At 42.8% G+C, this 144179-nt stretch overlaps 2 protein-coding genes and 1 pseudogene across 5 annotated transcripts; 1 reads left to right on the forward strand and 2 right to left on the reverse strand.

Moving 5' to 3' along the window:
- Positions 1-6912: 6912 nt before the first annotated feature.
- LOC121575191 (RNA-binding motif, single-stranded-interacting protein 2) lies at positions 6913-62038 on the forward strand. Of its 4 annotated transcripts, none has more exons than XM_041888140.2 (14): positions 6914-7117; positions 25264-25415; positions 42839-42897; positions 43398-43489; positions 48992-49149; positions 53606-53685; positions 54112-54221; positions 54451-54494; positions 54810-54903; positions 55102-55149; positions 55449-55559; positions 55783-55863; positions 56316-56403; positions 57291-62038. In XM_041888140.2, the coding sequence occupies exons 1-13, from the start codon at positions 7046-7048 to the stop codon at positions 56394-56396; spliced, it is 1182 nt and encodes a 393-aa protein (XP_041744074.1). In that variant the 5' UTR covers positions 6914-7045; the 3' UTR covers positions 56397-56403; positions 57291-62038. The 4 variants fall into 4 exon arrangements, with proteins under 4 accessions (XP_041744075.1, XP_041744074.1, XP_041744073.1 ...); XM_041888139.2 differs by having other exon boundaries at positions 6915-7117; positions 25261-25415; XM_041888142.2 differs by lacking the exon at positions 6914-7117 and adding an exon at positions 7124-7312 and having other exon boundaries at positions 25261-25415.
- Positions 62039-63387: 1349 nt separating this feature from the next.
- On the reverse strand, positions 63388-76227 carry LOC121575192 (annotated as a pseudogene).
- Positions 76228-96083: 19856 nt separating this feature from the next.
- On the reverse strand, positions 96084-107083 carry LOC121575190 (nuclear receptor subfamily 1 group D member 1-like). The gene is made up of 6 exons (XM_041888138.2): positions 106292-107083; positions 100495-100800; positions 100172-100405; positions 98146-98693; positions 97649-98045; positions 96084-97542 (listed from the first exon to the last, which is right to left on the reverse strand). Exons 1-6 carry the CDS (start codon positions 106305-106307, stop codon positions 97346-97348), a joined length of 1698 nt encoding a protein of 565 aa, XP_041744072.1. The 5' UTR covers positions 106308-107083; the 3' UTR covers positions 96084-97345.
- Positions 107084-144179: the final 37096 nt, after the last annotated feature.

Consider the following 144179-nt stretch of genomic DNA (forward strand, 5'->3'; position numbering starts at 1 on the left):
CATTTGTGGGCAGAACTGAAAAAGCATGTGCGAGCAAGGAAGTCTACAAACCTGACTCAGTTACACCAGCTCTGTCAGGAGGAATGGGCCAAAATTCACCCAACTTATTGTGGGAAGCTTGTGGAAGGCTACCCGAAATGTTTGACTCAAGTTAAACAATTTAAAGGCAATTCTACCAAATACTAATTGAGTGTATGTAAACTTCTGACCCACTGGGAATGTGATGAAAGAAATAAAAGCTGAAATAAATCATTCTCTCTACTATTATTCTGACATTTCACATTCTTAAAATATAGTGGTGATCCTAACTGACCTAAGACAGGGAAGTTTTACTAGGATTAAATGTCAGGAATTGTGAAACTGAGTTTAAATGTATTTGGCTAAGGTGTATGTAAACTTCCGACTTCAACTGTACCGTCAAAAACCTGAGATGGATTAATTGACAGGAAGACTGAGTAGAGATGATCTTGGAGCGGCAGAGTCCCTAGGGAAATGTACGTTTCAGAATCAAGTTTCATTGAATCATGTATTCCCTCAATTCGAGGGTTTACCAAGAACAGCATAACATAATCTGTTTTTCTATAAACATAATCTGCATTTGTTTTCATCTAGATAATCGTGATAGTATCCAAGCAAAATATTTTTGCCACTATTAAGGAAGATGTGACGACAGTTACGTTATCGAACGTCATAGGTTTTCACTTTCAATCTGGTCAACATTCACATTTTTAATAAGGCAAAGTGACAGTCTTATCACATCTGTGCCTATTGTTTGTTGTAATCAACTTAATTCAGAGTTCCAATTTAAAAGTATTGTTGTGAGTTAGCATGCGATGGATGGAGCCAGCTGCTAGCTAGAGCATTACAATTATTTACTAAAGTGTGTCTCTGGTGTTTGACTCATAGCTGGGGTTTTCACCCTCCTAAACCTACCAAACAACAAAAAGTAACCATTTTATGTAAAATATCTGTGGCTTTTAACCAACAAACTCTCTCGCTCTGCCAAAGTAGAGTTAGCGATAGCATTAGCATGTAGCAGAGTTTCTGTTTGTTTTCCTCTCTTCGATCCCACTGATGTCAACAACTACAGACCAGTATCCCTTCTTTCTTTTCTTTCCAAAACTATTGAGCGTGCCGTCTTTAGCCAACTCTCTTGCTATCTCTCTCAGAATTACCTTCTTGATCCAAACCAGTCAGGTTTCAGGACTGGTCATTCAACTGAGACTGCTCTTCTCTGTGTCACGGAGGCTCTCCGCACTGCTAAAGCTAACTCTCTCTCCTCTGCTCTTGTCCTTCTAGACCTGTCTGCTGCCTTTGATACTGTGAACCATCAGATCCTCCTCTCCACCCTCTCCGAGCTGGGCATCTCCGGCGCGGCTCACTCCTGGATCGCGTCCTACCTGACCGGTCGCTCCTACCAAGTGGCGTGGCGAGAAGCTGTCTCCCGCACCACGTGCTCTCACCACTGGTGTCCCCCAGGGCTCAGTTCTAGGCCCTCTCCTATTCTCCCTATACACCAAGTCACTTGGCTCTGTCATATCCTCACATGGCCTCTCCTATCATTGCTACGCTGACGATACACAACTAATCTTCTCCTTTCCCCCTTCTGATAACCAGGTGGCGAATCGCATCTCTGCATGTCTGGCAGACATATCAGTATGGATGACGGATCACCACCTCAAGCTGAACCTTGGCAAGACGGAGCTGCTCTTCCTCCCGGGGAAGGACTGCCCGTTCCATGATCTCGCCATCACGGTTGACAACTCCGTTGTGTCCTCCTCCCAGAGTGCGAAGAGCCTTGGCGTGACCCTGGACAACACCCTGTCGTTCTCCGCTAACATCAAGGCGGTGACCCGATCCTGCAGGTTCATGCTCTACAACATTCGGAGAGTACGACCCTGCCTTACACAGGAAGCGGCACAGGTCCTAATCCAGGCACTTGTCATCTCCCGTCTGGATTACTGCAACTCGCTGTTGGCTGGGCTCCCTGCCTGTGCCATTAAACCCCTACAACTCATCCAGAATGCCGCAGCCCGTCTGGTGTTCAACCTTCCCAAGTTCTCTCACGTCACCCCGCTCCTCCGCACACTCCACTGGCTTCCAGTTGAAGCTCGCATCTGTTACAAGACCATGGTGCTTGCCTATGGAGCTGTGAGGGGATCGGCACCTCTGTACCTTCAGGCTCTGATCAGTCCCTACACCCAAACGAGGGCATTGCGTTCATCCACCTCTGGCCTGCTGGCTCCCCTTCCTCTGCGGAAGCATAGTTCCCGCTCAGCCCAGTCAAAACTGTTCGCTGCTCTGGCACCCCAATGGTGGAACAAGCTCCCTCACGACGCCAGGACAGCGGAGTCACTCACCACCTTCCGGAGACATTTGAAACCCCACCTCTTTAAGGAATACCTGGGATAGGATAAAATAATCCTTCTACCCCCCCTAAAAAAAAATTTAAAATAAAAAATTGATATTGTAAAGTGGTTATCCCACTGGCTATAGGGTGAATGCACCTATTTGTAAGTCGCTCTGGATAAGAGCGTCTGCTAAATGACGTAAATGTAAATGTTCAGGGACAGATCGAGAGCTGGCTATGCTGATAACACCTAAGGAATGCCAGGCATTCACAAACAGCCCTTCCCCCATCCGCTTTACTCCATATCCATCCCTCCTGCCCTCCCCTATCCTCCCTTCCCCCAGCCCTTGTCCCCATGCCCCCCTCTCCCTTTCCCTCGCTTTCTCCCTCTCTCTTTCTCCCTCTCTTCAGTCTCAGAAAACTGTTCCACAAATGACTTCCATCTGGAGAGTAGAGTAAATACTCATCTCTGGTGATTCTGGATTCTAGTAAAGAAAAATGTCTCTTCATTATTTATCTTCTTATGACAAGGATTAAAAAGGATTTGCCAGTAGATTGCTGACTTGATTCATGATGATGACTGCTAGCTAAGATTTTGAAAGTATGATGTTGACATGATCAGTCCAATCAAAGCTACTGTAGATATAATGTGATTTGACATCATTTTATCTGTGGCCAATGACCTTGAGCCTTCTTGGATGGGCACTTCTAATGTAACTCTATGGCAGCACACAAGGGGCTTGAATTTTCGAGCTCTACCCTTAGACTTGGTGGTGACGTAGTGTCCCCATGAGTGACAGAACACTGAGCCAATCACGGCGCAACTACATTTACATTTACATTTACTTCATTTAGCAGACGCTCTTATCCAGAGCGACTTACAAATTGGTGCATTCACCTGATAGCCAGTGGGATAACCACTTTACAAATATTTTTTTTATTTCTTTTTTGTATATTTTTATTTTTGTCTTTTTTTAGTGTCTATTTTTTGGTGTTTCTTTTTTATTTATTTTTTTGTATTTTTTGTATTTATTTTTTTAGAGAAGATTACCAACACCTACACTCCGTATTTTCCGCTGGCTGCCTCAACACCACAGAAAGCACTGAGCTAGGCTGAAACGCCTGCATTTTGGAGCTGCCTTACTAAATAAAGCAAAAAAGAGACCATGTTTGTATGCGGCTTTATTAAATAAATTATTTTTATTTTTTATTTTTTACATTGTTTGCAAACTGATATGTGACACGTATTAATGCCAAAATAACATACAAAACAAGCAAGCCCAAAACATATTTTTTATTGTTATTTTATTTTAGCAAAAATGACGGGTTGCCACTGAATGTAGGTGTAAGTAAATGTCCTCTTCAGTGTCAAGAAAAATGTGATATGGATGTTTACACTTTTCCATGTATATCTACAATCTAATAGTAACTATATAAACAAGTGATTAACAGTCTATTAACTACTTATGAACCCTTTTATAAAACCTTTCTAAATGATATGTTCATGTAAAATGGTACTGAAATATAGTATGTGAATGTTATTGTGTCTGGCCGTTTTCAAAAACAAATACACCTGCTCAGATGAAAACAACATTCCCACTGAGCATAAAGGAAGAGAGGTGGTTGGCTGTAGTTCACAGTGTCAGAACAGACTTTATACAACTGCTACCTCTAAAGATAGGGTGTATTTTTAATTCAGCCTGTGGAAGGGGGAATCCAGAGAAGAGAAGGTTACTATGGTGCAGACTGCAACTTTTTGATACAACACCCTCACTCTTTGCTTACACGTTCCCTTCTTTCATTTGCATTAGCATTTATAACACATGAATGGTACATTATTAATCCATGAATATGAACCCTATATAACTGAACAGCTACAGGAACAGTCACTGTGCACAAAGCATTTTAAAGCTGTAAAACACTACTTGTGGAAGACTATGGTGCAGATATGTCATCTCTGTTTTGATTCATCATATAAATCACGATCATGTATTCTGAGAACAACCAGTCCTTTATGTTGCTCTAAAACATCTCTTTGGTGCATTAGCCTAAACGAGCAAGGATATGCTGTTCTGTTATTGAGACACTACACACAAACTCAACTCCCACACACATTCTGTACATACACACGCACACACGCAAACATGCATATAATAACATATGTCCATATGCACGCACACACACACAACGGAAATGTTGTTTTTCTTCTGTTGACGACAGATGGGGGCTTGTGCACCAACTGCCCACCTCCCCTTTAAACCTCTACAAAGCCCCAAACCCCCCCCTTTCACACACTATGAAACACATTCCACCTCTCAGGAACAGCACTGACTGACTGATGCTGTCTGTGTGTGGTCTCTTCTGGAGACGATCACTTTGATCTGGTGGATGGAGTCACCAATACACATGTTGTCTCAGTCTATAGAATTCTCTCTGTGCATCTGGGTGTCTGTATGTGTGTGGTCTAACTTTACTATGCTTCTGGGTTCCAAAAGTCCTCACAAGGATAGTAAAACAAGGAACATTTTACAAGTGGGGACATTTCGCCGGTCCCCAAAGGGAAAAATGCTATTTTAGGCTTAGGGCTTAAATTTAGTGTTAGGGTTAGGACTTGGGGTTAGGTTTAAGGTTAGAGTTTAGGGAAAATATAATTTTAAATGAGAATACGTTTTTTGATCATCACTTGCATAGTAAAACCAACGTGTGTGTGTGTCTGTTTATCTAGATTCCATTGTTGTTCAATTAAAATGTGCACTCTCTCCAACCTGTGTTCTGACTGCTTCTCTGCTCTTTCTCCTCCTGCTCTGTGCACATTCTGACCTTGAACCCTACAATGACCGTCTCAATGACTCAACCCCCTAACTCATTTCCTCACACACAGACACGCATGAACCCCTGAACCCTATACTACTGCCATTCACATCAATGGGACTCACACCCTCCCTCCCCTTCCTCCCACTTCAACCCCACTTTGATGTTGGTGCACTGTTTATTCCCACAAAAGTGTTGTTTTGAGCTGGGTGTGTAGATGTATGGGGGATAGGGGGTTCTCCCCATCCAAGGAGGTGGAGAATTGATCAGCTGGTGGCCACACCAGATACTGACTGTTACTTTGTTCAGGGACACGTTATTCAATTTCTGTTAGTCACATGTCTGTGGAACTTGTTCAGTTTATGTCTCAGTTGTTGAATCTTGTTATGTTCATACAAATATTTACACATGTTAAGTTTTCTGAAAATAAACGCAGTTGACAGTGAGAGGACGTTTCTTTTTTTTGCTGAGTTTACTATAAAAACACACACATGCAATACTTGGGCACCATAGAGGTAATCAGTGGGGATTTAAGAGTCAGAACACTCAGGATGGAAGGGGCTTGGGTTGCTTAGCGACGGGCCTGTTGATATCCAAACAATGTTTGCATCTTCAGAGCGGGGTTCTGCTGAGTGCAACAATGTCACTTGTGTTGTGTGTCCCCCCGTCTGCAGCCAGTCAATGGAATGCTCCATCCCAACAGCCATCGGGCAGACAGACATGACTTAGCCTATATCTCTGAGACACATTAACAGTGACACACTCTCTCACACACACACACTATAAGCTATGTATGCACTCAAACAAACACATGCAAGCTGATGCACATACAGTTGTAGCACACAAGCAATCTCACAGATTGTAAATTATTCAACTAGTATACAATATTGTACACACAGACAGACATCCACCACACATCCACCACTTCATTCTGGAATAGTTTGAGGATGATCTCTCATAAGTGTCTCTCACCTAACACATTTGTGCAAAACTTCATGAAGAGAAACAACATTTCCATGAAGGAAAATGAGGAATCGGATGATGTCCACAAAGCATTGTGCTACTCCATTGCAGCATGATACATTCTCCAGTAGAGGGGGATAGGGATGCAACATGCTGGAGGATTGTTATGAAAACTCTTGAAGGAATAATTACTTTTCAGATTAATGAAAAACAAGGTGAAATGAATATTTGGTTTTCTAATGATAGCTTCTTTGAATATCAATTCCATAATAGACTACAGATCAAAGTGAGATTTAGTGAGACTTTTAAAACTAATTATTCTAATTGCAACTCATCGATATTTTAAGTGGATTTCTGCCAGAGTTTTAGGCCTTACTAAACAAGGACATAATTTGGACCCTATCTCACAAGTACGGGATGTAGCTCAGTTGGTAGAGCATGGCGTTTGCAACGCCAGGGTTGTGGGTTCGATTCCCACGGGGGGCCAGTATAAAAAAATTAAAATAATGTATGCACTCACTAACTGTAAGTCGCTCTGGATAAGAGCGTCTGCTAAATGACGTAAATGTAAGTATCCATATTTCTGTGGTGCACAATTTCAGAGAAGGATCAATTACTTTGCATCCTGGGCCATTGTTGATTCATTCCAGGTTTAGATGACATTTTACATAGCAGAACTTTGACAACCTATAGCCAATACAGTCTTTATGTTTGGTTATCAGAAACCGTTCCATCGGCGCGGTTGGATTTGGCGCGCTAGGACCCAGACGCGTGAAAGCGCAACGCTTGGCCGCGGGAAGCAGCACTGGCGGCAGCGGGACTCCGATCGCTTCCCCTGATTCCAAGCTTAACTTCCCGAGCTGCTGACGTCACTTGGCAGCCTGGGCTGTACTCGCCGCTCCATACATAGCGCCGAGAAAAATGCTGCTCTCCGTACCGCCAAGGGCAGGAATCAATCCATACAACGGCTATAACAGCAGAAACGGCAAAAAGGTAAACCCTTTCGGAATATTCTGTTTTTCGTGCGCTTTCGGTCGACCAGTGGGGCAACACGCCCGTGTCAGTGGCGACAGAAATATGTGTAGTGCGTGACAGCAAGCTGCAGTGTCCTTGAAAAGCGAATCGTACAAAACCAACTTCGTTCTTCGTGGAGAAAATTGCTGCTCACTATTCTGCACCCCCACTGTGGTATGTGTAAAAACTGCTATTCGATGGTCCGGGCATCTATGCAGCCTACATATTTAGTTTTTATTCCCCATTTGGGAATTCAACCTTAGAGAGCAATACACGAACCATATACTTCAGTCATTAGAAAAAGTCAGTAATGGAAACAAACTTTTATGGGTAACTGTAGCGTATTGGGTCAGTGTACGTCTGTGCGTAAATGTGAATCCGAATAGGTGGGGGTGGGGTGCAGAAGAGGGAGACAGGGAATGTGTTATTCAATGTAGCCTTAATTGATTTCATCTCCTTTTCGGGATGGTGAACAATGAACAGTGATATCAAGTGTCAAATCAAGGATCCATTGTCTACGCAGCCGCGTAAGTTTGGCAAAGTTTTCTTTTTTTTTTTAAGGCAAAGATGCCCCACCCCTTAAAAGAACCCACCATTGTGACGATGCCTACTTTCCCCAAATTATGAATAACAAAGTAACAGTTACATTTATAATACTGTAATGTTGTAGCCAACAACAATCAATCTGCAACTGAAACGTTACAATTAACGTCGGGGATAGGACATTGTGAAACGTTGTAATATAAAACATCAACAATGTAGCCTACCACTTATGTAACAGTGCTAATATTTTTTTGGGTTTAAATTGTTTTTATGGCCTTACTGTTAACTAGATGTTACAATGTTATTGCAACATATATTTTGTTATTATGTTGAAGAGAATTCGATTTTCTATAGCATAAATGTTGAGTTCAAAGGAAACACAATACAATATCAAAGCCAAAGCTATTTGTATCTATTAATGCAACACCTGACATATTTTATCAGTTATGCTGTAGCCATAATAGTTTTGCCACACAAGAGAAATGCAATCGTGTTTTAATAGTTGTTCTGATGAAGTGAGGTCACCATAATTAACAGTATTTCAGTCTCTGTAGCCTTACATTATAACAATTAATTAATCTAATACAAATGTCTTGACATAATTTCGAATGGAACTTGATATTTTAATTAAGGTGTTTTATTTAACTGTGATCAACTAAATGACTATGAAGATATATCTGATATCCCCTCCAAGCCTCTGTCCTGTTGTGCGGGCCTGCCTGTGGCTGCTTGTGTTTACCTTTCCTCTACAAGAGCCTGATGTCATTTGTATTGCTTGAAGGAGGAGGGTGTGGACCTTTTCTCTGTTGCATCAGAGAGGGAGAGTGAGACAGAGAGAGAGCGAGAGAGAGACAAAGAGAGCGAGAGAGATGCAGGACAAAATTAATACCACAGACCTACACCAATCTGTGATGATGCTAATTTTAGGAGTGCATTGTCTTGTTGTGACATATTACTGTATCTTTCATTTGTAGACAATCATGTCTGCTACATCACTGAATTGAAACTGAAACAATTTGTAAGTCGCTCTGGATAAGAGCGTCTGCTAAATGACAAAAATGTAAATGTAAATGTGAAACAACTGGCATCTTCAGTTATCATACAATTGGCCTAATTTGATTACTGGGGTAAGATTATTGTGATTTAGGGATTGGGGGAAACCAGGGGAATCGGGTTCCAGGAGTAAAATAATTTGGCAGTTAGAGTTCTAGGATTTTTTTTTATAGGTGGTTTCCCAAAGTGACTTTTTTTCTCTCAAATTCCACTCCTTCCAATGGGTGATATCAGTGTACTCTATTTCCTCTGTTTTCCTCTGACTTTATGAGATATATTATAACATGTATAATGTGACTGGTTGAATCAAAGTAAGAGGATGTGTTCCTGTTTCACAAGCTTTGGCCTGATTTCCCCTGTATTCTTGACATTACTGCAATCATTCTGGCATGGTGCCACTCCATGAAACTCAACTGAATCCTTAGGAATAAACATTAAGAATGCTCCATAGAAATATGCACTTATCCTTAAATGCCCCCTAAGGAGAGGACCACCAACCTACACTGAGTGTACATAACATTCAGAACACCTTCCTAATACTACCATACCCCGTTCAAAGGCATTTAAATATTTGTCTCGCCCATTCACCCTCTGAATGGCGCACACACAATCCATGTCCAAGGCTTAAAAATCCTTCTTTAAACTGTCTCCTCCCCTTCATTTGCACTGATTTGAAGTGGATTTAACAAGTGACATCAATAAGGGATCACAGCTTTCACCTTTATCCACTTGGTTAGTCTATGTCATGGAAGGACCAGGTGTTCTTAATGTTTTGTACACTCAGTGTATATACTATACTATTCTAAGTAGCCTGTGTTATACTTCAGGGCTTATGAGTAAGGAGATAACTGTCGAAGTCCATATGAAACAGTGTATATCAAATATATTATGATACATTTATTGAGAGCTGAAATGTAATGACGACAACAAGCATGAGCACTTCAAGTATCTATTCAGTGACAGTTTGAGTTCTGGTTCATAAGGTTAAGGTTTGATGATTGAGTAGCGTAAGCTACCGCTGTGAACTAATGTTTATTGATGTTGAGAGAGAGAGAGACTAAAACAGAATGAAAACATTTATTTCTTAAGGATAGACTTTTTGCGTTATAATTTTATATATTCTCAGCACAGACAGATTTAGAGAAGTTGCTGTTCCCTCTGTATTTCATTAATACAAAGATTTCTATATTAAAGGGAAGGGAGATAGCCAGCATGTTGGTGCATTGCAGGCAACGGTCAAATATCTAGGCTAATCCTGTTTTTGATAGAAATTGGTCTGTGTCGTGGACCTGGAGTACACTAAGATGTCATATTCTTGTGTGGAGAGATTCCTCAAAATATCTCTCTCTCTCTCTCTCTCTCTGTTGCGTTCCCGTATACCTGAGCGGCTGGCAGGAGTAAATAAACAGCATGCTGAGTTGAGGGCTGAAAAAAGAGCCCTTTGTGTGTGGGAGGTGATTAGCAACCAGATGGCACCAGGGGTTTGGTTACTGTGGTGCCTCCAGAGTCACCTGCTCCTCCTCCCCTGCCTGCCCCACTACCTCATTTCCTTTCCTTTCCTGAATATCCTGGTAGAAAACATAAAATGAGGAGGCAGGTTAATCCAAACCAAATATCGAATGTCTCTATACAGTATTGTGCTCTTTTGTATGTGCACATTTGTGTTTTTCGCAATCAAATTTAGTACTCAATTAATGTGAACGAATTATGATTGAATGGCAGATGTCATTTGCAATCTGTATCATAGCTTTATCAAGTGTTAATATATGCTGGTGTTTATTGCTAAAACCTATGATAAAATAAATTATACAAAAGTCATGGTGCCTTGTCTTTGTTTTTTCTTTTGTTTCACCCTTATTTAACCAGGTAAGCCAGTTGAGAACAAGTTCTCATTTACAACTGCGACCTGGCCAAGATACCCTTCAATTTATAAAGATGGAAAAATTATTACGGTTATTGAATGAAAGCCTTTCGTTACGGTCTCTCTCTTTAATACTTATGACTAAGTATTAAAACGCAATGTGAAAATAAACTTAAGCGACCACAACAAGTACCTGTTTGTGAGGGAAAGATCTGTGAGTGTTCAACAAAAAGGCTATTCATCCTAAGATCCCCTGAAGAGGCCTGGTGGAAGTGAGCCTTTCCTTTGAATTAAACCATTTCATACTTTCACTTTCAACCCCCAAAAACCTTTGAAATATTACCAACATTATAGGATACTAGCCCTAATGCAAACCAGGGCGCTTACTTTCAACACTCTTTTGGCTTTCAAGTTCCTTTCTTTGGTGCTGAGAGATCTGAGTTGTGTAGATGACAGCTATGGAATTTTTTGAATCTAAAAAAAGATGCTCCACACAACAATGGGTGTTTGTTTGTATGTCTGAAATGCTCAGAAGATGTCTGAAATGCTCAGAAGATGTCTAAAATGCTCAGAAGATGTCTAAAATGCTCACCGAGTTGTGTATCTTGTCATGACCAGGCGTGCCTTCATCCATACATGTATTTTATTTTACTGCATGCAAATGTAGCTGCATAACCAACTTAATTAAATATATTCAAGCTTAGTTATTATTCAAGTAAACATTCTCTTTGTACATCTTCTCATGAATAGACCATTGCATGTCCTTTTCAGAAAATGTATGAAATTCACATTGAGAAATGACTTCTCATGTCTTCTCCATGAAATCGGTCATCACTAGTTAACACAGTCACAAAGTCATAATTATGGTTAAACCCCGCCATTTCTAAAATGTATTTTAAAATCTGATTTGAAACCTAACCCTAACCTTTACCCTAACCTTAACCACAATTCTAACCTTATGTCTAACTCTAACCGTAAATTAAGACCAAAAAGCTATTTATTTTTTGCCAATTTTGACTTTCTGGATGTGGAATCAGACTTTGTGGCTGTGTTATCTAGTGGAAACCCCACCTAGAGTCGATTGACGCACCACAATCTAAGTAACATAATAAAATAATCCCCATCAAAATCTGTCAGTTTAAGCTAGAGATACCTGTGTTTTTGCTTTGGATGTGTCTCAATCCACCATATCTGCCTATGTCGCACTTCCGCATCTTCGGTGAAAGGTGACAGAGCTAGAGTGGTATTTGTCAGACCATGAGACATCCCGATCTTCTAACGAAATGTCTGTAGCGTCCGAACAATTTAACCTAAACTAGAATGACCACTCTATGGAAAGGGGAGATTCTCACAAACACGATGGTGTTCTCCGTTTTGCTCTACGACCCCCACAAGTGTCACGGGACTCGTCTGAAGGTAACCGGTACCGGTTTAAAAAAATGACTGGAAGTATGAAGATAGTTTTATGCCTACCCCAAATAAGGGGTTAAATATGTGTCCAAAATATTTCCTGAGCTTTCTTATATCTCCTAGATATAGGACAGACACTTCAAAACCTTGTTTCATATTATGTACTTTTTTAATGTATTTGCCATTTTATGAATGTGTTATTCAATGCGTTTCTCTGGGCTATAGTAGTAAAGGCCAAATGAAATAATGTACAACACTTTTAATATATTTTTTGGGGGGCTACCTAAAAGGGGTCCTAAAATTCAAAATCAAATAGCTAAATGATCCATAGTATGACCATCTTAAAACAATTCCATGTGTCAGCTTAGAACCCCCCCCTCCCCCCAACGGCTTAGACTTACAGGGGTTTGAGCAAATACTTTTTACTTAAACATGCAGAGATTTAACATAGGCGGTACTATACTTTTCTGACACATTATCCTTAAGAAATAAACGTTTTTATTCTGTTTTAGCATCTCTCTCTCTCTCTCTCTCTCTCTCTCTCTCTCTCTCGCTCATCTATATTTAGTATCTCTACCAGTAAGTCTTCTGTTGGGTGTTTGTGCTTTGTTACAGACTTGGTATATCTGGCCGTTGTTATATTGTCTCCTTTGTAGGCTATGTCATGGATAATACTCTGTATAAGAGCCAGTGAAAAGAAGTCTGGGCTTTTAAGTCACGTATAGAAACATGCACAAACCTCAGTCCCCTGGGGGAATATCAAAGAGTCCTTCTCAAACATGAACACATTGTTATTTTCAGCAACATCAACTACCAGAGGGATGTATTATCAGACACTACACATTTATGTGTTTTAAGCTGGGTTGGTGTAGTGGATAGGTGGAATAGTTGCAGTCAGTGGCTTCATTCCAGGCTGACTACATTGCAGACGCCTGCCAGATCTAACAACGCCTGGATAGGGGTTTACCATATAATATGCCATTTAGCAGACGCTTTTATCCAAAGCGACTTACAGTCATGCGTGCATACATTTTTTTTTTTGTGTATGGGTGGTCCCGGGGATCGAACCCACTACCTTGGCGTTATAAGCGCCGTGCTCTACCAGCTGAGCTACAGAGGACCACAAGGTAGTGGAACACACAGCACCTATCCCACCCATCCACTACACCATTGGTCAGCTAACCACATCATATGACATACCAATCTGATGCCCAACTGTGCAGTCGACGGCGAGGTACACGTGTTAGTTGATGCAAAGGAACAACTACAATGTAGTTGGCCTGGAACGCGACCAATGGTGTAGTGGATGGGTGGGATAGGTGCTGTGTGTTCTACTGGTGTAGTTGAGGGGTGGGATAGGTGCTGTGTGTTCTACTGGTGTAGTGGATGGGTGGGATAGGTGCTGTGTGTTCTACTGGTGTAGTGGAGGGGTGGGATTGGTGCTGTGTGTTCTACTGGTGTAGTGGATGGGTGGGATAGGTGCTGTGTGTTCTACTGGTGTAGTGGAGGGGTGGGATAGGTGCTGTGTGTTCTACTGGTGTAGTGGAGGGGTGGGATAGGTGCTGTGTGTTCTACTGGTGTAGTGGAGGGTGGGATAGGTGCTGTGTGTTCTACTGGTGTAGTGGATGGGTGGGATAGGTGCTGTGTGTTCTACTGGTGTAGTGGAGGGGTGGGATAGGTGCTGTGTGTTCTACTGGTGTAGTGGATGGGTGGGATAGGTGCTGTGTGTTCTACTGGTGTAGTGGAGGGGTGGGATAGGTGCTGTGTGTTCTACTGGTGTAGTGGAGGGGTGGGATTGGTGCTGTGTGTTCTACTGGTGTAGTGGAGGGGTGGGATTGGTGCTGTGTGTTCTACTGGTGTAGTGGAGGGGTGGGATTGGTGCTGTGTGTTCTACTGGTGTAGTGGAGGGGTGGGATTGGTGCTGTGTGTTCTACTGGTGTAGTGGAGGGGTGGGATTGGTGCAGTCAGTCAGTGAGTAAGCTTTACTAAAGTAGTGGCTTGACACTGGATCAACTTGGCCAGTGAAGTCACCTTTGTCCCGCTGTATGTTTATCTAACTCTCTGTCATTGTTTAATGCGTCAGACGTTTGAAAGTCATCCCTCCCTCCGTTGCCAACCACATGAGTAGTCCAAGGTGAGCAGGTATAGAGAGAGAGAAATGGAGAGAGAGAGAAACAGAGGGAGAGAGAGTCATTGGAGAAAGCAGCTGTCTGAAATATGATGCCAAGCACTGCAGTGATGCCAGACACTGACATGAACATTACGCATGTACAGTATGTGAGAAAGAAAGACAAAGAAAAGGACGAAAGAGTTAGAGAGTTAGAGCGTTATAAAATGTGTGAGTGAGAGAGAGAGAGAGAGAGAACTAGGGGGAGTAGCGGCGGGGGGGACAGAAGAGATAGGGGCTGGAGCCTGGTGTCCTCTGTCACCTAGTAGGAATGCAGAGCGGCTGTCTGGCTGGCTGATGAAAATGACTGCTTGATAAGATCAGGAGCAAAAAGAAAGGGATGTCCTGTCTGCCTCTGTACCAGCCTGCCGACTATAAACCACAGCACAGGAACGTTCAGCCTATGTTCAGAGTAACGCTTGCCAGTCACCCGAGGCTAAAATAGGGCCAGGCTGACAATAATGACTTCCTTTTACTGTAAGCAACCAAGCCTGTTGCTTTGTGGTTGTACCGTGTTGGCTGGAGAACAGGAGAGGGAAAAATAAGTATTTGGTGGATCAGAGCACAGTAGTGGAATAGATAGATTCGTTATCAGATACGTTATACATAGATTCAAATGTTGAATGATCTACTGTAGTTTTAATATCAAATTGACTGATTTGGGTTTAACATTGCAAAAACGTTAAGCATTTGACAACAAGCCTTTAGTCTAAATGTACTCAAATGTAGGCTATTTTATTGGATCTGAAAGAGTATTTCTAGTTTATCAAATATTTTCTCAACTAACAGAATTACGTATCATAAAGACTATGTAATTTGGACCAAATTGGATGCTCTCTCAGACAGTTCATAAATTTGTATGTCACCGTCCTCTCCTTTTGGAGGTGGGAACAAATGCTCCAGCAATAGGATACAGGAAACCAGCCATAAACAGACAAGCCCAACAGGAAGAAAGAGATAGAAACAGAGAGCGAGACAGAGTTATATCTAAGGGAGAATGGGTTTGTGCGCTCAGATTATCTGAAACTAATAAACAACAGAGTGGCCTATAAAATGGTCAGTGAACAGCAGTGGCTTCTGTCCCAGGCCATTCTTCTGCCCATCATGGAGAAAGTTGGGAATATATGAATATATTAAAGTTTGTCTGATATATGGACAGGGAAACTGGAAGCATTTCAGTGTAATGCAGATTGGGTAGCCTAGTCTGAGTGGAAATTGTCAGGTTGGTAGCAGAGTGACTGCTGAAGGAAAACGAGTTGAGGTTTTGGTGTTGTCCTGTGTGTGTGCGCGTACGTGCGTGTGTGCGTGTGCCCTGGAAACGAGAGTGGTCACAGGATAAGGTAACTATTATGAGTTAGTCTGAGGTGGCTGCATGGTCAGAGAGACCGGTTGAAAACTCAGACCCACTTCCCTACAGACAAAGATGGCCAAGCTACACTGTGTGAATGTAACACAAGTACCTGTTTGTGAATTAGTTAATTACAAGCAGAAAGCTACAGGCTCTTTAGCCACTAGGTTTGGTATGATGGAATTACAGGCTCTGTAGCCACTAGGTTTGGTATGATGGAATGACAGGCTCTGTAGCCACTAGGTTTGGTATGATGGAATTACAGGCTCTGTAGCCACTAGGTTTGGTATGATGGAATTACAGGCTTTGTAGCCACTAGGTTTGGTATGATGGAATTACAGGCTCTGTAGCCACTAGGTTTGGTATGATGGAATTACAGGCTCTGTAGCCACTAGGTTTGGTATGATGGAATTACAGGCTCTGTAGCCACTAGGTTTGGTGTGACGGAAGCAGCTCCAGTTTACCAAACATCCCACATACCTGCTGTGGTCATAATCCCTCACTTTGGGAAATGGAGAGCAATGAGATTGCTTTGAACTTCCACAGCAGCTGTGTGGTAGCCCTAGTCGGCTGAATTAAAGGGTTCTGTAGTAATCATGTTCCTATAAAGATGTGGGCACACCATTCCTGCAGTTTTGTCTATCCTACATAGGACACAAACGAACCAATATTCGCTTCTAGAGTTACGAACATGTAATGATCAGTATTCATGTGTTCATTACAAAAAAAGAGTGAGAAAAGTATTTGCTGGAACATGATTTCACACCGTTCACACCAAGTGGGTGCACTGGTGTGTGTGTGTGTAGTGTGCAATGTTCCCTCTAAACTGCATGCGGGCGCGCAGCTCCCGGGACTGCTGCACAGAAGAAATATCAGCCGTGCAAAGAAGCACGAGATTGAACTTCACTAAACTTTCTAGTTTTCCCCTTTAGTTACCACTATCAAGTTTCCCTCTACTGTGAGAATCAGCGCAGTATACCGAATGCAACATACCAAAACAAAATAAACTATGCAAGAGATTTTCTTGTAGGCAGAGTGCATTGGAGTAGGATTCTATTGCATTGACATGCAGGACCCATACTCTACCAGACTGGTGCGCCATAACCAATCAGATCTGCAGTGTGAACTGGACTGTGTTCACAGCATGAGTGGTCGCGAGTAGATGCGCTTGTTTTGAGATCAAAGCGAGAGCTGCATGTAGCCACGTGTGCACATTTGTTCTTATTCTTTGCTAGTAAGTGAGTTATTAGCCCAGTTTTTCTAGTCAGCAATGGGGGAGTGGTTGCTTCCTACAAGAGCACAAAACATATGCATTTCTAGCCATCTTTGAAAAATGAGTCAGGTAAAGAGCTTTTTTTTCTGTCTTAAAGGTAAGCTAAGTAGCCAATAGGCAGACGGTAGCATAATTTTGATTCTCTGTAATAATGGTATGGGAATAATAATGATTTTATTTTGTAAAGTGGATTCTTGCATCGAACAACAAAATTTTCGGTCACCTCCTTGTCTGAAGGACAAGTGGATAAACAGGTTACATTCAAACCCTGCATGTTTTTTTTCAAAAGTCTCATAGAATGTAGCCCTATATTGAACACCACACATTGGCTGCTACTGTAGGCTGAATGATAGAACAGCTATTTCCATGTTAAAACGTTATGGGATGCATTTTCCCATTGTTTTTGATGGTAAGCCACTCTTATAGGCCTACATTATGGTCAAATAGCCACAGTAGCCTACTTGGCCACTGTTATAACTGTAACTTAAAGTGGGTACAGCCTCAATGTTCACAGTAAACGTGTGCCAAAAGTTGCACAGAATTTTCACAATGTTCAAGTTTGCACTCAGCAGACCTGAAATTTGCTATGTGCTTGTATAGTGTGTGTGTTTGTGTGTGTGTGTGAGAAAGAGAGAGAGGAAGAAAGGGAGAGAGTGAAGGGGGAGATTAAAACTCCTCCCTGTCTTTTTGTGTTTTAATTTGACCAGGGCATGCCCTCATGTCATCTAACATGAGCAAATAAAGATAATATTTTCAGGCTGAATCAGCATTGGACGCCCTGGAGAAATGAGCATGAGCCTGGGCTTCAGGGGGGCCAGTGGCACAAAGGGGGACACTGTTCCCCTGTGGATGGGTTGTAATTAGCGAGATTCATTCCCTGCTCTTGACTCGCCCCTCTGCGTCTCGACCCCCCCCCACTGAGGTATTCCTAAACACAGGGAGTCTGATCTGTAAACAAATTGACCCATTGTCCCCCTGGTGCAGTTCGTCCACTGGGCCTGGCCTAATTAGAACCCTTTCATGAGACAAGCAGGGAACAGGAGAGGGCCTCTATAGGAGAGGTATACTATAGGCAGGATTCTACACAACACCCTGGAATAGGTTACTGGAGAGGGGCTGGTGGGGATGAAGAATGTTTGTTTGTCAGACGACACGTGGCAGTTCGATTGGGAAGGTGAATGGAAGGCTTCAGTTGTCTTGAGAAATGGCATTAAACACCGCAACGGATCTCATGGAACTACACTGGACTTTGTGCAAACTGGAAACCGCATATCCTGACGCCACATTTATTGTAGCTGGGGACGTTAATAAAGCAAATCTGAGGAAAACGCTATTGAAGTTTTATCAACACATCACCTGCACTACTCGCTCATCAAGTATTCTTGACCATTGCTATTCCCCCTTCCGGGATGGCTACAATGCCCTCCCCCGCCCTCCCTTAAGCAAAGCAGATCACTCCTCCATTCTGCTCCTCCCTTCCTATAGGCAGAAACTTAAACAGGAAGGACCAGTGGTAAGTACTGTTCAACGTTTGTCTGACCAATTGGAATCTATGCTTCAAGATTGTTTTGACCACGCGGACTGGGATGTCTTCCGGGTTGCCTCTGAGAATAACATTGGCGTACACTACCGGTCAAAAGTTTTAGAACACCTACTCATTCAAGGGTTTTTATTTATTTTTTACTATTTTCTACATTGTAGAATAATATATACAGAAGATTTTTTGTAAAATTTTGTAAAAGACCAAGTCCATATTAGTCCCGTTTAACACTTTTTGGTTACTACATGATTCCATATGTGTTCTTTCATAGTTTAGATGTCTTCACTATTATTCTACAATGTAGAAAATTGTAAAAATAAAGAAAAACCCTTGAATGAGTAGGTGTTCTAAAACTTTTGACCGGTAGTGTACACTGACTCTGTGACTGAATTCATCAGAAAGTGCATAAAGGATGTTGTTCCCACTGTGACGATTACAAATTATCCAAACCAAAAAACGTGGATAGATGGCAGCATTCGCACAATACTGAAAGCGGGAACTATTGCATTTAACCACAGCAAGGTGACTGGGAACATGGACGAGTACAAACAGTCCAGCTATGCCCACCATAAGGCAATCAAACAGGCAAAATGTCAGTACAGAAACAAAGTGGAGTCGCAATTTAACGGCTCAGATACAAGACGTATGTGTCAGGAACTCCAGACAATCATGGATTATATAGGGAAAACCAGCCACGTCGCAGAGACCGATGCCTTGCTCCCGGACAAGCTAAACACCTTCTTCGCCCTTTCGAGGAAAACACAGTGCCGCCAACGCGGGCCACCGCCGCTCACGAGGACTGTGAGCTCTCGTTCTCCGTGGCCGACGTGAGTAAGACATTTAAGCGTGTGTCACAAGAATTTCTATCTCTAATTAATCAAACGTAATGCTCTGAATAATTCCCAGAGGGTGTAAGGCTCTGGTTTAATCATGAATTAAACAAAGGTCCACAACCGGCAAGAATGATCTGTATGTTTAATCATGGAGAGCTCTGCCGCCAAAAAACACATATACAGCTTTTATACTTCACACAAAGGCACTTTGCTCCGCTCACCTTTAGGAGGCCTTTAACCAGTTTCTCAGTCCCCTTCATCCTGGAATGTTTGTCGCAGCAGTTTCTAACTCACCCCCTCTGTTAGTGGGTTCATAATGATAACCCTAACACAGTTCACACAGTCATCATCAGTATTGGGGTTAACAATTTTAGTCATAATCATAATTCCTCTATCAGCGTGTTAACCCTCGCAAGGCTGCCAGCCCAGACGGAATCCCTAGCCGTGTCCTCAGAGCATGTTGGAGTGTTTACACACATAATTAATCTTTCTATCCCAGTCTATTGTCCCCACTTGCTTCAAGATGTCTACTATTGTTCCTTTACCCAAGAAAGCGAAGGTAACTGAACTAAATGACTATCACCCCGTAGTACTCACTTGTCATCATGAAGTGCTTTGAGAGGCTAGTTAAGGATCATGTCACCTCCACCTTACCCGACACCCTAGACCCACTACAATTTGCATACCGCCCCAACATATCCACGGATGATGCATCGCCATTGCACTGCACACTGCCCTATCCCATCTGGACAAGAGGAATACCTATTTAAGAATGCTGTTCATCGACTACAGCTCAACCTTCAACACCATAGTGCCCTCCAAGCTCATCACTAAGCTTGGGGCCCTGGGTCTGAACCCTGCCCTGTGCAACTGGGTCCTGGACTTCCTGACAGGCCGACCCCAGGTGGTGAAGGTAGGCAACAACACCTCCACTGTTCACCCATGACTGCATGGCCACACACGTCTCCAACTCAATCATCAAGTTTGCAGACGACACAACAGTGGTAGGCCTGATTATCAACAACGACGAGACAGCCAACAGGGAGGAGGTGAGGACCCTGGCGGAGTGGTGCCAGGAACATAACCTCTCCCTCAACGTCAACAAAATGAAGGAGCTGATCGTGGACTTCAGGAAATAGCAGCCACATCAATGGGGCCGCTGTGGAGAGGGTGAAAAGCTTCAAGGTCCTCGGCGTGCACATCACTAACAACCTGAAATGGTCCATCCACACAGACAGTGTGGTGACGTAGGCACAACAGCGCCTCTTCAACCTCAGGAGGCTGAAGGAATTTGGCTTGGCCCCTTAGACCCTCATGAACTTCTACAGATGCACCATTGAGAGCATCCTGTCGGGCTGTATCACCGCCTGGTATGGCAACTGCACCGTCCGCAACTGCAGGACTCTCCAGAGGGTGGTGCGGTCAGCCCAACACTGCCTGCCCCCCAGGACATCTACAGCAACTGGTGTCACAGGAACGCCAAGAAGATCATCAAGGACCTCGGCCACCGGAGCCACGGCATGTTCACCTCGCTACCATGTAGAAGGCGGAGACAGTACAGGTGCATCAAAGCTGGGACCGAGAGACTGAAAAACTGCTTCTATCTCCAGGCCATCAGACTTAAATAGTCACCACTAGCCGGCCTCCGCCCAGTACACTGCCCTGAACTTTAGTCACTGGTAGTCTATCCTGCACGTTAGAGACGGCTTCCCTATGTACAGTCATTGAACACTGGTCACTTTAATAATGTTTACATACTGTTTTACCCACTTCATACAGTTCCTTCAGGAAGTATTCATACCCCTTGACTTATTCAACATTTTGTTGTGTTACAGCCTGAATTCAAAATGTTTTTTTTCTCATCCATCTACACACAATACCCCATAATTATAAAGTAAAAACATGTTTTTAGACATTTTTGCAAATGTATTGAACATGAAATACAGAAATATCAAATTTACATAAATATTCACACCCCTGAGTCAATACTTTGTAGAAGCACCTTTGGCAGTGATTACAGCTGTGAGTCTTTCTGGGTAAGTCTCTACGTGCTTTCCACACCTGGGTTTGTGCAACATTTGTCCATTAGTCATGAAAAAATTATTCAAGCTCTGTCAAATTGGTTGTTGATCATTGCTAAACAACCATTTTCAGGTCTTGCCATAGATTTTCTAGTAGATTTAAGTCAAAACTGTAACTCAGCCTCTCAGGAACATTCACTATCTTCTAGGTAAGCAACTCCAGTGTAGATTTGGCCTTGTATTTTAGGTTATTTACCTGCTGAAAGGTGAATTAATCTCCCAGTGTCTGGTAAAAAACATACTGAACCAGGTTTTCCTCTAGGATTTTGCCTGTGCTTAGCTCCATTCCATAAATGTTTTATCCTGAAACTCCCCAGTCCTTAATGATTACAAGCATACCCATAACAAGTGCAGCCACCACTACGCTTGAAAATATGGAGAGTGGTACTCAGTAATGTGTTATGTTTGGGACAAACCCAATAAAACACTTAGTATTCAGGACAAAAAGTGAATTGCTTTGCCACATTTTTTGCAGTATTACTTTAGTGCCTTTATTCTGTACAAGCTTCCTTCTTTTCCCTCTGTCAATTAGGTTAGTATTGTGGAGTAACTACAATGTTGTTGATCCATCCTTAGTTTTCTCCTATCACAGCCATTAAACTGTTTTAAAGTCACCATTGGCCTCATGGTGAAGTCCCTGAGTGGTTTCCTTCCTTTCCGGCAACTGAGTTAGGAAGGACGCCTGTATCTTTGTAGTGACTGTGTATTGATACACCACCCAAAGTGTAATTAATAACTTCACCATGCTCAAAGGGATATTCAATATCTGCTTTTAAAATGTTTTATCGATCAACCAATAGGTGCCCTTCTTTGCGAGGCATTGTAAAACCTTCCTGGTCTTTGAGGTTGAATCTGTGTTTGAAATTCACTGCTCGACTGAGGGACCTTTAAAGATAATTGTATGTGTGGGGATACAGAGATGAAGTAGTCATTCAAAAATCATGTTAAACACTATTATTATTATTGAGTCCATGCAACTTATTATGTGACTTGTTAAGCAACATTTTACTCCTGAACTTATTTAGGCTTGCCATAACAAAGGGGTTGAATACTTATTGACTCAAGACATTTCAGCTTTTAATTTTTAATTAGCAAACATTTCTAGAAGCATAATTCCACTTTGACATTATGGGGTATTGTGTGTAGGCCAGTTACAAAATAAATCTACTTTTTATCAATTTTAAATGCAGGCTGAAAACCTTCTGAAGACACTGTATGTACAGTATATACTGTATTCTAGTCAAGGCTCATCCTATATAACTACTGCTGTACACACCTTTTGTATTCATATACTTTCCATAATGTCTATATACACAGCATCATGTACATACATATTTACTGTATATTCCGGACTCTGACATTGCTCGTTCTAATATTTCTATCATTCTTAATTCCTTTCTTTTTTGGGATTTGCGTGTATTGTTTTGTATTTTTAGGTATTACTGCACTGTTGGAGCTAGGAACATAAGCATTTTGCTACACCCGCGATAACATCTGCAAAATATGTGTATGCGACCAATAAAATTTGATTTTTAAAACATGAGTTGATTCACACACATACACGAAGGTGCACACACACACACACTCATTAACTCTTTCAGAATGTCACGATCGTTTATAGACGAGAAGGACCCAGGCGCAGCGTGATCAGCATTCATGTTTATTAACGACTAAATAAACACCCGACAAAACAACAAACGAAACGTGAAGTCCAAGGTAGCATACAAACAACATACCTTACACGGAACAAGATCCCACACCCCACTAGTGCCAACAGGCTACCTAAGTATGGTCCCCAATCAGAGACAACGAGCTACAGCTGCCTCTGATTGGGAACCATCCTGGCCAACATAGATCTAAACGATCTAGAAACTAACATAGACAAACCCAACACAGAAAATACACACCCTGACTCAACAAATACAAGTCCCTAGAGTCAGGGCGTGACACAGAATGACAAACGGTCACAGCCTCTAGCCACTGGTGTTTATTTACTGTTGAAGGAATGTTTATTTGAGATTGTTAAAAGCATCGTGTAACGTTGTTGTGTTAAAATTGTGTTATTGCATCAATATACTTGTTTTGGAAACTGCTCTCTTTCCTGGGAAGCAACTTCAATAAATCTCCAACTTAATGAAAGAACACTCATTCCAACGGTACTCAAACCATTATTACTGCCATAAGAAAACGATTTCACTTAAATAAAAATTAGTGGACTCAAGTGAAGCTAAAACATTTACTCTTGAATCCAACTATTCCAGACTCATTCATGGGAAACTGTGATGTTTTGACTATTGGGCAAGAGCTCTTCATGTTTGTGTGTAGCGACTCAGTGTGTTGAATAACTGATCCTCCCCATAGGCTATTGTAGCACCACTCAAAATGCTGCTGAAGTGCTATAGGGAGAGTCGTTATAGGCTGGAATAGAGCTGTTATGAATGCATTAAGCAGCTTGTTATAAACAGATAGCAGGTCAGAGAATGCTGCTCTTCTGTGCCAGGCTCAGCAGACGGGGAACTCTTCCCAAAAGAGTGTTTTGTTAATCATCGTTGGGAGCTCTCCTGTCTCCTCGTTTCCCCTTTGCTGTGACATATGTAAGCACGGTGCTCATGAATGTACGGATCTTGGACCTATTGTGGACTGAGCTGACCTCACAGTTTTAATTGTTTACTATTTTGGCTCTTTTTAGGGAGTCGAGCAAAGGTTAGCTATGCTGTATTGTTGAGGACACAATTAACTGAGGGAGACTGTAGCTCAGTTGGTAGAGCATGGCGCTTGCAACGCCTGGGTTGTGGGTTCGTTTCCCACGGAGGGCCAGTATGAAAATGTATGCACTCACTAACTGTAAGTCGCTCTGGATAAGAGCGTCTGCTAAATGACTAAAATGTAAAAGTTTGAACTACTGAGTTGAACCTGTGGGTGTTGTGGAGTTGAGATAAAAGACTAAGCCCGACCAGATGTTTGTGTTGTGTTTTAAAGCACTCCAGTGTGGTATGGGAGAAAAGACAGCTTATGACTTCTCACAAAGAACAAAAGGAAACAGTGTTTACAAACGTCACAGAATTCAGCGCCATCAAACTAACCAAATATTGGTGTATGTTGTTCTTTGAATCATTGGGTTTCGCTGTGCAAAGAAAAGGAATTTTCTGCGGTTTGGAAGTTGGTAGAGAAAAAAGGAGCAGTTGCCCAATATGGAGTAAGCAGAAAGAGGCCCGTTTTCCCAATATGGCCTAGGCAGCAAAGAGGCCCCACATTCACTTCAGAATGCAGTATTGGTGAATTTTGACATGAAGGCTGTGTGCTATCGTTTTATGCTGCTCTCACACAATTGCATGTCTCTCAACCCACCATTTGTGTTCGCTAAAAACCAGGGTTTTAGTTTTAGTCCTTTTGAAAGGTAACAGCTGTAACAATTGAAAGCATGCTATGAATAATTTATGAAAATGTAAAGTACCTGAACTGAATACACTCCCACACTGGCTAGAAAGATAGGAATATACCAACTCCCACTCCCACCCTTTTATTAGATTCTCCAATTCCAAAATCATGACTCTAAATCATTTATCATCTTTGTGGTCCAGCAGAAGACCTGAGGAGCGTTAGTGCCTTCATGAAATAGATATATGATATATAACAAGCAAATTCAAATCTGGACCTCAAAGTCAGTTCCATTGCTGATTTTCATTATTCCCCTCTAATTAAGGAATGATTTAGACCTGGGACACCAGGTGGGTGCAATTATCAGGTAGAACAGAAAACCAGCAGTACGCCGGACATCCAGGCACGGATTTGAATACCCCTGACAAATAACCGTCTCCCTCTCGCTCTTTCTCTCTCGTGTTTTCACCATACGTTTGTGTCCTATATAACTCCTCTGTCTCTCTGTCTGTCTCTCTCTGTCTCGGTCTCTCTCTGTCTGTCTCTGTCTGTCTCTCTCTGTCTCTCTCTGTCTCTCCCTGTCTCTCTCTCTGCATGCGTATGTGTCCTATATAACCATCTCTCTCTGTTTCCAGCAGGCCTATGTGTCCTCCAGCCACCAGATGGCACCCCCCAGTCCCAACAGCAACAACAGTGTCGGGGGTGGGGAACAACTGAGTAAAACTAACCTGTACATCCGCGGTCTTCACCCTGGGACCACAGACCAGGACCTGGTCAAGCTATGCCAGCCGTAAGTCTTCTTCTCCTCCTCATTGTCCGCCTTCGTTTACACGGGTAGGGTGAAGTTTCCCCTAGACCACATTTGTCAGACTCATTCCACGGAGGGCCGAGTGTCTGCGGGTTTTCGCTCCTCCCTTGTACATGATCGATGAATTAAGGTCACTAATTAGTAAGGAACTCCTCTCACCTGGTTGTCTAGGTCTTAATTGAAAGGAAAAACCAAAAACCAGCAGGCATTAGGCACTCCATAGAATGAGTTTGACACAACTGCCCTAGACGCTGATGTAGAAACAGAATACTTTATTATACAAAATGGAAATGTGTCTTCTGCTGTACCTAACACCCACAATATATACACACACACAAACACATTTAGGTCAGGAGTAGGGTGAAGTTGCCCCTAGACACTGATCTAAGATCGTTTTAGTATTTTCATCCTGGTGGTTAGGGTTAGGATGGGAGCAGGAAGCTGATCCTAGATCTGTGTCCACAGGTGACTTCTACCTGGAGCTTTTCAACAGGTGCTGCTTTGCCACAAAGTGGCTACAGTTATTACTATCAGGCTGCCTCCATATAAGCCTACCCTCAGATCAGAACTTGTTGACTTTGCTGCATTATGGTTGGCGATACAACCTACACGTGTTGCGACAAGGATTGTGGCTGGATATTGCTCACTCTCAGGGCTGCCATGTCACATTTGGCGAAAGTTGCCCTTGACGCATGCAGTGACCAAGGCTGTCAATTGTTTCAGGTACAATGCACATTACAGACTCACAATATAAGTGCTGAAAGTAAAAGGCTCGTGTCAGCAGCAGTGCTACAGTTTGGGTGGTGTTGTTCAGCCTTGGGCAGAGTTAGAAGGGCATGGATGTTGGCTTCATAACAAGCTATTCTTTATAATCCCATAATTTACATAATAAGACTATGAACATGGAATGTGGGTGTTTCATAGAATTGATACCTACCCCAGGCAGAGCTGGGTAGGTTACTTTCTAAATGTAATCCGTTACAGTTACCTATCCAAAATTGTAATCAGTAATGTAACTTTTGGATTACCCAAACTCAGTAAAGTAATCTGATTACTTTTGGATGACTTTCCCCTTAAGAGGCATTAGAAGAAGACAAAAAGGATCCATCAAACACATTTGGTGTGTCGTCATAGTGGTCTCTGCCTTGTGGTCAGACTGGCTCAGGTGGAACAAACTTAAACTTGTGCCTTTTTTCAATGATGAATTGAATGTCATTGAGAAAACAGAAATGTGTCATAATGTATTTTTTTTGCGAACATCCTTTCTGAATTTAAAAGTAATCCAATAAATACATCTAATCTAATTACAATATATTTGCTGGTAATGTAACTGATTAGTTCGTTTAAAAAAAAAGTAATCAGTTACCCCACAACCCTGCCCCCGGGGAACAACCGTATTCACCCCAGTCCAAATGAAGAATGTGAATCAGTTTTTAGCAAGTATGTGTCTGTCCATTTGAAATAAATACTTTTTAAAGTCTAGAAGTGTGTGAAGAACAAACAGGGGATTAAACACAGATAGAAACGGAGAGAGGAAAAGAAAAGTGGAGAGAAATAGAGGTTAAAGGCAGCCTAGAGAGAGGGAGGGAGCGAGAGGAGAAGGAGCCACAAAGGGGTAAGCCTCCTCCTCCATTCATGTCCTGATGTAACCTCCCTCAAACAGACTGGAGAGGCTCAGCAGCAGAAAACCAAAACCCACACCCAACAAGTCACCCTCTACAAACAACACACACACTCTTACACTGGTCTCTCTCTCTCACACACAGACACACACACAGACACACAGGTAAAGCACCCTTTCTTCAAATCCTAGAAGTGTCACACTCTCCCGTAGAAGAAACCAGTGGAGTATTGAAGATAGATAACAAACTGTTTCGGCTCATGCAAGTCAGGGCTGATCGTTGTGTTCCAGGAATGATTTATTTCTGTAAACAAATACTTATGCTCCCGTGGAGTGGGAGAGAGGTTAGAGGAGGACTCTATGATCATCTATCTGGGCCATCAGAATATCTAGGCTGTGTCCCAAATGGCACCATATTCCCTAACTCAGGCCTTTAATTTCCCGGCGGCATCTACTGCCATGACCGTCGCTGCCCCCTTGTGTGGCCGTAATGCCCCCTAAAAAATCCATGCCTTGCTGCCAAAGTGGCCGTTGTGCCCTTGGGCTGAATATAATAATTACAATTCCCTTCTCTCGGCTGCCAATCGCCCTGCTCCGAAGCACTTCTCACTCACATGGCTCTCTCGGATATCTCAATTCTTATTAGCCAATGTCCGTTACATGATCGGGTCCTTCTCACAGCACCGAAGTAGGCTACTAGTGAAAACAGACGCATCGGGGATGCAACGGCGCGCGTCCTTCTTATCGAATTCCGAGGCGCATATTGAAGATGTTAGAAGAACTGTCCACATTTACTTTGTCAGCCAACAAGATGAGTAACTAACAGTAAAAGGAGCTAGCTTATGTCAATCTACTATCCCCCCATAGTACAAATGTTGACCTATTCTATTGGTCAACTTGTCATTCTGTGCAAGAAAAAATATATTCAAACAGACTGGGACAGTTGTAGGACAATAGATCCCAAATTAATACAACCACGTTGTATCAAAAAAACTTTTAAATGCAATGAGACTGATGCAACAGATCAGAACGTTTAGCTTAAAATGTTGATAAACTATTTGGCTATTTCTTCACATTATAAGTGCAGCAATGCGCACACGGCAGTAGACTATAAGCGTGAATGTGTCACGTTCGTTGAATGACGGGTCAGACCAAGGCGCAGCGTGATATACATACATGTTTATTAACTATTAAACACAACGACAAAACAACGAAACGTGAAGTCCAAGGTAGAACACACAACATACCATACAAGGAACAAGATCCCACAACTCAACAGTGCCAATAGGCTGCGTAAGTATGATCCCCAATCAGAGACAACGAGCGACAGCTGCCTCTGATTGGGAACCACACCGGCCAACATAGAACTATACATACTAGAATGACAACCATAGAATATACACAACACAGAATATACACAACCTGACTCAACATATACGAGTCCCCTGAGTCAGGGCGTGACAGTACCCCCCCCCAAAGATCCGGCTCCGGGCGAGACGACCTCTTTCTCTCCGCCTCCCTGTTGCGCCCCTGGTCTGGTCTGGACCACGTTCGTTGAATGACGGGTCAGACCAAGGCGCAGCGTGATATACGTACATGTTTATTAACTATTAAACACAACGACAAAACAACAACCGAAACGTGAAGTCCAAGGTAGAACACACAACATACCTTACAAGGAACAAGATTCCACAACTCAACAGTGCCAATAGGCTGCCTAAGTATGATCCCCAATCAGAGACAACAAGCGACAGCTGCCTCTGATTGGGAACCACACCGGCCAACATAGAACTATACATACTAGAATGACAACCATAGAATATACACATCTGTCACGAGAATTTCTATCTCTAATTAATCACTCTTAATGCTCTGAATAATTCCCAGAGGGTGTACATTCTCTGGTATAATCATGAATTAAACAAAGGTCCGTAACCAGCAAGAATGATCTGTATTTTTATTCATGGAGAGCTCTGGCGCCAAAAAACATACATACAGCTTTTATATCCCTTGACACACAAAGGCACTTTGCTCCGCCCACCTATAAACCGTTTCTTAGTCCCCTTCACCCTGGAATGCTTTCAACAGTTTCTAACTCCCCCCCTCTGTTAGTGGGTTGACACTACATTATAACTCTGACACCGTTCACACATTTATACTGTATTTGGGGTGAAATCCTTTAGTCATTATTCTTAAAATACAAATTAATCTATCAATCCACCCCTTTGACTAAATGTTTTCACATTCAGGATAAATGTATTTACAAGCATGATTAATCTCAGAGATTACGTCAGAACTAATAAACATTTCATCCAATGGCGGTCTTTCAGGGTCAAAATCCTCGTCATCCACCAAGCCTGGAGGATCGTTTTTCACATTCCCCTGGTCAGAGTCCGGAGTCGGTCCATCTCTCATCATTGTTGAGATACTGCATTTCACCAACGCCTTACTCACCAATCCTCGGACACAGGGAACAAGACAACAACCACATAATACAAGAATACCCATACAAACACTGACCGCCCCTAAGATGGTGGCTGCTATGGTTTTCCATTTACCAACCATTTCATCAAACCACCTTATCCACGATGTACTAACTTCTGAGTTCTCAGTTCATTCTTCACTTAGTGCAGTTAATTCTGCAAGAGCTCTGGTGACTGTCCCATCCAGTGTGGTATTGTTAGGGATAAATGTGCAACAATGGCTTATCATTCTATAGACATTGGCCCTTTCTGCCTGATCTAGAGCCAACCTCTTTTACTAAGTCATGAGTGGGATGGCGGATAATTTCAGAAATCCCTTTTACTGCATCCCTAGTCCCGCCAATAAATCGTTGTTGGTCGTAATAGATATAATTAATCCACTTCACAATTTTGTTTATTGTCACCCACCAACCACCAAAAGAACGTGGTAGTAAACCCTTCCCCTAATTCTTTCATAGCTTGTTATCCATCCGATACCCCCCTTGGTATCCCAATCGCATCCATCTAAATAGGGCTATTCTCCTTCTCGTTAAAACTCCTCCTACGTCTGTTTAACCCTTTCCTTGGTTCCTGGTGACTAGTTCTAACTAGCTGAATCAGTAGAACCAGGGCGCACGTATCCAGCCACCCTTTTGGTATTCTCTGCCTTATACTGCCTTTACTGGCACACGCCCACCACACATCGGTTACAGGGGCTGTAAGGTTCAGAATTCTCTCCTGTGCTTCTGAACTCAAGTCAATCACATGGCTACTATCTCCAATTGATAATTGGTGATGTCTTTGTTTCTCTTTACCCCCCATCTGGATGTTCAGTCCCGCCCGGTCTCATATTCCCGTCCCCAAGTGTGTTTAAACACTTGAGTCTAGGAACAATCCGCCGTGGGGGCCGAACACGAATATAATGGGATTTTATAATCCCAAGTTGCTTATTGACATGTACCCCACCCATTGGCTACGTCCCTAACCCTTATTTTGAATCCGACAGTCTGCCCTTCTCTGACTCCCATTTTGTAGGCCACTCGTCCTTGACGGTCAGTATGTCGTGTCGCTTCTCTTCTCTTTTACTTCTTAACAATGGTAAGGGCATAGCGTAATTGGTGGTGGATCTTGACATATCAAGACCATTGCCGAGACTATGATGCAGCTCAAGTTACCCCTATTCCCAAAAACCGCCAACCCTCTCCTGTCCTCAGTCTTTCTGCTTGGTATCACCCCATACTCACACCCTGAGAACACACTACAGTGATGATAGGTCGGGGTAGGAGATCTTCGTTAACAGAGGTGATCCCCAGACCCTATTGGTTTCAGTTCTTCTCTCTAACTCTGTGTGTGTTCAGTGGTGTGTTCTTACCTTTTTGCAGTGGGTAACGTGGACCCAGGTTGCTCTTTCTGCTATTCTAATGGCAAAGGCAGTGACCAATATAACCTGATAGGGCCCTTGCCAACAGGCCTGCTTCCAGTCTTTCTTCTTTAGGGACTGGATGCTCACCAGTCACCTGGTTAGATAGAGTGGGTCACCTTCTCCTTTAGTTCACCTGTGGGGCACAAAACCTCTGACATACCGCTCACATCAGTATTCTCTTTCTAGACTGTATCTAAAAAAAATGTTTTTTTAAAAGTATTTTGTCCTCTCCTTCGTATATTATTTAATCCTACCACTAGCCTCTTCCCCCCTCTTGACACATGGTTCTGCTCATGTGTCAATATTACCACCTACCTAAACAATCACTTAGGTAATATTGGTAATTTATCATCCAATTGCCATCCCTTATTTATTTTTGAGACTGTCCCTTGCTTCTTTATTGCTCCTCCCACTTCCTTTGTCTTTTATGGCGGCTAAATTCGACTTTCATTCAGTTCAGAATCAATAGTAATCCAATCAATCAATCTCTTATCTTGTAAAAACACTCATGTTTAGTTCAAACTGTGTTCTACCCCGGCTCTTCCGGGCTTGACCTGAAGACTGATGGTTGGACATGACAGGTCCATACTTAAATCTTTCAAACCTAACACAAACCCCCCTTCATGCTGTAATCAATCAAGAAGATACCAAAGGAGAGACAGGTTTTAGCCTGAACTCTGCTCAACCCTGGTGCCGCTCCCTTCACAATGTTTGAAGAGAGACAAAAGACAGCCATGGATTGAAGTAAGAGCAAGCACTTCGACCCTAGGTCACCTAAGTCTTCTGCCTAGCAACAAAGAATAAAAAAACTATGTTCGTGATTAACCCAGTTATATCTAATAGCCCACAAAAAAAACTCCCTCATCACCATCTTTAAATCACGACCAATGTCATATCCATCTTTACTCTCTACCATTTGGGTAAAATCTCTGTTATATGTAGGAAAAGCTAAGACTGTTTGGGAAGTGAGCAACTTTTTCCTATTCATAAATTGTTCTTCCTCCTCAGAGTTCCAAATGATTTTACCATGGGCTGCCATTGCCTTCCCATAGATAAGATCACTTAATTTACCAGTATGCAGTACATAATGGAGTACCCAAGCTTTACAGCAGTCTATCATTCCCAAAAAGCTCATCATTCTTCATCAATTTCTGGACAGCTAGTCCCTATCTTAAATGATCCTATCCAGCTTCCTATTACTACTATCTTCCTGATCTTATTACTAAATCAATGATCTAGGCAATAGCTGTTTCGCATTAGATTGTGCCTTCCTCTGATTACTGCAGCTCATTGTATTAATTTAGTTTCAAATACCAACTTGTTGTTTATTAAAGCATAATAAAAATGAAATGTAAATGACAACATTTGATAATATCTCAACTTACTTCTATCCCGTAAAAGTAATCCAAGATTAGTACAATTGACTAGCAACAGGTATCTTTCATTCAGGGAAAGCTCTCTCCCTCTTCTGTTATTTTAATGTTTCAAATCCTATTATTACCAAATTATAATCTTCTTCACACCTTTCACAGCACTATAAATTACCCTCAATTTGATAAAATAAACCATCCCAAAGTCCTCCTCTCATGCCCCCAGAACCACCAGTGTGGATTATCAATCAACACCAGAAAGTCAAAACAGATCCCATAGGCCATTGAAATCACCCAACAAACCGTTCCATCCCACAGCATAGTAAACACCACCTATGAACTGTTGAAAATCCCCTAAATTCAACATAACAACCCTTTATAAACATCATACTGGGTGTGTTGTTTTTTATTTGAAAAACCCAATTGAAAAACAACAATCAAAGATAGCCAGGCCTCACTTAATTTGGTAGCTCCCTTTCACAACCTAAATACTGCCTAACTTCACTACTGCTCCCCCTAGCCCTTGGCAACATTCCAATGAGATAAGCTAATCTCTTTCTCCTGGTTATACATTTTGTCAACCTTCAATTACCCTCAGTAATCTAAAGATGGTAAGCTCACACAAAACATGATACAGATATCCCCAGTCCTAACTCATCAATAATCGTTTGTATCAATCTAATTCCTCATAACTAATCTCACAATGATTATTGAACCCCTAAATCTGCTCCATGTGATCTCATCTCAAATGATCCATTATCAATTATTTTACCAACACCATAGGAAAATCTGTCTCCCCTTTTATTGTTCCTTTTGCCCCTGTAAATGTCATATTTCATTCATTAGCCAATACAATCACATACGCCGTGTAAGTAAGACATTATATTTTATCCCAGGCATCCCCTTAACATAATGCTATAGGAGACTTCCATCAATCCTGGAAGACACTATATAATACCACGTTTCATTAAGTTCACTACACCTTCTAATATAACCCTATAACCCCTTTCTATTAATTTAATCATTGCAACCTGTTGCATTTATGTTTTTAAAATATAAACCTATTGTTTAATAACGTCATACTTATAACCAATGTTTATTCAATCCATCATCCTAATAGTAAAAACGATATCCCATTGTTCACGTAACGAAACCAAATTATCGTTTTAGAATTCACCACTTATTTTCATACACCACTGGTGTTACCCAACCTATACAATAAAGTAATAACCATTTTAATTTATCAAAGCACTTCCTTCCAGTCAAGTATTTAGACCTCTACTTGAAATCTTACAGCTCAATCTAACTCGCTGGACCCTCTATTTTTTCCCGCTAACCAGAGCAATAAATTATTCTCCTTTGTCCTCAACTCAATTTTCACAGCTCTATCGCCATTTCAGTTCGCTATTCAATTTCTTTAACTGTTCTCTCTGATTCGGCCCTAATTAATAAAACAAATACTTGATATCGTTGATAAGCATACATTTAATGATATTCCTATCATCTGAACTATGTACTGTCTCTCACCCCTCCCCCTGCTCCTTCCTACACAACGGGGAGGCGCGGGGACCTGCCCTAATCATCTTCCTTCTTAGGAAATAATGTCATTCGTACTTGTAACATATTTTCATAGACCTATCTAGAATACTTCTAAAGCTATCTAATTCAACTTTTAATACACAGAAAAACTCTCTCTCCCTACACCCATTCCCTATTGAATAAGTGAGTATTTCTATTTAACCCCAACCACGCTTCAAATCTTCCATTCAACATCAACAAACCAAATACTCAGTAGTATCCGGTTACCATTCATACCAGCCGTTGAATTCACTCATACACACAGATTTCACCTTATGCCATTCAAATGCCCAACAAAACATAATAGTTCAATGGAACCCTCTATTGGCTCTCTACTATTTATACATTACTTCTATAACCACATTAGTTATGGTCCGATTACCCATTAAACCTTATCACATAACCTTATCACATAATCAAACAACGGCACAACCTTAAACTCATATGGGGCGGCAGGTAGCCCAGTAACCAAGAGCACCGTGCCAGCAACCGAGAGGTCGCCGGTTCCAATCCCCGAGCCGACCAGGCGAAAAATCTGGCAATGTGCCCCCGAGCAAGGCACCCAACCCCAATTGCTCCTGCAAGTCGCTCTGGACAAGAGCGTCTGCTAAATGACCAAAAATGCAAATGTAAATATTATCTACTTTCTCACCCATGACGTACGTCTACGTTTGGGGGAGAAAGTTCATACGTATATATCGTTAGAAATGTATAGGTACCTCTCAAATAATCGCTTCGTGGTGTTTTTATCCAATTCTTAATCGACACAAATTACTTCTTCAAACATTTTACCCGTGGAACCAAAAAATAGACTGTCATTTCCCGGACATTGCCCTTTCCCTTAGCTCTGCAGTCGCGATGGTTATGACCTGTTTTGTTACAGTATTTACACGGGGCTTTACACTCTCTAGCAAAATTCTCTAGTCTTTCCTGACTCTCCAAAAGCCATACTCTCGCTGTGTCTAGCCCCTCCCCTCGCTGTTTCTTCAAATCCGTTCCACAGTTTAGCCTCTAATTTCTCCACATTGAGATGCCCAATAAATCCATACCTCTTCTCCCAAATGGATCCATAAAACATATTTCTTCGATCCCCTTAACATAATGCTATATCTTTCATCCCCCGTTAATTCTCGGACCTCTTTAGAATATTTATTTCCCATGGTCGAAAAATAAGAAATCCCCCCGTTTAGTAATAATTCAATCCAGAATTATTTTCCTGGGACATATTATCTGGTGCGACTCTTGAGCCAATGTTTATGATCTGTTTTGTAATTAACCATTTAAATTATCCAACCCGTAACCCAGAGTTTTTTTTTAAACCCCAGTTTCATGAAAGGGATGGGACAACCATTTTTTTCTCACGGGACATATTTTAGTCCCTTCCTTGAAACAATTATCACGTATTTCGATGGATCATTAGGTCTCACACGTATACGACCTTATACGATTTTTTGCTAACACTATCCGTAACCTAGAGGTCGTAACTGCTCCAGTTTCATGAAATAGACAGAGTTAGAGCAAATCCCCAGTTGTTTATGACTCTTGACTTGTTTAATGTATCTATCTCACACAATGATAATTATCTCCCTTCTTGTTTATATTGTAAAGACTGTATCTCGTACAATCTCAATATTAACTAGTTTATTTCGGTAATAGCTACAGTGGGGGAAAAAGTATTTAGTCAGCCACCAATTGTGCAAGTTCTCCCACTTAAAAAGATGAGAGAGGCCTGTAATTCTCATCATAGGTACACGTCAACTATGACGGACAAATTGAGGAAAAAAAATCCAGAAAATCACATTGTAGGATTTTTTATGAATTTATTTGCAAATTATGGTGGAAAATAAGTATTTGGTCACCTACAAACAAGCAAGATTTCTGGCTCTCACAGACCTGTAACTTCTTCTTTAAGAGGCTCCTCTGTCCTCCACTCGTTACCTGTATTAATGGCACCTGTTTGAACTTGTTATCAGTATAAAAGACACCTGTCCACAACCTCAAACAGTCACACTCCAAACTCCACTATGGCCAAGACCAAAGAGCTGTCAAAGGACACCAGAAACAAAATTGTAGACCTGCACCAGGCTGCGAAGACTGAATCTGCAATAGGTAAGCAGCTTGGTTTGAAGAAATCAACTGTGGGAGCAATTATTAGGAAATGGAAGACATACAAGACCACTGATAATCTCCCTCGATCTGGGGCTCCACGCAAGATCTCACCCCGTGGGGTCAAAATGATCACAAGAACGGTGAGCAAAAATCCCAGAACCACACGGGGGGACCTAGTGAATGACCTGCAGAGAGCTGGGACCAAAGTAACAAAGCCTACCATCAGTAACACACTACGCCGCCAGGGACTCAAATCCTGCAGTGCCAGACGTGTCCCCCTGCTTAAGCCAGTACATGTCCAGGCCCGTCTGAAGTTTGCTAGAGTGCATTTGGATGATCCAGAAGAGGATTGGGAGAATGTCATATGGTCAGATGAAACCAAAATAGAACTTTTGGTAAAAACTCAACTCGTCGTGTTTGGAGGACAAAGAATGCTGAGTTGCATCCAAAGAACACCATACCTACTGTGAAGCATGGGGGTGGAAACATCATGCTTTGGGGCTGTTTTTCTGCAAAGGCACCAGGACGACTGATCCATGTAAAGGAAAGAATGAATGGGGCCATGTATCGTGAGATTTTGAGTGAAAACCTCCTTCCATCAGCAAGGGCATTGAAGATGAAACGTGGCTGGGTCTTTCAGCATGACAATGATCCCAAACACACCGCCCGGGCAACGAAGGAGAAGCAAGAAGCATTTCAAGGTCCTGGAGTGGCCTAGCCAGTCTCCAGATCTCAACCCCATAGAAAATCTTTGAAGGGAGTTGAAAGTCCGTGTTGCCCAGCGACAGCCCCAAAACATCACTGCTCTAGAGGAGATCTGCATGGAGGAATGGGCCAAAATACCAGCAACAGTGTGTGAAAACCTTGTGAAGACTTACAGAAAACATTTGACCTGTGTCATTGCCAACAAAGGATATATAACAAAGTATTGAGAAACTTTTGTTATTGACCAAATACTTATTTTCCACCATAATTTGCTAATAAATTCATAAAAAATCCTACAATGTGATTTTCTGGATTTTTTTTCCTCATTTTGTCTGTCATAGTTGACGCGTACCTATGATGAAAATTACAGGCCTCTCTCATCTTTTTAAGTGGAAGAACTTGCACAATTGGTGGCTGACTAAATCCTTTTTTCCCCACTGTATCTACCCAGAGTCAATTCCGGACCCTTCTTTCTTCCTTTATAATTCTCTTATGAGATTTTGGTAACTATTCTCTGCCCTTCACAATAATTATTATTCTCATACAAGTTCAAATAATCACACCAAAATCCATGAATAAAAATTACTGACCTTCTCCTTGCAGTTCGGATTTAAATGCTTTTTCAATCTCGTTAACTTCTTTATTGTTCATAAGATTAATCACCGGCCTGTTTATAACCTTAACGTCGAAGGCCAGGTCTATTCTATACGGATGCTATCATCCGCCCGTGCACGGTTTTCGGTGTCCTCAGAACGATAAAGACGTATTTTGAGATCCGGCTCGAAGGACCATTTGTCACGAGAATTTATATCTCTAATTAATCAAACTTAATGCTCTGAATAATTCCCAGAGGGTGTAAATTCTCTGGTTTAATCATGAATTAAACAAAGGTCCGTAACCAGCAAGATGATCTGTATTTTTATTCATGGAGAGCTCTGGCGCCAAAAAACATACATACAGCTGTTATATCCCTTGACACACAAAGGCACTTTGCTCCGCCCACCTATAAACCGTTTCTTAGTCCCCTTCACCCTGGAATGCTTTCAACAGTTTCTAACTCCCCCCCTCTGTTAGTTGGTTGACACTACATTATAACTCTAACACCGTTCACACATTTATACTGTATTTGGGGTGAAATCCTTTAGTCATTATTCTTAAAATACAAATTAATCTATCAACAACACAGAATATACACACCCTGACTCAACATAAAGGAAGTTGAGAACATGAGAGAAATGGCCCTACTGGTTTCAATGGCATATGAGGAAATGTTTAGAAAAGAATCCCCTTAACATTCCTGTGGTCGGCATGCCTCAAATTGACAAAACAATGTCCAGGTTTCAAATAATTTTGTTTATGGTTAAATAGTAAATAAATGTTGACTGCCTCCACTCAGATTGCAAGGTGGGTGATGTTATGGTGAGCTACAGGCACTGGCCTTTCTCTCCTATCTGAATGAACAGTGCCACCAGTATGACAGAATCAAGCCTTTAGACGTTAATATTGATTATACTACATTATATTTGTCATACATGACTGGAGTTTAGCATATACAGTACCAGTCAAAAGTTTGGACACACCTACTCATTCAAGGGTTTTTCTTAATTTTTTAAAATTTTATACATTGTAGAATAATAGTGAAGAAATCAAAACTATGGAATCATGTAGTAACGAAAAAAGTGTTAAACAAATCAAAATATATTTAATATTTGAGATTCTTCAAAGTAGCCACCCTTTGCCTTGATGACAGCTTTGCACACTCTTGGCATTCTCTCAACCAGCTTCATGAGGTAGTCACCTGGAATGCATTTCAATTAACAGGTGTGCCTTGATAAAAGTTAATTTGTGGAATTTATTTCCTTCTTAATGTGTTTGAGCCAATCAGTTGTGTTGTGACAAGGTGTGTGTGTGTGTGTGTGGGGGGGGGGTATACAGAAGATAGCCCTATTTGGTAAAATACCAAGTCCATATTATGGCAAGAACAGCTCAAATAAGCAAAGTGAAACGACAGTCCATCATTACTTTAAGACATGAAAGTCAGTCAATACCGCCACAGGAATGGAAGACCCAGAGTTACCTTGTCAGCGTCTGGGTGCAGTGGGGAAACGGAATCAGGCGCAGGACACAGAACTGAGAATTAATGGCTTTACTCGACTCCAAGTAAATATAGCAAACCCTCCATGCAGGGAAGAGCAAAAACAACAGCTCAACAGACGACGTAACAAGAACAATCACGCACACACTCAGGAGGGAAAACAGAGGTAATATAGGGAAACTAATAAGCCTAATGGCTAACAGGTGTGAACAATACAGACAGAACTAGTGAGACACAGAAACATCGATCGGTGGCAGCTAGTACTCCGGTGACGACGACCGCCGAAGCCTGCCCGAACGAGGAGGAGGGGTAGCCTCGGCCGTATCCGTGACATACCTCTTCTGCAGAGGATAAGTTCATTAGAGTTACCAGCCTCAGAAATTACAGCCCAAATAAATGCTTCAGAGTTCAAGTAACAGACACATCTCAACATCAACTGTTCAGAGGAGACTGTGTGAATCAGGCCTTCATGGTCGAATTGCTGCAAAGAAACCACTACTAAAGGTCACCAATAAGAAGAAGAGACTTGCTTGGGCCAAGAAACACGTGCAATGGACATTAGACCGGTGGAAATGTGTCCTTTGGTCTGGAGTCCAAATTGGAGATTTTTGGTTCCAACCGCCGTGTCTTTGTGAGTCGCGGTGTGGGTGAACGGATGATCTCCGCATGGGTATTTCCCACCGTAAAGCATGGAGGAGGAGGTGTTATGGTGTGGGGGTGCTTTGCTGGTGACAGTGTCTGTGATTTATTTAGAATTCAAGGCACACTTAACCAGCTTGGCTACCACAGCATTCTGCAGCGATACGCCATCCCATCTGGTTTGCGCTTAGTGGGACTATAATTTGTTTTTCAACAGGACAATGTCCCAACACACCTCCAAGCTGTGTAAGGGCTATTTCGTCAAATAATCCTTTATTTTCAGCAATTACAGCCTTGCAGACCTTTGGCATTCTAGTTGTCAATTTGTTGAGGTCATCTGAAGAGATTTCACCCCATGCTTCCTGAAGCACCTCCCACAAGTTGGATTGGCTTGATGGGCAGTTCTTACGTACCATACGGTCAAGCTGCTCCCACAACAGCTCAATAGGGTTGAGATCCGGTGACTGTGTTGGCCACTCCATTATAGACAGAATACCAGCTGACTGCTTCTTCCCTAAATAGTTATTGCATAGTTTGGAGCTGTGCTTTGGGTCATTGTCCTGTTGTAGGAGGAAATTTGCTCCAATCAAGTGCCGTCCACAGGGTATGGCGTTGCAAAATGGAGTGATAGCCTTCCTTCTTCAAGATCCCTTTCTATTCTGGTTAGAGCCAGTTTGCGCGGTTCTGTGAAGGGAGTAGTGCACAGCGTTGTACGAGATCTTCAGTTTCTTGGCAATTTCTCGCATGGAATAGCCTTCCTTTCTCAGAACAAGGATAGACTGATGAGTTTCAGAAGAAAGTTATTTGTTTCTGGCCATTTTGAGCCTGTAATCGAACCCACAATTGCTGATGCTCCAGATACTCAACTAATCTCAAGAATGCCAGGTTTATTGCTTCTTTAATCAGCACAACAGTTTTCAGCTGTGCTATCATAATTGCAAAAGGGTTTTCTTATGATCAATTAGCCTTTTAAAATGATGAACTTGGATTGGCAAACACAACATGCCATTGGAACACAGGACTGATGGTTGCTGATAATGGGCCTCTGTACGCCTATGTAGATATTCCATTAAGAATTAGCCGTTTCCAGCTACAATATACATTTACAACTTTAAGAATGTCTATACTGTATTTCTGATCAATTTGATGTTATTTTAATGGCAAAACAATTGCTTTTCTTTTGAAAACAAGGACATTTCGAAGTGACCCCAAACTTTTGAACGGTAGTGTATATATTTACCATACACTCTCATCCAAAGTGACTTTCAGTCATGCCTGCATAGATTTTTACATATAGGTGGTCTCGGGAATCGAACCCACTATCCTGGCATTACAAGCACCATACTCTACCAACTGAGCTACAGAAGACCATGCATTCAGGCCTCTAAATTGCTAAGATTTTGGTTGCATAGGCCTATGCTTGTTAATATTTTGTAGCCCCAGTGCGCTTAGAAAAATACTCACCCAGATATTACATTGAATGACAAAATTCTAGTTGTTCCTATGGGTTTGGGAGCAGAGTTGCTACATTTGTATCTTTGTTTGATGTCCGGTGCGACCAGGCTGCTGTTACATTTGTGTCATTATCAGAGTGGCATGCATCGCGGCAAAGTCTGTGTCATTTCACGTCACCTGTGAAATTGAAGAGGAAATTCAGCAACTCTTGGAGGACAGTGGAAGTTGATAAATGTTTTTCTATATTCTTAAAGGTAAAACCAACTCGTTAGTCTTCGTCTGGATTTTACAAATGAAAAATTTACAGAGGCTTTTATACATTTTAAAATTACATTCAGCTTGGCTATTGGTCAGATTTTTGCAAGTCATTTACCAATTAAATCATTTTTTGACTTGCATTTGCATTCTGATTGGTTCTTGACCACATCAAATCAAATTGTATTTGTCACATGCGCCGAATACAACAGGTGTAGACCTTACCGTGAAATGCTTACTTACAAGCCCTTAACCAACAATGCAGTTTTAAGAAAATAGAGTTAAGAAAATATTTACTAAATAAACTAAAGTTACAATCAAATTACAATAATGAGGCTATTTACAGGCGGTACCGAGTCAATTTGCGGGGGTACAGGTTATTCGAGGGAATTTGTACATGTAGGTGGGGGTAAAGTGACTATGCATAGATAATAAACAGTGAGTAGCAGCATTGTAAAAACAAGGGGGGGTCAATGCAAATAGTCCAGGTGGCCATTTGATTAATTGTTCAGCAGTCTTATGGCTTGGGGGTAGAAGCTGTTAAGAAATATATAAAATCCTTTTTCATTTCGCCGTCTGCTATTTTAAATCCAGATAAAGCATGGGCGAAATTAGTTTTTACTGTTAACAATAGGCTAAATAACCCCATTTATCAGTCTCCACGAGTTGCTGAATTTCCTCTTCACTTCAGTTTGCTCCTCAATTCATGCACCTTGCTCAGAGTAGAGCGAGGTAGCGGCAGTGTCCACTTCCCTTTACACCTCACATGTGAGAACCATGAGCACACCGGGCAAGTCTGATTAGGCTGGTTAACTACTCAAAATAAAAGTCCTACACGTGCGCCATATGTGGACAAAAAATGTATAACTTGTGGGGGTCATTTATTTTGACATGAGGTAAGCAGAGAGGAAGTGGGTCTATAACAGACCCACGTTAATAATACGATCCTTCAGATATTTTGTCTCAAATTCCCCCTGCCACTCCTTGACAAGAGTCACTAGAGACTCAAAGCCACGAGGTTAGAACACATTTCATACTTTGCTTGCTGTGCTTGCTAGGCGGTGTAATAAAGGTTAAAAATATCTATATAATGACCAACCGTCCTGCCCACCGGCACAGTAAGTTGAAATGGAATTGTATTTAACTTCTGGCTTCCCACTGACTGTTTTTGTTCAACCCAATACACTTGAAAGCAACGCTAGTGTATGTAAATACACCTGTATTGCTAAAAGCACCTATATGTGTGTGTATGTGTGTGTGTGTGTGTGTGTGTGTATTTTGAGGACAGGCAGGGATAAAGACAAGCCCAGAACAAATTGTTTTTGGCCCTGGGGCTCTTTCTCCTGCCAGCTGAAAACAACACCAGGGAACACAGTTACTGTACACCCCCTCCTTCACTACTACACCACTCAACCCCGCAGACAGAAGAGGAGGGGTGAGAGAACAGATGAGTGTGTTTCTGCACCAGTAGAGATCACATTAAAGAGGCACAATTGAGTCGAAGAGTGTGTATGGTTCAGGTTTACACCTTAACCACAGCCTTCGGAATGTGTGTGTGTGTGCATGTATGTGCATGCGTAATTACTCAGCCTAAGGAAGTGTTTGTGTCTAAATGTTAGAGAGCTTCCACAAAATGTCCGATTAGTCACCTCCTCCTCACATGGTCTGATGATGTCATGTTTTTGTTTTGAAGATATGGGAAGATTGTGTCCACGAAGGCAATCCTGGACAAAACCACCAACAAGTGCAAAGGTGAGAGTTCAGAGTTCAACAGGTTGTTTGGTTCATGACACAGATGCCACTAACATTTAACCTGGAAAGATCATAGTGTTGTGTTGTTGACTGTCTCCATAAACAAGATCATGGACTTATGGACTCCAAAACTCGATCACAGCTGCATTGTACAATATTAGACTGTATTAGGCTATAAGATAGAATTTTAGATTATTAGTCTGGTTGCAGGTTTATTGCTACACTGTATAAATTCATGAAGCCACATCTGCAGAGTGGCGTTGGTTAGACATGTTGAGGAAGCACACGTCGTAGAAGGCCATAAATATGTCATATTGGGCCAGACTGCTGGGCCTTTGTGGCATGTGCTAAGTGTTTTGTAATTTCACTGAATGTCTTTAGACTTCAAGCACCTATAGTTTATCTAACAACCATTCTGAATGCCACATTCACTCATCAATCATGAAATAATGTACACATTCATGACTGTAAGGAAATGTGTGTGTATATGTGTTGTGTAGGCTATGGCTTCGTGGACTTCGACAGTCCGGCAGCAGCCCAGAAAGCGGTGAGCTCCCTGAAGTCCAGTGGGGTCCAGGCTCAGATGGCCAAGGTAAGACTAATTTAAATCAACTCCACACACACTTCATATTCACAGTAACACATGATCTATTATAAACTTTTGTATTATGAGTTCATTCACATCTACTTCAATGTGACTCTTTACAATTCCGCTAGACTCCTTACTGCCTCACTTTCTTTATGTTATTGCCAAATGTTCAGAGAAACTCGACTTTGAAGGAATTTCTCTCAGATTAGATGCTGGATCTCCTTCTTTGATTTGATGGTGAATTGACAGCTAGTCCAGCCAAGTTGGTGTCTATATTCAACCACAAAAAGCATAGACATTCCTATAACGCAGTATACATGCAAACACACTCCCTCCCACATTCTCAGTGGTATCAAATGTGAGCTGTTTTACTGTATGTTGTTATGGCCTGATTGGCGTTAAGTGCCCTCTTGGCACTGTCTCAAGACAAACTGCCATAGGTTATGGAGAGGTGTGTTTACCTTCGTTAGCTGGCAGTTGACTGGCAGGCAGAGAGGGAAGGTGAAGAGGTCACAGTATTAGAGGAGAACAGGCAGTCTATCAGATGACATTGAACTGGTCGTCTCTCCTCCTCTTCCCTCTCTTCCTCTTCACCTCTATTCTCCCATCTCCCTCTGCCCCTTTTCATCTCCCATACTCTTCCTCTCCCCTCCCTCCCTCTCGCTCACCTATCCCTCTCACTCCTTCTCTCTCCCCTTCCTTCTTTTAGGATCTCATCCTCCTTTTCCTCAACCTATTTACTACCCCGCCCATCTATCCCTCTCTTCCTACTCCTCTCTCCCCTTCCTTCCCTCTCTCTTCCTCCTCTACCTGCCCCACCCACCCATCCTTCTCTCCCTCCTCCTCTCTGTGGCTGGCTGTATGTGTGTCCTGCTAAGCGGCCCCTGCTGTGGCCCTTGTCATGAGCTCTTTGTGTGGGTGTCTGCAGTCAAAGGGGCTGTTGTGGGCCCATTAAGCTGATCCCTCTGTGCTCTCAGGCTCTCCATTGAGAGGGCCCTGGGGAGTGTGCCACTGCACACGCCGTCAATGGGTCGGAGACAATGAGCTGCCCTGTGCTTGCATGGGTTAGTGTCTGGGCACGGGGCAGACGCTATATGGCTTCATTCACTCCGCTCCAGCCCCGCTCTCAGTCCACACCCAAACAACAGTGCCCAAGTCACTTCACTACTACAGAGGGAAGATGGAATTAATTCACTTACTTCAGAATTAAGACAGACGAGCCATTGCAACTGAACATCAGGGTCCACCAAATCACCCCTGCTACCCAGATATTGTATCCAAATACTCACTGTATTACAACACAAGGGCCTAACTTACCCAAACAGTATACCTGAGGAGTTGGTAGTGGACAAAACAGAGGAGAGTGCCCTATTAAAAGACAATTTGGACCTGTGAGCTACGATGAGCTTTTCTGCATCATGGCCTGGCTTTCTGACCTTAGGTCATTAGGTTACCCAGGTATAACTCACTGGCACTGGCGACAACCGGATTTGTGCATCCCTGATTTAAAACGGTGTTTGTCTAAATCTGAAATCAGAAACTGAAATCAAATACTATGGCATTAGGTCAGGTTCTTTCCTTGTACTTCCACTGAATGTGGGTCATGTTGTTTCCAGTGTGTTGGTTCTTTAACAGTGTGGGCCATGCTGAGCGTTATCATAACTCCCAGCCAGTCAATCGTCTCTACAGAGGAGTGTCTATGGGGCTGGCTACGGGCTGGCTGGGTAGGGACAGGGAAACAATGGAAAGGGATAGAAATAGACTGCTCTTTACTTCCGAGAGCCTCACACACACCACCTGCCTGATACATAGACACACTCGCACACTCACACACACAAGTACAACACATCGACAGCCTGGCTCGACCAGGACCTGCACTGTAAAACATTTATTGTAAAATGTACAGTAACTTACTGGCAGCAATTGGCCAGTAAGTTACTGTAATTTATTTTACAGTACAGCTACTCTAATCCTTTTTATGGTAGCAAAAAATTGACCGTAATCTAATTTACAGTACCAAGTCAGTTACTGTAATCTAATTTACAGTACCGATTACAATTACAGAATATTACTGTAATTACCCAGTGACATATTACCCAGTGTTCTTTGTAAGTTTTTATTTTTACATTTACATTTTGGTCATTTAGCGGGTGCTCTTGTCCTTAGCAACTTACAGTTAGTGCATTCAACCAAGGTTGATAAGAAAAACACATCACAGTCATAGCAGGTAAAAAGCTTCTGTAACCGTTACTGAACATTTTGTAGTTATGGTCTTAAATGTTTTTTTAATTACAACAAGATATCTTATGATATCTCTCTGACTATCTCTGGGTAGTGCCAAAATATTACTGCGATGTGTCACCAGGGGAGAGAGAGAAAGAGAGAGCGTGAGAGGGAAAGGGGGAGAAATAGAGAGAGAGAGAGAGAGAGCGATGAAGAGATTCAATTTCATTTGTGGTTGGGTGTGGTCCCAACATTATTTGAGTATCTGCGTCAGAGGAGACTTTTTAAGAAATGTTGGCCCCGCATGCAGAACAGGATTAGATGAACGAGTTGAGTTAAAAACAAAGGGTCAAACAAAGCCTTGTTCTATTTTTTTCTGATCCTTATCACAGAAGGTTGCCTCAGTCAGTCATATCTATGCGACTGCTCACAGTGCCACTGAGTTGCATAACAAGGAAGTGTCTCCTTAACCACCCATGTGGTTTAAATCCCAGAAATTGACATTTCCATCATGGCATGTTGAATCCTGGTTAAGGAGCTACATCTTGTGGGAGGCCAGGCTAATCAGAGTGACAATGAGACATGTTTCAGGCTGCTTTTGTATTCCCAGACAAAGAAAAAAACTACATTCCAATATGTTTAACATCACTTAAAATGCATTTAAAATGAATGTAGACACATTTGCGTCTTTGCTAAAATGCATGTAATGCCTTAAAATGTATTCCAGTGATGCATGTACATACATTTGCATTGTTGCTCAAATGCATGTAATGCCTTAAAATGTATTCCAGTGATGCATGTACATGTATTTGCATTGTTGCTCAAATGCATGTTATGCCTTAAAATGTGTACGGGGGGAACTGTCAAAATGCTGAATTTTAGCACTTTAGCAAGCCTCTGCGTAAAAACAGATTTCAAATAAAATCAAATCAAATTGTATTTGTCACATGCGCCAGAGAGTGGCAGTAGCGTAAAAGAGGGAGTGTGGGAACAATGCAAATAGTCCGGGTAGCCATTTGATTAGCTGTTCAGGTGTCCTATGGCTTGGGGGTAGAAGCTGTTAAGAAGCCTTTTGGACCTAGACTTGGTGCTCCGGTACCGCTTGCCGTGCGGTAGCAGAGAGAACAATCTATGACTAGGGTGGCTGGAGTCTTTGACAATTTTTAGGGCCTTCCTCTGACACCGCCTGGTATAGAGGTCCTGGATAGCAGGAAGCTTGGCCCCAGTGATGTACTGGGCTGTACGCACTACCCTCTGTAGTGCCTTGCGGTCGGAGGCCGAGCAGTTGCCATACCAGGCAGTGATGCAACCAGTCAGGATGCTCTCGATGGTGCAGCTGTAGAACATTTTGAGGATCTGAGGACCCATGCCAAATCAAGTCTCCTGAGGGGCAATAGGCTTTGTCGTGCCCTCTTCACGACTGTCTTGAAAATATTATTGGATTTATTGAATTCTCCATGTGGTCTATATTAAAGGGTGCATAATTTAATAAAACAGGCTTTTAAAAATCAATATTGGTGCAAAGTGTCATTGTAGGGACAGTCATCATTTTGTTAAAATATGAATTGGCCAACTTTTTATATTTGCCAAATTTTCTCATTTTTACAAATACGTTTAAATGCATGTTAGAATAGATTTTAGTTTTCAAAACATTTCCAAATACATTTCCAAATAATTACTAAATATACCATAATTACATGTGAAAATATGTTCTCATTATTTCATTATAATAATTACATTTTCCGATGCATTTAACACTGTATATTGTGAAATACATTTTAGATACATTTATATATACATTTTCTATACATTACGTAAAATATGTTGGAATGTATTTAAAATGTATTAAATAAAAATACATTATTTGGCCAATTTTAAATATTTCTAAAAAAATATATTTCAAATGTATTTTTTCCCTGTATGTTTTGACATGCTTCGGTACCATAAATCCACCCAGGAATTCCTTATTGTCAGATCAATAGAGTGACTTCGTCACCTAGCTCAACTCCTGCTCAACTCCCTGTGCAAACTGAGTTTACGTCCCAAATAGCACCCTATTCCCTATATAGTGCCAGGGCCCTGGTCAAAAGTAGTGCACTATATAGGGAATAGGGTGCCATTTGGGATGCAAACTGAAGCTCCAGTAGGCAGCTAGCTACCTGTGTCCTACCACTCTCCTGTCTGACTTGGTCTCAAGCTGACTCTTTGCTAATGGTTCAACAGAGATAAGTGTGGAATTACAGGTCTGTTGCTGGAACCTATAGTTTGGAGGGAGATGGAGTGAACAGTGGGGTGTAGTGTAGTCATACGGTTTGGTGTCACTGGTGCGGGTGGCGTTTTTGACTGGTGATGACGACGTGCACGTGGAACTGGAATTTAGACTTGACTTGACTGAAATGCTAGCTTTAAACACTAAATCTAAACAATAGAGCCCATATCCTCTCTATTACTCCCTGCCTGGGGCATTAACCTGGTAACCTGGTATTCACTATCACATTTCATAACAAGTTGTTCTTCCCTTGTGGTCTCTCAAATGTTGCATAAAAACGTTTTGTGAGAGAGAAAGAGACTGTGGGATAGACTGTATCAGGAGAAAGAGAGAGACTAGTGAATGATATGGAGAAAAAAGGGAGGACTCCCATGGGAGGGAGTTCAATCCGTGATGGAAGCACAACTCCTATGAACAAACACACTCCTCTTCCCCATCATCCAATCCTCCCCCTTTGCCTTTCCTTCCTCCTGAGTGCTCCATCCCTTTCTCCTCTCCCCTATGTTTGTTGAAGCTCCCTCTTCGCCTCCCTCTGTTTGGCCCAGCCCCTACTTGCCTGGTTGCCAAGCTCCTGTTGCTGTGCGAACTCTTAACTTCACGCCTGGTTTCCTGCCTGTTTCTACACAGTCACACAAGGTTTCACTTTTGAGCCCTGGAATCAGAATTGTCTCGCATTCCTCTTTTATTCATTCTTCTGCTTTGGGCTCTTTTTCAGTCATTCCACATTTCCACATACTTTTCCTCCATTATAACACATACACTTTTTAGCAGTTGTATGTGTTTTTAAGAGGTGAAAAGTGCTCTTGTACTCTCAAAAGCACTCACATACAACCCACATTCAGTCAAAAAACCATTGACAATGCATACTGTATGAACTTGTTATATCGTATATCTTTCATAACCATTACATCACAAAAATGTCAAATAGATTTTAAACAGTGAATGTAAACCCTCTTTGTTTGTGATTACACTGTGAGTCTGATTGACCCTGTATGTGTGTTTCTCTTATACAGCAACAGGAGCAGGACCCCACCAACCTGTACATCTCCAACCTGCCTGTGTCCATGGACGAACAGGAGCTGGAGAGCATGCTCAAGTCCTTCGGCCAGGTCATCTCCACACGCATCCTACGCGACGCCAACGGGACCAGCCGTGGCGTGGGCTTCGCCAGGTACTTTATAGCAATAGCATGCTACACACTACTGGCCCGATTCCGACTTAGGAAATTATGCCTTTCTTACTCATGCCTTTCCTACTCACTTCTTAGTTGTTGGTATTCAGACTTACCTTATGAAGGTGCGTAACGGGCTTTGCAGGCGTGGTTCCCTTGCGCATGCTGAATAAATGTAATTCAACCGCTGAAAACCCTCCCACTTGCTGGCCAACAGATTTTCTCATGCAATTTTCATTCAGTTGTGTTTTCAGTATATTTATCTTAAGCCATCCCTTTAAATACGGTGTACCTTTTAGTTAGAATTTTGTTGACAGACTCAGTAGAATATATCGAGAGAAGGGGTTCAGAATATTAGGGATTAATGAAAGAAAAATATATGCATATTCGACTCCGTTTCAGCACCATTTGGTAGATTAAAAGATACTTGGATCTTGTAGATTATTTAGGGTTAGGAAAGGATTTATGAATCATTAAAAAAACGGTTGGAGAGCCTTTACCCACAAAAATAAACAGTGGTTTGATTCATTCTGAAAATTACCACATTCAGTTATTTAACCGATGGTAATGTTGGAAGATTAGTGTATATATAATTATAATAGGGAGAATAGTGTACAATAGTAGGCTATACCCTCTTCTATTGCCTGCACTAACCATTGAACTGTGCGATGACACAGCCAAGTATTGTGCCATGCGTCTGGTTCAAACCGTTATGGCTTGGTCTGCGCTCCACTGTATAATGATTTAATTAGCTTAAATCTCTTTTTTTTATATTATCAACTGTTACTAATGATAATCCGCAACAACCACATGGCCGTGACTGCGTTTACAGAGGAAGCAAATGAAGGTAAATGAAACAATGTAATGAAATGGAAAGATAATGTAGGCTATACCAACTGAAGGGAACTAACAGTAAATTGGCAGTTGAATGTGTTGTCATGAAGCCTACTGGCGGTCAATACTTATAGTGTCTAATATTTAACATGATAGAAATAGGAAACAGAGAAAGTCAAGGTAGCTTATAATTAAGACCTTTGAGAGTGCCCATCCCTTCATGTTAAAAGGCCGTACAATTTAAATTCTGCATAATGACACAGCATTTCATAAACTTTACTGTGGGAAAGTTGATATGCTTCAGTTTAGAAGGCTGCAGGTCCTGACAGAGATCATTGCAGAGCGGTCTTCATTTTTCATGCTGCGGGTGGGAGCGGGCGGTCAGACAGACTGTCACGCAGATTATTTGAAAACGGTTGTCTTTCTGCTTTGTATGCGTTAGCCTAGGCCTACCTATTGTATTAAAAGTAAATTTTTGTCGCATTATTCACACTCAGAATTCACTGCTTCAACTTCAGTAGCCTACCTTTCCTTTCCTAGTTGGGCATGTGAGATCAAGTGCGTCTAGTATACAGTATGTGTGGTCTCATTGAAATAAAGTATGTTGCCTATGCATGGGCGGAGAATCACTGGCAGTTATCTTTACAAGGAAATGTACTTCCTAAATATGATTAGGCTATAGTTTACTACATTACCTAGAAATAAATATTGATCATCCTTATTTGTCTCCGTCTGAAAATCGTCCCACTCCTAAAAGGTAGGTTATAAAAATAACTCAAGAGAAAGTACAAGTTTCTCCAACTCTGATCTCTTCAAACTACGCTTAGCATATTGGCTGATATAGCCCAGTAATACCGATAGGTTAATATAAGGGCCATGTGAGAATCTCTGGTAATTTAACCTCAGCTATTTGGGCGGGTGCGGTATGAAAAGCTGCGGGTGCGGGCGAGAGCAGGGTGAAGAAATCAGTTCTGTGCAGACCTTTACTTCAGTTTGCTGCCATATGACTGGTTTCACATTTGTCTCAAGCTATTATAAGGTCAAATATATCTAAAACAAGTGTAATTTATATTTACAATTCCCTTATCCAAACGGATTACTCATTTACCTAGCTCTTATCAATAGCTCATATCAAGTTGTAAATTACAGTGCATGGAGAATGGTGTAGAAGTAGATGCTTTTTCCACTTGGAAGCAGTAGGTTCGCTAGACCTTGTTCATGGTTTCCTGGCCCATTAGGGAATTAAGTCAAGGTCAGAATATGACGTATTTGTAGACACACCTCCGCCACACCTTCATATATTCAATATCCACCCAAAACTAATAGCAAGTGAATAGCACGCAACCCCTTTGTTATGGCAAGCCTAAATAAGTTCAGGAGTAATAATTTGATTAACAGGTCACATAATAAGTTGCATGGACTCACTCTGTGTGCGATAATAGTGTTTAACATGATTTTTGAATGACTACCTCATCTCTGTACTCCACACATACAATTATCTGTAAGGACCCTCAGTCAAGCAGTGAATTTCAAACACAGATTTAACCACAAAGACCAGGAAAGTGTTCCAATGCCTCGCAAAGGAGGGCACCTATTGGTAGATAGGTAAAAAAATATCCCTTTGAGCATGGTGAAGTCATTAATGACACTTTGGATGTAAATAAATACACCTAGTCACTACAAAGATACAGGTGTCCTTCCTAACTCAGTTGCCGGAGAGGAAGGAAACCGCTCGGGGAATTGAACATGAGGCCAATGGTGACTTTAAACAGATACAGACTGTGATAGGAGAAAACTCAAGATGGATCAACAACATTGTAGTTACTCCACAATACTAACCTAAATGACAGAGAGAAAAGAAGGAAGCCTGTACAGAATAAAAATATTCCAAAACATGCATCCTGTTTGCAATAAGCCACTAAGGTAAAACTGCAAAAGAAATGTGGCAAAGAAATGAACTTTCTGTCCTGAATCCAAAGCGCTATGTTTGAGGCAAATCCAACACAACACATCACTGAGTACCACTCTTCATATTTTTAAGCATGGTGGTGGCTGCATCACGTTATGGGTATGCTTGTCATCGGCAAGAACTAGGGAGTTTTTTTAGGATAAAAAGAAAGAGAATAGAGCTAAGCACAGGCACAATTGTAGAAAACCTGGTTCAGTCTACTTTCCAACAGACACTGGGAGACAAATTCACCTTTCAGCAGGACAATGACCTAAAACCCAAGGTCAAATATACACTGGATTTGAATGTTCCTGAGTGGCCTAGTTACCGTTACTTAAATTGGCTTAAAAATATACGGCTGTCTAGCAATGGTCAAAAAGCAACGTGACAGAGATTTTAAATTTGTTTTACGAATAATGTGCAAATATTGTACAATCCAGGTGTGCAAAGCTCTTAAAGACTTACCCAGAAAGACTCACAGCTGTAATCGCTGCCAAAGGTGATTCTAACATGTATTGACTCAGGGGGTTGAGTCAATACAAGATATATTAGTGTTTTATTTTTCATACATTTTTACAAATGTTAGAATTTTTGTGTAGATCGTTGACAAAAAATGACAATTAAATACATTTTAATCCCTCTTTGTAACACAACAAAATGTGGAAAAAGTAGAGGGGTGCGCATACTTTCTGAAGGCACTGTACGCATAGAGAGAAAAGTGCATAAAAAGGAAAAAACGTTCCATTTACACACGCTTACCTCGTGTCGGAATTGGGCCCTACATGCTACACCAGCAGCAGCTTTAGCAACATGCTACATGCTACACCAATAGCTACATGCTACATGCTACACCAGTAGCTACAGCTACATGCTACATTAGGGTCGTTCCACGAAATGAGTGCCTTTTGATATTTTAAGTAGAAATTGTGCACAAATATAGCATTTTAAAAGCCTGTTCTCTTAAATGAAGTCCCCTTTTAGTATAGACCACATGGAATATTCTATAAATCAGATTATTTTATATGAAAAAAGACTTGCTATTGCTAATGACCCTCTGTGCATCCTCTGTGACTTCTAGGAAGATTTTAGCCCATTTAACCCCAACATCCCTCCAAGTGTTCACCATAATTGTAAAGCCCTAGTTATGTTGTTGCTTTGACAGTCATTTCTGAAGATTATTATTTATTTCACTTGATTAGTGATTCATTTTAAGGTAAAAAAAAAAAAACCTGTTCCCTCATTTTAAGGTCAACCCTGTTTTGTGAAATGAACTCTCGTTTTAATATGGTGAAACTATTCCTTTTAAAATAATTTATTCAAAAGAAACATTGAACATCTAATAGTCAAATCATAGTGTAAAGGCAGGTGAGCTGGTTCTGCTCTTTTTGGCAATTTTGTGGTGGAAAACCCTGTTACGGTCAACCCTGTTACTTTATTTGGCACTTAATAGGCACTTACTATAGTATATAAAAAAAAAGGAACCTCTTGAGATGGCAGAATATTAAAATTAGGTGAAAAAAAACACAACAATTGTCCAAGTTACACTACTCAAAAGGCACCTAATTGGTGGAATGATCCATTAGCAGCCATAGGTACATGCTATATCAGAGCAGCAACAGGGGTCACACCAGGGTCTCTCTGATTAATGGGCTTGCATGTTTGACTGTGTTTCAGGATGGAGTCCACAGAAAAGTGCGAAGCCATTATTCAACATTTTAATGGCAAATTTATTAAGACTCCACCGGGAGTTCCAGGTGAGCAGATCTCTCTACCTGTCTCATCTATGTGTTCTCCACCAAGCCCAGATGTTATGATACCACGTGATCCTCAGTCATTCACTTCAGATGGCAGATCGAGAGCCGTGTCCAGAAACAATCGCTATCCCCTACCCACTAAAAGCTTTTGGAGATCTGAGAGGATTGGACAGGCATAAGCAATATGGCAAAAACTTCCATCTGTCAGAGGGCAATGTGGAGATAACACCATATTGCTTAAACCTATTGAATCCTCTCAGATCTCCACAAGTATCTAGAGGTTAGGGGCTAGGGGTTTTGTCTGAACAGGGCCTTGGTCTCTGATCCCAGGCTCCTGGTTTCCCCCCTCAACTCTTCCAGTGGATTGTTATTCCTAGCCTCCTACAGAATTCACCCTCTGATTCCATCAGTTTCTCTCTCCCACAGTGCCCCCGGAACCATTATTGTGCAAGTTTGCAGACGGGGGACAGAAAAAGAGGCAGAACCAGGGAAAGTACCTTCAGAATGGCAGGCCCTGGGCAAGGGATGGAGAGACGGTGAGAGGCTTGATTTCACGGGTGGAGCCATTCATGAATTGCCTTTTTGGAATTAGAGACTGCATGTTGTTCTAAATAAGGTCATTGTTAAAGCAAGATAGAGCTGGAATCTGATCTCACAGAGATAGGGATTGTGTGGCTAACATAACTAAACATTCTATTTGTGCATATCTGTGATTATGTGACCTTTATGGCATTTTATTCTGAGTTCTTTGTGTTGTTTTCCCAGGGAGGGATGACTCTAGCATATGACCCAACAGCCTTACAGAATGGGTGAGTCCAGAGAGACAAAATCAGAAAGTCAGCCCACCAAAACAAACATCAGTCAGGAGTTCTGTCCCTGGTAAACCGAGACACCTGGTGGAGGCAGGAGGCATTACACCACTAGTTTATTTTATTGCACTCATCTATTTCAATGTAACGTTTTGTAGTTTTATCTGAAAGGTCAATCATTTGGTAAGACTTTATAATAACTTTCATGGACAATACATTATAAATTATTATTATTTATGCTTATTCATTTTAGAGTAAATCATTTGTAAAGATTTTTCTGACATGCATACGTCTTGATGTGTGTATGTTCTGCAGGTTCTATTCGTCACCCTACAGTCTGACCCCAAACCGGATGATCGCCCAGACATCCCTCTCTCCCTACATGCATTCACCCATCTCATCTTACCAGGTCAGACACAGAACACACACCGCCATCACCAAACCGCCATTCACAAACACATGAAGGAGGAAATCTCTGTAGCCATTGGAGCTATGTCATTGTCATTGTTATTTGTAATTCCCATTCGGATTCAGATTTAATCTCCACTCATTCTCCCCTGTGTGTTTGTGTGTAAAGATCCTGTGTTTTCCTCCTCTCTCTCTCCAGCTACATAGTCCCTCCTGGATGCACCAGTCGTACCTCATGCAGCCTGCAGTGAGTATTAAATAGTATTATCTACCTCTGCTGCTAAAGCTTCCTCTTACTATTCCCTCCACATCTGGTTAGCTTGCAGTTCTGCTCATCTATCTCTCTCTCTCTTCTTCTCTTTGTCATTCTGTCTCTATTTATATTCCTCTCTCTCTTTCTCTTCCCCTCTCTCCCTCTCTATCTCTATTTCTTGGCTTCCTGTCCTTCTCTTTTCTCTCTCCCTCCCTCTTAATCTGTCTTCCTCTCTCCACTTATCTCTGTCTCCACTCACCCTCTTTCTCTCCCTCCCTTTCCCTCTCTCCCAGGGCACAGTCCTGACTCCAACCATGGACCATGCCATGTCTATCCAGCCCACCTCCATGATGGGCCCCATGACTCAGCAGCTCAGCCACCTATCCCTGGGCAGCACAGGCACGGTTAGTACCCTACCGATACCCACTCCATCTCCCCCTCCACTTCCTTCAACAACCCACATATACTCACTCTACCCCCTCTGCTTTGGTCCCTTAGTCTCAGTTGAAAGTGAAAAGAAAAGCAGTTGCCTATGTCTCAGTTGCATGATGTTGTGAGGCCTGTTGACGTTGGATCTCTACACAGTAATAATGACTGATGGTTTCTTCTCTTCTCGTCCTGTCACAGTATATGCCTGCCAACACAACTATGCAGGGGACATACATCCCCCAGTACCAACCAGTGCCTCCCTCCAGTGTCCCTGTAGAGGTATGACCCGAACCAACACCATAAGCATTAACTATACAGAACTAATTCAAGGGATACTTCAGGATTTTGGCAATGAAGCCCTTTATTTACTTTATCTACTTCCCCAGTGTCAGATGAACTTGTGGATACCATTTGTATGTCTCTGCGTGCAGTTAGTGTTAGAGAAATTGCCTAGAGTTAGCACAATGACTGGAAGTCTATGGTAACCGATAGCATGCTAGTAGATATCATAGACTTCCTGTCATTGCGCTAACGCTAGTTAGCAGTGGCTCGCGAAACTACCTCTAACTTCCTTCATACTGGATGCAGAGACATAAAAATCCTGAAGTATCCCTTCAAGGGGATGACAAAGAGGTGTTTCTTTTACAAAAAACAAACAATTCCTTAAGCAGAGTTTTCAACTCAGGGACCTATTGCTACTGTTCCACTCCATTTCCTTCCTTTACTTGAAGGAGAACGGAGGACAACAGCAACAGGTTGCTATGGAGACACCTGCAGAACACACAAACTACTCCTACCAGCACACCAAGTGAAGCTAAGGTAGGATTATGTCAAACATCAGCTCTCCTGTGCCCTCCTTAAGGCATGGAAGACACTTTTAATTAAGTTTTAAGCTGCAACACCTCTCTGTGCATATACATTTAAGTCATTTAGCAGACGCTCTTATCCAGAGTGACTTACATCAGCAATTAGGGTTAAGATTTTTCACCTAGTCGGCTCAGGGATTAGAACCAGCGACCTTTCGGTTACTGGCACTACACTCTTACCCACTAAGCTACCTGCCGCCCTATATACAGAGGGGTCCGAAATTATTGATACTCTTGATAAAGATGAGCAATAATCACTGTGTAAAATAAATAAGTCCAATACTGAGCTACATTGTATGCTCAAAAAATGGGGAAATTTATATTTTATACTAATACAATTTATCAGAGAAAGAGATTTTGTTTACTACTTTACTACTTTCTCAAAAGGTAGGGGTAAAAATGATTGACACCTCTAAAGATTCTTAGAAATAAAGTAGTCAAAAGTTTGATCCCATTTTCCTTTCATACAATATAGCTCAGTATTTGAATTATTTACTTTATACAGTCATTATTGATCAAGGGTGTTAATCATTTCGGACCCCACTGTATTTGCTACCTTAGTTTCAGTGTACATTACTACTTATATCCAGCTCCATGTCAGAACATTGCATGCAGGAGCCAATTTGTTAGTTCACTAAAAAAAAAAAGCGTGTCAGATATTGACCACCATCAAGAAAAACATTTATTTCTGAGTTAATTTATTGATCAGTATTCTGGAAATATACTGATTTACACAGATAAATTATGATATGGAAAGTATGTAGACTTAGGAAATATTGTATGTTACATCTATTATGTAAAAGGTGTAGTGTGACAGAGGTATGTGTGTGTGTGTTGCAGCTCGTGGTCAGGAGGCCATCTTGTTGACTGAACCACAGAGGGTTGCTTCTCAATAAGAGGATAACAGAGCTCTACACATCAACACCAAGCACCGGACTTGAACACCGTTGACAAAAGGAACACGTGTGTGCTTTGAAAAATAAGTTGACACGCTTATTTTGTCTGGACATTTCCTCTCTCTTCTTCAAGAGTCAATCAACCAAAGGTGGGAGCCTTCTGCAATGGAAACTTTGATCTCTTTTGATAACTGAAAAAAAGAAACAAGAAAGTTGAACAAAGAAACAAATTAGGAAAGGGGGAAAAGACACAGAACGTTATTTTTGTCCACGTAATATAACAAATTCTTATTTTTTTAAAAGCATTCTGGAGTTTCAGAGTGATACAAGGAAAATAATTACAACACAATGTGTCTTTTTTATTTTTGGGTAAAATATGCTAACTTTAATTTTAACATTTTTATGTCTGTTTTTTGAAATTCTGTTCACAGCAGTTTGACAATATTTTGTACATAAAAATAATAATAATACACATTTAGTTTGTTTAATGTTTCTGGTGTAGGATACTTTTAAGTACGGAAAATGCAAAACAAACCGTTTAAAGCTACTTCTCCCTAAAACTAATCCAGTAAGGCTAAGTTCAGTTAACTCACTGGCAGATGGTAACATTAATTATTTATAGATTATTTAAAATCAAGTCAAACTTAAACCTTATAAAGCATTCACTTATAAACACTCAGAATGTGTTATGAGCAGAGGACAATCATGATCATTCTTATTTATATGTACATCATAGTTCTATTTTTAGATATTTAGTAATTTTCAAACATGTCAATTGCTTTTATGTACATTTTATTTAATGAAATTCTTTATTTAACAAATCTGGTAAATGCCAAACACTGGCAATAAACATGATACCACTTAGAAAATAATTCATACTTGTTAAATAGGAGCTACATTATTCAAAAAGAAAATTTTTTTTTAATTTCTTTTAGGGTGTCATGTAATATGACACATCCAAATGTCACCTTCTGTCTCTAAAAACTTGAGACAAAATGAATTGTTACAATATTATTTTCAACATTTAGTAAATTAATTACTATTACTATACTATACAATAACAAGGTCCTCCCTCTACCTTCAAAGGTAAAGTAAGACAGTGCATAAAATGCAAACTCTTTTGACATTATTACCTACAGTACATTTATTCAATGAAATTATTATTGGATTCATAGATAATATAATAAATATTATACAAAATAGTTGACCTGGTTTGTGCTAGGGTCCATGTCACACCAGTGTCCATAAGAAGTGGTTTTAAGCGGTTTTGTTCTGGTAGCTGTTCAGATGTCTATAGGGAATTTCACCTTTTGTACAAAGTAGACAAACAAATAAGTGGACATGCCTTAGTTTTGAAATATGTATACAAAATAGTGCAAAATAGCTAAAACAAATAAATTAAAAAGCAAAGCAATGAGGGGAGAAGTAGGACTAAGAAGAGTCCTTAAGAGTCCTTTATTGTTGAGAAAGGGAGCTGCAAGTCTTTCTCAATGCTGCTGTTGTCTCCTGAGTTTTAATTCCTGACTGTCAATTAATTTGATTACATTTTTTTGTAGAAAGAAGTAAAGTATGTTTTCTCTCTTTTGGGCTTTCACTTGAACCCTTCTGAGCTGTCATGCCTTTTGTTGTCATTGATGTTGTAAAACGTTGTTTTTGATTTATTTTATTTTCAAAGTAATTTAGATCTTAGCAGTAGGGAAAAAGTTTAGATTTTAGCTTTTTTCTTTTATAAGAGATTCATAGGAATTTTTTATTGTGTTGTTGAGTTTGTGCATTTGCACATGGTCCATGCAAACTAAGAGATGATTTTATGTTTCTTCATGTTCATTTCCGTTCCAGAGCACTGTGTTGTTCACTCTGATATTGTTTTTCAGGCCTGTGTGAAATAGGCTTCAACTAAAACACGTCCACGTCTATCCTAGAGACACTCAATGAAACTCTATGACAACCTTGCCCACCAGCCCAGATCAATCCAGTGGAGATGTACATCTAGTCTAGTGTAAACTCATTCCGTTGTATCTGTCAGAGAAAATGAGGATGTTATCCAGAAAACACCTAACATAATATGAAAGTGCCGGTTAAAACTGTTCCATAACAAACTGTTCCACAGAAGTTAACTAAACCTTGGATGAATTGTTTCTTGTTTCAACAAAGACAAAAATGCATAAACTTGGCGGATTTCGTTAGGAATTCAGACCAAAGTGTTTCTAAGCCTTAACTGTAACCAGGCAGATCAGCCCTATTTAAGAAGGGGGAAGCCTCTTTCTCCTCATTGAAGGCTATTCTGTTTCAGTTATGGTTGAGGGTATGGTCAAGAAAATATCATACTGATGCCATCAATATCAGATGTTGCCATAATATTATAAAGGACTGAGTTTAACCATGCCTTGTTAAAACCTAGTGTTACCCTAGTAAACATCCCCCCATCACACTGGATCTTGGGTTTTTGTCATTTTTCAGTATTAATTACATCATATATACTGTTTCTTCTTCCTTGTCTATCTCTATACCTCGCTCTTCACCCTACAAAACGTTGTTAATGATTTATTTATGTCTGCAACACCAAAGATGATGAAGCCATCCACCTGTCAGCAAAGCTGTCTGTCAGAGTATCAGTCTTGGAGAACATGCCTTTCTCACCCATATTGGCATACATAGCTAAAGTAATGCTATAGTAACATCTTCGCAAAGTGGCAGTTCCCTGGTAAGTGGTGAACAAGCAATATGTTTCCTTTAGGTTCTGAATAAATGTATTGTTGAATAGAGATCCATAGATATGTGCTTCATTTATCGACATATGCTTGTTTCGGTTTGGGACATCCAGATGAAGACCAGTATATGGTACTGTAATTTTAATACAGAGAACAGAGCAATGGGTCTACTTTGGTTTTTTAGTGTTGATGATGAGAGCTCAGCATTTATCTATCTTTCTGTAAATATTAGGACTATTTTCTGCTCTTTTTTTTGGTTGAGCTCATGTCAAGACCATTGTTTGTTCCTGTTTCCACTTCTGTTGATGTGAGTGTTTTGTTGATGTCTTGTGAGCTGTCCAGATAATACAAAAGCGATTACTTACATGTTTTCAGATCCAGTGCACCTCATGAAGGAAAATGTCATGGTTTTATTTTCTATTGTAATAAACTGATAGTCCATGTATCAGCCATCACTTTAAATATGAAAAAATGTGGTTTTGAAATTATGAAATGTTACACTTCAGTCTTGTTCATTGAATCAGTTTTTCAGATTTGACAACTTGCTTATTGCAGTTTTATGGGGGGAGCAAATAATGATATGACACTCAATTCCTTGTGAGCATGTAGTACTAGTCAGGTAATCCATTGTGTTATGATGAATTGTGTTAAAGTGATCCAAAATCTATTATTTGTCAGTTGTCTTCAGACCTCAAAAGCGGTATAATGTCCATCTGTTCTGTAGATCGAAATTTCGATTTTGGAGTAAACTCTCACTTTAAGTTACAACTAACTACAATTACCTGTAAATCATTGTCTGAGAGAGCACATTTGAGGCTATTGTATGTTTCCTTGGTGCGTACCTTTGACAGGTATCTTATAATACCAAGGAATACGAGCAAAAACAAGATGTGCAACAAAGGTTTCACTTGCACTTATTTTCAATCCATGTTTATGTAAAGTAAAACCCTAATACCTTGTATTCTCCTGTCCTCGCTTGTTGTCCAGATCATATGGCTTATTTCATAGTTTCTAAATGTTTTGCTGCTAAAATGGGATGTCCGAGCAGTGGATAGATGGGAGCCACAGTGGATGTTTAAAAATGTCTTTCTTTAACCTAGAAATCAATAGTAGATCAGATTCAAGTATAGTTAACATTAACAAATTATAAAACTACATTTGAGATACATTTTGTGAAAGTTGTACTCTTTGAGTCGTTTTGTAATCTCTTGGGTAAATCGCCAAAAATCGGACATTTTCAACATACAACTGTCTCATCTCTCTCACTGCTTGTAAACATTTTCCTTATTTATATAAGAACTCATTTTGTACAGTTTATTAGAGGAGAGAGGTTTTGATATTTGGTTAGTTTGCCAGTTAGCTGGCTAGCCACTTGGCTATTTTCGTCTTCCTGTGCCAGAGTTGCTCAAGTCTCTGTAACTCTTGTTTTTCATTCATTTAAAAAAAACATTTACTTTCTTTCTTTGTTTTACTCTTTGAATTTGAATATGTCAATGTTCTTTTTTAATTATTTTATTTTTATTTTTTATGGCTGTATCTGTGTTCCAAAAGGTTATTACCTAAATTCTTAGAATACAATTGAAAGAAAGACAAGTCAGTTACATAAATTCCAAGTTTATTTTAGTGTTGAGCAAATCGTATTATGTTTGTCAATGTGGTACATATACATTTTTCAATGTGGTAACCAAAGTGTTTGATATCCATTGAAAAGGTGCAAGCTCCTTTCTCTTTGGCTGATCATAGTAACTTCCAAACATAATTTTTTTGACCAAGCCTTGACATTGTAATAATGATACTGCATTCAAAAGGCTATACATTAACCTCACAGAGAAGTCACAATAGAACTTGCAACTGATAAACCAATTGTAGGATCTAATATGATCGTTAATTACACTTCTTCCCTTTTGATTTTAAGTCATTCTGTATGTATCTGGGTATGTATCTGTGTAGCTAAATGTGAATAAAAGCAATCCGTACAAGATATAGAGCCTTCATGCCCATATAGAAACTACTCTAACCACATTGTAGTTTGGAAAATATTGTTTATTTCTAAGAAACAAAACAAAAATTAAACATTACACTGCTGATCTTGTCAAACTATCTTTCCATACCTGGAACCTTTGCAATGTATTTGATCCAGATCAGAATCTGTAAAAATTGACAAAATAACTGACAATAAAATGTAATCTAGCAAACATATCTGAAGATACTCTGTCATATCAAAACTATAATTAAGACAATTAAACTCAACCCTGCTGAGTGCCAAAGGTTTCCTGAATCAATGTGATAGTTTAGGAAAACAGGAAAGAGGTATATTTACAGAAAGATAGCATGCTTTAAAGATACAGTATCAATGGTAACGTGTTTTCTTTGAGCTGAGTTGATGACAGACGAGCTAGAAATAGGTTTCCCTGAAGTCTAGAAATAACAATAAGTTCAAGTATTATACTGTCTTAGTATAAGCTCAGTGTCATCAACATTCTGTGACTCAAAATGTTAATGCTGTTTATCATTATGTGCTTTCGTATCCAAAATGTTATAATACAGAGCAGTAGACAAACACACTACAAGTGCCCTTTTAAGTAATGGCCAGATTAGTTTTTTCCCCCAAAGCTGACCTGCTCTCCTACTGTTCTAGGTTCTAGGTATTAACTCACCATAAATAAGGTGAGGTATGCAATTTCGGTACCCAGAACCAAATATTGCGTGTTCTCTGGCCAGCTACTCAATTTAAAGGTAAACAGCCTGTCAGGACGAGAGACTATGGAACGTGAGAAATATCCTATTTTTTATCACAGAAGAGCCAGGGTTGTTTGAGAAGACAGAAATGAAATAAGCTCTTAAAGACGTCCTCCAGCAATTTTTGAACTTTTACTGTTGAAAAGCGAAATCCCAAGTATAAATACAGTAAAGTACACACAATAAAGGGTAAAAAAAAAATGTTTTGAGAAAAATAGTGTTTTTTAAACATAACTGCAAACTTCAAGGAAGTAGGACATTCAAGGAGTTGGTCTGATGGGAATTAGTGATGTCATCAGCCTCCCCCTTGCTTGAAGAAAAATAGAGGCGCAATAGTGAACAAAAGAGGAAGGCCCTCTCCCCCCCGGGTGTTAAATGAGGTGAAAAGTAGACTGGAGTGCCACTTTAAGTTCTAAGGTTGAGGGAGATTGGGCTGAGGGAGTGTAGAGAGCCAAAACACCCATGTGGTCTAAATGAGAAATAGACAGACATCTAGTTTGATAGATGTTTTTATGTTTCCCAACAGATTGAGAGACAGACGGGTAGACAGACTAATTAGTCGCGGCCCCCTCCAAAACATGACAGTAGGAAGCTGAACAGGTATACTATGTCCAGGTAGAGGTTCAGGGTGGCAAAGACGTACTCCTCTGGACTCATAGTGTAGCGCTTGTTGCCTATCAGCAGCTGGGTATCAAATGCCAGAAACTAAGAGAGAAAGAGAGAGTGGGGGAGGAGGGTGGGGGGTGGGAGGGAGAGAGGGAGATGTTGAGATCAAACCATTTCGCTACAGACTGTAACCTAATGATTAGGGCCAGGAATTTGTCCTGACCATGTGACCTTGACCAAGAAAAACTCTGGGCCTTCCCAATGATGAATGCGTGTTGAATATTTGCCACTCACCAGAGTGAAGAGGATAGCTCCTATCACAGCGTAGATGGCTTGTAACCAGGGCACCTGTGGCGGACGGTAAGAATTTTATCAAACAGCGCTAAGGAGGATAGGCCACTTATTTAGGAAAGACACTGGCTTATAATCATCTCACAAGACTAAAGGGATAGTTTGGGATTTTGGTAATGAAGCCCTTTATCTACTTCCCCAGAGTCAGATTAACTAGTCGATACCATTTTAATGTATCTGTGTCCAGTATGCAGGAAGCTCGCAAAATTACCTCTAACTTCCTGCATAATGGATGCAGAGACGTAAAAAATTATATCCACGAGTTCATCTGACTCTGGGAAAGAAGATACCGGGATTCATTGCCAAAATCCCGAACGATCCCTTTAAGAGAATACCCAAGACTAATCATTCTTGTACATGTTAGTATGCTACCCACCCAAATGGGGCGAGTGAGGGCCAAAAGCCTTACCGTCACTCTATATATAAACTCACTATCAGAGTCACTCACAACTATGCTTATCTCCTTCTGGAAAGGTACACATGCTCATTACACCATCATGTGACCTAATTGTCCTTATTTACAGTGTCAACTGTTAATGGAAGCTAAGCAGGCAGACGGGCTACTTACATATCCAAAGGGGATGACGATGGAGAGTATGATGCAACAGAACAGCATGACCATAGTCAGGACAAACAGGACTCCCTGGTAGGAGGTGAAGTCAATCTACAGTAGGAAACAAGGGAGAGAGAATAGGGATGTGTTGTTAAAATGCACACATGATCTATCTGATTGTAGCATATATACATTTTGTCAAAAGTCTGCACTAATACATAGGGGTAGGTGTTTTTCCTGGTCAGGTCATGTGGTTAAGTAAAACTCCTGGCCCTAGTGATAGGAAGCTGAACAGGTATACTATGTCCAGGTAGAGGTTGAGAGCTTCAAGTTCCTTGGTGTCCACATCACCAACAAACTATCATGGTCCAAACACACCAAGACAGTCGTGAAGAGGGCACGACAAAACCTATTCCCCCTAAGGAGACTGAAAAGATTTGGCATGGGTCCTCAGATCCTCAAAAAGTTCTACAGCTGCACAATTGAGAGCATCCTGACTGTTTGCATCACCGCCTGGTATGGCAACTGCTTGGCCTCCGACCGCAAGGCACTACAGAGGGTAGTGCGTACGGCCCAGTACATCACTGGGGCCAAGCTTCCTGCCATCCAGGACCTTATACCAGGCGGTGTCAGAGGAAGGCCCTAAAAATTATCAAAGACTCCAGCCACCCTAGTCATAGACTGTTCTCTCTGCTACCGCACGGCAAGCGGTACCGGAGCGCCAAGTCTAGGTCCAAAAGGCTTCTTAACAGCTTCTACCCCCAAGCCATAAGACTCCTGAACAGCTAATCATGGCTACCCGGACTATTTGCATTGCCACCCCCCACTCACCCCACCCCAACCCCCTCTTTTACGCTGCTGCTACTCTGTTTATTATTTATGCATAGTCCCTTTAACTCTACCCACATGTACAGTGGGGAAAAAAAGTATTTAGTCAGCCACCAATTGTGCAAGTTCTCCCACTTAAAAAGATGAGAGAGGCCTGTAATTTTCATCATAGGTACACGTCAACTATGACAGACAAATTGAGAAAAGAAATTCCAGAAAATCACATTGTAGGATTTTTTATGAATTTATTTGCAAATTATGGTGGAAAATAAGTATTTGGTCACCTACAAACAAGCAAGATTTCTGGCTCTCACAGACCTGTAACTTCTTCTTTAAGAGGCTCCTCTGTCCTCCACTCGTTACCTGTATTAATGGCACCTGTTTGAACTTGTTATCAGTATAAAAGACACCTGTCCACAACCTCAAACAGTCACACTCCAAACTCCACTATGGCCAAGACCAAAGAGCTGTCAAAGGACACCATAAACAAAATTGTAGACCTGCACCAGGCTGGGAAGACTGAATCTGCAATAGGTAAGCAGCTTGGTTTGAAGAAAACAACTGTGGGAGCAATTATTAGGAAATGGAAGACATACAAGACCACTGATAATCTCCCTCGATGTGGGGCTCCACGCAAGATCTCACCCCGTGGGGTCAAAATGATCACAAGAACGGTGAGCAAAAATCCCAGAACCACACGGGGGGGACCTAGTGAATGACCTGCAGAGCGCTGGGACCAAAGTAACAAAGCCTACCATCAGTATCACACTACACCGCCAGGGACTGAAATCCTGCAGTGCCAGACGTGTCCCCCTGCTTAAGCCAGTACATGTCCAGGCCCGTCTGAAGTTTGCTAGAGTGCATTTGGATGATCCAGAAGAGGATTGGGAGAATGTTATATGGTCAGATGAAACCAAAATATAACTTTTTGGTAAAAACTCAACTCGTCGTGTTTGGAGGACAAAGAATGCTGAGTTGCATCCAAAGAACACCATACCTACTGTGAAGCATGGGGGTGGAAACATCATGCTTTGGGGCTCTTTTCTGCAAAGGGACCAGGACGACTGATCCGTGTAAAGGAAAGAATGAATGGGGCCATGTATCGTGAGATTTTGAGTGAAAACCTCCTTCCATCAGCAAGGGCATTGAAGATGAAACGTGACTGGGTCTTTCAGCATGACAATGATCCCAAACACACCGCCCGGGCAACGAAGGAGTGGATTCGTAAGAAGCATTTCAAGGTCCTGGAGTGGCCTAGCCAGTCTCCAGATCTCAACCCCATAGAAAATCTTTGGAGGGGAGTTGAAAGTCCGTGTTGCCCAGCGACAGCCCCAAAACATCACTGCTCTAGAGGAGATCTGCATGGAGGAATGGGCCAAAATACCAGCAACAGTGTGTGAAAACCTTGTGAAGACTTACAGAAAACGTTTGACCTGTGTCATTGCCAACAAAGGGTATATAACAAAGTATTGAGAAACTTTTGTTATTGACCAAATACTTATTTTCCACCATAATTTGGAAATAAATTCATGAAAAATCCTACAATGTGATTTTCTGGAATTGTTTTTCTCATTTTGTCTGTCATAGTTGACGTGTACCTATGATGAAAATTACAGGCCTCTCTCATCTTTTTAAGTGGGAGAACTTGCACAATTGGTGGCTGACTAAATACTTTTTTTCCCCACTGTACATATTACCTCAATTACCTCGACTAACCGGTGCCCCCGCACATTGACTCTGTACCGTTACCCCCTGTATATAACCTCTCTACTGTTATTTTATTTTACTGCTGCTCTTTAATTATTTGCTATTTTTATTTATGTTTTCTTAAACTGCATTGTTGGTTATGGGCTTGTAAGTAAGCATTTCACTGTAATGTCTACACCTGTTGTTTTCGGCGCATGTGGCAAATACAATTTGATTTGATTTGACATACTAATTTAATTCATGACTATTTACATTATTTGTATGTTTTTGTTTCAATGAGTAGGAAGCTTGTGTGGAGATTGGGGTCATTTTTCTCACCTTGGTCTGGAAGCTGAAGATGGTGACAGACATACACACCAGAGCAGTGATTCCTAGACACAGGACCACAGACTTGGTGTTGTAGAAGCTGGAGAAACAGAGTAGAGGCAGATGTTGATTAATCCATCAATCATTCATCCGACCCATCCTTTGTAGATGTTGATAGATGTGTTAATTCATTCTTATCTTCATAAATAATTGATGTCAACATTTGAGCCCCTAACTAACTCGGTTGAATGCAGTCAGTTGTGCAACTGACTGGGTATCCCCCCCCACACACACACAGTCATTTACCTGGACACAAAGCCCATCATGCAGGCCAGGCTGAGAGTCTGAGAGCAGACAGAGCAGAGTCAATCAGGTGCACAGACAGGCAGGGAGAGTATTGGGTACATGCTATTCTCTCTATTTGTTTAATATTTGTTACTCATCATACTCACAAAGAGAGCCAGCAGAACAAGGTTCCAGGGAAACTGTCTCCTATTATAGAGATACAGAGAATTCAGGTTGGTGAATACACTCTATAATATTGCAAGTTACCATTTACTATGGATGATCACAACCATAACCTATGAATAATGTTATAAATACCTTACGGTGTTATACACCTGCTTAATGTGTAATAAGTGTTGGTGTTCATGCATATTAAAACTACATTCACTATTTGATTTATTGAACATCTGTTTTTTGACATGACTGTCAAGATTTTATGTAAGTGCTGTGTACTACCCAGATTGTAATTTTCATAGGAGCGAAACTCTTACCTGATTTGTTCACCACAGCAGTTCAATGCGATGTAGGTGGCCAAGAACATCATGCTGTCGAAAAGCAAAAAGAAACCAGTTCATTATTAACACAATTACATAGCTGAATCCCAAATCACCCCCTTCCCCTTGCCCCTCAGCCCACCATTTGCGCGTTCACGCGCGCCTCCGCCATATGCACAAGTCTCCCAAACCTGAGGGAGTGGAAATCATGGAGGGTGTAGGGGCTAATAGGCGATATGCACAGGCGAGCATGACGTATTTCCGGTTAAATCTCAGGATGGATGTAAACTTCCGGTTATCGTAGAATGCTGTGCTACCGTATGCTAGCATTGAATGCTTGTCGTCAAAAACATCCAAAATGGTTAATTTTCGTCGTTGTTGTTGTTTATCTTAATGTTTATGTTCATGTTTTTACTTGTAATACTTCGTCTTGACTTATAACACGATGACGTGTAAACGTACGAAAGTGTCCTTTCAAAAACGGGATGACAGCTCTTCCAGCCATCACTGCTCTGTGCCGCAATGTACAGTGTCTGCCAGATGCAATTCTTCTGTTAGTTTTTTTACTTTTCCCAAAGACAGTGAATTACATAAACGGTGGGTGATTAACATTCGACAATTCAACTTTCTTACAACAAACACACGAGTCTGCAGCCGACACTTTCTAAGTGAAGATGTGATAGAGCCTCCAACTCCAGCTTGGCGCATTTCTGAAGAAGGGAGCTGTTCCAGTGCTGTTTCAATGGAACAATTTCAGTCTTCCAGCCCCAAGGCCCGGAGTTTGGGAAAGGACCGAGCGTACCAACACAGAAACCATGAATGATCCATCTGTGGAATTGGACTGTCCTCCTGACCATGACTACTGCAACAGTACTGAACCTGCTGCGCTGGATATGTCCCTTGACCACAATTAAGAACTTAGTGTAGAGATAGCAAGGCTCCGAAATCAAATTGAGGAGATAACTATCAGCAGCAAGTTCTGCTTGGAGTGGTTTGCTGGATCTGATGATGACATAAGGTTTTTCACAAGGTAAATTAAAATGTCCAATGTGTTTAATATATAGGCCTATGCATTTGAGCTGTCAACAATGACTAGTATTATTATCTGTTTAAATGTTGCATGTGTGATGTGTGTTGTTGTAAGCTACTGGAAACCTTGAATTTCCCTCGGGATGAGTAAAGTATCTATCTAAAACTATCTAGATCTAGGCTATCTACTAGCGCATTAATTGTATTTTAAAATACTGAGAAGAGTAGTAAGCAAACTGGACTGACGTGTGCGTGGTCCAGTTTCTGACCTTAGTGCCAAATGTTCTAAGATGTTGTATAACTGTCAATAAGGATGCTAACATGCTTGCAATTTAATGTTGTGTATGGACACTTAACATATAGAAATGTAACACGTATGTCCCACAGGTTTGCAAGTCATGCCCACCTGATGGCCTTTTTGAAGCAGATAGAGCCAGCCACCTGCAAGATCATACGGGTGACTATACTTTGTATCATTTCAATACTGGTATTGAAATGATACAAACCATTGTTTGTGGTTTATGCCACTTCTGCTCTGTTTCAGTGCACGAAAGTACAGGAGGTACGACAGACATGCCACATTCAGAGTAATGGGCAGTCTGATATAGTAATGCAACCAAATGATTGCATATCCCACACCCAGCCACACAGGAACAGTAGCTTTTAACAAGCACAACTGGCTGTGAATCACGCAATGTCATCTGAAATACACAGAAGCATAATTTAATGGGTTTTGAAAGACGAGGGTCTACAGCAGCAGGAGCAAAACTTGTTCTTTCTACTTTTTACTGGTGTAAGCAACTACTGTCTCGTGTCACTTTTGTGCTTTCTGCATCACTTTCCTACTGTCTTGCACCACTTGGCTATACTGTCTCCCACCACTTGCCTATTGTCTTGTGCCATTTACCTACCTTCAAACAGTATTGGCAGAGCAGTAGGTGAGTGGTGCAACATTGTAGCCTAGTACCAATAACAACAGTAGAGTGAAGGTTTTGCTCCTAATTCCTCTTGAAAAGTAGAAACATCAAGTACAAAAGCAAGGAAGTTGGGCCATATGTTTATAAAGAAAGAAGTAAAGATGACAGGACAGTTTTGAATAGAACATCAGCAGTTTGAAGAATAGCTGAGTGGAATATGTTACTGTCATTGCAGTCATCAAGTCAGGAAAAAGTAGTAATCTCATTATTGTTTACATTTCAAACCAAACTCCAATTTGTTTACAACAGACCCAACAACAAAACATGGCAATTCCCACTCAGCTACCCTGGTCTGTATTAGGCTACCACTGTTCAGCTATCGTGAAAACCACTACAATTCTAAAGTGTTCTCTTAGCAATGGCAATCAAAGCTGTGGTAACATTAAACGAGTAAAACATGTGTTGAACGGAACCTTGAACAAGTTCAACAGAACTTTGAACGTGTCACTTAATCTAGTCCTACTCTCAGCTGGTGTGGTGGCTTTAGTTTCTTCATTGAGCGGTAGCAGTGGGCTCTCACAGAGATCTCATTTGTAGCCCTGTTTTTACCTGATACTTTCATAAAAGTACAAACACATTAAGTGAGAGGTATATACACATGATTAAACTTTATTTAAAGCATGATTAACCTGAAGCAGGATGGAGACATGACTTAAAACACCAAAGCAAGGCTTCTAGCTCAGGCTAGCTAGCGTTAGCATATTACCTTCAAAGTTGCAAAGAAAATAAGAAACGTAAAATTTGAAGCCTTTATCCAGTTTGCTACGTGGTGTCGTACTGGATGTCTGGATGACCCTCCGTATATCATTTAACAGATACTTTAGGCAACTCCAGCAAACACCTTGTAAACTTCATCTCTGCCATCATAACGGTCTACTGTCACGGTCTAATGTTTTTTTCCGGTAACCGGAAATGCCCAAGCATCCTTACGCCAATGCGGAAGTGATGCGTGCATAGAGTCCATTAGTAGTCTGGCTAACACCTAATTCGAAGTCCTCCTGATTTCAGAGTCTGGAAAGGCTGTTTTGATGTTGTTGGCATGATGCATCGATAATGAAGGGTGCAGTGCTTTTACTGGTTGGTTCTCCTCTGCGTCTTTCTCACAAAAACACCCACCGGCACTAGTGATGTTCGGGTTGACTCATAACAGGCAAGAAGCAGAGATGAAAGAGGAAAGACAAAGCTAACTTTACCAGTGTCAACTAGACTGAAGAATTCATTCTATTGATTTATTACAAGTTGACTAACAAATAGCCTACCATATGTCGGAAATTATAAGGAGAAACATAGGCCTATCTAAAAAGGCCTGTCAAAATATCGTTCCGCCATCTGACTGTACAGCGCATTTTTTATATTTGCAGGTTAGGGTCGGGTGCGGGACTCAGATTTTCACTTTATCACATATAGTCGGCGGTTGCAGATGGGTTATTAGCAATTGCGGGCAGCTGCGGGAGAACAAACAGCTGACCTGCACATCACTAACATGCACAGCCACACAGCCCCAGCGCAATGCCCCCTTCCATTACAATGGTTGGATTTGAAAATCCAAACAACCAGAGGTCTCAACCCCCGAGGAAAAAAATATGTAAGAGAGAACCAATCAATGTGTCGGCTCAACTTCTGAGAGAATACTGCATTTACAAAGGCCTCCTGTCCAGACCATTGTGTGACAGCTCTCCCGGTGCTGTGAGTCACGTCAGCCAGGCTAATTAGACCCTCGGATATCACTTCAACCGAGTCAGCGACGCTAAAGATTGTCTATTATATTGACAAGATATTTGAGTGACCGCTCTAACAATGGAAATACATGTCCTCAAAGAGGGAATGCAGGTGGGACTCCAATATAAAGTCGTTTTTGGGTAAGTTGCGGAAATGCCACGTGCGTCCACGTAATAACCTAACCATTATGAAACTTATATTAGATCAAATAAGCCTCACGTAGCAAATTAGCAATTAAATTTTTTGTTGACGAAATTCGACACTCATTGACCTCCATAGGAAAAACTCCTCACTTCGTCAGTAAAACGTCTCGCTTCGCCTCTTCCTCTCTGGCTAAGCTGCAGGCTTCAGAGCTAAGTAGTATCCCATAACGCAGCAATTTCTTTTTGAATTTGCGCTATTTCACACAAAATAATGGAGGCTTGTATTTCTTTGTGTCTGATTTAGAGTAATATGAAATGCATCCCTAATTAAATACTGTTACTGAGGTTTATATCTTGTAAAACGACAGGGGGGATTTTCTTATTTGAATGTCATGCTAATTTTATTATTTAAATGTGTAACATGAATTGCATCATTCAAGTCTCGAGTGTGTCCCAAAATAGATGGGTTTATTTGATCCCCTCACCAATCTTGAAGTCACCCTCAGTTTCGTCAGCAACACGTGACAACGGAGGGCCCTGCAAGCGAGTTGGTAGGGGTGAGGGGCTGGTTTGGGATTCACTGTGTAGGTGAGGAAAGGTCAGGACATGTCAATCAAGATGTTAGTTGTCACTTACTAGGAGCACATGTACAGGTGGGGGTGTGTCTGAATGTAGAACCTCACTGGTGCACTGTGGAGAAATGAGAGTGTTACGCTCATGTTCATCAAATGTATTGAATATTTATATTTTGGATATATTTACAATGTATTGGATATGATACATACCAGAATGTGAAGAGCGCAACAATGGCCACAGTCACAAAGAGTTGGATCATCAGGATGGCATAGACCTATAAGGATCCAGAGGAGGAATAAGAGGGGCCGGCCCAGATACACCCTCAAAATACTATACTACATGCTAGATCATGCATTTAAACATGGGTCGCATGCTTAGAAAAGTCTGTGTAGCTCAGTTACAGTAATATCATTATCTGGATCATATTCATTTGCCTACACCATGGCAAAACATTTTGCAACCGAAAACGAAAACAAGTGTTTCTTATAAATTCAGGTTGTCCCTCCCTGTTTTAGTACCTTTCTGATGAAGATCCTCCTGACGGCCTGGTCATCCCAGGAGAACTGGGTTTGTATCTCCTCATAATCTGACAGGAAGGAAGACCGAGGGTTAAACAGCAGATGTGTAAAGATTCAACCCTGACATTTACATTTTACATCATTTAGCAGACGCTCTTATCCAGACACTCTTATCAAGGGCACATTGGCAGATTTTTCACCTAGTCAGCTCGGGGTTCGAACCAGCAACCTTTTGGTTACTGGCCCAACAGTCTTAACCGCTAGACTACCTGCCACACTGGTTACATCACACGCTACAATGTAGGCGGCAGGTAGCCTGGCGGGTAGGAGCATTGGGCCAGTAACCGAAAGGTTGCTGGATCGAATTCCCGAGCTGACAAGTTAAACATCTGTCCCGGGCGCCGATGACGTGGATGTCGATTAAGGCAGCCCCCCTCACCTCTCTGATTCAGAGGGGTTGGGTTAAATGCGGAAGACACATTTTAGTTGAATGCATTCAGTTGTACAACTGATTAGGTATCCCCCTTTCCTGCCCATTTGTCTTTGTTCTATAGTAAGGTGGTTGTGTGTGGGTTGGTGTGCATCCGGGTGTAGAAGAAGAAGACCACTGCATACTGTAGCCATAAAGGTGTCCATTGATAGAAGAGGATGAGATATTCCTGTGTAACTGACTAGTTGAGATACAAAGACGTTTTGTTATTACCTGCAGTAGCCTCTTCATAGCTGGGTGGGTATTCTTTGCCTGTCCTTGGAGTCACCTTAGGATATGGTAAGATACACAAATGATCAGAGATACCAGTCTATATACAGTGAGCTCCAAAAGTATTGCGACAGGGACAATTTTGTTGTTGTTTTGGCTCTGTACTCCAGCACTTTGGATTTGAAATGATATGCACAAATATCATACCCCCCCCCAAAAAAATGCTAACCTCCCCTGTTATTGTAATGGTGAGAGGTCCGCATGTCTTGGGGTATGATATTTGTGTGTTTGTAACTTTGTCACTCATCATTATTCACGATTCATTCAGGATTATCCGTAATCATGGTGGCATCCACATTTATGTAGAAGAGTTTAGAAACATATTCTATTCTTATTTACAATAAAAGTGGCTCCACAAGCTTGATGTAGTCATTACGTACTATGAATATGGGACCAAGTACTTTTTACTACTTTTAATACACATAAGTGAATTTGTCTCAATACTTTTGGTCCCCTAAAATGGGGGGACTATGTCCAAGAAGTGCTGTAATTTCTAAACGTTTCACCCGATATGGATGAAAATACCCTCAAATTAAAGCCGACAGTCTGCGCTTTAACCTCGTAGTCATTGTTTCATTTAAAATGCTGGAGTACAGAGCCAAAACAACAACAACATTTTCCCTGTCCCAATACTTTTGGAGCTCACTGTATGTAGTATCAAACTGAAATACACTTTTAATAAACACTTCACTCGTACAGGGCCGGCTCGCCCTGTACACAGATCACGCGCTATAATAAAAAAATATATAATAATTATGGAAGACACACTTAGGCTATGGATGGATGAAAGTTTGACAGTGCATGTGCAGTTTTCCTCTTATGTCAGTCACTGAGTGACAATAGGCAGGTTTCCATTGACCCAGGTTTATTTGACAAAAGCAATGCCGCAAAAGAAAATCTGATATAGGAGACATTTTCTAAAGATCGACAACATTTTTATCTATCCCACAGGGGTGTATTTTTCTTTTATCTAACTTTCTTTATTGTGACAAATGTTGATGGAAACTGTTTTTCTAATAAATTATGGTTGCCGAATAATTGTGAAGGTACGCAGGGCATGTGATGTCATCACGTAACTATAAAACGCCGCTCCATATTTCATTCTAAATTACTACTGCTTGCATAATTTTTTTTTAAACTAGAACAATTATGTTTCTTTGCAGGACAAGGATTGTCCTGACTTTCAAGAATGCCTGAATTGCTTCGCCTTGCTTTTCTGATTGCTTTCTCAACCTACATGAGACATGAAACATAGGTGGGAGGGCATACAGGCTGTCACCAATTTATTAATGCGCAATTTACCTAAATGGGTAATGGAAACACTGTAGGTTTTTGCAAAAAATATATTTTTTAGGTGTGACATCATTACATCCAGCAGTTTTTATCGACATGAGATAGTTAAATGGAAACGCACTGTAGCAGGCAATTGTTACATCCATTTTCTACGCAAACTTTCTAAACATTGACAAAAAATCTCTGGACAAGTTAATCGAAACATACCTAGCTATAGCCATGAAGCATGGCTTGAAATTAACTAATGTTCTATCGAGTCATGTTTTGGGTCGTGAGGTGGGAGGGGCTCCAATCAAATCTCGCTTGGGGCCCCCAAAAGGCTAGAGCCGGCCCTGCACTCTTATAACATAAAACTCACTTCATCCAACTCAACTTCTTTCAACTCAACTTCCTTTTGCTGCTATAAGACAAAATGGGCAAGTGAAGGATAACAGGTGAAGGATAAACAATTTATAAAATTGCTATATTCTATTCTATGCATGATTCTATTCATGCATTCAACTCCTTGTGATCTACTGATAATCCAGATAGGCTACACGTAGAGGGCTGTATCAGTGTAAACAAGCCTCCATGTTTCATCAGTGTTTAGGATAGGATAAGGATTAGGATACTCTCAGTAGACAGCCATCTTAGTTTGGTCGACATATAGGGCGTGTTCCTCTGCCCAGGCGTTGGTGACGCTTGCCAGATCTTACCACGCCTGGATAGGTATTTTACATATCAGCTAACCACATCATATGTTATAGCAATCTGGTGCCCGACGGCACAGTCGATGACGTGGCACGGAACTATTGGTTGATGCATGCAACGTCTGAGCAGGGGAACGTGACCAGAGACTAGTGGACAGTGAATGAGCATAACATTTAAGAAATAGATAAATATTTGTCCGTATAGTCTATGATGATTATTCTATAGTATATCAGAGAGAAAACCACATATGTCTGGAATTGGAAATTTAGAACAACAATCAATTTCTGTTCACATCAGCTTTGAAATGGTAATTTGATAAAAGAGAGAAATCTTTACCTTTCCCTTAGTCATATTTGTGTCTTTTTGGATCCCTTTAGTGTTGAATTGCTGCTGTTTATGGTGTTGTTATCCTTGTTCTTATGATGTTAATGGCTTGTCAACCTCAGTAGATTTCCTTCTATATTATAAAGCTCCTTTTTGTCTCTTCTTTTAATTTTTGTATCCCTTATGTATTTTTTCTGTCCTTTTCTTTCAGCAGTGGTACAGTAGAAGAGAGAGATTGAACTTGTTCTTACAGTGGCTGTGCTGAATCTGTCGTCACTGTGCAGATTACACCATCAAAGCTCTATATAGAGCACCATTAGGAGGTTAATCCCTCTCCAACCCTGATCCCATTTACCCCCCTATCTCTGCCCTAATGAGGCCGTTCTCGCAACATCCAGGTAAGGCTTCAGCATTGGGACGTGCAGGAATGTACCACTGCCTCAACCAAAAAAGGGGTGGTTGATCTGCTTGTTGTAACCCTGACATACGCATTTCCCAAAGGGCTTCAGAGCAATTAGGAGGCCCACAGTACATTGAGTGATCATCTGATGATCCAGACAGGGGGAACGGGGTTGCATATCTGAATTACATATGTTTTATATAACATACCCCCATAGTAGAATTACAGTAGCAGGAAAGGGAGCTCTGCCAGTCAAAACACATAATCCAAATCTATTTTTATAATACACTTTATAAACCTTTTATAATATCATCAATAATATCCACCTCTGTCTTTCCCTGCCTGACTCTCCCCTACCTCACTCCCTCTATCTAGACCAGCAGTCCCCAACCAATTTCACGATTCCGTGAATAGAGCTGAACATTCTGACCATTATTTCATAGAACTTCTTTTTACAATCAACCATGTATATTTTTTTTATATACACTACCGTTCAAAAGTTTGGGGTCACTTAGAAATGTCCTTGTTTTCGAAAGAAAAGCAATTTTTTTGTCCATTAAATTAACATCAAATTGATCAGAAATACAGTGTAGACATTGTTAATATTGTAAATGGCTATTGTAGCTGGAAACGGCTGATTTTTAATGGAATATCTACATAGGCGTACAGAGGCCCATTATCAGCAACCATCAGTCCTGTGTTCCAATGGCACGTTGTGTTTGCTAATCCAAGTTTATCATTTTAAAAGGCTAATTGATCATTAGAAAACCATTTTGCAATTATGTTAGCACAGCTGAAAACTGTTGTACTGATTAAAGAAGCAAAAAACTGGCCTTCTTGAGACTAGTTGAGTATCTGGAGCATCAGCAATTGTGGGTTCGATTACAGGCTCAAAATGGCCAGAAACAAATAACTTTCTTCTGAAACTCGTCAGTCTATTCTTGTTCTGAGAAATTAAGGCTATTCCATGTGAGAAATTGGCAAGAAACTGAAGATCTCGTACAACGCTGTGTACTACTCCCTTCACAGAACAGCGCAAACTGGCTCTAACCAGAATAGAAAGAGGAGTGGGAGGCCCCGGTGCACAACTGAGCAAGAGGACAAATACATTAGTGTCTAGTTTGAGAAACAGACGCCTCACAGGTCCTCAACTGGCAGCTTCATTAAATAGTACCCGCAAAACACCAGTCTCAACGTCAACAGTGAAGATGCGACTCCGGGATGCTGACCTTCTAGGCAGAGTTGCAAAGAAAAAGCCATATCTCAGACTGGCCAATAAAAAGAAAAGATTAAGATGGGCAAAAGAACACAGACACTGGACAGAGGAAGATTGGAAAAAAGTGTTATGGACAGACGAATCGAAGTTTGAGGTGTTCGGATCACAAAGAAGAACATTTGTGAGACGCAGACCAAATGAAAAGATGCTGGAGGAGTGCTTGATGCCATCTGTCAAGCATGGTGGAGGCAATGTGATGGTCTGGGGGTGCTTTGGTGGTGGTAAAGTGGGAGATTTGTACAGGGTAAAGGGGATCTTGAAGAAGGAAGGCTATCACTCCATTTTACAACGCCATACCCTGTGGACGGCGCTTGATTGGAGCCAATTTCCTCCTACAACAGGACAATGACCCAAAGCACAGCTCCAAACTATGCAATAACTATTTAGGGAAGAAGCAGTCAGCTGGTATTCTGTCTATAATGGAGTGGCCAGCACAGTCACCAGATCTCAAACCTATTGAGCTGTTGTGGGACCAGCTTGACCATATGGTACATAATAAGTGCCCATCAAGCCAATCCAACTTGTGTGAAGCATGGGTTGAAATCTCTTCAGAAAACCTCAACAAATTGACAACTAGAATGCCAAAGGTCTGCACGGCTGTAATTTCTGCAAATGGAGGATTCTTTGGCAAAAGCAAAGTTTGAAGGACACAATTATTATTTCAATTAAAAATCATTATTTCTAACCTTGTCAATGACTACATTTCCTATTCATTTTGCTATATTTCCTATTCAAACTAATTTCATGTATGTTTTCATGGAAAACAAGGACATTTCTAAGTGACCCCAAACTTTTGAACAGTAGTGTATATAACCCGTTAAATTGATAGGAAAAACACAGCTCGTGAACCAGTGATATCGTGCCTTTGTGTAAGACTAGTTTAGTAACAGCCAGGTAGGTTTAATAAGATAAAGGTTAAGAACATTATTGACCCAAGACGACCCACACATAGAATCATACTGGGATCTATCTGAAACCTTTGATCTAGTGCTGGAACATACATTTCTACAGAATTTAAAAACTCTTATCTAACCTCTGGTGTCTCTATTCCACTTTCATCGCACAGTATCGAGATGGAAAACATCAGTCAACAACAATATGGTTAAATCCCTCTCTGCTCTCCTGGTTTCTCTGAAGGCTTGTGGCTCCGGTATGACATAGCTTGACTGAAACTAGGAAAGCAGACAAGGCTTTCGTTTCTCACAGTTATGTCTGTATCTGGTTGTCTTTCCTAGTCCTTGGTTGCCATCATTGTGCTTTATTTCTTTGGCAATCATAAGATCCATATCCAGTTGAAGTTGGAAGTTTACAAACACTTAGGTTGGAGTCATTAAAACTCGTTTTTCAACCACTCCACAAATTTCTTGTTAACAAACTATAGTTTTGGCAAGTTGGTTAGGACATCTACTTTGTGCATGACACAAGTAATCTTTCCAATAATTGTTTACAGACAGATTATTTCACTTATAATTCACTGTACCACAATTCCAGTGGGTCAGAAGTTTACATACACTAAGTTGACTGTGCCTTTAAATAGCTTGGAAAATTCCAGAAAATGATGTCATGGCATTAGAAGCTTCTGATAGGCTAATTGACATCATTTGAGTCAATTGAAGGTGTACCTGTGGATGTATTTCAAGGCCTACCTTCAAACTCAGTGCCTCTTTGCTTGACATCATGGAAAAATCCAAAGAAATCAGCCAAGACCTCAGAAAAAAAATGTAGACCTCCACAAGTCTGGTTCATCCTTGGGAGCAATTTCCAAACGCCTGAAGGTACCACGTTCATCTGTACAAACAATAGTACGCAAGTATAAACACCATGGGACCACGCAGCCGTCATACCGCTCAGGAAGGAGACATGTTCTGTCTCCTAGAAATGAACGTACTTTGGTGCGAAAAGTGGAAATCTATCCCAGAACAACAGCAAAGGACCTTGTGAAGATGCTGGAGGAAACATGTACAAAAGTATCTATATCCACAGTAAAACGAGTCCTATATCGACATAACCTGAAAGGCCGCTCAGCAAGGAAGAAGCCACTGCTCCAAAACCACCATAAAAAAGCCAGACTATGGTTTGCAACTGCAGATGGGGACAAAGATCATACTTTTTTGAGAAATGTCCTCTGGTCTGATGAAACAAAAATATACAGTGGGGAAAAAAAGTATTTAGTCAGCCACCAATTGTGCAAGTTCTCCCACTTAAAAAGATGAGAGAGGCCTGTAATTTTCATCATAGGTACACGTCAACTATGACAGACAAAATGAGATTTTTTTTTCCAGAAAATCACATTGTAGGATTTTTAATGAATTTATTTGCAAATTATGGTGGAAAATAAGTATTTGGTCAATAACAAAAGTTTCTCAATACTTTGTTATATACCCTTTGTTGGCAATGACACAGGTCAAACGTTTTCTGTAAGTCTTCACAAGGTTTTCACACACTGTTGCTGGTATTTTGGCCCATTCCTCCATGCAGATCTCCTCTAGAGCAGTGATGTTTTGGGGCTGTCGCTGGGCAACACGGACTTTCAACTCCCTCCAAAGATTTTCTATGGGGTTGAGATCTGGAGACTGGCTAGGCCACTCCAGGACCTTGAAATGCTTCTTACGAAGCCACTCCTTCGTTGCCCGGGCGGTGTGTTTGGGATCATTGTCATGCTGAAAGACCCAGCCACGTTTCATCTTCAATGCCCTTGCTGATGGAAGGAGGTTTTCACTCAAAATCTCACGATACATGGCCCCAATCATTCTTTCCTTTACACGGATCAGTCGTCCTGGTCCCTTTGCAGAAAAACAGCCCCAAAGCATGATGTTTCCACCCCAATGCTACACAGTAGGTATGGTGTTCTTTGGATGCAACTCAGCATTCTTTGTCCTCCAAACACGACAAGTTGAGTTTTTACCAAAAAGTTCTATTTTGGTTTCATCTGACCATATGACATTCTACCAATCCTCTTCTGGATCATCCAAATGCACTTCAGACGGGCCTGGACATGTACTGGCTTAAGCAGGGGGACACGTCTTGCACTGCAGGATTTGAGTCCCTGGCGGCGTAGTGTGTTACTGATGGTAGGTTTTGTTACTTTGGTCCCAGCTCTCTGCAGGTCATTCACTAGGTCCCCCCATGTGGTTCTGGGATTTTTGTGATCATTTTGACCCCACGGGGTGAGATCTTGCGTGGAGCCCCAGATCGAGGGAGATAATCAGTGGTCTTGTATGTCTTCCATTTCCTAATAATTGCTCCCAAAGTTGATTTCTTCAAACCAAGCTGCTTACCTATTGCAGATTCAGTCTTCCCAGCCTGGTGCAGGTCTACAATTTTGTTTCTGGTGTCCTTTGACAGCTCTTTGGTCTTGGCCATAGTGGAGTTTGGAGTGTGACTGTTTGAGGTTGTGGACAGGTGTCTTTTATACTGATAACAAGTTCAAACAGGTGCCATTAATACAGGTAACGAGTGGAGGACAGAGGAGCCTCTTAAAGAAGAAGTTACAGGTCTGTGAGAGCCAGAAATCTTGCTTGTTTGTAGGTGACCAAATACTTATTTTCCACCATAATTTGCAAATAAATTCATAAAAAATCCTACAATGTGATTTTCTGGATTTTTTTTTCTCAGTTTGTCTGTCATAGTTGACGTGTACCTATGATGAAAATTACAGGCCTCTCTCATCTTTTTAAGTGGGAGAACTTGCACAATTGGTGGCTGACTAAATACTTTTTTTCCCCACTGTAACTGTTTGGCCATAATGACCATCGTTATGTTTGGACATTGGTCGCAAATGGGTCTTCCAAATGGACAATGACCCCAAGCATACTTCCAATGTTGTGGCAAAATGGCTTAAGGACAACAAAGTCAAGGTATTGGAGTGGCCATCACAAAGCCTGACCTCAATCCTATAGAACATTTGTGGGCAGAACTGAAAAAGTGTGTGCGAGCAAGGAGGGCTACAAACCTGACTTAATTACACCAGCTCTGTCAGGAGGAATGGGCCAAAATTCACCCAACGTATTATGGGAAGCTTGTGGAAAGCTACCCAAAACGTTTGACCCAAGTTAAACAATTTAAAGGCAATGCTACCAAATACTAATTGAGTGTATGTAAACTTCTGACCCACTGGGAATGTGATGAAAGAAATAAAAGCTGAAATAAATCATTCTCTTTACTATTATTCGGACATTTCACATTCTTAAAATAAAGTGGGAATCCTAACTGACCTAAGACAGGGAATTTTTACTAGGATTAAATGTCAGGAATTGTGAAAAACTGAGTTTAAATATATTTGGCTAAGGTGTATGTAAACTTCCGACTTCAACTGTATTAACAACAAACCGGGCACCATCTCAGCCCTAGCTAAACTTGTCAGATGCCTAGATAACATCAGGGCATGGATGAAAGAGAACTTCCTCCAGCTGATCAGCAGTAAGACTGAGGCTATGCTTATTGGGACACCCAAGCAGGTCACCAGTGCTGGAAACCTCTGCCCTACAATTGACGGTCAAGCCACCCATCTGTCCTCATCTCCAACCTGGGAGTCAAGTTTGATCCATCTCTGTCCTTTGATGCCCATATCAAACTATCTGCAAAATATCGGCTCAAACCATCGCACTCCCAGCCAGATGCAGAGAAACTCATCCACGCCTTCATCTTCTCCCAGATCGACTATGGCAATGCTCTGTTCGGGGACCTTCCAGCCAAATCACTTCAGAGGCTACAACTTCTCCAGAATAGTGCTGCCAGTCCTGACCAGGACCAAGAAGTCAGCCGACATCACACCCATCCTTGCTGAACTCCACTAGCTACCGATCAACTATAGGATTGACTTTAAAATCCTCCTCCTAGTATTTAAAGCCTTGAATGGATTGATTCCCATCTACATCAGGGACCTAATTTCTATCAACGAGCCACCTCGTACTCCGCTCCAGAAACTCCCTACTGCTTTAAGTCCCCAAGACACGTCTCCGTACTATGGGGGACCGAGCCTTCTGCTCCCTTGCCCCTCTCCTATGGAATGCTCTCCCTGACCATCTGAGAGCCGCTCCATCAATCTGAAGTTTTAAAACAGGCCTTAAAACCCATTTCTTAAAACCCATTCTTTCTTATAGTCCTAATTTGGAAAGTCCATTTTGGACTTATTATGACTTATTATTTCCTGCCTTGATTCTAAATCTGTTTATATTGTATTTTTTATTGTATTATCATTATTTTTGCCTATGTAGAGCTTTGAGATAACACTAATGAAAAGCAATTTATTATTACTATGAGGTTGGAATAATACTGTGAAATGCACTTTGTGTAAGAGCTGTTTGAAAGACCACCTGAAATGTCAGCTTGTTTGGCTGGGTGGGGTTTTTGGACCACTAAGTTAATAGACCAATAACAGTTTGCCCTCCTCTCTGCCAATAACACATCGTTTTCAGATTACACATCACTCCCATTAGGCCCCTCCCTCAGACCACTCCCAGACAGTCCTAGCAAGATTATTGCTCGAGAAATTGTATTTAGCTAATAAGCTATTTTTGTTTTATTTTTGACAATTTTAATTGAAAATGATCACAGTAAGGTACTTAATAGTTACCCAGAAATGATTTGATATTGAGATAAACGGCTGCATTGGACCTTTTAATCTACTCTACTCTAGTAGCACTGTCTGGAACACACAGGACTGCCAGCCTACAGGGAGGAGGTGAGGGCTCTGGGAGTGTCACGATCGTCGGAAGGAGCGGACCAATACGCAGCGCGTGGAGTGAACATGATGACTTTATTTATAAAGCAACCACGTAAAAACAACAAAAGACGATAGTGAAGTCCTAACGTAACAATAACTGAACTTGGAACAATAACCCACAAAACAAAGGTGAAAACTGACAGTTTAAATATGGCTCCCAATCAGAGATAACGAGCCGACAGCTGACACTCGTTACCTCCGATTGGGAGTCATTGACTACAACATACAACACCTAGAAAAACAACCCACAGACCTGCAAACATAGAAATACACCCGACAGAACTACCAACATAGAAAAACACCCAAATCCCCAACAAAACAACATACACTCTAGCTCACATACAAAAGTCCTAGAGCCAGAGTGTCACAGTACCCCCCCCTAAAGGTGCGCACTCCGGGCGCACCAGCATACGCTCTAGGGGAGGGTCTGGGTGGGCGTCTGTCCACGGTGGTGGCTCTGGCCCCGGTCGTGATCCCCACCCCACCACAGTCACAAACTGCTTAGTAGGCAGTACCGGACTAAGGGACAGCACCTGACTAAGGGGCAGCACCGGACTAAGTGGCAGCACCGGACTAAGGGGCAGCACCGGACCAAGGGGCAGCACCGGGCTAAGGGGCAGCACCTGACTAAAGGGCAGCACCGGACTGAGGGGCAGCACCGGACTGAGGGGCAGATCCTGGCTGGCTGGCTCAGGCGGATCCTGGCTGGACGGCTCTGGCGGATCCTGGCTGGCGGAAGGCTCTGGCTGATCCTGTCTGGCAGAAGGCTCTGGCTGATCCTGTCTGGCAGAAGGCTCTGGCTGATCCTGTCTGGCAGAAGGCTCTGGCTGATCCTGTCTGGCAGAAGGCTCTGGCTGATCCTGTCTGGCAGAAGGCTCTGGCTGATCCTGTCTGGCAGAAGGCTCTGGCTGATCCTGTCTGGCAGAAGGCTCTGGCTGATCCTGTCTGGCGGAAGGCTCTGGCTGATCCTGTCTGGCGGAAGGCTCTGGCTGATCCTGTCTGGCAGAAGGCTCTGGCTGATCCTGTCTGGCGGAAGGCTCTGACGGCGTTGGGCAGACGGGCAGTTCAGACGGCGTTGGGCAGACGGACAGTTCAGGCCCCGTTGGGCAGACGGGCAGTTCAGACGGCGTTGGGCAGATGGACAGTTCAGACGGCGTTGGGCAGACGGACAGTTCAGGCCCCGTTGGGCAGACGGCAGACTCTGGCCGTCTGAGGCGCATCGTAGGCCTGGTGCGTGGTGCCGGAACAGGAGGTACCGGGCTGAGGACACGCATCTCAGGGCTAGTGCGGAGAGAAGCAACAGGGCTTGCTGGACCCTGGGAACGCACATGACGCCTAGTGCGGGGAGCCGGAACAGGGCATGCTGGACCCTGGGGACTCCCATAACGCCTAGTGCGGGGAGCCGGAACAGGGCATGCTGGACCCTGGGGACTCACATACCGCCTAGTGCGGGGAGCCGGAACAGGGCATGCTGGACCCTGGGGACTCACATACCGCCTAGTGCGGGGAGCAGCAACAGGACGCACAGGACTCGGGGAACACACAGGAGGCTTGGTGCGTGGTGTAGGCACTGGTGGTACTGGGCTGGAGCGAGGAGGTGGCGCCGGAAATACCGGACCGTGCAGGCGTACTGGCTCCCTTGAGCACTGAGCCTGCCCAACCTTACCTGGTTGTATACTCCCCGTCGCCCGACCAGTACGGGAAGGAGGAATAACCCGCACCGGCCTATGTGGGCGAACCGGGAACACCATGCTTAAGGCAGGTGCCATGTAAGCCGGCCCGAGGAGACGCCCTGGTGGCTTGATGCGTAGGGCCGGCTTCATGACCTCCGGCTCAATGCTCAACGTAGCCCGGCCGATACGTGGAGCTGGAATGTACCTTACCGGGCTATGCCTGCGTACAGGAGACACCATGCGCTCTACTGCGTAACACGGTGTCTGCCCGTACTCTCGCTCTCCACGGTCAGTCCAGGGAGTAGGCGCAGGTCTCCTACCTGACTTCGCCATACTCCCCTTCTAGCCCCCCCCAAGAAATTTTTGGGTAATCCTCTCGGGCTTCCAGCCTCGACTCCGTGCTGCCTCCTCATACCACCTCCTCTCGGCTTTAGCTGCCTCCAGCTCTTCACGAGGGCGGTGATATTCCTCCGGTTGTGCCCAAGGACCCTTTCCATCCAGAATCTCCTCCCAAGTCCATGAATCCTTAGGAGGTGTCCACAAATCCTGTCTAGGTAGGTCCTGTTGCCGCTTGTTACGCTGCTTGGTCCTTTTACGGTGGGTTATTCTGTCACGATCGTCGGAAGGAGCGGACCAATACGCAGCGCGTGGAGTGAACATGATGACTTTATTTATAAAGCAACCACGTAAAAACAACAAAAGACGATAGTGAAGTCCTAACGTAACAATAACTGAACTTGGAACAATAACCCACAAAACAAAGGTGAAAACTGACAGTTTAAATATGGCTCCCAATCAGAGATAACGAGCCGACAGCTGACACTCGTTACCTCCGATTGGGAGTCATTGACTACAACATACAACACCTAGAAAAACAACCCACAGACCTGCAAACATAGAAATACACCCGACAGAACTACCAACATAGAAAAACACCCAAATCCCCAACAAAACAACATACACTCTAGCTCACATACAAAAGTCCTAGAGCCAGAGTGTCACAGGGAGTGTGGTGCCAGGAAAATAACCTCTCACTCAACGTCAACAAAACAAAGGAGATGATCGTGGACTTCAGGAAACAGCAGAGGGTGCACCCCCCTATCCACATCGACGGGACCGCAGTGGAGAAGGTTGAAAGCTTCAAGTTCCTTGGCGTACACATCACTGACAAACTGAAATGGTCCATCCATGCAGACAGTGCGGTGAAGAAGGTGCAACAGAGCCTCTTCAACCTCAGGAGGCTGAAGAAATTTGGCTTGGCACCTAAAACCCTCACAGACTTTTACAGATGCACAATTGAGAGCATCCTGTCGGGCTGTATCACCGCCTGGTACGGCAACTGCACCTCCCGCAACCGCAGGGCTCTCCAGAGGGTGTTCCAGTCTGCCGAACGCATTACTAGGGGCAAACTACCCGCCCTCCAGGACACCTACAGCACCCGATATCACAGGAAACCAAAAAGATCATCAAGGACATCAACCACCCGAGCCACTGCCTGTTCACCCTGCTATCATCCAGAAGGCAAGGTCAGTACAGGTGCATCAAAGCTGGGACCGAAAGAATGAAAAACAGCTTCTATCTCAGGGCCATCAGACTTTTAAATAGCCATCACTAGCACATTAGAGGCTGCTGCTGCCTATTGAAATCACTGGCCACTTTAAGAAATGGAACACTAGTCACTTTAATAATTTGTACATATCTTGCATTACTCATCTCATATGTGTATATATTGTATTCTATAATATTCTACTGTATCTTAGTCCATGCCGCACTGTCATTGCTCGTCCATATATGTATATATTCTTAATTCCATTCCTTACTTAGATTTGTGTGTATCCACTCGCTCCAACTAATTCCGTGTAACCTTTTAAGGTTAACGTTTAAGGTGCATGCCGCCACCTACTGTGCTGGAGTGTGCAATCAATAATGTTTTGCCTAATTCTGTACTACTTAGAAAAATAAATAAACAAATCAATCCCTACTAATTTCTAACAAACCCTCCTCCATCCCCAAAACCCTCCCCCCCAACCACCTATTTAAATGTCCCTCCATCATGCTAAAACACTCCATCCTTAGGATTATTCAGCATTTCAAAAATAATGTAGACAATAACATCTGTTACTCCTAATAACTCTCTTGCCCTATCCACAGTAATCATGCACCTGGCGTTTCTGCTTTCCACAGTCCGAGTCGTGTTGATAACCTTTTTAGTGAAAGCTATGAAGTCAATTTTATTTACTATCAAAGTGTCCCTTGACACAGCATATTTATGGGAGCAACATTTCTGAACAGGTGTCGAAACCATGTCAGGACTAGTAGAAACACTAGTTCTGACAGTTGTCCACTTACTAAGGGAGCAGCCATGGTAGCTCCATCAGTTCGCCTAGTAGTTCCACCAATCTGTCTTACAGCCTCTGCATAAGAGACGTCATGAGTGATTCTATATTTCTTGGCCTCTCTAGCCTCTCTCTGCACCTGGCATCCACCAAATGCTGCACTGTCCCCCCCATAATTACAACATTCAGCCTTCACATTGTTCCCACAGTCACCATAATCATGTTCCCCTCCACACTTGGCACATATTTTCTTTCCTTTACACTGATCAGCTACATATCCCATTCTTTGGGATTTAAAACGCCTCAATGGGGATGGGACAAATTCTCGGACATTGAAACTAAGGAATCCCATCTGTACTTTTTCACGCAAAACATTCTCAAACCTCAGAAGCACTGATAAGCTTTCATTTCTTTGTCTGTCTTTCCTGCAGATCAACGTTTTGGCCTCAATCACTATGCCTCCATTCACATTTTATTTTATATAATCTCCCCTTAACTTAGCATAAGCTCCAGGGACATGGCTTTTGATCTTCTTCCCATTTAAGAGTTTCCATTTGAAATATCTTCCCTTGCTGAGCACGGCTAGCACAGAATATTAGTAGTCTACCATTTCCATTGAACCGGGCTAGTTTTACTTCACCTATCTCTTTCTTTACGGCATTGGTTAATCAAACATCATCACAACTTTCCACTCTGACACATCATTACTCTTGTTCCCTACCTTCACCCTCTTCACTCTCCCTTCACTAAAAGCGAAACTGCTTTCAGTAGCATGGTCTCTCTTTTTCCTGTTACTTTCCACTACAGACCATTCAGGTCCTTGACCCTCATCCTCCCGACCCATATCATGAGAACTATCATCCATATTCATCGCATTCCAGCACAGCTGTTGCTTCTCCAACCGTCTCTCCATATCCTCCATCGCCATATCCTCCATCGCCGCATCCTCACTACTCGCTGCCATCACCACGTGCTTCCTTGGCACACTCCCCATCCCAGGTGAGTGTCATCATGACATGCAACACTTTGGGGTGGACCCACCTGTTTCAATCAATGAGAGAAGATTTGAAATAGACAAGATGGTGGCGTACACATTGTTAGATTACCTCATGTAGATTTTTTTTTCTTCTTCTATTAATAACGGAGCATTTTCTAAATTAAAACGAACCACCTGCAACTGGACGAAGACATTTTAGAAGATACATGTTTGGCCGAATCGAGAGAAGATAGTATCGCCAATACCAGGTTAGTTTGGGAAATCTGTCCATAACTCTATCGTCCTGATTCCTACTTACAAGCAAAAACTCAAACAGGAAGTACCAGTGACAAGCTCAATACAGAAGTGGTCAGATGAAGCGGATGACAAGCTGCAGGACTGTTTCACTAGCACAGACTGGAATATGTTCCGGGACTCATCTGATGACATTGAGGAGTTTACCACATCAGTCACCGGCTTCATTAATAAGTACATCGACGACGTCATCCCCACGGAGACCGTAAATACATATCCCAACCAAAAGCCATAGATTACAAGCAACATCCGCACTGAGCTAAAGGCTACAGCTGCCGCTTTCATGGAGCGGGACACTAACCCGGACGCTTATAAGAAGTCTCGCTACGCTCTCTGACAAACCATCAAACAGGCAAAGCATCAATACAGGACTAAGACCGAATCCTACTACACCGGCTCTGATGCTCGTCGGATGTGGCAGGGCTTGCAAACTATCATGGATTACAAAGGGAAACCCAGCCGCAAGCTGCCCAGTGACACGAGCCCATCAGACGAGCTAAGTGTCTTCTATGCTCTCTTCGAGGCAAGCAACACCGAACCCTGCATGAGAGCACCAGCTGTTCCAGACGACTGTGATCATGCTCTCCGTAGCAGGTTAACATTCACAAGGCTGCAGGGCCAGATGGATTATGAGGACTCAGGTCATGCGCAGACCAGCTGGCAAGTGTCTTCACTGACATTTTCAAACTCTCCCTGACCCAGTCGGTAATACCTACATGTTTCAAGCAGACCACTATAGTCCCTGTGTCCAAGAATGCCAAGGTAGCCTTTCTAAATGACTATCAACAAGTAGCACTCGCATCTGTAGCCATGAAATGCTTTGAAAGGCTGGTCATGGCTCACATCAACACCATCATCCCAGACACCCTGGACCCACTCCAATCCACACTGCCCTTTCCCACTTGGACAAAAGGAACACCTACATGAGAATGGTGTTCATTGACTACAGCTCAGCGTTCAACACCACAGTGCCCTCCAAGATCTTCACTAAGCTAAGGACTGAACACATCCCTCTGCAACTGGATCCTGGACTTCCTGACGGGACGCCCCCAGGTGGTGAAGGTAGGCAATAACATATCTGCCACGCTGACCTTCAACACGGGGGCCCCTTAGGGGTGCGTGCTTAGTCCCCTCCTGTACTCCCTGTTCACCCACAACTGCGTGGCCGCGCATGACTCCAACACCTTCATTAAGTTTGTAGACGACACAATGGTTATAGGGCTGATCACTGACAACAATGAGACAGCCTATAGGGAGGAGGTCAGAGACCTGGCAGTGTGGTGCCAGGACAACAACCTCTCCCTCAACGTCAGCAAGACAAAGGAGCTGATTGTGGACAACAGGAAACAGAGGGCTGAGCACACCCCCATTCACATTGACGGGGCTGTAGTGAAGCGGGTCGAGAGCTTCAAGTTCCTCGGTGTCCACATCACTAAGTATCTATCATGGTCCAAACACACCAACACACTCGTGAAGTGGGTACGGAAACGCCTCTTCTCCCTCAGGAGGCTGAAAAGATTTGGCATGGGCCCTCAAATCCTCAAAGTTCTACAGCTGCACAATTGAGAGCATCTTGACTGGCTGCATCATCGCTTGGTATGGCAACTGCTTGGCATTCGACCGCAAGGCGCTACAGAGGGTAGTGCATACAGCCCAGTACATCACTGGGGCCAAGCTCCCTGCCATCCAGGACCTCTATACAAGACGGTGTCAGAGGAAGGCCCTAAAAATTGGCAGACTCCAGCCACCCAAGTCATAGACTGCTCTCTCTACTACCACACAGCAAGCACCAAGTCTGGAACCAACAGGACCCTGAATAGCTTCTACCCCCAAGCCATAAGACTGCTAAATAGTTAATTAAATAGTTAACCAAATAGCTACCTGGACTATCTGCATTGACCCTTTTTGTACACATTTTTTGACTCATCACATACGCTGGTGCTACCTCAATTACCTCGTACCCCTGCACATCGATTTGGTACTGGTACCCCTTGTATATAGCCAAACTATCATTACTCATTGTGCATCTATTATTACTTTTATTATTACGTGTTTTACTTTTTCTATTATTTCAACAACAAGAAAAAGATCTCTGTATTGTTGGGAAGTGCACGTAAGTAAGCATTTCAGTGTTAGTCCACACCAGTTGTTTACGAAGCATGTGACATAAAATATGATTTCATTTTAATCCTAATTTGAACCCTAATTGCTCCTGTAAGTCGCTCTGGCTAAGAGCATCTGCTAAATGACTAAAATGTAAAGTAAATGTAAATCTATGGCAGGGTTCCCCAACTGGCGGCCCGCTGGCCTTTATTTGGCCCCCCAAGTTTACTTAGCAAAATTGTTTTATTGTTGGACACAAAAGGCTGTAAAAACACCAGCAAATCAGCTCCAAGTTAGTTAAATTTTGGAAATCTATTCCAAAGTAATCCTACACATAATAGTGATATACAGTGCATTCGGAAAGTATTCAGACCCCTTGACTTTTTCCACATTTTGTTATGTTACAGCCTTATTCTAAAATTGATTAAATTAATCTACACACAATACCCATAATGACAAAGCAAAAACAGGTTTTTAGAAATGTTTGCAAATGTATTACAAATAAAACTGAAATATCACATTTGCATAAGTATTCAGACCCTTTACTCAGTACTTTGTTTAAGCACCTTTCGCAGCGATTACAGCCTCGAGTCTTCTTGAGTATGACGCTACAAGCTTGGCACACCTGTACTTGGGGAGTTTCTCCCATTCTTCTCTGCAGATCCTCTCAAGCTCTGTCAGGTTGGATGGGGAGCATCGCTGCACAGCTATTTTCAGGTCTCTCCAGAGCTGTTCGATTGGGTTCAAGTCCGGGCTCTGGCTGGGCCACTCAAGGACATTGAGACTTGTCCCGAAGCCACTCCTGCATTGTCTTGGCTGTGTAATTAGGGTCATTGTCCTGTTCGCCCAGTCTGAGGTCCTGAGCACTCTGGAGCAGGTTTTCATCAAGAATCTCTCTGTACTTTGCCCCGTTCATCTTTCCCTCGATCCTGACTAGTCTCCCAGGCCCTGCCGCTGAAAAACATCCCCACAGCATGATGCTGCCACCACCATGCTTCACCATAGGGATGGTGCCAGGTTTCCTTCAGACGTGACGCTTGGCATTCAGGCCAAAGAGTTCAATCTTGGTTTCATCAGACCAGAGAATGCTGTTTCTCATGGTCTGAGAGTCCTTTAGGTGCATTTTGGCAAACTCCAAGCGAGCTGTCTTGTGCCTTTTACTGAGGAGTGGCTTCTGTCTGGCCACTCTACCATAAAGGTCTTATTGGTGAAGTGATGCATAGATGGTTGTCCTTCTGGAAGGTTCTCACATTTCCACAGAGGTACTCTGGAGCTCTGTCAGAGTGACCATCGGGTTCTTGGTCACCTCCCTGACCAAGGCTCTTCTCCCCCGATTGCTCAGTTTGGCCGGCGGCCAGATCTAGAAAGAGTCTAGGTGGTTCCAAACGTCTTCCATTTAAGAATGATGGAGGCCACTGTGTTCTTGGGGACCTTTAATGCTGCAGACATTTTTTGGTACCCTTCCCCATATCTGTGCCTCGACACAATCCTGTCTCTGAGTTCTATGGACAATTACTTTGACCTCATGGCTTGGTTTTTGCTCTGACATTCACTGTCAACTGGTGTGTGTGTGTGTGCCTTTCCAAATCATGTCCAATCAATTGAATTTACCACATCTCAAGGATGATCAATGGAAACAGGAGGCACCTGAGCTCAATTTCGAATCTCATAGCAAAGGGTCTGAATACTTATGTAAATCATGTATTTCAGTTTTTTTGTTTTTTTGTTTTTAATGCATTTGCAAAAATTACAAAAACTTTTCGCTTTATCATTATGTTAAACCATTTTAGAATTAGGCTGTAAAGTAACAAAATGTAGAAAAAGTCAAGGGGTCGGAATACTTTCCGAATGCACTGTATGTGATCATATACAAATGTAAGCCAGGTTTGAAATGACTGTTTTAGTCAAATATTATAGCTGTTTCTTGTTGTCAATTTGCAGTCTACAATTATTTGTAATTATGTTCCGGCCCCCTGATCATCCGGCTCAAGAAAAAATTGTCCCGGAGCTGAATCTAATTGATGATCCCTGATCTATGACAACGTTTTGCATAGGCAACCTGTAACGCCCAGTAATGGATACCAAAAATCTTTGGTTATATTACATTATGTGGTGTATAGTCTGTAGCTGCTGGTAAGTAAGCTATCTTTTTAGGCACATGCAGCCAACACCCTGATCCCTTATGCTTGCTTACTTTCACATTATATGCACACATTCAGACAGGTTATAGCACAGTTAGTCAGGCCTAAAACCTCCTAGACATAGCGAGAACAGGCTTATCTTTGTGCTAGATGGCTAGTTGGTTTTGTAACAATCCTGCTTAAATAAATAAAGACTGATAAACTCATTTCAATGGTGTGAAGCTTGTCAACTGTAAAACTAAATGTTTAGTCTTGACAGTTTAGTTTCAGCCTATGAAATCAAGAGTCCAGAACCATTAGATAGAGATGGTGCTTAAATTGTACTTAGGCACCGATCTAGGACCAGCTTACCCTCCATAAATCCTACCCATAATCATTAGGGGGGGAAACACAAAACGGACCTTATATCAGCAGCAAGCGGCAATCCTACTCCATACGAGTCAGCAGCTTGCTGTGTCATGCTCATTATGACCACTAGATGGTGCTAGTGTACTATCTGTAAAGTTATGGCGTTCTACTCTGCTGTATGGTTCTTTATCCACACGTAAGAATAGCACTGTAATTCCGCGTTTACGTACTAGTCGGAACAAGGAAACTCTGAAATGTCCGATTTACTAACTCGTTGAGCGCGGCACGCGTACAACTAGTTAACAAGTCGGACATTTCCGAGTTTCCTAGTTCTGACTAATACGGGAACGCGGCATAAATTACAGTACCACAAAACCCTGATGTGAAATTCTATTCTCTGTTAAAGGGGTCAGTTTGCATTGCACCACAGACCTATAGTTATGTTCTGTTGAGGTTGATTAAACTAAAAGATACCTATTTAAAATATTATATTGTGATGCCAATTTTTTTTGCAACATTATGTGATTGCCTGTCTTCATTGTTTTATGGAGATGGACCGAGTCCCACTATCGTTATGCCTGTCAATTACCTGTCCTTCCTTTACTGTGCATGGAGTAGTAGAAAAGGGGATGCATTAAATGTGGATAGCTGTTGCAGGGAATAGGCTACTTACCATAGAGTAGGATAAACTATAATGGTTCATAATTGACAGACGATTGCCGTCATATAGTTTAGCGAGTCTTGTTTTTATTACTTTATAAACTTCTGTTCTTAATTACATTCTTCTCATGTTATATAGTCTGTGACGCACTTGCTATCGCTTTAGCTGTAACTGTCCTGTAGGTGGCGCATGAAGACCTTTAGTAGGCCTAATGTGTGTTCCAGACAGTGCTGTGTTCTACACAAATGTACCCTTCATTATGTTCCCAATGTTCCCAAAGGTTGGTGCTATTTATACCTTCTAAATCTGCTCTCATAGCTGAAAAATACTTGAGAGGTTTTGGCTCCCTTGACAAGCTACAGTATTTGAGGGAAAAATCAGGTAAAGATCCCGTCAATTTGGGGCCGAAGTGAATATTTAGCTTCACTAGCAGCTGGCCGGTAAACATTTTCGAACATAAAACCGCTATAAAGTTATTTAATTCACATCTATCTGATGTGAATGCCCTAATTTAGTGGACAGGGCACTGATATAAAACTCACACAGATGTGATTGGTTATCTTGATTATTTCCTACCTAGGGCAGACAGGAAGAGATGAAGCGAGAGGATTTACTCTGCCCAAAATCGGTCCACGAAAATAAGACCACGAAGTGAGGAATTTTTGTATGGAGTTCAATGAGAGCGAACTTAAAATGGAATTGCTAATTTGCTACGTGAGGCTTATTTGGTCGAATAGAAGTTTCGCAATGGTTAGGTTGTTATGAATGCACTGATAAGTGGACGCAGGTGGCACTTCAGCAACTTTATATCGGAGTGGTGTATTCAGTTCGCTTGAACGTTTGCTACGTTGCGGAACGTTTTGTACTGAACGACACATTTTCCCAAAACATTATTGTACGTTCTTGAACAGACCTAGGTACGTTTGCTACCGTTTGGTGGGTGAGGGGAGATGTGGTTTGAACCAATGACACATGTATTTAAACGGCAGTGGCCATGCTGATAGCGTTCCTCAACCCCTCCCGGTTTTTCAACTGCTCAGTACAGCACCGTTTCCCTTCAATTGAATGTTCCAGAACGTAGAAACGTACTGAACGTGGCCCTGTTGTTCACACGCGTATCTGCCCTCTCATTGGCCAGAATACCTGATCTCGCCTCCTTCCGCCTGCATTCCATCTTTGATAATATGTATTTCCATTGTTAGAGTCGACTATCTTGTCAATATAATAGATAATCTTTGCCCAGGGTCATGGGTGCTGGGCTCTGTGTGGGTCCTCCAGATATAAATAAATAATTGGTCATTTAGCAGACGCTCTGGATAAGAGCGACTTACAGGAGCAATTAGGGTTAAGTGCCTTGCTCAAGGGCACATCGACAGATTTAGTCAGCTCGGGGATTAGAACCAGCGACCTTTCGGTTACTGGTACAACGCTCTTAACCACTAAGCTACCTGCCGCCCTTAGATGTTAGATGCCCTCTGAATGCCCTCTGGTCCTTCCTCTGGTCTTTATATTTTTACCCTCACGAGGACACACACACATGCATGGACACTCTCTATCTGATCATAATCATTATTTTCTTAGTCTCCAGAAAAGTACAGATTTCAGATGCACTGTGGACACATCCCAACTCTCATCTGTATCTAGCTCTGCGACAAGGTGTTCAGACAATCAATCAATCAAATGTATTTATAAAGCCCTTTTTACATCAGCAGATGTCACAAAGTGCTTATACAGAAACCCATCCTAAAAACCCAAACAGCAAGCGATGCAGATGTAGAAACACACACTTGACACATTTACCCACATTATTTTCTATCAAATATATTTGACACAGTTCGCATCCTAATCATTTTGTCCCAGCATGGTTCTTTGTTATATCTGCTCTGTGAGGATGAGTCTGTGTGTTAACCTGTGAGCTGTGTGCTTATATACACACACTGATACAAATTCCCTTAACAGTCTGCAACAAGGCACTTAATTGATCTAACAATGCCCATTATCATTAATTTGGTATAATGGGTGACAAAAGCTGGAGCATCATTGATAAAAATGTTCTTATGTTGCGAGGTTACTGCTTTGTCTCTGTTGTATAGTTTGGTATGGCTAGTGTTGGTTGCTATTATATAAGTCGATGAATGACACACGTAAACGAGTGAAGAGTCATACACAAGAAGTACGGTATATAATCTCATTTAATATTGGTTCTCTATGGAAGAAGTTTAACCATGATACATTTACAAAATATACACAAGGTAATGCATCGATCAATCAACAATAGTTATATTTCAATAATATTGGTTCAAATCAAATACTTTTTTACATGGTTTGTGCACTGGTTCCATCAGTTGCTCTCTTGTTGCGGTAAGGATGAGTGTTGGGGGTTGTAAGGATCAGTTCATGACGGGAAGACCACTGGCCCCATACAGCAGATGCACACCTTGCATCCCCCCCACACAATTGTGCACCTCTCAAACATAGAACCCCTGCTTTGTGTCTTCAATAGTGCTAACATCATACAGCAATCAACACAAACAAATGAAGTAGGAACCAGTCACAAATATTATATACAATATGTTCAACAATAGAATACCTTAATACATATATATATACATATAACCCGACAAATGTGGTCTAAAATGACCAAATATCTCCCTGATTACATCATACAAATATAATGCATCATACTCTCAATTCTTATAAATGTAAATAATACATTTTCTCATCAAATCCCAAATATTGGATTTCCAAAAAGATTAATGACGTGATTTTGAAAATAGCTTAGGTCTTTTTAACAGTGCATACACAGTCAGTTAGGGATCTAATAGTGTGTTATACATTGCTATTGCTCTGTCATATGGGTTGATTTCAGAGGTTTGTTGATGTATGGAAAGTGCTGTGTTTGAATGTGTAGAAAGAAAATGTCCCTTTCTCACGTGAAGAGGGTGTGCTTCCTTCTTGCTGGTTTTCTGTCTGTGTCTGTGGCGGGACAGGAGGACATAGTGAGGCACGGAATGAGAGGAGGAATGGAACTGTCTTTTGGTCTTCTGTCACTGAGAAATATGGGTAATGGAGGACTAAGATGAGGATTTGCTGTCTAACTCACAGCACACCAACTTGTTCAGCAGACTATAAGTCTATGAGAGATTCTACCAGCTGTGAGTATTGTTCATGAGGTCATAGTTGAAGAGACTCCCTCCTATTTTCCTCCATCTTTCTCTGAGATGCCTCTCAGTCCACTCATTCACCCTGTCCAACCCTGCTTCTGCCCCAGTCCTAGCTCCAGCAAACACAGCCCATTGAAGAGAGCCTGAGGATGACCGGCTGGTGGCTTGTGGCTGGAGTGAAAGCGTCATGAGGCTGTTCCCCAAGAGGACTGCCCCTTTCAGGGGTCCGGTAGTCAGTGGGTGCCCCTGTTGGCTGTAGTTCCACCTGGCCCTTAGGGGTCGATGCTGAAGGCCAGCAGCTTGTCGGAGTGCAGGTTGTTGAGGGTGCGCAGGTCGGGCAGGCGCAGCAGCAGCTTGGGGAAGAGGGCGCTGTCGTCGGGGCTACGGCGGGTGATGAGCGAGCGCAGGGCTTTGATCAGACTCTCCTGAAGCTGCTCCACTGCAACTACGTCAGCCACACCTGAACAGTCTGACAGAGGAGAGGAGAGAGTGTTATATACTTGGTGAAAAACCTAAATATCTCTGATTTTTAAAGAGATTTTGAGAAGTGTGTGTGTCTCTTATGAGTCTCTTACCAGCAGACACTAGCACCACAGCCATGAAGAGGGCCATCTCGTCAGGCTGCAGGCCCAGAGCTCCCAGCTTCTCACTGAACTCAAACATGGCGTCCAGCAGAGAGCCCATACCCAGCGCCCGCAGGGACGTCAGAGGGTATGTCTGGCCGTTCAGGAAGGTCACAGTCTTCTCCTTGGGGTCGAATAGTGAGCAGAACCTGACCATCAGCACCTGGAAGGTGCCGGCCTTAAGCAGCATGACCTGGTCGTGCTGGCTGAGACTCTGGAACCCGGGGATGCTCTTGGCAAACTCCACCACCTCCTTGACGGCCGGGGTGAAGCACTGGGAGAAGGCGTCCCAGATCTGCTGGCTGGAACGGTCACGGGGGGCTACGGGACATGCATTCAGGGGACATGCCTGAGAGAGAGGGAGAGGGTTAGAATGGCTCTATGACACATGTATTGTACATATAGTAATACTATGTAGGTACATACTCAAGCGATTTAATGAGACTCACCAGAACTTTGGCACCTCCACTCAACTTCCAGGGGCAGGTGGTCTGGTTTTGAGACTCGCCGGCTGGAAAGCTGTTGTGATTGGCTTGGAAGGTCTTAGCGGACTGGCTGCCATTGGACATTGGGCATTGACTCTGATTGAATGATGGTTGGTATGTATACTGGGCGTTGTCAACATTGTTGTTGCGTGGGCAGCGAGAGGGGGTCTGGTAGCTTTGTGTGGGATGTGACTGGTACCCCTGAGAGGGGTTGGAATGAGAGTGGGTTTGGGGTGCGGGGTGAGCGTAGCCAGACTCATGTGCTGGATTGTTGCGGATGTTGTTGTTGTTGACGGCCATCTTGATTACTGGCTTCACATCCTCTTGGGCAAAGATGTTGCAGTAGGCAGAGGAAATGGACTCGCCAGGTTCTGGGCTGGCTGGGGCCTCAGAGGAAGAAGGGGAGGAGTCAATCTCCATGGATGCTGATTCGTTGAGGCTGTTCATGTAGCTCTGCATCTCGTCCAATAGCCTCTGCTTCTCACGCTTTGGGATACGCCCAAAACGCACAGCTGAGGAGAAGGAGGACAAGGGGAAAATAAGTTAATACAGATGGCAGTGACTGGAGCTGGTATAGCAGTGGCCTGTTACTTATCAGTCTAATTCAACCTTTACTGATTGGGAATGCAATCACTGTGTTGTATAATTACTGACTAATCCTACAGGGTAAAGAAAGCTGGGGGAGATTTTTCTCCACTCTCTATAACCAGTCTGTTTCAATTGACCATGAAATTACATGGTATACCACCCCACCCCCTTCCTCTCCTCTCCTCATCCCCCTCTTCATCTCTCCAGACCTCCCATCCCCTTCTTTATCTCTCCAGACCTCCCATCCCCCTCTTCATCTCTCCAGACCTCCCATCCCCCTCTTCATCTCTCCAGACCTCCCATCCCCCTCTCCATAGCACACGTCCTCTGGCAAACCTATTTATAGTCTGCTATTGTAAGCTACACCCCTTCCCCCAATCTCTTTCCTGATCTCCCTCCCTCTTTCTACCACACCCCTCGCTCACTCTTGCTCTCTCGCTCCTCTGTGTTTCTGTTAAGCAACACAAAGTAGGTTACTGGGTCAGCTAGAGTAAACGTTGTCATTATGAGTGACAGAGTGAGGGAGGAGAGGTCAAAGTAGAGGAGAGGAAAGAGTGAGAGGGTAATAGGGTATGAGTAAAGGGGTGAATGGGGTAATGAAAACGTGAAAGAGAGTATCATGGGAGAGGGGGAATGTGAAAGGGTGAGGTAATTAGAGGATGATTGAATGAGAGTGAAAGGTAAAAAGCTGGAAAGGGAACAAGGGGTAGATGAGTGACATCAAATGTAGTTTTAAATGAATGCCTTTCATTCATAAAATTTAATCAGTATTAATGAAAATATCATATAGAGTGAAAAGGCCAAACGTATGCTTTGAGCTTTGTTGGGTAATTGGTGCAATGGTGGGTAATTTTCCTCCTCTCTAGCGTTTTCCTTTTATAGGTCACCTCAAAAGGTTTGCTCCAGAAAAGCAGATGATTTATTATCACCTAGTTTATAGATACCTCTGGAGGGTATGGTGGCCTGTAGGGAAATGATGCCATACAGGAGAGGGATGGAGCTGAGCCTCTAACTGTACCAACTGTACTATCCTCCAATAACATTCTAATAGTTTACCATTAGAACATGACCTATTAAATCCCTATATGTTATAGACTTTGCGGTAATACTTCTAATAGATGTGCAAACACATTCAACCTGACACGGAGGGTAATGAAGCGGCCTGTGGCCTAATTTCCTAAAATAAACCGTATTTGCCACAGTTTTCCCCATGACTGATGACTACTGGGACTCCCCAACTGCTTCTGTCATCAATCAGAAACTAAGGGCCAGAGGAGAGAAAAAGAGGGAGAGGAAGATAGAACAGAAGGAGAGATGGAGGAGAGAGAGCTGGGATGAGGTATGGAGGAGGTGTGACTGAAGAACAAGAATGAGGCTAGGTATAGATAGAATGTTCTCTTACCATCTCTGGACATGCCCACGTAGAGACACTTCTTGAAGCGGCAGTGCTGGCAGCGGTTGCGGTTCATACGCATGATCAGGCAGCTCTCATTCTTCACACACATCTTGTAGTGGATGTTCTGCTGGATGCTGCGGCGGAAGAAACCCTTGCAGCCTTCACAGGCGTGAACGCCGTAATGGAAGCCAGACGCAATGTCCCCGCACACCTTACACAGGAGCACCATGCCTCCTGTCTCTGTGAGGTAGACAAAAATATGAATGATTGGTTAGACATTATAATAGAAAAATAGAAGAAGAAAGAAAGCCAGTAGAAGTGGTACTTACTGGTGAAGGTGCCAGTGAAGCCACAGGGCCTCTTGGCCACCATAGGGTGGGCGTAGGTATTGCCAGAGGATGTAGTGGCTGTAGTGGCATTGGCTTCAGGGAACTGGAAGACTAGTTTGGGCGAGGGTCCTCCCCTGTTCTCCCCTCTTTCTCTCTTAAGAGGGCCGATCTCGGGGAAGGAGACAGGTTCAGGAGATGAGGGTTGGGAGTGGGAGGACCGGGGGGACTGGGTCTGGTACCCGCTGGAGGGGCTGCCAGGGCTGGGGCTGGCACTACCAGATGATCCAGCATACAGTATCACACCACCTGGAGGGCAAAGAGGAGAGGAGAGAGAGGGAGGGCAGTTAGTGTTACCATGTTACAAGGAAGCAGACATTAGGCTATGCTGTCAGCAAACTATCTGTGCAAAGATGTATAGATTAATATATATATCTGTGTCGAAGGTAGGTAGGTCAACTAACAGATGAGTGTTGAGCAATAGGCACTTTAATGGGTTACCAAACATGAACACACCTCCTGCCTGAGGTCGACATTTAAACCACAACCAGTCTCAGAGAAGCTGGTAAAAGGTAATAGAAGGTCAGAATGTGTCGGGACAATGTCAAATCTAGCCTCAGGACCAAACAGATCTTTGTCAATAGTATTTTTCCAAAATGTGGATTTATAAGACTTTATCATTTTAGCTTTGATTAATTCAGTGTTAGATGTGGGACCTTGAATTTATACAAAAACAAAATAATTTAAAAAGTAATTGCTATATAAGTTGTGCTGCGCCTACTCAAAGTTCTAGAATGTTCCAAAGCAAGTTCGGTATGTAAACTCGGAAATGTCTCATAACTCCCTCCCTCTCCCCATCTCTCTACCCCTCCCTCCCTGTAAAGATTGTGTTCTGTGTACAATAAGAGCGACAGCCCCTCACGTGTACACTCAGCCAGCCAGCTGCCTCCTCGCACTAACAGCAAGCCTTGCTTTTCCCCGTTGGCGCGCCCAGAGCTTGCTCAAACTTCCTGCCACCCGACCGCCGACTCACATGGACTCCTGACACACTAGGCACTTTCCACAGTCCCGTGTAGACAACAGCCGCAGTACAATAACAGGCAGCTGAGAGCTCACTGTTGAAAGAGAGGGCTTACGTTTGAAAGAGAGGGCCGCTACTGTGTGTATGGCATTCCACTGGGGGAGGGTGGGGGTAGCTTATCTGGATGATGAAAAACCGGTTTTCATATAATTTCAGTCAGCCTTAACTGTTTTCAATACAGGGCAAACCCATCATTGTGCTATCTGAAACAAATGTGCAATTCAATAGCAATGACTCCAATTTTTTGACTCAGTCTTTTTCATGTTTCCCCCTTTATTTAAGGTCCTATGAATTCTCTATGAAACATCATGTAGATCTGCCTGCCTCATGCCTCCCCTGTGTTACTCTCTCTGCTGGAGGAGACAAATGCTGCTGGCTGGGAATTTCTGTTTAGCTTAAAGTGAGTGTGCCTGTCTATAATTCCTCTGCCAGCACGTGCCAACACTGACTGTGATAACTCTGCTGGGGCTTCACTGTTTGCATGTGGCAGTGCTTCCCCTCTACCTGAAAGGTCTGACTTTAAATTCACCCCCACCCCCTCCATTGACACACACACTCACAGTGTGTGTGTCAATGGAGGGGGTGGGGGTGAATTTATAGTCCTGAGCTGTTGGTTTGGTTTCCATTGTCAAGTGGCAGCCCAGTGAGGGGGACCTGACCCCTGGCCTTCTCTATGGCAGAGACAGTGTAATTCACCAGAAACCTGAGCCTGGCCAGGTGGCTCGAGTAAAAGCCCCTCCCTGGAGCACTATGCTATGACACAGGTGGGGTAGGGCTGTATGACTCAGAGCTAGGATAAACAAATAGACAGCAACTAACCCCTCCTTATTCCCTCCGCCTCTCATGGGAGTCCCACCCACCCTTAGGGTATAGAAGAGAAGGGAGACAGCCAGGTGACGTGTGTATACTTGGCCGTGAGTCATGAGACCGGTGGGAAAACACTCAGCTTGGACTGAAATGTATATCTTTCAAACCAAATATGCATTTGATTGTATTTACCTCTAACCCTAATCTAGACCAAATAGCTCATAAATAATATTGTAATTCTGTCATTTCTAACATGTCAATCTAGTGACTATCGGTTTAGTTTATTGAAAGGCAAGCCCACATCCCTTACCATCCGACAATCAGGTTTCTGAGTTCTCACCTTCCACCCTGTAGTCACATAGTTATAATGGTAATTTAACCACTGCTTTTGTGGAACCGCTGTACTCTGTCACTAAGGTTGAGGTCAGCTTTAACTCCAGTGCTTTGTGGGAAGTCAGATAAATGGTCATGGCTCATGTCGGGTGAGGTGACTCGTGTGTGAGCTAATCTGATAGTGGGTTGGCTGGAGGGGAGTGCCCAGCAACGTGAGTCCTCCTCTCCCCCCCAGTCACACCCTTGCCCCCCCCTCCCTCTCGGGGACCCTTATTCACTCCCTCCCTTCCTTCTTCCCTCCAGACATTCCAGACACTGCCTCCTCGTCTAATCTATAATCTCATTGGCCTTCATTTGTAAGTGTTTGGTGGGTTACATTGAAAGGGTAAATGTATAAATAAATTACAGTGAATAAGACTGATATTCTAAGAGGTCAACCACTGGTTATACACACAATTACATTGAACACCAGTAGAAAAATAATGATATATTGTCCAGTTACTCATATAAACTGCCCATCAGGCTCGGATGATTGACAGAATAGCAGTCTATGCAATTATTGGCGGAAGTAGTAGGGCAATATAACAATTAGTGCATCTTGGAGTAGAAGCCTAAAAGATACTTTATGACATAGTAAACAGTGGACTTTGATCCACCATATAAACTATATTATAAATATAGGCCAGCCTAACCTCCAACCTGAATTTTGAGAATTTGAATTTGCTACTTGTCAGGGTAATTTGTGATATTGGTGAGTGAACCATCACTACAATGTATTCTCAACATGTGACATTTTGCCTATTGATACAATGTATTACAAATGTATCACAATATCAGCTATATTGAATATACTGTATATAAAACTATTCAGTTGTCTATCCGAATTAAAATATATTGGCGTAAAGAAATAAACATTAAACTAGTGAATAGGGTGCTAAAACATTCTGACCCATTGACCAAATTCTGGCAGCAGCAAAACAGAGTTCCCGGAAAAACTGTGAGTAGGAGTTCCCGGAAAGGCTGTGAGTGAGCGAGAGGAGCGCGCAAGGGAGATGAGAAAACTGAAGGCGAGGGTGGGAATCACGCGCTGCACGTGGATGCTGAGGTTTATGCACGTGATGTCGGCTCTAGACAGGCAAGGTGGGAACTCGGGTAAATCAGGCGCATGATGCCGACCATTATCAGACTGTTGCCATGCAAATAATAGCTCAGATACTTATTAGACTTGAGAACATGGCTGTAAATAGGGGACTAGGTCATTCAATATCAATGCCACTGTCACATTCCCTGCTGTCTTCGGGAAAATATATTTGGCAATTGAGTTATTCCAGCCTCAAATGTGTAATAACGAGCGTCTGCTAAATGACTAAAAAAAATGTAAAAAATGTAAATGTAATTGCCTCATATTATCGATGGAACCTGACTCAAAATGCAATTATTATCTATTGAATTATTATTAATGCAATTTGAATATCTTTAACTTTCGAATATTGAGTGGTAAATTGTGTCACCTAGTAGGTTTACAGGGATTCCCTTTATATGGGAACCCCCTCCTGCCCATATTGTGACCTGCCATAGAGATTATTCACTGCTATGAATTCATGGACTATGGAGGCCAACTTGGTCAACATATCAGTTGAAATAAAGGTTGAACACTCCCCATTACTGAGAGTTGGCTAGTGGTCATCATTCCACTGACGCCAATGACCCACTAGCCGATAGGATATGTTTGGCACCCAAACATATGCATATATTGAAATGAATTTAGGGTAATTCATATTTGCATGACTACTTTTTGTATTCCATATCTTGTATTTTGTATATCTTGTTATATTTTATATTGGTAAAAATGTTTTGACTGTAGCTCTGCTTGTGCGTGCAGTAGATCAGGGAAGATAATATTTCATGATAGAACAGTTTTTGTTACCAATTCACCACCTACTCAATTTGGTCCTGGCTTGAATAGCTGTTAACTGTTCAAATTTGGCCTTCATGTCAGGACCAGCTCTTTTAAAAATTGTTTTGGCTCACATGTCTATTGAATAGGCGTGTTAGGTCCTTGGCACACGTGATGAGAAAGTTATGATGCACAGCAGCACTGAACAAGCTTGGGGAGACACCAGTCAGGTAGCGTGACCAGTTCTGTAAATGTGTCACAGACCGTAAACACGCAATCTCAGGTCAAAGAGAAGAAACACCTTTCTGGAGTAGTGCAGATGAAAGGATTCGAATAGTTTTGGTTTTTCCCACGTAATCCGGTTTGATTCAATTACGCCAATAATTCTCAACTCTCCAAGCCAAGGCAACTTTAAGGACTGAGCGCATCTGCGCAAAAGAGAACCAAAGTTGTTCCAAATTATGTAAAAGTAACAATGTATCCCTAAAAGAAGATTGTATGATTAGAAGCTGACACCAAATCAATGAAGGAATAGTCACATGAAGTGCAGACCAGCACTTGCAGGCACCAGAGACTGACAGAGCGTGTAAAGTGGGACCGGTACCGCACGTCAGTTTGTTGTTTACATGCAGGGAATCAGGAAGTAGCAGTCAGCTCAATCGCCGCAAAATAGCAAAGATTGTGGCATGCCATACGACAACCCACTCCCTCAATACCCTGAGCATCACTCACATTAGCCTTCATCCAAAAACACACTTGGCATTAAAACTTAGATTTGGCCAATCTTATAGCAACAAAATGATACTAACGCCAGTATTAAGATATAGTTAACAAAACCTTGTTCATAGCAGGCACTGAGCATTATCAGTGCGCATCTAAAATTGTGCCTTATGGGATAGTTATCGCAATTCCAGATAGTTTCTATCTTATTATCTCCAATGTATACTACTATTAAAATATTTTTTAAAAATAGGTCACCTAAAACCTTACCTATTACATGATAGAAACTAAATACGCGAAATATAATCTGTCCAATAACTCACCGAAGTAACATTTCACTTAAAATGGAGGGATGTATTGCAAAAGGAAATAGCAAAAATGTTATTATAGTGGGAAAAAATTGGTTAATATGTGGACATCGGAGGGTTGGAGTTAAAAACAGAATGAATGGTGTATTGGCCGCTGTGGGTGAAAATCCAGCACTTGCAGAAAAAGGAAATTAGGAATGTATGTATAATTAGTTAACTACTGTTTATGTGAGCGAAAATAGCTATTAGTAGCAGTAGAAGACATATTGTCCGCCAAATGTATGGTAGGGTTGGGGGGAATACAAAAATTTTTATTTTATTTTTATGATGCAAACAATTAATTTGATAGAACCCAAAATCTATCTCCAATATTTAAAAAAAGAAATAGGAAAAAAATAATCGACATTCATTTATTCAGTAATCTGGATATGCTGTGTAGCCTCGGGCAATACATGATTATGACATTATCAATGAACTCATTACCATTACGCACGGTATATATACCAATACACAGTGAAGGAATATGCCCAAACAGTACACATTACATTTATTCAGTAGTATTAGTTGACAAGTAGTGTATTAGCAAATGCATTGATGTTTTAGCCTACAACTGACAATAGCATAGATTGGTTATAACTTGGCAATGAAACTCACCAGGGCTGTTGTCCATGTTTTCGGGTATTTGGTTGATTTTAAATGGTACTGGAATTATTAAATGTTGGTTTGTCTCTTGCGTCAAGTAGGAATTTCGTTGATATAGGTGAAATAGTCATGAACCGCCAAGAAAGCATAGAGCGGGTATCCCAATAAGACCGTATGCAGGTCATTGGGGGTTCATCAAACCCGTCAAGTGTGGAAACAAATCGAAACTGATTTAAAGATCAGCAAAACCTAAACAGGTATCGTTTGACGAAATGGTTACAAATCGTCTCCAAGGTGCGTAATTCAGTGCCTTTGCTGCCTCTAGCCTGCTTCGCTTGGTGTTCGTAGGTCGTGTGATGTACAGTAAACTATCACTGTAACATAACAAGCATTCTTTGAAAATAAATTCCAAGCATTCAGCTTTAGTGCCAGTCAGTCACCATGAACATCTCCAAAGTCAAAAGTGTGAAAGAAGTTTAAGCACACCCACCCACTAATAGGCAATACACCGCGCCCACACTACACCAGCACGTTTTCAGGTGTCTGAGAAATGTGACCAGTTTTTTTTTGTCCCTTCAACCTCTGTTTTGTATGACAAGGATTACTCTCACACTCGCTCTTTCTCTGACTGCCTCTGTTACGCTCTAGAGTATCTCATCCCCCACCCTCCCCTCCTCTCAATCGTTATTCGTTCGCACGTCTTCATTGGTGGAGAGCTAGAGTGGAGGCGAAACAGTTGGACTGTCGACATTTGGAACGCTGGTAAAGCACCGTTGCATGTGCGCGCGGCATGTGAGCCGCGGAGCCTGGTGTCCTACTGACACACATTCTATGCAAATATATGAGGCCTTGTGATAAGAAGGGTGGACGGAGAGGGGGCTAGCACATGGGAAGTAGGCGGAGCTCACCGTGCTGCCGCTCCCCTCCATCCCTCCACCTCTTTATCACGTTCTGCCTTCAGAAGCGATTCGTTTTTTCCTAGATTCTCAGCATCGGAAATTGGCATGAATCGTGGTGGGAATGTGGGTCAACATCAATTATTTGAGAGAAAACACATCAAACAGCAAAGCTTTCTTATGCAAAGCTTTCCTCATGGGAATCCCGAGTGCCCATGTTTTCGGCGGATAGACACGGATTTGAATGTAGGTCGTTGGGCTCTGCTGGAGGGGCTCTTAGTACGTGCACCTCATGTTTTATTATCATATAGGCTAATAGTTTTTGAATAAAGAAGTCATGAAGAGTGACGCAGCTGCTCTAGCCTACACCTAGGTTATAACACATTATTATACAATTGGGTCAAAAGGGGCTGTGTGTGTTATGTTCTCTTTGGCAGCTGGTTAGATTTGGTCAATGCTGATAGGCTACTAGACGTCGTCACTTTTAAACCTTGTGAACCCAGCATGGGTAGCCAATGACACGACAGCCAGAGCGTCAGAGCATGTCCTCACGTGTTTTTCGTAATGACGCATCACCACTCTGTTGTGGAGTTCACTGCGCCGTAGTTCACTCCTGCTGGCCAAACTTTATGATTTAGCAGGGCAGTAGGTGAATTCTATATGCGTCATATGGCACAAGCTTTAGACCACGTTGTTTCCGATTCAAGAAACGTGTATAGTCATACTTCATTATCATGTTTCAGACGTTGGTCATATATGCTGCGTTCAAGTACTAGTCGGAACCAGGAAACTCGGAAATTTCCGACTTGATAACTGGTTGTAGTTATACGCGTGCCGCGTTCAACCAGTTAGCAAGTCGGAAATGTCCTAGTTTCCTAGTTCCGACTAGTACCTGAACGCGGCATTAACCACACATGAAACTGCACCCTTTAGGCATTAATGCGCAATTACGCACAGAATGACACGAGGGTTATAGAGTTTACAGTAATTTTGTAACTATTTATATTAACTGATTCAGAGTGGGTAAATTACACATTCATAAGCACAACATAAGGGCATAACATTCATTTTAATGGAACATCATAGAAGTTTGACGGATTTTGATGTGACAAAGTTGCTTGGTTATGACACACTTGACCAAAACGGAATGGTATCCATATTGTTATATATGACCTCTCTTTATCATATTGAATATATGCAATACAGATATAGGCCACACTGTCTGTTAATCAAACGCCACCATTAAAAACTGTAATTCATTAATATTTTATAATTCGTTATGTAGCAGTTATGTACTGTGCCTATAGATGTGTAATTCATTATGAATATGAGAGTTCATATGAATCGAGAAATGTTTCGGTAGTTAAATAAATTGCAGTTAGGCTAATCACATTTAATCAGTTATTGCAGTTAACCACTGAGATACCTACTGCAGCCCTCATCCTCCACATACAACACCCGTTCTGCCAGTCACATTCTTTTAAAGGTCCCCAAAGCACACACATCCCTGGGTCGCTCCTCTTTTCAGTTTGCTGCAGCTAGCGACTGGAACGAGCTGCAAAAAACACTCAAACTGGACAGTTTTATCTCCATCTCTACATTCAAAGACTCAATCATGGACACTCTTACTGAAAGTTGTGGCTGCTTCGCGTGATGTATTGTTGTCTCTACCTTCTTGCCCTTTGTGCTGTTGTCTGTGCCCAATAATGTTTGTACCATGTTTTGTGCTGCTACCATGTTGTGTTGCTACCATGTTGTTGCTACCATGTTGTTCTGCTGCCATGTTGTGCTGCTACCATGTTGTTGTCATGTTGTGTTGCTACCATGCTGTGTTGTCATGTGTTGCTGCCATGATATGTTGTTTTCTTAGGTCTCTCTTTATGTAGTGGTGTCTCTCTTGTCATGTTTTGTCCTATATTTTTATTTTATTTTTTATTTTTAATCCCAGCCCCCATCCCCGCAGGAGGCCTTTTTCCTTTTGGTAGGCCGTCATTGTAAATAAGAATTTGTTCTTAACTGACTTGCCTAGTTAAATAAAGGTTAAATAAAACAATTATAAAAAAAACACAACGACGTACAAGAATGGCACAAAATTAATGATTAATAGAATGTTAGTCATTCTTTTCATAGCTCAGTGTGTATACTGTAGGCCTATAATATACACTGAACAATAATATAAACGCAACATGCAACAATTTCGAAGATTTTACTGAGTTACAGTTCATATAAGGAAATCAGTCAATTGAAATAAATTCATTAGGCCCTAATCTATGGATTTCACATGACTGGGAATACAGATATGCATCTGTTGGTACAGACACCTTTAAAAAAAATTAGGGGCGCGGATCAGAAAAACAGTCAGTATCTGGTGTGACTAAGTTGCTCTGCTAAATGACTAAAATGTAAATGTAAAATATGTGACCACCATTTGCCTCATGCAGCACACATCTCCTTTGCTTAGAGTTGATCAGGCTGTTGATTGTGGCCTGTGGAATGTTGTCCCACTCCTCTTCAATGGCTGTGCGAAGTTGCTGGATATTGGCGGGAACTGGAACTCGCTGTCGTACACGTCGATCCAGAGCATCCCAAATATGCTCAACCGTGACGTCTGGTGAGTATGCAGGCCATGGAAGAACTAGGACATTTTCAGCTCCCAGAAATTGTGTACAGATCCTTGCATGATCATGCTGAAACATGAGGTGATGGCGGCGGATGAATGGCACGACAATGGGCCTCAGGATCTTGTCATGGTATCTCTGTGCATTCAAATTGCCATCGATAAAATGCAATTATGTTCTTTGTCCGTAGCTTATGCCTGCCCATACCATAACCCCAACGTCACCATGGGGCACTCTGTTCACAACGTTGACAGGTGAAGAAACTGGATGTGGAGGTCCTGGGCTGGCGTGGTTACACGTGGTCTGCGGTTGTAAGGCAATTTGGACATACTGCCAAATTCTCTAAAATGACTTGGAGACGGCTTATGGTAGAGAAATTAGCATTCAATAGCTCTAGTGGACATTCCTGCAGTCAGCATGCCAATTGCACTCTCCCTCAAAACTTGAGACATCTGTGGCATTGTGTTGTGTGACAAAACTGCACATTTTAGAGTGGCCTTTTATTGTCCCCCGATCAAGGTGCACCTGTGTAATGATCATGCTGTTTAATCAGCTTCTTGATATGCCACATCTGTCAGGTGGATATATTATCTTGGCAAAGGATACATGCTCACTAACAGGGATGTAAATAAATTTGTGCACAAAATTGGAGAGAAATATGCTTTTTGTGCTTATGGAAGAATTTGGGGATCTTTTATTTCAGCTCATGAAACATGGGACCAACACTTTACATGTTGCTTTTATATTTTTGTTCAGTATATATGCTGTTTCACCAAATGTAGCCTATAGTTGCGAGGGATTACTTATTGGGGCGTATTTGTAGGGTCATCATAAATTTGTTTTCCTGACCATGCCCAGGGACTACTTTGGGCTGGTTATAGGCTGGGCAATGATATATACATAGACACATGTTGCTCTCTCTCTCTCTCTCTCTCTGGTGGACTGACTCTCTACCCCTTCTCCCTGAAGTGGGCAATTCTTGTCCCCTTCATGGATTTAAAGCATTGGATTGGTGTAGGGCTAGATGGAGTTGGATTGGTGTAGGGCTAGATGGAGCTGGATTGGTGCAGGGCTAGATGGAGCTGGATTGGTGCAGGGCTAGATGGAGCTGGATTGGTGCAGGGCTAGATGGAGCTGGATTGGTGCAGGGCTAGATGGAGCTGGATTGGTGCAGGGCTAGATGGAGCTGGATTGGTGCAGGGCTAGATGGAGCTGGATTGGTGCAGGGCTAGATGGAGCTGGATTGGTGTAGGGCTAGATGGAGCTGGATTGGTGCAGGGCTAGATGGAGCTGGATTGGTGTAGGGCTAGATGGAGCTGGATTGGTGTAGGGCTAGATGGAGCTGGATTGGTGTAGGGCTAGATGGAGCTGGATTGGTGTAGGGATTAACTGTAGTTGTCTTGTTCAATGGAAACAATTACATGTGTTATAAATATATTTCTTACAGCAGTTCATTCCTTTTCAATCCACGAGGGGGAGTGAATCAGTGCACATTTCAGGGAAGGGTATAAATTGACCCTTGCCATTCTCTACATTGGGAAGCAAGTTGGAATTCCTACAGCATTGGGCAGTTTATCTTTCTGATTCTAGGTTGCTGTTGGCAAATAAAAACAGAAAATAAGTAGGCCTACTGTACAACAAGCAGTAGGCCCTACTGGAGTATTCAGAAACAAAATATTGTGTTGTCGTTTTTGCGTGTTTTTGTGACTGATTGTGTGTTGGGTAATGGAATGTGTTGTGTCTGTGGTGTCCATCACGTTGTTTTCATTCTTTTTTTATGGTGTAGTGGAGTCTTATTTATTCTATTGTCAGTCTGTTGCCTTAGTTTCTTCTTTGGAGAGTCTGGACGTGAGTTCCTTGACTTTGTGGGATTAGTGTTTTTACTGTTTTCCAAATGTGGTGTTTGTGCTTTTGAAGATGTTGGTATGTGTTTTGTGTGTGTGAGTTATCAGTATGTTGATTGATTAGCAGCCTCTGTTGTGTCTGAGGGTGTTTTTTACATGTTCGGATTATTAATAAAGATGTCAGGATAAGTGACGCAGATGCTTTACACCAAGATTATAACACATTATTATACAATTGGTCTTATTGGGTTTATTTGTGTTAAGTGTTCTCTGTGGCAGCTGGTTACCCAGCACGTGTAGAGAATGACATGACAACCAGAGCATCAGAGCATGTCCTCACGTGTTATTCGCAATGAAGCAGCGCCACTCCGTGGTGGAACTTTATGGTTTAGCAGGGCAGTAGGTGAATTCTATGCGCGTTATATAGCACAAGCTTGAGACCACGTTGTTTCCGAATCAAGAAACGTGTATAGAGTCATTCATCATGTTTCAGACATTGGTCATATAACCATACATGAAACTGCGCCCTTTGGGTATTAATGCACAATTACGCACAGAATTACACGAAATCCCTACAGTTTACAGTAATTTAGAAACAATTTATATCAACTTATATTCAGAATGGGAAAATTACACATTCATAAGCACAACATACATGTGGCATAACATTCATTTTAATGGAACATCATAGAAGTTTGACGGATTTGAATAAAGAAGTCATGATGTGACGCAGATGCTTTAAACTTAGACCTCTCTTTATAACAATATGTAGCACAAGCAATATAACACAAGCAATAAAGATATAGGCTACATCAAACGCAGCCATTAAAAAATGTAATTCATACATTTTTTATAATTTTCTATGTAGCAGTTATGTACTGTGCCTATAGTTGTGTAATTCATTAAGAATATGGGAGTTCATTTGAATCGAGTCATTTTTCGGAAGTTAAATAAATTGCAGTTAATTACATTTAATCATTGCAGTTAATCACCGTTAATCACAATGATTTACAATAATGGCACAAAATTAATGATTAAATCAATTTGAGCAATTGATTACATAGCTCCGTGTGTAGACTATATTGTAAGTACAAGAATGGTAGAATGGTAGAAACGGACCCTCGCCATTCTCTAAATTGGGAAGCCAGTTGGAATTCCTACGCAATTGGGCAGTTCATCTTTCTCATACTAGAGGGCGCTGTTGGCAAATAAAAATAAGAAACAAGTACTGTACAACAAGCAATAAGCCCTATTGGAGTAACCACAAACAAAATAGTGTATGTGTATATATATATATATATAATATATGCGAGAAAACCCCCCCACCTTTTGGGGGATTGAAAGTGATGCAGACAATTACATTGATGGAAGTTACAATCTATCTGCAATATTAAAGCTGATCTACCCCCCCAAAAAAAAGAACAAAAAAAAAAGAATGTTTCTTCTTTGGAGAGTCTGGGTGTGAGTTCCTTGACTGTGTTTGTGTGGATTAGTGTTTTTACTGTTTTCTATGCATTGACTGATGTGTTTGTGCTTTTGAACATATGTTTTTTTTGTGTGTGTGTGTGTGTGTTAATCAGGATGTTGAATGATTAGTAGTGTTTTTCTTTATGTGCATGTTTTTTTCTGTATGTGTGTGGCTGTGCCTGTGTGTGTGTGCGCGTGCACCTTTTCTTTGTGTGCATATATGCGCAAATAAGTGTGTTTGTGCTGTGGAGACACTAGGGTTATGAGTTTAGTCAAAACATGCTGTGACAGGGCATGCTGATAATTACAGAGGGTTTTGTAAATCAACAGAAACTGCTGCCAACAAACACACCTGCAAAACACTCTGTGCCTCCAGCTCTACCGCCTTGCCATCGACACACACATGATGTACCCACCCATACATTACATAAACACACTCTCAGGCATGCCCTTCACATATGCAGACATGGAAAAGACAGCCATACAAACACACAGTATTAACACACAGGAAATGTAGAAACATACATTTAAAGAGACTCATGCAAATGCATGAATGCTTACACAAAAACAATTTTAAATCATCTCTCTCTCTCTCTCTCTCTCTCTCTCTCTCTCTCTCTCTCTCTCACACTCTCACACACACACACACACACACACAAACACATTTAAAGTAAGTTGTTCTAGTGTCAATGGGTGTTTAATGGTGTTGCCTTTCCCTCAATAGAGACAGACAGACACAGGGAGACATACGATGCATTCAGAAAGTATTCAGACCGAAATTTATGAAAAATAGAAATACCTCATTCAGTATTCAGACCCTTTGCTATGAGTCTCGAAATAGAGGTCAGGTGCATCCTGTTTCCATTGATCATCCTTGAGATGTTTCTACAACTTGATTGGAGTCCACCTGTGGTAAATTCAATTGATTGGGCATGATTTGGAAAGGCACACACCTGTCTATATAAGGTCCCACTGTTGACAGTGCATGTCAGAGCAAAAATCAAGCCATGAGGTCAAAGGAATTGTCCGTAGAGCTCAGAGACAGGACTGTGTTGAGGCACAGATCTGGGGAAGGGTACCAAAACATTTCTGCAGCATTGAAGGTCCCCGAGAACGCAGTGGCCTCCATCATTCTTAAATGGAAGAAGTTTGGAACCACCAAGACTCTTCCTAGAGCTGGCCGCCCGGCCAAACTCACACAGATCTGCTTTAATTAGACAATCATTTCCACATGTGGATCAAACTGCTTATCAACCGTTTAACCCCTTACTCCCCCTCTCTTCTCCCTCCCACCTTTCTCCTTTTTCCTCCCTGTTTTTCTCAATCTCTTATTTTCCCCTTCTTACACTCACTACCCTCCTCATGCCCCCTTTCTACCAACCCCCCTCTCTCTCTGTCTCTCTCTCTCTCTCATGTCTGATTGAATTACCATAAGTGCAGCTCATTGCCAAAATGTGCCAGGTTCTTCTGATTAAGAGTGACTTTTTTATAAGACCAGAACATTCCAAATGATCGCAAGGAGTTACAGAGAGAGAGAGAGAAAGAAAGAGGGATATGTAAGGGAGGGATCGGGTGGGTGAATGTTGTAAAAAATGGTTTTAGAGAGACTTTTAAAAAATGGAGCTAGGGACATGTAGAGAGTATGGGAACCAGAAAGTGAGAGTGAAAGATAAAGGGAGCGTAAGGAAAGGGGACCGAGTAAAGTGAGAGATGGAGCGAGAGAGTCCATTTTTTTTTACATGTGAAATAGCTGTTTTCACATGTTTATCTTAAATTTCACATGTGAAACCCTATTTTCACATGTATTAAATTTAGAGTAACATGAATTGCAGTATCACAAGTGAAAGCTATGATTTCAAATGTTAACTTTCACATGTGAACATTTGATATGCAAAACATTCACATGAAAATCTCATGCTAAATTCAATCATGTGAAAATATTTACATATTCACATGTAAGAAAACACCACATCTCACTTTCACATGTGGGATTGCAGATTCACATGTGGGGTTAAAATGATGTTATTCTCCTCACTGCAAGATGGTGTTAACATGTTGCAGTAGCAATGTTTCCACCAGTGGAAGTAGGGCGACCACATCTAAGAGGCCCAAATTTGGGACAATTGAGTGACTTCGTGGGACATAATGGACAGAATAATTTTGAGGCAGGTTAATGGATCACATTCAAATGGCGACATAGTTCTGCTGTATGAATGTCACTGCATGTTAAAGGGGCAATCCTTAGTTGCTACATCCATTTTTGGACTAATGATACTCATTGATTCTTGAAAAATATAACGTATAAATCATGAGCTTAATTCAACTGTCGTACCCCATCAGAACCCAAAATATAAGCTTGTTTTACTCCAATGTTTGTAAACAAGGTAAACAACCAGCCTAAAAACATGGTTAAAACTATAGTTTTGATATCATGGATGGTCAGCCCTTGGATCCATAGCATAGTCTATGGATTTGAAAGTGGTTGTATTTCTCCAGCCCCATCCCTCAGCTTTTTACTGAAACTGTGGCGGGGAAAACATTTTGTTGATGTTTCAATTAAGGATTGCTGCTTTAAACACCTTTAATAGAGTAATAGTGTTATTATATGGTGCAATCCTCTAGTGAGTGACATACTCTTGTGCCATTCATATCAAGCTAAACTTCTGAAGTCGAGAACAAAATTCTTAGTATTTCAAACAAAAATAATGATATTGAAAGTAAAATATAAACCCAAAAGTATTGATAGCGAAACAAAATATTGCAAGAAAGTAATTTCAAAATGGGAGAACAAATGAATTGTAAATAGATGCAAAAAAAATTAGTTTTCAGTGATAAAAAAAAAACATTACGCAATTAAATAAATCACTTCCCTCTTTCCTGCAATTTTGCCTGTCTTTGATTATGTTACCCTGGCCTTTGCTTTTTCTGCCTTTTTTCCAGTTGCAGGTTTTGGCACATTCATTCCAGCAACATAGCACCCTGCACCCCACTGGTTTGCCTCTGAAGCGAAGCAGGTTCGGTCCTGGTCGGTCCCTGGATGGGACACCAGATGTAGCTGGATGTGGTGAAATATAAATGTGTAAAAAAAAAAAAAAACATTTGGCTGTGTAGGCTATTTGGTGTGCGTATACAGTTAAGCCCTAAAGTTTAGCCATTTTTTTCACATTCTTTTTTCATGTGTTTTTTTTCTAACGGGAGAGCAGGCAATGCAGAGAAGGAGAGTGGGGATAAGACAGTCATGGCAGTTGACAAGAGGTGGGTTCAGCGCAGGTTCACAGTGACAGTATGGCTGATTTCTGAGGAGCATTTATATAGAAAAACTATTCACCTCTCATTGGACACTTGTAGAAGAATATGCACTCCCTCCTCACACACACAGGTACTACACACACACACAAACACACACCTTTTAAACACACTGGCAGCACACCGTCTCATACTGGATGTCAATCCATCAGTAAACTCACTCTCTCTGTCACCCCTTTCTCTGCTGTTTATATTGCACTGCATCTTGGCTGCAGCTGAATTTGTGTGTGCGTGCGTGCGTCTGTGTGCATGTTTTACTATACTAGTGAGTACCAGAAGTCCTCACAAGAGTAGTAAACCAACTAAAATTCAGAGAAGTAAGGACATTTTGCCGGTCCTCACTTGTAAAAAGGCTATTTTAAGCTAAGGGGTTAGGTTTAGGGTTAGGGATATAATTAATGTTAGGGTTAGAATTAGGGTTAGGGGTTAGTGGCTAGGTTTAGAGTTAGGGGTTAAGGTTAGGGTTAGGTTTAGGGGTTAGGGAAAATAAGATTTTGAATGGGAATCAATTGTTGGTTCCCAAAAAGTCCTCACAAGTGTAGTAAGACATAGCTGTGTGTGTGTGTGTGTGTGTGTGTTAGTGGTGCACGGGTCAGCTGTTTGTTCACCTGCACCCTCCCGCAATTACTAATAACCCATCCGCAACCGCCTGACTTTATGTGATAAAGTGACAATATGAGACCTGCACCCAACCCTAACCCACAAATATAGAACATGTGCCATACACTCTAAAAATTAGCTGTTCAACAACGGTTCTTCTAAGATCCTCAAAGTTCTTCGAAGAACCTTAAGGTTCTTGGCACTGAAAATTGCCCCCAAAAGGTTCTTCCAAGAACCCCATAGGAGGTGGGGTTCATCGAGGAACCTCCTTAGTTGGTGGGGGTTCTTGCAGGAACCTAACTGCCCAACTGAAATATTTGGATTTGAAAGGACAGCAGGTGCAGGCACGTAACGAAACATTTAAGGTAAGGTTTGTCACTTGTATGATCTAAATTGATATTGTTTTATGATGATACCATCTATCTTTTCATATTTGTGCAAATCTTTCTAAAACAGAAAATGGACACCATTCAATGGATATCAATCAACAAAGCACTAAGAAGATGTATGCTATAAGAATATGTTGAAGGCTAGCTGTATTGGGTGCAGATGAATGAACTGCTCACTTTTGTGTCTGTGTCTGCAGGTATACAGACAAGGAGGCATACAAAGGTATGTCAATTGGTATTGGTATGTTATGCAGATCACATTTACCATCCTCCTCCCTTACCTCTTCATTGAATATCCCATAGGCCTCTACATTATGGACAAGGTATGTGTATGAAAACCATTATCAACCGTTTTTTTCATTCACATTTACCACAAAAACCAAGGTATGGATACTGTTGTGTGCATGTTTTGTTAAACATCTCTATAATTAAAATTGGATTCACAGACTTCACCCTCCCTACACCTCTGATGAATATAACAGGAAACCTGTTCGATCACCATGCACTGCAAAATCATTATTGGCTATGGATACGGAGAACATCAACACATTAACATCAACACGTCAGAGGATATACCCATTGGACTTGGGGCTCTGCTGGGAGTTTACCTCATATTTTGCCACTAAAATCATAATAAACACTGACAACTAAAATATTGTGTTATTGTTGTTATTGTTATGCATATTATTATTAATAATAGGGGAAGGGGGTAGTTCAAAAATTAACCCCAAAGGGTTCTTCAAAGGTTATTTGAGAATCCATTAAAATTGGTTCTTTGAAGAACCCTTTTAAAGGGTTTTTCAAAGAACTTATAAGGGTTCTCCCACAGTTTCAATTTGAAGAACCCCTAAGGGATCCTCCAGGAACCTTTACTTTTTAGAGTGCAATGTGTTTCTGATAAGATTTCAGTTCGGCTTCAATGCATATTTTAGGTGGTTGAAATACTATCAGCTTTTATGATGCTTTTATGATGAAGACAGCACCTCTACAGATGGTATCTAACTGAGCATTGCATTCTCTCAAGATGCAGAAATAAATCATTTCTACACTCCTGTTCCCAAGCCCAAATTTTGCCTACATTTGGTGTATCATTTTACTGCAAGAAATGCTTAATTCTGCAGGAGTTTTTATTAAGGCTATGTGAGAGGTTATAGACCTACAGTCAGTGTCCAGATTTCAGTTTCCATTTAACCCATCTGAACAGTAGGCTACAGTTCCCTTGACATGCCAAAGGCCTATTTCAAGACCCATCTTGTGACTGTTGAATTTGTATAGCGCCTCACAATCATCACACATAACATAGCCGGCATTGCGATCATCCTCTTTTACCACTTATCACTAGTGTGTGTGTGTGTGTGTGTGTGTGTGTGTGTGTGTGTGTGTGCATGTGTGCAACCCAATCTCTAAATAAACGCCAACCCATGGCACAACTGCAGTAACAGAATTACGCCATGGCTAGACGTTTAAATTACGCCATGTGGTGCTGTAGCTTAGCTGTCAAATGTGAAACTAAAACATAAGTTTAGGCATTAATTCCGAATGGTTAAGATTAAGGTTTGGGAAAGGCTTAAAACAAAAAACAAGTGTCTACTGCTGGGAATGAACACGTGACCTTCGAAGCCATTAATTCCGAATGGTTAATCTTCTGCCTCTCATTGTGGTGTTGAATGCGTTTTGTGATTTAGTGCCATCTGCTGGCCATTCTATTGTATTGCACCTTGTTGACCGCACTTATTCTATGGTACTTCTTCTGTGGTGCCTGTAAACAGGACATATCAATGGGATCAGTTGACCAAAGTTCTGCACAGTAATATGTACTCCAGTAATATGTACTCTCTTGACATCCTTGTTGTTTCTGCCTTCAAAAAGCATTGCCTTTTTACACCGGTACATCAGTCATTTAATACTGAAAGTTTGGAGAAAGCCTAAACCTGACTCTTGACATGGTTTTTGAATGGAGTTTGGCTGGCTGTCTAATTTCGGTTACACACACCCAAAGGAGGACAGTACAGTAAAAAGGCAGGGGACCAGCTGGCACAGCAACTACTATGGCAGTGGATCCACGCACAGTACACCCGAACCATGGAAGTCAAAGAAGGACAAGTTGACCGAGCATCTCAGGTCCGTTGTAGAAGAGGATCTTCAAGATCATCAGCCACTGCAGCAACTAGAGCCCGCGCCAGGGCAGAGGAAGCAGGCGCCCATGCATCATTCGCCGACAGAGAGGCATGGATTGAAGTAGAAAAAGCTTCATTTGAAGCTGAGTTAGACATGTTAAGTCTTCATAGAGAGGCAGCCGCAGCACTGGCTCAGGCTGAGATCTGGGAGACAGCAGTAGAACTAGAGGATGAGGTGTTCCACAATAAAATTAGCCATCCTCTCACACAAAATGACATACATACAGTACCAGTCAAAAGTTTGGACACACCTACTCATTCAAGGGTTTTTCTTTATTTTTACTATTTTCTACATTGTAGAATAATAATGAAGAGACCAAAACTATAAAATAACACATATGGAATCATGTAGTAACCACAAAAGTGTTAAACAAATCAAAATATATTTTAGATTTTAGATTATTCAAATAGCCACCCTTTGCTTTGATGACAGCTTTGCTCACTCTTGGCATTCTCTCAACCAGCTTCATGAGGAATGCTTTTCCAACAGACTTGAAGTTGTTCCCACATATGCTGAGCACTTGTTGGCTACTTTTCCTTCACTCTGCGGTCCAACTCATCCCAAACCATCTGAATTGGGTTGAGGTCAGGTGATTGTGGAGGCCAGGTCATCTGATGCAGCACTCCATCACTGTCCTTGGTCGAATAGCCCTTACACAGCCTGGAGGTGTGTTTTGGGTCATTGTCCTGTTGAAAAACAAATTATAGTCCCACTAAGCATAAACCAGATGGGATTGCATATCGCTGCAGAATGCTGTGGTAGCCATGCTGGTTAAGTGTGCCTTAAATTCTAAATATATCACAGACAGTGTCACCAGCAAAGCACCATCACACCTCCTCCTCCATGCTTCACAGTGGGAACCACACATGCAGAGATAATCTGTTGACCTACTCTGCGTCTCACAAAGTCACGGCGGTTGGAACCAAAAACTTCAAATTTGTACTCATCAGACCAAAGGACAGATTTCCACCGGACTAATGTCCATTGCTCGTGTTTCTTGGCCTAAGCAAGTCTCTTCTTCTTATTGGTGTCCTTTAGTAGTGGTTTCTTTGCAGCAATTCGACCATGAAGGCCTGATTCACGCAGTCTCCTCTGAACAGTTGATGTTGAGATGTGTCTGTTACTTGAACTCTGTGAAGCATTGATTTGGGCTGCAATCTGAGGTGCAGTTAACTCTAATGAACTAATCCTCTGCAGCAGAGGTAACTCTGGGTCTTCCTTTCCTGTGGCGGTCCTCATGAGAGCCAGTTTCATCATAGCGGCGCTTGATGGTTTTGGCGACTGCACTTGAAGAAACTTTCAAAGTTCTTGAAATGTTCCGTATTGACTGACCTTCATGTCTTAAAGTAATGATGGACTGTCGTTTCTCTTTGCTTATTTGCCCTAACACAGCCCTACACCCTGCAAAACTACACAGCTTTGGGAAACCAGTCCAAAGCCAACATGATAGACTTTGCTAAGTATCTAGCATGTCAAGAGTTACTGAACACAGGACTCGCACAGTTTGACGACCAGCCTGAGAGCTTCAGGGCATGGCAGTTATTATTCAACAACGCTACCAAGGGCCTGGACCTCACTGCTAGTGAGGTGCTGGATCTAGGCAAAGAGTCTTCGGAACACGTAAAGAGGATAAGCTCGGTACACATCAAAGACCCAAGCGCAACACTAAGAAAGGCATGTAACAGACTAAAACAGCGTTACGCACCGGAAATCATGGAAAGCTTATCTTCAAGAGGTTAGACAGCTTCCCCAGAATCTCCAGCGGAGACTCTCAAGCTAAGCGAGCTCGGAGATCTCATGATGGAAGTTCAGTCAGCAAAAGAAGATGGATACTTAACTGGTCTAGTTTACCTAGACACTGCCCATGGCATCAGTCCTATTATGGAGAAATGTAATGTTATGGCTATAACTACTGTTCCCTGAAAGGGGGGAAACGAAGTACAACATACTATTGGAAGTCGCACTTTGATTGAAGGATCTACAATCGCGCATGACAAGGCCAATGAAATCTGCGCCTTGCTGGAAGCCCCTCCTTCCACAGGTGATAAGCGTGAGGCTCTGATTAATTCCTTCAATTTAATACCGCTCTTCATGGAGCCCAGGAACATGTGGCGCGGGGCCAACCCGGTGTTATACCTCGTTTCCCTCCTTCAGGGAACAGTAGTTATAGTCATAACATTACGTTCCCTTTCAGTCAGTCAACTTCGGTACAACATACTATGGGGAAATATAATCACGCCGCAAGCCGACCCCAATGGACAAAAAGATTTTCACATAACTGGATATCCCGTGTCCTCAATGTACATGCGTAAAGTTTGCACCGGACACAGGGCATGTAACCTCTGTTGCTCTTCAGAAGCAAAAGGAGGCCAAAATGGAAATAGCTCAAAAGCTAAGGACCTGTAGGATCATAGCCATGACTTTCCAGGGCAAAGGCCACATTTGATAGACGTCACCTCCTTAGAGTCGCCCGGGGCGAACAGCGTACCGTATAACGCGTGAAGGTCCCCAACATGTTTAGCTGAGTACAAAGCCATGAGCAGGGAGGTTTTGTCTTCAGATCCACCGACTCCGCCAAGTCTCATGTGGGCTTAATAGGTTAAGAGACCAGTCTGAGATTACGTATACCTTTCAGGAACCGCACAACCAGAATGCCCGCCCCTGCTCAAAAAGCTCCTGTACGAACATAAGAATGTTCCTCACAGAGCACTGAAAAGGAAAAAGTCCTTTATCTTGGCACCAGAGCTCAACGCTTTCCACTTATATGCATAAAGTCCTCTCGTGAAGGGCACCCTTGCAGACTGAATGGTAGCAATAACATTCGGAGGTAAACCTCTAGTCATCAGATTGGCCCTCTCAGGGGCCAGGCCCGTAGGAACCAAATCTCCGGCCTCGCTTGCCAAATCTGCCCGTGTGTCTGGGACAACAGGTCCCTGCGCAACGAGAGTTGCAATGGGTCCCCACCTAAAAAGGCGAATGATCTCTGCGAACCAAGGCTGCCTGGGCCAACGGGGAGCCACAAGAATCAATGATGAGCCCTCCCGTCATGCCCTCTCCAACATGGGCTGAATCAGAACCACTGGCGAAAACGTGGAAAGGAGGGTCTGAGGCAACTGGTGCGCTTGAACCTCCGTTCACAACAGGGCACTCGGGTCCCTCATCGAGAAAAATAAACGACACTGCAAGTTTTTTCGCGAAGCATGTCCAATATCTGGGAGACCACCCAGGCGTGTAGACTCCCCTCCTGTGAGAGAGGGTCCCACCTGGATAAAATATCTGCACCCAAGTTGAGGCAACCAGGGACATGCATCGCCCAAAGCGAGAGCATGTGCACACTGCTCCCCAGCAATAGGGAGCATGGTAAGGTTAGGAGGGAGAGCGACTCGCCGTCTGATGATGCACGCCACCACTGACATATTGTCGGTTCTGGCCAGCACAAGCCCGGCCCGACAGAAGCAGGGTGAAGCGCCTGAGCACCAGATACACCGTTAGGAGCTCTGGGTAATTGATATGCAGTGTACTCTGCACCAGTGTCCATACCCCCTGAATCGATTTGCCTTCGTACAGTGCACCCCACCCTTGGGGTGATGTGTCTGTCGTGATCACCTTGTGGGATATAACTTAGCCCATGGGAGCCCCCTGACAATAGCAGAGGGTCCGACCACTGGGCCATGGCCTGTAGGCCTGACAGGGACATCCGACGCGACTGGCTTAGGCTGAGAGTAGGGTCCAGGAGAGTGGCTAGAAAATGAAATAAAATTGTATTCGTCATATGCTTCGTAAGTAACAGGTGTAGTCTAACAGTGAAATGCTTTCTTAAGGGCCCTTCCCAACAATGCAGAGAGAAAGAAAATAGATAAATAATAGAAAAGTGTAGTAACCTGGTATATTTATGTTAAGCATTTAGCCGGCAGCATACCACCCTGCATCCCACTGCTGGCTTGCCTCTGAAGCTAAGCAGGGTTGTCACTGGATGGGAGACCAGATGCTGCTGGAAGTGTTGTTTGAGGGCCAGTAGGAGGCACCTTTTCCTCTGGTCTAAAAAAAGATCCCATGGCAGTTGCCCTGTGTAGGGTGCCGTCTTTCGGATGGGAAATGGAAGTCCTGACTCTCTGTGGTCACTAAAGATCCCATGGAACTTGCCGTAAGAGTAGGGGTGTTAACCCTGGTGTCCTGGCTAAATTCCAAATATGGCCCTCATACCATCATGGCCACCTAATCATCCCCAACTTCCAATTGGCTCATTCATCTCCTCTCCCCTGTAACTGTTCCCCAGGTTGTTGCTGTAAATGAGAATATGTTCTCAGTCAACTTACCTGGTTAAATAAAAAATAGTATGTTTACCCATAGGCGGCAGTATTGACTCAATATGGAGTTTTCCTCCCGCTATCCGTAGCCCCATTATCCCCTGTGCATTTATACCTGTGTTTTCTGTTTGTCTGTTGCCAGTTCGTCTTGTCTCGTCAAGCCTACCAGCGTGTTTTTCCAGTACTCCTGTTTCTCCCTAGCCCCTGTTTTTCTAGTGTTTCTGAGGTGAAAAAGGTTTTCGATTCTCCGTTGTCCGGGAGAGAGGCTGCCCGGAAGTTACTCCAGCTTTGTCAAGAGTCCCGCAGTGTGGCGGACTATGCGGTTGATTTCCGCACGTTGGCTGCCGAGAGTGCCTGTTCGACACGTTCCTTCATGGATTATCGGAGGAGGTTAAAGACGAGCTCGCAGCCCGGGAGCTGCCTACGGATTTAGCCTTGCACATAGCCTTGATCATCCAGATCGATGGGCGGCTACGGGAACGTAGGAGGGAGAGGAGGTCTGATTCCGGTCCCACTCGCTCTCCCAAGGATCCCACCTTGCCTCCCGAGGAATCCCGGTAGTCCCTGGCGTCTACGTTCCCGAGAGAATCCGAGGTTACTCGAGTTCCCCCGAGAGTCTCCGAGGTCTGCCGACTCGCCTCTTCCGGAGCCAATGCAACTGGGCAGAGCTAGGCTGTCTCCAGCAGTTGTCTGTATTGCGGGACTACCGGTCATTACGTGTCTACCTGTCCATTAAAAGACCAGGCTCATCAGTAGGTAATACCTGGAATAGTATAAAGTAATCCTTCTTCCCCCACCCCCCATAAAAAAAGGTGGTTGTCCCACTGGCTATCATAAGTTGAATGCACCAATTTGTAAGTCGCTCTGGATAAGAGCGTCTGCTAAATGATGTAAATGTAAATGTAGGTACGAGTACTCTGGTGGGCCATACGGAGAACTTTCCTTCTCCCCTTACTCGCACCCCTCTCCATGCCATCCTGCTGTGGGGCGACCAGTCGAAATCTCTCCGGGTTCTCATTGACTCTGGGGCCGATGAGAGTTTAATGGACGCTACCCTGGTGTCAGAGCTGGGCATCCCCACTCAGCCCCTCTCCATTCCCATGGACTTTAGAGCACTGGATGGGCGTTCTTTAGGCAGTCACCCACAATACCACTCCTATCAACCTGCGAGTGTCAGGGAACCACAGTGAGTCAATGCAGTTTATGCTCATCAAGTCTCCTCAGGTTCCCATGGTATTGGGATTCTTGGCTCCAGCGACACAATCCCCTTATCAACTGGACTGCTGGTGCTATCATGGGCTGGAGCCCGTTCAGCCACGCCCATTGCCTGAAGTCGGCGCAGCCTGCCCTGGGACGTCTTCCTATGGGCTCAGAAGAAACCTCGGACCTCTCCGCCGTTCCCACGGAGTACCAGGACCTCCGGGAGGTTTTCAGCAAGGCCCGGGCCACTTCGCTTCCTCCACATCAACCCTATGATTGCGGGATCGACCTTCTCCCGGGCACTACACCACCCGGGGGACAGCTGTATTCACTCTTGGGTCCGGAGACCAAGGCTATGGAGACGTACAATGAGGACTCGCTGACTGCAGGGTGTATATGTCCTTCTGCCTCCCCCGCCGGCGCAGGGTTCTTCTTTGTGGAGAAGAGGGACAAAACCCAGCGCCCGTGCATCGACTACCGGGGCCTCAATGACATCACAGTTAAGAACCGTTACCCGCCGCCACTCATCGCCTCGGCTTTCGAGCCGCTCCAGGGGGACACCATTTTTTCTAAGTTGGACCTGCGGAACACCTACCATCTGGTGCGGATACGGGAAGGTGACGAGAGGAAGAGAGCCTTCAACACTGCTAGCGGACACTCCGAATACCTGGTGATGCCATTCGGTCTGACCAACACTCCTGCTGTGTTCCAGGCCCTGGTTAACGACGTTCTCCGTGACATGTTGAACCGGTTCATCTACCTCAACGACATCCTCGTCTTTTCCCGCTCAGCTCAAGAACACGTTCTCCAGGTCTGACACGTCCTCCAGCGTCTCTTGGAGAAACAGCTTTTTGTCAAAGCTGAAAAATGCGAATTCCATCGCTACACCGTCTCCTTCCTTGGATACATCATCGCTGCTGGTAATGTGCAGATGGATCCCGGAAAGGTGAGAACGGTGGTTGATTCGCCCCAACCCACGTCCAGAGTGCAGCTGCAACGCTTCTTAGGATTTTCCCATTTCTATTGCCGTTTTATGCGGGGTTACAGCACCCTGGCTTCCCCCCTCTCAGCACTCACCTCTCCCAAGGTCCCGTTCACGTGGTCCCCAGCTGCTGAACGTGCGTTCCTGGACCTTAAGCACCGCTTCACCACAGCTCCCATATTAATCCATCCGGACCCATCCCGTCAGTTCGTGGTGGAGGTAGACGCTTCGGATGTCGGAGTGGGGGCCGTCCTTTCCCAGTGTTCTGCCCTGGACCTTAAACTGCATCCCTGCGCTTTCTTCTCCCATCGTTTTAACGCCTCAGAGAGGAATTATGATGTGGGGAATCGAGAACTACTCTTAGTGAAGATGGCATTGGAGGAGTTGAGGCACTGGTTAGAGGGGGCGGAACAGCCATTCATTGTGTGGACGGATCACAAGAACCTGGAATATCTCCGCACCGCCAAGCGTCTCAACTCCAGGCAAGCTCGATTGGCCCTGCTGTTCACTTGGTTCAACTTAACTATCTCCTATCGCCCGGGGTCCAAGAATGTTAAGCCAGATGCCCTTTCACACCGCTATAGCCCCCCTGCTACACCCTCGGACCCCGAGACCATCATTCCTACCTCGTGTCTGGCAGCTACACTCATCTGGGGAATAGAGGACCCCGGGGAGGGCCCGGCTAACCGGATGTTTGTCCTAGATGCTGCCCGCTCCCCGGTCCTGGAATGGGCTCATTCCTCCAGGCTTGCCTGCCACCCTGGCTCCCGTCGGACCCTGGCCTTTGTGCGACAACGCTTTTGGTAGCCCACCATGGTCCCTAACGTCGCCGCGTTCATCGCCTGCACTCAGAATAAGACTCCTCGGCAAACTCCGGCTGGCCTCCTTCAACCTCTTCCTGTCCCTCACCGTCCCTGGTCACTTACAGTGGGGAGAACAAGTATTTGATACACTGCCGATTTTGCAGGTTTTCCTACTTACAAAGCATGTAGAGGTCTGTAATTTTTATCAAAAATCCAGAAAATCACATTGTATGATTTTAAAGTAATTATTTTGCATTTTATTGCATGACATAAGTATTTGATCACCAACCAGTAAGAATTCTGGCTCTCACAGACCTGTTAGTTTGTCTTTAAGAAGCCCTCCTGTTCTCCACTCATTACCTGTATTAACTGCACCTGTTTGAACTCGTTACCTGTATAAAAGACACCTGTCCACACACTCAAACAGACTCCAACCTCTCCACAATGGCCAAGACCAGAGAGCTGTGTAAGGACATCAGGGATAAAATTGTAGACCTGCACAAGGCTGGGATGGGCTACAGGACAATAGGCAAGCAGCTTGGTGAGAAGGCAACAACTGTTTGGGCAATTATTAGAAAATGGAAGAAGTTCAAGATGACGGTCAATCACCCTTGGTCTGGGGCTCCATGCAAGATCTCACCTCGTGGGGCATCAATGATCATGAGGAAGGTGAGGGATCAGCCCAGAACTACATGGCAGGACCTGGTCAATGTCCTGAAGAGAGCTGGGACCACAGTCTCAAAGAAAACCATTAGTAACACACTACGCCGTCATGGATAAAAATCCTGCAGCGCACGCAAGGTCCCCCTGCTCAAGCTAGCGCATGTCCAGGCCCGTCTGAAGTTTGCCAATGACCATCTGGATGATCCAGAGGAGGAATGGGAGAAGGTCATGTGGTCTGATGAGACAAAAATATAGCTTTTTGGTCTAAACTCCACTCGCCGTGTTTAGAGGAAGAAGAAGGATGAGTACAACCCCAAGAACACCTTCCCAACCGTGAAGCATGGAGGTGGAAACATCATTCTTTGGGGATGCTTTTCTGCAAAGGGGACAGGACGACTGCACCGTATTGAGGGGAGGATGGATGGGGCCATGTATCGCGAGATCTTGGCCAACAACCTCCTTCCCTCAGTAAGAGCATTGAAGATGGGTCGTGGCTGGGTCTTCCAGCATGACAACGACCCGAAACACACAGCCAGGGCAACTAAGGAGTGGCTCCGTAAGAAGCATCTCAAGGTCCTGGAGTGGCCTAGCCAGTCTCCAGATCTGAACCCAATAGAACATCTTTGGAGGGAGCTGAAAGTCCGTATTGCCCAGCGACAGCCCCGAAACCTGAAGGATCTGGAGAAGGTCTGTATGGAGGAGTGGGCCAAAATCCCTGCTGCAGTGTGTGCAAACCTGGTCAAGACCTACAGGAAACGTATGATCTCTGTAATTGCAAACAAAGGTTTCTGTACAAAATATTAAGTTCTGCTTTTTTGATGTATCAAATACTTACAGTGAGGGAAAAAAGTGTTTGATCCCCTGCTGATTTTGTACGTTTGCCCACTGACAAAGACATGATCAGTCTATAATTTTAATGGTAGGTTTATTTGAACAGTGAGAGACAGAATAAAAACAAAAAAATCCAGAAAAACGCATGTCAAAAATGTTATAAATGTATTTGCATTTTAATGAGGGAAATAAGTATTTGACCCCTCTGCAAAACATGACTTGGTGGCAAAACCCTTGTTGGCAATAATAATATGCCATTTAGCAGACGCTTTTATCCAAAGCGACTTACAGTCGTGCGTGCATACATTTTTTTTGTGTATGGGTGGTCCCGGGGATCGAACCCACTACCTTGGCGTTACAAGCGCCGTGCTCTACCAGCTGAGCTACAGAGGACCACAATCACAGAGGTCAGACGTTTCTTGTAGTTGGCCACCAGGTTTGCACACGTCTCAGGAGGGATTTTGTCCCACTCCTCTTTGCAGATCTTCTCCAAGTCATTAAGGTTTTGAGCCTGACGTTTGGCAACTCGAACCTTCAGCTCCCTCCACAGATTTTCTATGGGATTAAGTTCTGGAGACTGGCTAGGCCACTCCAGGACCTTAATGTGCTTCTTCTTGAGCCACTCCTTTGTTGCCTTGGCCGTGTGTTTTGGGTCATTGTCATGCTGGAATACCCATCCACGACCCATTTTCAATGCCCTGGCTGAGGGAATGCGGTTCTCACCCAAGATTTGATGGTATATGGCCCCGTCCATCGTCCCTTTGATGCGGTGAAGTTGTCCTGTCCCCTTAGCAGAAAAACACCCCCAAAGCATAATGTTTCCACCTCCATGTTTGATGGTGGGGATGGTGTTCTTGGGGTCATAGGCAGCATTCCTCCTCCTCCAAACACGGCGAGTTGAGTTGATGCCAAAGAGCTCAATTTTGGTCTCATCTGACCACAACACTTTCACCCAATTCTCGTCTGAATCATTCAGATGTTCTTTGGCAAACTTCAGACGGGCCTGTATATGTGCTTTCTTGAGCAGGGGGACCTTGCGGGCGCTGCAGGATTTCAGTCCTTCACGGCGTAGTGTGTTACCAATTGTTTTCTTGGTGACTATGGTCCCAGCTGCCTTGAGATCATTGACAAGAACCTCCTGTGTAGTTATGGGCTGATTCCTCACCGTTCTCATGATCATTGCAACTCCACGAGGTGAGATCTTGCATGGAGCCCCAGGCCGAGGGAGATTGACAGTTATTTTGTGTTTCTTCCATTTGCAAATAATCACACCAACTGTTGTCACCTTCTCACCAAGCTGCTTGGCGATGGTCTTGTAGCCCATTCCAGCCTTGTGTAGGTCTACAATCTTGTCCCTGACATCCTTGCAGAGCTCTTTGGTCTTGGCCATGGTGGAGAGTTTGGAATCTGATTGATTGCTTCTGTGGACAGGTGTCTTTTATACAGGTAACGAGCTGAGATTAGGAGCACTCCCTTTAAGAGTGTGCTCCTAATCTCAGCTCGTTACCTGTATAAAAGACACCTGGGAGCCAGAAATCTTTCTGATTGAGAGGGTCAAATACTTATTTCCCTAATTAAAATGCAAATCAATTGATAACATTTTTGACATGTGTTTTTCTGGAATTTTTTTGTTGTTACTCTGTCTCTCACTGTTCAAATAAACCTACCATTAAAGTTATAGACTGATCATTTCTTTGTCAGTGGGCAAACGTACAAAATCAGCAGGGGATCAAATACTTTTTTCCCCTCACTGTATGTCATGCAATAAGATTCAAATGAATTACTTAAAAATCATACAATGTGATTTTCTGGATTTTTGTTTTAGATTCCGTCTCTCACAGTTGAAGTGTACCTATGATAAAAAATTACAGACCTCTACATGCTTTGTAAGTAGGAAAACCTGCAATATCGGCAGTGTATCAAATACTTGTTCTCCCCACTGTATATCCCTGGACTTTGTCACTGGTCTCCATTCATCTGATGGCAACACCACTATCCTCCCGGTGGTGTACAGGTTTTCCAAAGCCGCCCATTTCATTCCCCTCCCCAAGCTACCCTCTGCCAAGGAAACGGCCCAGCTCATGGTGCAGCACGTCTTCCGGATCCATGGACTTCCGGTGGACATGGTCTCCGATTGTGGTCCTCAGTTCTCGTCCCGGTTCTGGAAGGCGTTCTGCACACTCATTGGGTCGTCGGCCACCTGTCCTCCGGGTTTCACCCCCAGTCTAACGGCCAGTCGGAGCGAGCCAATCAGGACCTGGAGACGACTCTTCATTGCTTCGTCTCCGCCAACCCCACCACCTGCAGCCAGCAACTTGTGTGTGGTTAGAATATGCACGCAACACCCTCCCCTGCTCAGCCACTGGTCTCTCGCCTTTCGAATGTTATCAGCCCCCGCTCTTCCCTGAGCAAGAGTAGGAGGTCAACATACCCTCAGCCCAGATGTTCGTCCCCCGCTGTCCCCGTACCTGGAAGAGAGCCTGGTCTGCTCTTCTCAAGACCACCTCCAGGTATCGATGACAGGTGGACCGCCACCGGACCCCGGCTCCCCGTTATCGTCTCGGGCAGAGGGTATGGCTGGCCATTCAGGATCTGCCCCTCTGGGTGGAGTCCCGCAAACTTTCCCCCTGTTTTATCGGCCCTTTCCCCATCTTTAAGATCCTTAGCCCCTCTGCTGTTCGTCTTCTGTTGCCCCGCACCCTCCGTATACATCCCACTTTTCATGTATCGCAGATTAAACCCTCTGTCTCACAGCCCTCTGTCTCCTGTTTCCAGTTTTGACCATTCTGCCTGCCCTGACCCTGAGCCTGCCTGCCGTTCGGTACCTTACTGACTCTGCCCTGGATTACCGACCTCTGCCTGCCCTTGACCTGTCGTGTGTCTGCCCCCTGTTTTGTTAATAATCATCTGTGATTCGAACTGTCTGCATCTGGGTCTTATCCTGAGTTCTGGAATCTAGGAATAAAGTGACAGATATGAAGAAAATGTATTTCAGAAGAACAGAATATGTGTTGGCCTACTGTACAGTCGTGGTCAAAAGTTTTGAGAATGACACAAGTATTGGTCTTCACAAAGTTTGCTGCTTCAGTGTTATGAGATATCTTTGTCATATGTTACTATGGTATACTGAAGTATAATTACAAGCATTCCATAAGTGTCAAAGGCTTTTATTGACAATTACATTAAGTTTATGCAAAGAGTCAATATTTGCGGTGTTGACCCTTCTTTTTCAAGGCCTCTGCAATCCACCCTGGCATGCTGTCAATTAACTTCTGGGCTACATCCTGACTGATGGCAGCCCATTCCTGCATAATCAATGCTTGGAGTTTGTCAGAATTTGTGGGGTTTTGTTTGTCCACCCGCCTCTTGAGGATCGACCACAAATTCTCAATGGGATTAAGGTCTGGAGAGTTTCCTGGCCAAGGACCCAAAATTTCGATGTTTTGTTCCCCGAGCCACTTAGTTATCACTTTTGCCTTATGGCAAGGTGCTCCATCATGCTGGAAAAGGCATTGTTTGTCACCAAACTGTTCTTGGATGGTTGGGAGAAGTTGCTCTCTGAGGATGTGTTGGTACCAATCTTTATTCATGGCTGTGTTCTTAGGCAAAATTGTGAGTGAGCCCACTCCCTTGGCTGAGAAGCAACCCTACACATGAATGGTCTCAGGATGCTTTACTGTTGGCATGACACATGACTGATGGTAGCGCTCACCTTGTTTTCCGGATGCCCCAAACAATCGGAATGGGGATTCATCAGAGAAAATGACTTTACCCCAGTCCTCAGCAGTCCAATCCCTGTACCTTTTGCAGAACATCAGTCTGTCCCTGATGTTTTTCCTGGAGAGAAGTGGCTTCTTTGCTGCCCTTCTTGACACCAGGCCATCCTCCATAAGTCTTCGCCTCACTGTGCGTGCAGATGCACTCACACCTGCCTGCTGCCATTCCTGAGCAAGTTCTGCACTGGTGGTGCCCCGATCCCGCAGCTGAATCAACTTTAGGAGACGGTCCTGGCTCTTGCTGGACTTTCTTGGGCGCCCTGATGCCTTCTTCACAACAATTGAACCTCTCTCCTTGAAGTTCTTGATGATCCGATAAATGGTTGATTTAGGTGCAATCTTACTAGCAGCAATATCCTTGCCTGTGAAGCCCTTTTTGTGCAAAGCAATGATGACGGCACGTGTTGCCTTGCAGGTAACCATGGTTAACAGAGGAAGAACAATGATTTCAAGCACCACCCTCCTTTTAAAGCTTTCAGTCTGTTATTCTAACTCAATCAGCATGACAGAGTGATCTCCAGCCTTGTCCTCGTCAACACTCTCACCTGTGTTAACGAGAGAATCACTGACATGATGGCAGCTGGTCCTTTTGTGGCAGGGCTGAAATGCAGTGGAAATGTTTTTTTGGGATTAAGTTCATTTTCATGGCAAAGAGGGACTTTGCTATTAATTGCAATTCATCTGATCACTCTTCATGACATTCTGGAGTATATGCAAATTGCCATCATCAAAACAGAGGCAGCAGACTTTAATTAGTATTTGTGTCATTCTCAAAACTTTTGACCACGACTGTATGTTAGTTATCTGGCTATGCTCCATGCCATAGGCTGTAGGCTTGTTAATGTAGCTGACAAGATATGCTCATAAGTCCCTTGCCATTATTTTATTTTATATGATTTGACAGTAAGAAGAATATCATTGAACATAGCTGAATAAAATAGAAAGGATATTTTTCCCATTACGGAGCGAGTGCGCATATGAAGTGGCTATTTGAGCGTAAAAGTGATCATTTGAAACAGCCCCCCCCCCCCCCTACCTTGTCACAACACAACTGATTAGCTGAAACGCATTAAGAAGGAAAGCAATTCCACAAATTAACTTTTAAGAAGGCACACCTGTTAATTGAAATGCATTCCAGGTGACTACCTCATGAAGCTGGTTGAGAGAATGCCAAGAGTGTGCAAAGCTGTCATCAAGGCAAAGGGTGGCTATTTGAAGAATCTCAAATATAAAATAAATGTTGATTTGTTTAACACTTCTTTGGTTACTACATGATTCCATGTGTTATTTCATAGTTTTGATGTCTTCAGTATTATTCTACAATGTAGAAAATAGTAAAAATAAAGAAAAACCCTTGAATGAGTAGGTGTGTCCAAACTTTTGACTGGTACTGTATGTCTGGTGAGAGTATACCCCAGGGGCAGCGTGAAAACGCGGTCAAGATGTACGCAATACTCAACGACTAGAACAACCGATCACTGGCAAGGTCAGACTTCTTCGATCGGTTCAGCATCCTGGACAGCCCATCCCCTACTCACTGAGGACATGTGTGGGAGTTGTGGAAACAGCAGGGAGAAAAGCTGATGGCTTCCAGATCGAAGCAGTGAACGGAAGAGTAAGCCCTTCCTCCACTCAAGGAGCGCAATGACATCCTCAACAACTGATCTAACATACCTACACCAGTGGCAACCCACATCCTGGAGCTGGATCCAAGTGCCAAAATCCATCTGTTATTAAGGAGAGACATTATCAGATTACACAAGGTGAGAGAACAAATCTATGGACCATACAATGCCCCCTTTGCTCAGAGACACAACTTAGGCTGGGTCCTAGTGGGGGAAGCATACCTGGACAATGCAGACAAGCCAAGTGTGAGCAGCCTTAAAACAGATGTGGAGAACGGACATTCCTCCTTCCTCACTCTGTGCCAGAACCATGGCGGGGAGCAACAGGTTGGTTTCTCCCATGCATTCAAAACAAGCCTTGTTGAAAAGACAGACAAGGATAACACAAACAGCTTGGTTGCTCCTCTCCCCTTCAGAGCACCCAGTCCTTCTCTTCCTAAAAGAGAGGCTCATCTCGGGCTCAGCCGAGCCACCTAAGGTGAGTAAGATTAAAGCCCTGGCACACGACAATCCGTGGAGAGACCCTTCCACGTCAATAACAGACTCAAACCCAACCAAGCACAGCCAGAGATACAGGATCCCATGGACCCACAACGAGTGGTCCTTGGGACTGGTCACTTCTGCCGGCCCCCTGAGACCTCCTTTTAGCTAAAGAGGACTGAAAGTTTAGAAACCATTGAGGTTGTGTTAAAAGTAAATAGTGGCATCTTACAGATGCCGGGCGGGGAGTGTTCTGCCTCTCATTATGGTGTTGTATGCGCTTCGCAATTTAGTGCCATCTGCTGCCCGCATTTATTCTATGATACATCTTCTGTGGTACTGTGCCTGTAAACAGGACATGGGAAGCATTGGGGTCAGCTGACCAAATTTCAGCACATTAATATGTACTCCAGGAAATCTCTTGCCATCCTTGTTGTTTCTGCCTTCAAAAAGCATTGTCTTTTTTACACCGGTACATCAATCATTAAATACTGGAGGTTTGGAGAAAGCCTACTCCTGACTCTTGACATGGTTTTTGAATGGAGTTTGGCTGGCTGTCAAATTTCGGTTACACACACCCAAAGGAGGACAGTACAGTTAAGGTTAAGGTTTGGGAAAAGCTTAAAACTAAAAACTTGTGTCTAGCACTGGGATTGAACACATGACCTTTGGAGCCGGAGTCTGCAGCTTAAACGCCCATCCACCGTCACCATCCACAACGCCCTAACAAGCTGCCAGCCTAGTACTAGAGGTTAATAGGCGCTGACGTTGCGCTCACGGTATAGCTTCTACATTTCACCAGGTCCAAACGTAATCTGGTACCTGCAGAATCGGCACCTGGCGTCTTCTATAAGAGAATGTGCTGGTGTGTGAGTGTGTGTGTGTGTGTGACCTCCCGAGTGGCGCAGTGGTCTAAGGCACTGCATCGCAGTGCTAGCTGTGCCACTAGAGATCCTGGTTCGAATCCAGGCTCTGTCGTAGCAGGCCGTGACCGGGAGACCCATGGGGCGCAGCACAATTGTCCCAGTGTCGTCCAGGGTAGGGGAGGGAATGGCTGGCAGGGTTGTAGCTCAGTTGGTAGAGCATGGCGTTTGCAGGGTTGTGGGTTCGATTCCCACGGGGGGCCAGTATGAAAAATAACAAAATAATGTATGCACTAACTTCAGCGTCTGTAAAAATGTGTGTCAGGCACGTGCACAGATAGAGGACTAAGGGTGCCTGAGCACTTGCCCTTCTATGAGAAAAGTGCCCTTTCAGATTGGTGTCGTTTTTAAATTATAACATTTTTATTTCACTTTTAGTCTATTTGCTCTCTTGTTATTCAAAGGAATTGCCCTTCAAACAGCTAATTTCTTATTTTTGAATCTAGGAAAATTCCCCCTTCACCACCCCCACCCCTCTCCCCCCATGCGAGCGCGCACTGTAGTTGTCCTGCAAGCAGAAGCTACCGGTGAAGAACGGTAGTGTAGTAGTGGCTACCTTTTGAGTTGCATGTCTCATCTCAAGGTCTGGAAACGGGAAGGATTCAATTCGACTGTTTGTTAGTAGGCATAGGAGGCAGATGTCCGCAGCAGAACAAACTCCAATCACAGGTAAAGACTATAGCTAGGTAGCTGATTCTACATTCGCTATGAGATCAGCTGCAAAGGCGTCACCACAGGATCAAAAGTGCTGTGGCAAAATTCGTACGTGTTTTTTCTGGGGCCTGGAGTTTTTCCTGATCTCATGACCTCATGAAGTAGCTTACCCACTACTTGGACCAACAAAGCTAGCTAGCTAGCGGGTAGCTACTGGTAACTTTTTGCAACTGTGGTTAATTGTTTCCAATGTTATTTCATGCTTAAGAGTACCTGTGATTGAGCCAGCTAGCTGCTACCATTCAGCTGTTTTTCTAACCTCATCCGAGGCATTAACGTTAGGTGGTTGGTAGCTGCTGTACTTAATTACAGCTACTGATAACAGTCTGCTGTAGTTTACAACAATTCTAATTTCTAAAGTGGAAGTTGGGAGAGTTTTACTCGGGTGGTTCAGTGAAACAATTATAGTTTCTGAGGTGGAAGTTGGGAGAGTTATATATTTTTTTTTTTGGTGAGGGAGGCCTGCTCTCTCCTTTCCCTGATGTTTAGTTCATTTCATTCCGATCTCCTCTGCATTATTGTAGCCATCTGCTGCAGCCTGTCAACTATGCCTCTGCCTATCCCTGTTCTCTCCTCTCCGCACAGGCTACACAAAAGCCTCACACCGCGTGGCTGCTGCCTCTCTAACCTAGTGGTCCCTGCACGCACCACACACCTGGAGTTCCAGGTCTCAGGCAGCCTCTGGAACTGCCGTTCTGCCGCCAACAAGGCTGACTTCATCCCAGCCTATGCTACCCTCCAGTCCCTCGACTTCCTGGCGCTGACGGAAACATGGATTACCACTGAAAACACTGCTACTCCTACTGCTCTCTCCTCGTCTGACCATGTGTTCTCGCATACCCCGAGAGCATCTGGTCAGAGGGGTGGTGGCACAGGAATCCTCATCTCTCCCAAGTGGTCATTCTCAATTTTTCCCCTAACCCATCTGTCTATCTCCTCATTTGAATTCCACGCTTTCACAGTCACTAGCCCATTTAAGCTTAATATCCTTGTCATCTATCGCCCTCCAGGTTCCCTTGGAGAGTTCATCAATGAGCTTGACGCCTTGATAAGTTCCTTTCCTGAGGATGGCTCACCCTTCACAGTTTTGGGGGATTTCAACCTCCCCACGTCTACATTTGACTCATTTCTCTCTGCCTCCTTCTTTCCACTCCTCTCCTCTTTTGACCTCACCCTCTCACCATCCCCCCACTCACAAGGCAGGCAATACGCTTGACTTCATCTTTACTAGATGTTGCTCTTCTACTAATCTCACTGCAACTCCCCTCCATGTCTCCGACCACTACTTTGTATCCTTTTCTCTCTCGCTCTCCTCCAACACTACTCACTCTGCCCCTACACAGATGGTAACGCGCCGCCGCAACCTTCGCTCTCTCTCTCCCACTACTCTCTCCTCTTCCATCCTATCATCTCTTCCCTCTGCTCAATCCTTCTCCCTCCAATCTCCTGATTCTGCCTCCTCAACCCTCCTCTCCTCCCTTTCTGCATCCTTTGAATCCCTGTGTCCCCTATCCTCCCGGCCGGCCTCGGTCCTCCCCTCCAGCTCTGTGGCTTGATGACTCATTGCGAGCTCACAGAACAGAGCTCCGGGCAGCTGAGCGGAAATGGAAGAAAACTAAACTCCCTGCCGACCTGGCATCTTTTCACTCCCTCCTCTCTACATTTTCTTCATCTGTTTCTGCTGCTAAGGCCACTTTCTACCACTCTAAATTCCAAGCATCTGCCTCTAACCCTAGGAAGCTCTTTGCCACATTCTCCTCACTGCTGAATCCTCCCCCCCCCTCCCCCCCCCCCCCCCCCCCCCCCCTCCCTCTGTGGATGACTTTGTCAACCACTTTGAAAAGAAGGTTGACGACATCCGATCCTCGTTTGTTAAGTCTAATGACACTGCTGGTCCTGCTCACACTGCCCTACCCTATGCTTTGACTTCTTTCTCCCCTCTCTCTCCAGATAAAATCTTGCGACTAGTGACTGCAGGCCGCCCAACAACCTGCCCGCTTGACCCCATCCCCTCCTCTCTTCTCCAGACCATCTCCGGTGACCTTCTCCCCTACCTCACCTCGCTGATCAACTCATCCTTGACCGCTGGCCATGTCCCTTCCGTCTTCAAGAGAGCGAGAGTTGCACCCCCTTCTCAAAAAACCAACACTCGATCCCACTGATGTCAACAACTACAGACCAGTATCCCTTCTTTCTTTTCTTTCCAAAACTATTGAGCGTGCCGTCTTTAGCCAACTCTCTTGCTATCTCTCGCAGAATTACCTTCTTGATCCAAACCAGTCAGGTTTCAGGACTGGTCATTCAACTGAGACTGCTCTTCTCTGTGTCACGGAGGCTCTCCGCACTGCTAAAGCTAACTCTCTCTCCTCTGCTCTTGTCCTTCTAGACCTGTCTGCTGCCTTTGATACAGTGAACCATCAGATCCTCCTCTCCACCCTCTCCGAGCTGGGCATCTCGGGCGCGGCTCACTCCTGGATTGCGTCCTACCTGACCGGTCGCTCCTACCAAGTGGCGTGGCGAGAAGCTGTCTCCGCACCACGTGCTCTCACCACTGGTGTCCCCAGGGCTCAGTTCTAGGCCCTCTCCTTTTCTCCCTATACACCAAGTCACTTGGCTCTGTCATATCCTCACATGGCCTCTCCTATCATTGCTACGCTGACGATACACAACTAATCTTCTCCTTTCCCCCTTCTGATAACCAGGTGGCGAATCGCATCTCTGCATGTCTGGCCGACATATCAGTATGGATGACAGATCACCACCTTAAGCTGAACCCTGGCAAGACGGAGCTGCTCTTCCTCCCGGGGAAGGACTGCCCGTTCCATGATCTCGCCATCACGGTTGACAACTCCGTTGTGTCCTCCTCCCAGAGTGCGAAGAGCCTTGGCGTGACCCTGGACAACACCCTGTCGTTCTCCGCTAACATCAAGGCGGTGACCCGATCCTGCAGGTTCATGCTCTACAACATTCGGAGAGTACGACCCTGCCTTACACAGGAAGCGGCACAGGTCCTAATCCAGGCACTTGTCATCTCCCGTCTGGATTACTGCAACTCGCTGTTGGCTGGGCTCCCTGCCTGTGCCATTAAACCCCTACAACTCATCCAGAATGCCGCAGCCCCTCTGGTGTTCAACCTTCCCAAGTTCTCTCACATCACCCCCCTCCTCCGCACACTCCACTGGCTTCCAGTTGAAGCTCGCATCCGTTACAAGACCATGGTGCTTGCCTATGGAGCAGTGAGGGGAACGGCACCTCCGTACCTTCAGGCTCTGATCAGTCCCTACACCCAGGCGAGGGCATTGCGTTCATCCACCTCTGGCCTGCTGGCTCCCCTTCCTCTGCGGAAGCATAGTTCCCGCTCAGCCCAGTCAAAGCTGTTCGCTGCTCTGGCACCCCAATGGTGGAACAAGCTCCCTCACGACGCCAGGACAGCGGAGTCACTCACCACCTTCCGGAGACATTTGAAACCCCACCTCTTTAAGGAACACCTGGGATAGGATAAAGTAATCCTTCTACCCCCCCAAAAAAAAAGTATAATTTTAAAGTGGTTATCCCACTGGCTATAGGGTGAATGCACCAATTTGTAGTCGCTCTGGATAAGAGCGTCTGCTAAATGACGTAAATGTGCCCTTGAGCAAGGCACTTAACCCTAATTGCTCCTGTAAGTCGCTCTGGATAAGAGCGTCTGCTAAATGACTAAAATGTAAATGTAAATGTAATGACCTGGTCAGGTAAAACTCTGGGTCGTGTTCGTAGGCTATGACAAAATATTATTTTTATAGATAGCTTCCCTTTTCATCTGTGTTATGACTGTATGGCTGGGGGTTTTCTTGTCTGATCATGTGATCATAAACTGTCTCCCCAAACTCCCAGTGACCACTGCTACCAGGCCACCGATAGGTTGTTAGGGGGCAGGACACCTGACAGTCCTGCCTGCTCAGGTCAGAGCCTCCTCAGTCTCTCTCCAAGTGGACAAGAGTGATGGAGTGCGTGGTCAGACATGAGTGATGTTGTTATTGAAACTTGGGCATTTACTGTTGGTTGTTACTATTGCTAGTTGTTAACCCCCCCAAGGTCGATGTCCGTATCATAACACAAAGATCCATATAAAAATCTGTCAGTTTAAGCTAGAGATATTTTTTTGTATTGGGATGAGTCTCAATCCACCGCATCCGCCTATGTCGCACTTCCGCATCTGTGGTGAAAGGTGACAGAGCTAGAGTGTTTTTTAAAATAAAAAATAAAAAAAATGTAGGGGGTAGATCAGCTTTAATATTGCAGATAGATTGTAACTTCCATCAATGTAATTGTCTGCATCACTTCCAATCCCCCATATGTTTTTTTTTCTTCTCGCATATATACACACACATACATACATATACGCATATACATACATATATATATATATATATATATATATATATATATATATATATATACACATACATATCCTTTAAAAATATATATATTTCACTTTATTACTTTCCAACCCCACCATCCCCTCCCCAACTGGAGCAAACCAGCGAACAACAATGCCTAGGCCCCTACTTCATGCCCATACACACTATATACATTTTATGGACACAGTCAATCATTATATTTAGTTTGTTTTTACTCCTGAACTTCCTCCATCTGGTATGCTTCTATATGCCATATCTTTCTAACTGTGCTCTTTCTCAAAAGCTCACAATATATAACCTATATACTTATTATGGACACAGCATGTCTTACACTAGTTATCTTGTTGTTATTAGTTGTTGTTATTAGTCCCATCCTTCAGCTCCATTCAACACCTCCCATCTATCTCTTAACACTATCCATATTGGATTTCTATTTGCCATATATTTTTCAACTGTACTGTGATGTTTTACAAAAGTTCTGAACCTTTCTATTCTCATTGTTTCTAAGGTTTGTGAATTGAAAATAAACATTTTTGCTAAAAGTATTATTATATTATTGATTGATTGACTATGACTTTTCAGATCACCCAGTAGTGCTATCTGCAGGGTCAGCTCCATGCAAATATTGCAATCCTTCAGCCATTCCTGGACCTGTGTCCAGAAACAAGCTACAAATGGACAGTACCAAAACAAATGATCTAATGATTCTGTCTCTTCACAGCCAAATATGCAGAGCTGGGAAGATTGTATCCCCCATACAAATAACATTCTATTGGTAGCAAGAATTTTATATAATAATTGAAATTGAAAAATTCTAAGTTTTGAATCCGGCGTCGTTTTGCGTATCAATTCATAAACACTACGCCATAGAATCGGTACGTCAAAAATCTCTTCCCAACTATTTTGCAATCTATATGCTTTAAACTTTTGTCAATCTTTTGGTCCTTAAATTAAACGGGTAAACTTTTTTATTTATCACTATTTTCTTTAACCAATTATGTTCTTTAATGCAAGGCCGACAGACAAGTTCCTTACTTTTTCCTCCTTCCACTTTCCTCTTCCATTTTTGCGGTAATGCTGCAATTATTTGGTTGTAATTTTGGGTAGAGCAGACATTTCCATATGTTTTTGTTAGCTGCATGTGCGACATAACTCCACCATTCCTACCGATAATATCATTTACGATGATTATACCTTTTTTAACATTTACATTTTCTAAAAAAAGAACGTTTTTTTATCAATTAGTATATTTGAGTTTAACCACAATATTTGTTGCAATATTTGTTCTGTCATTTCTGGAGGATTAAATTGAAATTGCAACCAACTTTCTATGGCTTGTTTTAGAAACAGTGATATTTGGTAAATGATTTCCTTTTCAAATACCTGAAAGTGAGGGGTTGTACAGTGGGGGAAAAAAAGTATTTAGTCAGCCACCAATTGTGCAAGTTCTCCCACTTAAAAAGATGAGAGAGGCCTGTAATTTTCATCATAGGTACACGTCAACTATGACAGACAAATTGAGAAAAAAAAATCCAGAAAATCACATTGTAGGATTTTTAATGAATTTATTTGCAAATTATGGTGGAAAATAAGTATTTGGTCACCTACAAACAAGCAAGATTTCTGGCTCTCACAGACCTGTAACTTCTTCTTTAAGAGGCTCCTCTGTCCTCCACTCGTTACCTGTATTAATGGCACCTGTTTGAACTTGTTATCAGTATAAAAGACACCTGTCCACAACCTCAAACAGTCACACTCCAAACTCCACTATGGCCAAGACCAAAAAGCTGTCAAAGGACACCAGAAACAAAATTGTAGACCTGCACCAGGCTGGGAAGACTGAATCTGCAATAGGTAAGCAGCTTGGTTTGAAGAAATCAACTGTGGGAGCAATTATTAGGAAATGGAAGACATACAAGACCACTGATAATCTCCCTCGATCTGGGGCTCCACGCAAGATCTCACCCCATGGGGTCAAAATGATCACAAGAACGGTGAGCAAAAATCCCAGAACCACACGGGGGGACCTAGTGAATGACCTGCAGAGAGCTGGGACCAAAGTAACAAAGCCTACCATCAGTAACACACTACGCCGCCAGGGACTCAAATCCTGCAGTGCCAGACGTGTCCCCCTGCTTAAGCCAGTACATGTCCAGGCCCGTCTGAAGTTTGCTAGAGTGCATTTGGATGATCCAGAAGAGGATTGGGAGAATGTCATATGGTCAGATGAACCCAAAATATAACTTTTTGGTAAAAACTAAACTCGTCGTGTTTGGAGGACAAAGAATGCTGAGTTGCATCCAAAGAACAGCATACCTACCGTGAAGCATGGGGGTGGAAACATCATGCTTTGGGGCTGTTTTTCTGCAAAGGGACCAGGACGACTGATCCGTGTAAAGGAAAGAATGAATGGCGCCATGTATCGTGAGATTTTGAGTGAAAACCTCCTTCCATCAGCAAGGGCATTGAAGATGAAACGTGGCTGGGTCTTTCAGCATGACAATGATCCCAAACACACCCCCCGGGCAACGAAGGAGTGGCTTCGTAAGAAGCATTTCAAGGTCCTGGAGTGGCCTAGCCAGTCTCCAGATCTCAACCCCATAGAAAATCTTTGGAGGGAGTTGAAAGTCCGTGTTGCCCAGCGACAGCCCCAAAACATCACTGCTATAGAGGAGATCTGCATGGAGGAATGGGCCAAAATACCAGCAACAGTGTGTGAAAACGTTTGACCTGTGTCATTGCCAACAAAAGGGTATATAACAAAGTATTTAGAAACTTTTGTTATTGACCAAATACTTATTTTCCACCATAATTTGCAAATAAATTCATTAAAAATCCTACAATGTGATTTTCTGGATTTTTTTTTCTCATTTTGTCTGTCATAGTTGACGTGTACCTATGATGAAAATTACAGGCCTCTCATCTTTTTAAGTGGGAGAACTTGCACAATTGGTGGCTGACTAAATACTTTTTTCCCCCACTGTAATCTGAATAAAGGGAAAAAGTCCCTTCTTGAACATTGGGTGAGACAATCTTACTCGTTTGCTAGAGAACCAGTTCGGATTTAAGTATAATTTTTGTATGACTGAAGCTTTTAGTGATAGGTCTAATGCTTTAATATTTAATAATTTCTGTCCTCCTAATTCATATTCATTATATAAATAGGCCCGTTTAATATTGTCTGGCTTGCCTTTCCAAATAAAATGGAATATTGTTTTCTCATATAATTTTAAAAAACTGTTCGCTAGGCGTAGGCAAGACCATAAGCAAATAGGTAAACTGGGATAATACTAAAGAGTTAATCAGGGTGATTTTTCCACAAATTGACACCTTTCCATAGTAGCAAAATCGTATCTATTTTTGCTAACTTTCTATAAAAAAAATTTGGGAGTGAGATCATTTATTTCATTTGGGATATGTATTCCGAGTATATCCACATCACCATCAGACCATTTTATTGATAAACTACATGGTAATGTAAAAATTGTATTTTTTAGTGATCCAATACGTAATATAGTACATTTATCATAATTTGGTTGTAATCCAGAGAGGTTAGAAAATGTATCTAGATCCTCTATGAGGCTGTGGAGGGATTCAAGTTGTGGATTTAAAAGAAAACATGAATCATCAGCGTACAATGACACCTTTGTTTTTAAGCCCTGGATTTCTAATCCCTTGATATTATTGTTGGATCTGATTTTAATAGCTAACATCTCGATGGCAATAATAAATAGATATGCCGATAGTGGACAACCTTGTTTCACTCCTCTTGACAGTTTAAAACTTTCTGAGAAATAGCCATTATTTACTATTTTACACCTAGGGTTACTATACATGATTTTAACACAATTTATAAGAGATTGTCCAAAATTGAAATGCTCCAGGCATTTATATATAA

Source organism: Coregonus clupeaformis, chromosome 10 (genome assembly GCF_020615455.1).
Source record: "Coregonus clupeaformis isolate EN_2021a chromosome 10, ASM2061545v1, whole genome shotgun sequence".
Classification (NCBI taxonomy): domain Eukaryota; kingdom Metazoa; phylum Chordata; class Actinopteri; order Salmoniformes; family Salmonidae; genus Coregonus; species Coregonus clupeaformis.

Excerpts from the sequence above, each read along its gene's own strand:
- LOC121575191 (XM_041888139.2), top strand. The coding sequence starts at position 7,046 with ATGCTGCTCTCCGTACCGCCAAGGGCAGGAATCAATCCATACAACGGC. Across the intron at positions 42,898-43,397 it reads AACCACCAACAAGTGCAAAG|GCTATGGCTTCGTGGACTTC; the intron begins GTGAGAGTTCAG and ends TGTGTTGTGTAG. Across the intron at positions 55,150-55,448 it reads CGTACCTCATGCAGCCTGCA|GGCACAGTCCTGACTCCAAC; the intron begins GTGAGTATTAAA and ends CCTCTCTCCCAG.
- LOC121575190 (XM_041888138.2), bottom strand. Across the intron at positions 98,694-100,171 it reads CGTGGGCATGTCCAGAGATG|CTGTGCGTTTTGGGCGTATC; the intron begins GTAAGAGAACAT and ends CCTTCTCCTCAG. Across the intron at positions 98,046-98,145 it reads GTGGAGGTGCCAAAGTTCTG|GCATGTCCCCTGAATGCATG; the intron begins GTGAGTCTCATT and ends CCTCTCTCTCAG.